This window comes from Lucilia sericata, unplaced genomic scaffold, assembly GCF_015586225.1.
Source record: "Lucilia sericata isolate MDLA Ls3-8-SP2 unplaced genomic scaffold, ASM1558622v1 Contig000313F_arrow, whole genome shotgun sequence".
Classification (NCBI taxonomy): domain Eukaryota; kingdom Metazoa; phylum Arthropoda; class Insecta; order Diptera; family Calliphoridae; genus Lucilia; species Lucilia sericata.
The window spans coordinates 141,618-285,796 of record NW_023994337.1 but is presented as its reverse complement, the minus strand read 5'-3'; the positions used below and the strand labels follow the sequence as shown (position 1 = coordinate 285,796).

Below are 144,179 nucleotides of genomic sequence, written 5' to 3'. Positions count from 1 at the left end.
GTCTATAGTCTAGTATATAGTCTAGTCTATAGTCTAGTCTAGAGTCTAGTCTATAGTCTATTCTATAGTCTAGTCTATAGTCTAGTCTATAGTCTAGTCTATAGTCTAGTTTATAGTCTAGTCTATAGTCTAGTCTATAGTCTAGTCTATAGTCTAGTCTATAGTCTAGTCTATAGTCTAGTCTATAGTTAGTCTATAGTCTAGTCTATAGTCTAGTCTAGTCTAGTCTATAGTCTAGTCTATAGTCTAGTCTATAGTCTAGTCTATAGTCTAGTCTATAGGTCTAGTCTATAGTCTAGCTATAGTCTAGTTCTATAGTCTAGTCTTAGTCTAGTCTATAGTCTAGTCTATAGTCTAGTCTATAGTCTAGTCTATAGTCTAGTCTATAGTCTAGTCTATAGGTCTAGTCTATAGGTCTAGTCTATAGTCTAGTCTATAGTCTATCTATAGTCTAGTCTATAGTCTAGTCTATAGCCTAGGCTATAGTCTAGGCTATAGTCTAGTCTATAGTCTGGTCTATAGTCTACTCTATAGTCTAGTCTATAGTCTAGTCTATAGTCTAGTCTATATTCTAGTCTATAGTCTAGTCGAGAACAACGTTTATCACCACTTAAAAGTAGCACTAAGTGCATTTTTTTACTTTTTGAGGAAGTGATGTATAATGACTTCCTAAGAAGCGGAAATAATTCCACTTTTTCAATGTTGAAGATATTTTTTTTTTACATTTTTATGACTACATAGCCTATAATCCAGTCTATTAATATTTTTTTAAATATTGATATAGTCTAGTATATTTTCTAGTGTATAAATCTTTCGTGTTATTTAATTTTTTATTATTTTTAATTAATTTTTTTGTATTTTCAGGTAATTTCACAAGTTCCTACAATATTTCCCCTAAACGCCATTACGGTATGTTAATCATCTATGTAGTACATTTTCCTAAAATCATTTCAACAAAATTTATATCATCAAATTAAAATCATTTACTCCCCGTAAAAAATGTTTCTTTAATTGTAAGCAGCATTAATAAATTACAAGATGTTTACGAGTTTGTTGCCTAAGTCTTTTGTTTTATCTTCAACGATAATTGCTATTGATAAACAAAAAAGTAGGTCTAATCAAATATTGTTTTCTCTTTTAAAAGATAAACCGCTTTATAATTAAAGCGTTAACAATTTAATACGGTATTTTCAACAGCCCATTGGAGATGTACGTATGCCACCCAAAAATGTTTCCAAAAAAATTTATTACCGTTTTTTAACACAACTAAAAGAAAAGAAACGAAATGATATGAAAAAACTTAATAAATAAAATGAAAAGCAGCATCCATCAAATATTACAAACTATTATTAGTAATTTTCAATTTCAATTTAGGGTTTTTTCTCTTTTGTTTGACCTTAAAAAGAAAGAAAAGAATTATCTATGCAGTTTATTTAAGTGTCTAGTTTGGCTGTATCTTGGGCTGTCTGTCTGTATGGCTGCTTGCCAGACGACCGTTAGTTACATTCATTGAAAATGCAACTAATGAAGTGCTACAATTTGTTTCACGTGTGCCTCTAAGTGCTTCTTCCTAAATGAACGAGTGAGTACTTTGAAAAGTTAAAAAATATAAAATATGGTTAGAAATTTATGTTGGTTATTTACGAAGGTTTTCTACTTCTACTTTTTTTTCCTAAAATACATATTTAAACTGAAAAAATAACCGAAATTGAATATTTTGCTTTTAGGAAATTTGGAAGAAAAAATCGAAAACATTTAAGCCATAATGGCTAAAACAGCAGTTGCTCTGTAACACTTTTCAGTATACGCCCCTATACTCCCTATATGACCTACAATAAACACATACGATATTCAGACGATTATGAACTTCTTTTACTTATTCCATTTGCTATTACTGAATGTGTTAAACATTTTGTTTGTACAAATTAATTTTCTTAGCATTTTTTAGGTTTGTTACTTGAGTTTTTGGAAAATCTATTTCTTTTATTTTGTTTTGTATATTTATGTGTCTGTTAAGTTTACGGGTATAATTTTTATTCAATTTTCTAACAAAATAAAAAAAAAGTAAAACATTTTTTTGGGGTCATTTCTGTAATCAATCATAAGCTGGTAGCTTTGGTCTTTGTATACTTATGGATTTTCTTTGTTACTTGTAGCTTAAAAAACGTTCAAATTCTTAGAAACATTAGCTAAGGAGGCCTTCCAGTTTTCATTCTGCATAATATTCATTTCAAGTGCTCCATATTCTTATTTTTTTTTTGTTGGTGTATTTGTGTATAATTTATTTCATTTTATTTTTAGGCTAAATTGTTTAGTCATGGCTTTTGTATTTTGGAATCTCTTGAAGTATTTGCCCTGTGTCAAGTTGAGTGTTTTCGAAAAATTTTGAATTATTTACATACATTATTCAATAGTCAAATTATTAGTTTTATTTAGTTTTTCTTGAAAAAATGTGGGTTAAAAGCGTTGACGAATTTGTGTAAATCCTATTGGTTCTTTTGGTAGTATTTTTGGCAATAAATTTTTCAAATATACCACCGTAAATAGGATACTTCCCTACATTTATTTAGAAACTAGATTAGAAAAATATAACAGTATAAAATATAAACACTTTCAAGGAAACTTTTAAAATTACTGTTACATAAACGTACTTTTTCGCCACAATAATCTCAATCAAATTCTATCCTGTTTTATCCAAAAAAATATGGACTATAGTCTATAGACTAGACTATAGACTAGACTATAGACTAGACTATAGACTAGACTATAGACTAGACTATAGACTAGACTATAGACTAGACTATAGACTAGACTATAGACTAGACTATAGACTAGACTATAGACTAGACTATAGACTAGACTATAGACTCGACTATAGACTAGACTATAGATTAGACTATAGACTAGACTATATACTAGATTATAGACTAGACAATAGACTATACTATAGACTAGACTATAGACTAGACTATAGACTAGACTAGCCTATATACTAGACTATAGACTAGACTATAGACTAGACTATAGACTAGACTATAGACTAGACCATAGGCTATACTAAAGACTAGACTATAGACAAGACTATAGACTAGACTATAGACTAGACTATAGACTAACCTATAAACTAGACTATAGACTAGACTATAAAACTGGACTAGAGACTAGACTATATAGACTATAGACTAGACTAGACTAGACTATAGACTAGACTATAGACTAGACTATAGACTATAGACTAGACTATAGACTAGACTATAGACTAGACTATAGACTAGACTATAGACTAGACTATAGACTAGACTATAGACTAGACTATAGACTAGACTATAGACTAGACTAGACTAGACTATAGACTAGACTATAGACTAGACTATAGACTAGACTATAGACTAGACTATAGACTAGACTATAGACTAGACTATAGACTAGACTATAGACTAGACTATAGACTAGACTATAGACTAGACTATAGACTAGACTATAGACTAGACTATAGACTAGACTATAGACTAGACTATAGACTAGACTATAGACCTAGACTATAGACTAGACTATAGACTAGACTATAGACTAGACTATAGACTAGACTATAGACTAGCTATAGACTAGACTTAGACTAGACTATAGGACTAGACATAGACTAGACTATAGACTAGACTATAGACTAGACTATAGACTAGACTATAGACTAGACTATAGACTAGACTATAGACTAGACTATAGACTAGACTATAGACTAGACTATAGACTAGACTATAGACTAGACTATAGACTAGACTATAGACTAGACTATAGACTAGACTATAGACTAGACTATAGACTAGACTATAGACTAGACTATAGACTAGACTATAGACTAGACTATAGACTAGACTATAGACTAGACTATAGACTAGACTATAGACTAGACTATAGACTAGACTATAGACTAGACTATAGACTAGACTATAGACTAGACTATAGACTAGACTATAGACTAGACTATAGACTAGACTATAGACTAGACCATAGACTAGACTATAGACTAGACTATAGACTAGACTATAGACTAGACTATAGACTAGACTATAGACTAGACTATAGACTAGACTATAGACTAGACTATAGACTAGACTAGACTAGACTATAGACTAGACTAGATAGACTAGACTACTAGACTAGACTATAGACTAGACTAGACTAGACTATAGACTAGACTATAGACTAGACTATAGACTAGACTATAGACTCGACTATAGACTAGACTATAGATTAGACTATAGACTAGACTATATACTAGATTATAGACTAGACAATAGACTATACTATAGACTAGACTATAGACTAGACTATAGACTAGCCTATATACTAGACTATAGACTAGACTATAGACTAGACTATAGACTAGACTATAGACTAGACCATAGGCTATACTAAAGACTAGACTATAGACAAGACTATAGACTAGACTATAGACTAGACTATAGACTAGACTATAGACTAACCTATAAACTAGACTATAGACTAGACTATAAACTGGACTAGAGACTAGACTATAGACTAGACTATAGACTAGACTATAGACTAGACTATAGACTAGACTATAGACTAGACTATAGACTAGACTATAGACTAGACTATAGACTAGACTATAGACTAGACTATAGACTAGACTATAGACTAGACTATAGACTAGACTATAGACTAGACTATAGACTAGACTATAGACTAGACTATAGACTAGACTATAGACTAGACTATAGACTAGACTATAGACTAGACTATAGACTAGACTATAGACTAGACTATAGACTAGACTATAGACTAGACTATAGACTAGACTATAGACTAGACTATAGACTAGACTATAGACTAGACTATAGACTAGACTATAGACTAGACTATAGACTAGACTATAGACTAGACTATAGACTAGACTATAGACTAGACTATAGACTAGACTATAGACTAGACTATAGACTAGATAGACTAGACTATAGACTAGACTATAGACTAGACTATAGACTAGACTATAGACTAGACTATAGACTAGACTATAGACTAGACTATAGACTAGACTATAGACTAGACTATAGACTAGACTATAGACTAGACTATAGACTAGACTATAGACTAGACTATAGACTAGACTATAGACTAGACTATAGACTAGACTATAGACTAGACTATAGACTAGACTATAGACTAGACTATAGACTAGACTATAGACTAGACTATAGACTAGACTATAGACTAGACTATAGACTAGACTATAGACTAGACTATAGACTAGACTAGACTATAGACTAGGACTCTAGGACTAGACTATAGACTAGACTATAGGACTAGACTATAGACTAGACTATAGACTAGACATAGACTTAGACTATAGACTAGTCCTATAGACTAGACTATAGACTAGGACTATAGACTAGGACTATAGACTAGACTATAGACTAGATATAGACTAGACTATAGACTAGACTATTAGACTAGACTATAGACTAGACTTATTAGACTAGACTATTAGACTAGACTATAGACTAGCCTATATGACCTAGACTATAGGACTAGACTATAACTAGACTATAGGACTAGACTATAACTAGACTATAGACTAGACTATAGACTAGGACTATAGACTAGACTATAGACTAGACTATAGACTAGACTATAGACTAGACTATAGACTAGACTATAGACTAGAATATAGACTAGACTATAGACTAGACTAATAGACTAGACTATAGACTAGACTTAGACTAGACTTATAGACTAGACTATAGACTAGACTATAGACTAGACTATAGACTAGACTATAGACTAGACTATAGACTAGACTATAGACTTAGACTATAGACTAGACTATAGACTAGACTATAGACTAGACTATAGACTAGACTATAGACTAGACTATAGACTAGACTATAGACTAGACTATAGACTAGACTATAGACTAGACTATAGACTAGACTATAGACTAGACTATAGACTAGACTATAGACTAGACTATAGACTAGACTATAGACTAGACTATAGACTAGACTATAGACTAGACTATAGACTAGACTATAGACTAGACTATAGACTAGACTATAGACTAGACTATAGACTAGACTATAGACTAGACTATAGACTATAGACTAGACTATAGACTAGACTATAGACTAGACTATAGACTAGACTATAGACTAGACTATAGACTAGACTATAGACTAGACTATAGACTAGACTATAGACTAGACTATAGACTAGACTATAGACTAGACTATAGACTAGACTATAGACTAGACTATAGACTAGACTATAGACTAGACTATAGACTAGACTATAGACTAGACTATAGACTAGACTATAGACTAGACTATAGACTAGACTATAGACTAGACTATAGACTAGACTATAGACTAGACTATAGACTAGACTATAGACTAGACTATAGACTAGACTATAGACTAGACTATAGACTATACTATAGACTAGACTATAGACTAGACTACAGATTAGACTACTAGACTAGACTATAGACTATACCATTGACTAGAATATAGACTAGACTATATGCTAGACTATAGACTGGACTATAGACTAGACAATAGCCTAGAAAATAGAATAGGCTATAGACTAGACTATAGAATAGACTATAGACTAGAAAATAAACTAGAATATAGACTGTATTATAGAGTGGACTAGACTAGACCAGACTGTAGACTATACTAGACTATAGGCTTAACTAGACTAGACTAGACTAGACTAAACTAGACTAGACTTGACTAGAGACTAGACAATATACACTATGGGCTAGACTATACACTAGAATTAATATTAGACTATAGACTATACTACATGATAGACTATAGTCTAGACTATGTACTAGACTTTTGAATCAACTATAGATTCGACTATAGACTAAACTATAGTCTATACTACAGACTTGTCTATAGACTGTACCATAGACTACTCTATATACTAGGTTACACTAGATTAAACTATAGACTAGACCATATTGATTATTTAGAATAATAATGTCGAGGTAGTACCATATTAGTTTCTATTGGCGAAAAGAAGGTATATATGTATATACTTAGTGTTGAAGTTTCCATCCCTTATGTGTCCAATCATATCAGTGATTATCTCATTACAATGTCAAAATATCAAAATCACAAATCATATTTTAGTAAGAAAATTTGTTGGGTCACTTAACAATTAAATTTATTAGATTTCAAATATTACTTGCAATTTTTTATAGTTAATCACTTAGTGTTTTTCTCTCTAATTGTAAATGCGTAAATCCAGTCACTTCAATTTGCTATACCAAATCCGATAATCATAAAATGTCAAGTTGCAATTTAAATCGCATGTATTTACATAAATCTATGAACATTTCGGATTAAATTAATTGTGCTTCCTAGCCTTAAAAAAACACAATACAACCATATAGTGTTTTTTAATGTTGGTAATTTTCATTATGACAAAAATATTTAATATCAAGAAAAACATAAAATTATAGACGTTGTTTTGTGTAAAAAAATAGTAAAAAAAACAACAAAATAACTAAAATTGGTCATTTAATACCTACATACATGTAGACAGAGATTAGTAAATAGATTGAAAACAATTACTACTACAAAAACTCGACTTGGCTGTCACATTGCTGAACGGGTTGTCTAAGAAAATCAAAAAAAAAGTATTACAAAAATTATAAAAATAAAAATCAAATATAAGCTAACAAGCCAACACATACGCACGCACATTTTATTAATGTTGGAAAAAAATTATATAGATTTTTAATACTATTATAACGAGATAGAATATTATGTTATGGATATGCCGAATTTTATATACCCACTCTAGTAACATACATTCATATGTATGCATTTCCGATTATTTTGGAAGGAGAGAGGTAATGTATATGCTATAATATATACATTACCTCTCTCGAAAATGACATGTATCATATATTAAAGTGTTATGTACTTTTTAAAACTGAAACAAATTTTAATTTTAAAGCACCGAAAACTTCTAAGGATCAAGTTCGAGTTTTGTTTTTGGAAGCTGAATCTTTAAATGTACATATATAATGTACATATATAATAATATATAACTTCGTTCAACTGATATAATATCAGATGTTGTTATAAATAAAATATTAATATTAGGGGGTTACACTAGATACAACTAGCAATGCAGTTCTCTTTAGCAGGCTAGAAGAGAATTTCCTTTCCTAGACCAGCACTCAGGGAATGACCATTACTCATGCAGTACCTTGTGACTATAAATAGACTATATAAGTCTTTGAGGAAATCTTTTAATCTCCCTAAAGATATTTCCAGTCAGCTACCGAGAGAATGATTTTTAGAGTATTTCTTGAGTGAAATATTGATCTAGCGATAGTACATACTTTACGAAACCTTGAGCGATAGAATTCCATTCAGAAATTTTGATAACTTGGAAAGTATTCTTTAAAAAGTCTCGAGCGAGGAGAGTTTTCCTGTGCTGGTTTAGAAATCATGAACTGGCTAGAAAGAGAGAATGTTTTCTTAAGAAAATCTTTAGCCTTCTAGTATCTAGGTTAACATAGCAAGAGAGTTATTTTTAGATAATCTTGAGCTAGCTAGCGATAGAGAGTTTTCTTTAGAAAATCTTGAGCTAGCTAGCAATAGAGAGTTTTCTTTAGAAAATCTTGAGCTAGCTAGCGATAGAGAGTTTTCTTTAGAAAATCTTGAGCTAGCTAGCGATAGAGAGTTTTCTTTAGAAAATCTTGAGCTAGCTAGCGATAGAGAGTTTTCTTTAGAAAATCTTGAGCTAGCTAGCGATAGAGAGTTTTCTTTAGAAAATCTTGAGCTAGCTAGCGATAGAGAGTTTTCTTTAGAAAATCTTGAGCTAGCTAGCGATAGAGAGTTTTCTTTAGAAAATCTTGAGCTAGCTAGCGCGAGAGAGAGTTTTCTTTAGAAAATCTTGAGCTAGCTAGCGCGAGAGAGAGTTTTCTTTAGAAAATCTTGAGCTAGCTAGCGCGAGAGAGAGTTTTCTTTAGAAAATTTTGAGCTAGCTAGCGATAGAGAGTTTTCTTTAGAAAATCTTGAGCTAGCTAGCGCGAGAGAGAGTTTTCTTTATAAAATCTTGAGCTAGCTAGCGAGAGAGAGTTTTCTTTAGAAAATCTTGAGCTAGCTAGCGAGAGAGAGAGTTTTCTTTAAAAATTCTTGAGCTAGCTAGCGTGGGAGAGAGTTTTCTTTAGAAAATTTTGAGCTAGCTAGCGTGAGAGAGAGTTTTCTTTAGAAAATCTTGAGCTTGCTAGCGCGAGAGAGAGTTTTCTTTAGAAAATCTTGAGCTGGCTAGCGATAGAAAGTTTTCTTAAGAAAATCTTGAGCTTGCTAGCGAGAGAGAGAGTTTTCTTAAGAAAATATTGAGCTTGCTAGCGAGAGAGAGAGTTTTCTTAAGAAAATCTTGAGCTTGCTAGCGAGAGAGAGAGTTTTCTTAAAAAAATCTTGAGCTTGCTAGCGAGACAGAGTTTTCTTTAAAAAATCTTGAGCTCGCTAGCGAGAGAGATAGTTTTCTAAAGAAAATCTTGAGATAGCTAGCAAGAGAGAGTTTTCTTCAGAAAATCTAGAGCTGACGAGAGTACTTTTAAAGATAATAAGAAATTTTATATTAAGAAATTCTTCGATAAATTGCGAGAGAATTTCTTATCAAAAATCATGATAAAAAAGTGACGACCCTAATGAACATTTATGAATATATGTATGTATGTAAGTTTTGTTTGCTTTATGCGTTAGAAAAATATATGCTTTGTTGACTTTTTTTGTAGTTACCTGAAAGGTAAGCTGTCACTTTAAGTTTAAATGGTCGATTTGATATATAACCATAATGCCACACATGCAACACACGTTTACGAACACAACTAACAACAATTGTAATCTCACTAGTACTACCAATACGATAATGTGTTGGAAATAAACCAGGTGTTAAAAAATTAATAAACACTGATACATATAAAATCTAAAACACACACACTCACACCTAAATATAGAGCATAAACGTACTATTTGTTTGAACTTGACATTAAATGAACAATAAACGAAGTAAAATTGAACAGAGAAAATTTCATACAATACAGCAATACTCGCACATATACATATAAGGAGTGAGTTAAAACAGAGTGTAATATTTAGGAATATGTGACTTATGTGAAATATTTTATTTTATATTTTATTGGCACCAATTTTACTTACCTCACTCCTTACATTTCAAACATTTCAAACTTCAAACTTAATTTTAATGTTAGCAAATCAGTTGTTTTTTTCCAACTCATCATACTTTTTTTATACCCGCATTACTGGTAAATCTTAATCTCCACTATGGATACTGGTTTGTTAGATTACATTTCAAAATTTCTAGTCATTTCATTTTGAACATCTTCAAATAGAAAATAAAAACTAAATACAAATTATGTGTTTTCAAATCAAAAAATTTTGCAACTGATAGGCTTTTAAGTGTTATTTAAAAAAAAAATTACAAATTTACGAAAGAAAACAAAAATTTAGCTATTTTTTTATTATTAATGTTTTTTTGATTTTCACCGCCTATTTGTTGTATATGTTGCGGTTTTAGTGTAGGCAATCAAAAATCACAACATGATATCAGAAGAAAAAAAATTTAACACCATTTTCATTAAAACCGCTACAAATTCAAATTTGTTTTTTGGAGATTTTAAACATTTTTAACAGTTTATACGGATTAGTTTTATTTATTTGTTAAGCGTATTAAAATCTAATAGCAAAATATATTTCATATTTTGTGGAGCTATTAAGATTTGTATAACAAATGCCTTTGTGTTTTTTTGATAGTCCTACTTTCAATTTCTTTAAGAAGAAAGTAAAATCATTTCAAGTGCGAATATACTTTTTTCCATTAATTTTTCACACTTACATTTCAAATTTAATTAAATTTTTCCATATTGGTACTATTTGACATATTTAGGTTATTCAACAGCGTTTATCGTAAAAGAAGGTAAAGATTATCAATAAAAATCAGCTGATATATGAAAGTTGTTCAAAATTAGTGTTAATCCCATATCATTTAAATTTGGTCCTTTTAGGGAATAAACGGGAGGTTATTATGCGTTTGTACTGATGTATGTAATACCCAAAAGTATTGGTCCTACACACACCTTAAAGTATACCAGTCGGGTCAGGATCACTTTTTGAGTCAATATATCTATGTCCGTCTGTCCATCCGTCTGTCTGTCTGTCTGTCCGACCATCCGTATGTCTGTCCATGTAAACCTTGTGCGCATGTTGCAAGTCGCAATTTTTAAGGTAATTTGATGAAATTTGACACATACTTTTATCAAAAGACCAATTCTTTCGAAAATGGTTAAAATCGGCCCATTATTTCGACTAGTCCCCATACAACCGTACCCGCCGAATAGGACTTTTGAGCTCATAAATATGTTAAATGTACAAAAATCAACAAAACCTAGTTTTATATAAATCTTATTGATACTACTGATTTTCTTAATGATCTCGGGCCTCATTTGACCTTATCACCCATACAATATCCCCTTCAGAAAATGATTTGATGGTCAAAATTCACTTATGAGCACTAATAACACGATGATATTCTGCATAACTTTAATGTGGACGTAAATCCCTCTAAAAAAAATTATAAAAATTTTTAAAAATTCCCTTTTTTCTGTGAAAATATTTCTGAATTAAGGTAAAAAATTAATTGAAATGCTTTATTATTAAAAAAATAATCGATATTTTTTCATAATCACTGGTGTAGGGTATAATATGGCCGACTATAAATTCTAACCTGTTAAATTTTCTTTAATACTGGCACATGATATGCAAAATTAAACACGCAGCATAGCGATTAAATGAAATTCTATAAAAGTAGATATACACCATCCGTTAGTAACACATCGAAATATTGGTCATAGACCCATAAAAGTATATATATTCTGGGTCCTTATTAAATTCTAAGACGATCTAGCCATGTCCGTCCGTCTGTCTGTCTGTTGAAATCACGATAGGGCCCACACGGGAGGAGCTAGACAGTTGAAATTTTGCATAAATATTCTCTTTTGATAAGGTTTGTTTGGTATTGAAAATGGGAAATATCGGTCCACGTTTTCGGATAGCCTCCATACAAGTGGACCTCCAAAAAACAGCTTTAACGGGCATAACTGTTTTAGAAGTACGAGTATAATGATGAAATTCGACATAAATAAGTTTCATATGAGCGAAAATCTTCATACCAAATTTTATGAGGATCGGTACATAATTGACCCTACCTCCCATATAAGGTCCCCTTCAGAAAATGGCTCATTATTGGTCTTAAAATAAGAATATAGCGATGAAATTCGATACACATAAGGTCCCCTTCAAAAAATGACTTTAACGCTCATTGGATGGATCGGTCCATGGATCGGTACATAATTTACCCTACCAACCATATAAGGTCCCCTTCAGAAAATGACTACAACGCTAGTTACTTTCTTAAAAATACGAATATAGCGATGAAATTCGGCATATATCTATAAGTTTCATGCTAGTCAAAACCCCTCTATCAAATTTTATATGGATCGGTCAATAATTGTTTTATATGAACCAAAATCGGTCTAAAAAAATTTATGAAAAATTTTATGAAAAACAATAAATAATTCACCCTACCTCTCGTATAAGTAAATTTTATGAGTAATATTACCCTGATGTTTATAGGGGAGCATTGCTTTTACGGCATACTGTTTGATGGTCGGTATATAAGATTCGGCACAGCCGAATATAACACTCTCACTTGTTAAATTTTGTTTAATACCGAAACTATAAATGCAAAATTAAACACGCAGCATATTGAAAATCTATAAAAATAGATCTTTTTTTACTTTTCCGTTCCTCAATTGGTACTTTTTGATATTTTTGCAATATTGAACCTAGAAACCTAAAATCGGACATATAGAATACTGATTTAATGAGTATTTATAAGATTAAATTTTTTCGTACTTTCTGGTACTTTTTGAATCTTTTTTTGGGAACCTTCTTTATATAAAGTTAGTGTAAGATGCATTAGTTGTAGAATACTTTTGGATATTCTGATATACATAGAATTAATGCTATTACAAATATTTATTAAATATGGCGTGATTTCCAGATGTTATTTAGTAAATAACTTTGGTGATAAATTATCATGACCACGAGATTTATTATTGGAAATATCACTGATTTTTCGATACACATAAGGTCCCCTTCAAAAAATGACTTTAACGCTCATTGGATGGATCGGTCCATGGATCGGTACATAATTTACCCTACCAACCATATAAGGTCCCCTTCAGAAAATGACTACAACGCTAGTTACTTTCTTAAAAATACGAATATAGCGATGAAATTCGGCATATACCTATAAGTTTCATGCTAGTCAAAACCCCTCTATCAAATTTTATATGGATCGGTCAATAATTGTTTTATATGAACCAAAATCGGTCTAAAAAAATTTATGAAAAATTTTATGAAAAACAATAAATAATTCACCCTACCTCTCGTATAAGTAAATTTTATGAGTAATATTACCCTGATGTTTATAGGGGAGCATTGCTTTTACGGCATACTGTTTGATGGTCGGTATATAAGATTCGGCACAGCCGAATATAACACTCTCACTTGTTAAATTTTGTTTAATACCGAAACTATAAATGCAAAATTAAACACGCAGCATATTGAAAATCTATAAAAATAGATCTTTTTTTACTTTTCCGTTCCTCAATTGGTACTTTTTGATATTTTTGCAATATTGAACCTAGAAACCTAAAATCGGACATATAGAATACTGATTTAATGAGTATTTATAAGATTAAATTTTTTCGTACTTTCTGGTACTTTTTGAATCTTTTTTTGGGAACCTTCTTTATATAAAGTTAGTGTAAGATGCATTAGTTGTAGAATACTTTTGGATATTCTGATATACATAGAATTAATGCTATTACAAATATTTATTAAATATGGCGTGATTTCCAGATGTTATTTAGTAAATAACTTTGGTGATAAATTATCATGACCACGAGATTTATTATTGGAAATATCACTGATTTTATCAATCGTTATCCTCCTAACATTGATTGTGTTATAGATTTAGGGAATAATCAGACGTAATTAATTCATTATTTATTAAATTAAAAGCCATATGCGCCCGTCCGTATGTCTGTCTGTTGAAATCACGATAGAGTTCGAGCGATAAGAGCAAGTGAGCTAAAATTTTTTATAAATATTCTCTATTAATTTAGTTTATTTCGTAAAGAAAATGATTTATATCGTGGTCCATAATTGAGCCTAATTATATTAAATTCTAAGACGATCAAGCCATGTCTGTCCGTCTGTCTGTCTGTCCGTCTGTCTGTTGAAATCACAATAGAGTCCGAGCAAAAAGAGCTAGAGAGCTGAAATTTTGCATAAATATTCTTCATTGATGTAGTTTATTACATATAGAAAATGACGTGATCCATAATTGACCTTTTTCTTTGCAATTTCGTAAATAATAAGTTAGCGATTACAAGATAAAAGAAACTAAAGTTTTCACAATTACTGTGACATACTTTATGACTGTTCACATAAACTACCAGTTTTATTCACATTTTTTAAGGATTCTATTGTACTTTCTATGTACTTTAGTACTATTTTCGGTTTTTAATTAAAAATCAAAGTGTTAACCTAAAAATATTTGAACTTCTAATATTAATAATTTCTATTAAGCTTAAGCTTAAATAATCATAAAATATAATTTATTTTATATATATTTAATAGTTAATTTCACAAGCTTAAAATTACAATAAAATATTGCATTAACTAAACAAATAATAAGCATTAAATAAACACACACAATTAAACAAAAGACTTAAGCAGCAAACGTGAAATACTATTCTTTAGCAGGTAACTCACATTACAAACTAAAACAAACAACTTAGGAAACAAGCGTGATTAGTACAAAAGCTTAAAGAAAAATTTCAAATTAAAACAATTTTTAATTAAAAAAACAAAAAAGTATATAAACATATTTAAGAAAATAAAAACTGTTAACTTATAAATATTTTATGAACAAAAAAAATGTTTTTTTTAAGTTAATACTCTTTAAGTTAAGTTTAGTGTGTGAGTTTAAGTAAATTGTTAATAAAAAGAGTATTGATTTTGCGTGTGTTTTTTTTTTAAGAGTATAAGTTTATACTCTTAAATTTTATGAAATTGTGAATTAAAAAAGAAAACAACGGTACTTTATACTCTTTGTGTTTAGAAATGAAAAAAAAAAAAATCTCGGGTTTTTTTGTTTGTTTTGCTAAGCAATGCTTTTGTATGTTGTTGTTTTTACTTTTGCTTAAGTGTTTTAGTTCGGTTAAGCTGTTAATGTTTTATTTAAGATTTTGTTAATGTTGTTTTGTTAAAGTATTGGTCAAGTTGAAACTGAGCATATTATGATCGAAAACGCTCTTAAATTTATACGTTTACGTTTTTCAAAACCAGCTGTTAAATGAGTTTATTTAAGTTTTGTTTGTTTTTGTTTTTTTTACTGTTGTTAGTGGCGGCGGCTGCTGCTAATCATACAATTGCTGTTGCTGTTTCTTGCTGCTTCAATTGTTGTTGCGACCGTTGCTGCTGCTGCTTTTGTGTGTTTTTTTTTATATTCATTTGTTGATGTTGGCCAGCAACTTCTTGGACATGATTTGTGATTTAGTTTAATTTCAAGTGTTGTGCGTTTCGTGCACGTTAGCGGCTTTTTTTAACGTTTTTTTTTTTCCTTTTCTAACTTTGATTTTTTCGATTTTCTGTTCGTTTCGTTCGTTGCTACGTTTGTTATGATTTATACGTGTTAACAATTACCGCCGCTTTTTTTTTTTTTTTGCTTGGTTTCTGTTTGGTTTTTGTAACTTTAACTTTTATATGGAATTAAGTAAAGCAAATCAAAAGAAAAGAAAATTGTTACAAAAACAACAACAACAACAATGTGAAATATCAAGTCAAAACATTTAAGTTGTTATTATTACAAGTGCTAGTGTTATGAGTTTCTTTTATTTTTACATTCATGTGAAGATGTTTTTTCTCTTAATTTAATATTAATAATGACAAGAGGCGTTACTTTTTTAAATTTTATCTTTAAAACAATTTCATTTAATAATTTACTTTGTTTTTTCATCTTGATTAAAACAATTTGACAGTTTTACACGCAATATAACTTATAATAACTTTAACACTTTAACACATGAAACCAAAAGATCTCCTCAATTAATAAATTGAAAAAAAACAACAACAACAAAAATAAATAATTTGTTTATAATAAACACCTTGACGCCTCTTTTTTAACATTATCTTCTTAAGGAAAAAAACACAACATACAAAAAAAATTAAAAAAAGCGTGATATCAGAGCAAAACGGAAACTATTTATTTTCTTTGAAGCTAAACTAAAAACCAAGAGGAAAAAATCTGTTAAATTGAAATGAGAAAAACAAAACGGAAGTCACTTGTTGTATAAAAAAAAGCTTAAAAGCAAAATACTAGAGAAAAAAAAAATAAAAAAAAAATTAAATAAAATAAAATTGTTTATAAAACCTAAAAACAACCTTAACTTAAACCGGGTTCAAATGTTTCTAAAAACAAAAAACAACTAAACCATTTGTTTAAAAATTAATAAATTAAATTATCTTAAAAAAAAGTAACAATTTCGTGAAGATTATAAATTCAAATTTTAAAAAATTTAAAAAAAAATGTTAAAAAATATAACAAAAATATTTAATAAATCTATTGCTATAGAGCTTTTTGCTATTAAAAGCATAATTTTGTGTGTCTCTTAAGAAAAGAAATAATAATAATAAAATCAAAATTAAAGCTTTAATCTAAATAAGAAAAAAGTTATCATACCATGAGATGAGCAAAGTGTTCAGTTGTCTTTAAAAGAAACCCGCCTCCTCCCCCCCCCCCCCTTCAACAGCTTTAAAATTTTCTAAAAGTGGAAAGCTGCAGCCATAAAGCTGTCAAAATAAATATAAAAATATACAGAAAAAAAGAAGGAAAATAAAAATTATACATACCTATACACAAATTAAAAAAAATTATGTGCGAATAAATTATATGTTTGTTTGTATAAATACATTGCCTCATCTTATACTTAACAACCGTGGGAAAATAATTATAAATTTCAATATCTACATACATATACATATATAAAACTAATTTAATGGCATAAAAATAAATTTACGTAAAATCATATTATAGTGCAAAAAAAGTAATTAAAAAAAATCTTAACAAAATTTTATACATATTGGCATAAACAAAATTTAAAACTTAAGCACCACAAAACAAAAAAAAAAACAACTTACTACTAAAAATAAATCTTTATATTTATAATAAACTTAAATTGTCTTAAGCTTTATAAATGGATAATCTTCTTTAATAAGGTAAGTTATTTTTATGATTTTTTAATTATTTAAAAACTTTATGTTTATAATAAAACAAAAATATTTAGAGCATTATAGAGACGTGACAAAAGTTTTGATAGTTGCATTGCTATAAAAAAAATAATTTAAAATAATAGTGGTTCTTTTAAAAACTAAACAACATTTTAAACATTAATGCTCTTTAATAAAGTGCATTTGTCCTTGGTCTATTAACCAAAAAAAAAAGGAATGTGTGTTTTTTTATTGACAAGTGTTAAAGTTTTTTATTAAGGTTTTTCTCAGCAACGGAAGTGCATAATACTTTTAATAGTAAACCTTATTAACAAAAACAAAAAATGTCATAATGTTCTCTTTTAAAGTTTATCATTTTGTTTATAGTTTCAATATTAAAGTAAATTGCGATAGTTGAGGAAAATAAGTAGCAAAAGAACCAACCCTCTTGCAAATTATAATTTATTCATGTTCCTTTACTGTTACTGAAAAATTCCAAAAGTACCAGTTAACCAACGCAGAATTACCTATAAGTTCACACTTTTATATTGCCATTCAATCTAATCTATTAAAAAGGTATCCACAAATAGGTATAATTTTCACCTCCTAAACCTTCAAATTTCCAAAAAGTACCAAACTTTCAATAAGGTACGAATGTGTTAGTTATTATACCCTACACCACTTTAACGTACAATAATATTGGAGCTATACCAACCTTAAAGTATACCAATCGGCTCAGAATCATAACCGTCCGTCCGTCCATGTAAACGTTGTAATCAAACTACAGGTCGCATTTTTGAAGATAATTCAATGAATTTGGTACATGATCTTCTATTGTCTCAGTGATGAAATCTACAGAAAATGGTTATGATCGGTTCATTATTTCACCAGACACCTTAATGTTTAATAACTGCAATAAATCCTGAGGTTATAGATAGTTAGTTAGTTAGTTAGTTAGTTAGTTAGTTAGTTAGTAGTTAGTTAGTTAGTAGTTAGTAGTTAGTTAGTTAGTTAGTTAGTTAGTTAGTAGTTAGTTAGTTAGTTAGTTAGTTAGTTAGTTAGTTAGTTAGTTAGTTAGTTAGTTAGTTAGTTAGTTAGTTAGTTAGTTAGTTAGTTAGTTAGTTAGTAGTTAGTTAGTAGTTAGTTAGTTAGTTAGTAGTTAGTTAGTTAGTTAGTTAGTTAGTTAGTTAGTTAGTTAGTTAGTTAGTTAGTTTAGTTAGTTAGTTAGTTAGTTAGTTAGTTAGTTAGTAGTTAGTTAGTAGTTAGTTAGTTAGTTAGTAGTTAGTTAGTTAGTTAGTTAGTTAGTTAGTTAGTTAGTTAGTAGTTAGTAGTTAGTTAGTTTGAAAGGAGGAAATACACCTAGGCCTTTTTTCTTAACCAATGCCTCAGGTGAGGATCGAACCCACCACCTCCGGTTTACCAGACTAGAATACTAACCACTAACCTAACGGAGGCCACAAAATTGTATGTATTTGTCACATCTTTTATAGATTAGCAGATATCACATTACTATAACGTTAACCGTTTTTATCCTTTATTACTCCCTATATATACGAATTTTCAAAAGTAACTCCCTAGTGGATCTACGTGATCAAAAGTGCAGCTAATATCAAAATATCATGATTATAGATTCAGCCCTTGACGCTGTGCGATGATCAATCAGTAACGTCAATCTCTTTTAAACTAAATAAGAGATAGACTAAATACTGGTAATTTAGGAATGATATCATTATGATATCCACTATAATTTGGAAGTTCTTATAACTCTGTAGTCCGAAATAACAACAGGTACTTTTATCAAATTTCATTAAGAAAACATTTCTGAGATATATATCTAATATGTTTATTAGTCTAGTCATCTGAACAGTCCATTGACTAAACTTTTGAATAGTCTCCTCGCTAGACTCTGGACTATTCTATGAACTAGTCTATTGATTATTCTATTCACTAGTTTATTCGATACTATACTTTTCTTTTATCAAATTTCATTAGGAACACATTTCTGAGATATTATCATATATGTGGATTAGATTAGTCATCTCACGAGTCCAAAGACTAAAACTTTTGAATAGTGTATTGACTAGACTATGGACTGTTACTATGAACTAGTCCATTGGTTATTCCATTCATTAGCTTTTTCACTATTCTATGGACTTTTCCTTTGGCTAGTCTATGGACAAAACTATTTACTAGTCTAAGAGCAAGAATATTGACTAGTATATAGTATAGACTATTGGCTCTATAGACTAGTGTTTTGACTAGCCTATGGACTAGTCTATTCAATATTCCATGGACAATTTTATAAATTAGGAAATTTAGAAGACTATTCTCTGGTTTATTCAATACTGAATGGACTTTTGGCTAGTCTATCTACTAGTTTACGGACTAAACTAATAATTTGTCTAGGAACTAGAATATTAAATAGTCAGTTTGTAACAAATGGACTAATGGAAATGGTCTAGTTTGTTACACATAAACATATTGTTCATACGATCGTCCCTCTATCTGTCTCCCTGTATAGCTGTCTGTCGCTTAAAGAATCGATAAGGCGTACGAGTAAAAGATCACAGATCACATTATATATAATATAATAGTCCCTGATGATTAGTATTGTTTGGTATTGAAGTTGGCCGATCAAATGACTGAAGGAATACTTAACAAAATATCTGTCTGTCCAAATCGAAAAAAAAAATCAAAAATGCTACAGGTTCTAAAGGAAATTAATACCTAATAATGGATGCAACTATATACCTAAAATACACCAAAGATTCGAATCCAATAAGAAGCTTCGAATCAAATAATTAACAAATCTTTATTTCGAATAAAATGTCCGTCCGTCCGCTGTTCAATATCACTCTGAGATGCGATAGTTTTGTATTAAAATTTATGAAAAATTATAAAATGCTAATAGTTGTATGATGATTATATAAAATAATGCCAGTATCGAGCTTATTATTCGATCATTTACCAAAAATTGCAAAAAATTCGTATGATGATATAACACTCTTACTTGTTTTAGATTCGATAGTTCTGTATTCTCAGAATTTTCGATAAAGATTGTTAAAGTCTACTAACTGAACAAATTCTAGTAATAAACTAAACATCTAACCGGACGAACTGGTTCTAATGTTAAAAATTCAAATATAGGTTACAAAATATAGTCTGTCTGGAGAGAGAAAAGAAAATTATAATTTTACTAATTAAGATATTTGATTTAGTAGCTGACAAATGCTATAGCTATTAATTAAAATTAAAACCCATCAAAATTAGAAAACAAAACATTAATTTAATAATAAATTATTAATTTTATTTAATATAAATTTTGTATTCCATATTCCTATAGAACACTCTGTTACTAGGTAATAGAAACCACTTAAAACAACCATGATTTTTATAGAACCAGTTATTAGAGATAAATTTCATTTTAATATTCATAAGTGCAAATTCGCGCGCCAAATCATTGAGGTTTGCAGTGATTTAGAAAACTTGCAAAATTTGATAATAGGATGAAAAGATTAGGGGAACTACACAGGTCAACAAAATTCGAACCCAAAGACCAATATATATAGGCTTCAGCTTCGCAGAATACGAATCTAGTGAATATCACTCAGTTCGAAACTGACGACTCTTTCTTTTTCATCTAGAAGATAATACAATTTTCAGTTTCTACTTAATTTAAATTTCATAAATAATTACAATATCTAAGGTTTATATGATTTATTTGTTAAAACAAATATGTACAGTAAAACAAAAGACTTAAACAACAAACTTTTTATAAAAAAAAACTCACCGCTACATTGAGCAAAAATGCTTGAAAATTTCCCACAATCCTTCGCCAATATTTTCTACTTAATTGAAATTTCTTAAAATATAAAAAAAATTAAATATTTATTTAAAATTTACAACATATTTAAGCTTAACATATTGATTATCAACATATAATACAACATATCAATACAATACATCAATACATATCAATACAACAAGTACTTAAATCAATCATAATTACTCTAAAAAAATTGGGTATTTAAAAAAAGGGTCAACTCATATTATCAACTAAATATTCAAGTTTTTAACATACAAACTTTCCTTTCGAAAAACTAATATTTATTATCTAAAGCTTAGGGGATTAATGTGTTAAAAACAACGAATTACCTATGTACAGTAAAACAAAAGACTTAAGCAACAAACTTTCTTTCAAGAAAATCACAAACACAGTGCAGAAATGTACAACAAAAAAATTGATTTCATATGAAATTATATTCTCTTAATAAACCATAACTGTAACAAAAACCAGCAAAAAAATATCCATCATTTTGAAACCTGACATGACTGGACAAATTTAATATTTATGATTTGAAAAAAATAAAAAAAAAAATTGTCAACAAAAAAATTTTAAAAATTTTATAAATAGTACTTGAACAGAAGTACAAAAAAATTTGGTTTAAGAGAAATATATAGAGTAAAAACCACAAACAACAAAATATGATATATCATGCAATAACAGGCATAGAAAACAAAACAAATAAACTATTTAAGGAGAAATTGTGTTGACCCAAAAATCAAGACACTTAACATAAAGTGTTATAAAATAACACACAGACACTATTAAACATACATACATATAAAGCAATAAAAAAAGGAAAAAATAGATTAAATTTAGAAAAAAAAACTTATACACACATTTCATTAACAACAAGTTTAAAATAATTTTTTTAAATTATTACTACAAAATACACTAACAACATTGAAATTAAACAAGTCAAGTGTAAGATAAATTAAAAACTCCCACGCCTAACACACACAAAATTTAGTATTTCAGTTTTTTTAAAATTATGTTCACAAATATTTCAAATACTCATCTACATAAATGAAGATTTTTTTCGAATAAACTGTCAAAAAAAATTATGAAAAATTAAACAAGTTAAAGTACTTAAGATAACTTAAGTTGACTTAAAGATGCCCTGCATTAAAATGGTTTAGCGAATAAAAAAAATGTATAAACCTGTTTTAAAAAGTTCAAAGTCTCATTACGAAAACCTCAAGAAGAAGGTGGTTTCATGCAAAAATTAGGTGGCAAAGCTTCACACAATATATGTAGAACGCAGTGTAAAGCTTTTTCACCAATGGAATTTTCGTCCGATGACGATAGTAGAAGTAGCCGCGATGGTAAAAAGTAGCCGCATCCTAGGTCAACGCACATTGTTTGAATAAGTTTTATTTTGCAAATAACTCGGTATCTATTAAACTAGTGGAGATGACTCAACAAGAGTGTTGCTAGGCCGCTATATGGTCTGTTGTGCTCTCACTTTCCTAGCAGTTTTGGTTGAAAAGCCTTATATTCGATCAATCCTTTTTACATATTCCGTTATAGCTTGGATTTCCACCTGGCTCTCCCAATTTGGAGCTGGCAGTAGAACAATAGATTCCCATAGGGCATCAGATTCCCGTATGCTAGTTTAGGTTGATAGCGGAATGTATCTACATCAAATCCGAAGAAATATACCTAGGCCACTATCGGTACGGCCACCTGTTGTACGCTCCTTTTCAAGGAAAATGTTTGATGGTAAAAACAAAAACCTTATATAGTATTCACTGAATGTATTATCGTCAGATGTTTAGAAAGTTAGTTTCTTGGACGTTATTCCAATGTACGTGAGGGATGTTATATCCGGAAGAATATCATTCCCAATATATTTGCATCTAATTTCGGCGAAAGCCTGACAATGACAAAGAAAGTGTTTCAGAGTTTCACTGTCCTCTCTATATGCTCTACCTTTGTCGGAATCACGTCAAATTTGGTGTAGCCCAAAGACCTGTGTGTCCACTTGGAATACACACCATTGTACTAACCTCAGACTTGCTCATTTTGAGGAGGCTTCTCGTTATATCCGGAAGAATATCATTCCCAATATATTTGCATCTAATTTTGGCGAAAGCCTGACAATGACAAATAAAGTGTTTCAGAGTTTCACTGTCCTCTCTATATGCTCTACTTTTGTCGGAATCACGTCAAATTTTGTATAGCCCAAAAACCTGTTTCCACTTAGAATACATACTATCGTACTAACCTTAGACTTACTCACTTCGGGGAGGTTTCTCGTTCCGCTCTCGTTAGAATCATCACATGGATTTTTGTGGGTGTATACAACAGTTTCACTGTCCTCTCTACAGGCTCTAGTTTCGTCTGAATCCGCAAGTCCAATTTTATATAGCCCATAGATCTGTGTCTCCACTCAGAATACATAACTAACCTCAGAATTTCTCATTTTGAGGGGGCTTCTCGATCTGCTCTCGCTAGGATCATCTCACCGGATTTTTGTGGTTCTTCCCACCGTTTTGCATTCGTAAGGTTAACTACCTCGAGGTTCCTTCCCTTTTACATAAACCTGGTACCCATATGATATTGACCTTACCTCTAGGAGAGTTTAGAGCGTTCTTACAATCCTGGAAGCTAGTATTGTGATTAGGTAAACGGAGACATGTTTATTTTTCTGGGTCTTCAATATAGAACCCCTATCCCACTTTGTCCTCCTATCCGTGTAGCAACGGATTCCTAACGGTATATGCTCTAATATAACCCAGCATTTCTATCTGGGATCAGCGTTTCAAAGTTTCCGACATATTCTGCGTCTGGTATGCTATCGGGCACATCTGATGATTGTGTATAGCCTTCCAATATGTGAAGTATACATTGATAACGTTTCCTAAAACCGATTTTGGCAAGTTCGACTGTAATTGCCGCCTCATATCTTATATAAATTTCAATGCAGACTTTTCCAAAAAAAAAGTTCCCCAGATTATTGAACCATAAAATAGAATTGATCTAATTACACTTTTATAAAGCCAAGGTGTCACATTAGGACTAAGACCACATTTTATGGCTATGGTTCTCCTATAGAGATCCCAGCACCGATGCGCATTTTTTATGCTATTCTATATGTTGTGCTTCCATTTTAATTTCCGGTCAAGTATTACGCCTAAGTACTTAACTCTGTCTATTATGAAACAATATATACATAGAAAAGTTTGTCTTTCTTGTGACCAGGTTTGCATTGAGGGTTTACACCACTATAGTGGGGAGGGTATTATGCATTTGTGCTGATATTTGTAACACCCAAAAATATTGGCCCTACACCCACCTTAAAGTACACCAATCGGCCCAGATTCACTTTCTGAGTCGATTTAACTATGTCCATCTGTCCTCCTGTCTATCTGTTTGTCTGTCTGTCTGTCCGTCCGTCCGTCTGTCTGTCTGTCTGTCTGTCTGTCTGTCTGTCTGTCTGTCTGTCTATCTGTCCGTCTGTCTGTCTGTCTATCTGTCTGTCTGTCTGTCTGTCTGTCTGTCTGTCTGTCTGTCTGTCTGTCTGTCTGTCTGTCTGTCTGTCTGTCTGTCTGTCTGTCTGTCTGTCTGTCTGTCCGTCCGTCTGTCTGTCTGTCTGTCTGTCTGTCTGTCTGTCTGTCTGTCTGTCTGTCCGTCTGTGTATCCATGTAAACCTTGTGCGCATGCTACAGGTCTCCATTTTCAAGATAATTTGATGAAATTTGGCACATGCTCTTCTTTTGGAACTAACCAATCCAAAGTATCACTCATGTTACAGTATTTCTTGTACTTCAGGATTTTATTTTGGTTTATAGAACATTCTTCAGTATGACGAAAAATACCAAGTTCGTCTTTTTTAGAAATACCTCTTATACTTACTAAAGCGAGTTAAAAATTTCAAAATATAACTTCAAAATATAACTAAAATATGACTAAAATGATTTACGATTTATTTTGTTTCATTGTGGTTTCTATGTTAAAGTTGATGAGAATTTATAACTTCCGTTCTATGATGTATTAACAAAAAAAAAAAAAAACACTCACAGTGTTAAAATCTTTAAAATTTAAAGAAAAAAAGTGAAATTTTTGATGCCTTAACTCGCTTAATTTTTTAGCTAAAATTTAACAAAAAAATCTTAAACGCTCTAGGGTAATTTTATTATTCATTATGTTTAAATGGCATTTTTCTAGTTAATGCCATTAAAACTCATTATAAAGCTATTAATGGAAAAAAACTCACTTCATTTTAAGAAATGAAAAAAAAAAGACTAACATTTTGATTATAAAGTAATTTTCTTAATAAAATTGTCATTTTCAACTTATAAAGCTAATGGTCTTATAAATAATTTAATTACTTTTTTGGGCAATAGAAATCTTAACTAGAGTTAATTCAATTTAAACACAATTTCCGCTAAAAGCTAAGGTTTTTAGCTTATAAAATTAAAATTGCCAAAGAAAGTTTTGCATAAAATTTGCAAACTTTTTATATTATTATCTTAATAATGACTTTTATCCATTTTTTTTGAAAATCTTTCAATTTGACCACAACAACTTGGTATAAATTAAAGATTATTGCATTTATCCAGTTTATTAGTTTAATTTATTTAAAAAATTCACAGGTGTTATTTGGTTTTCTCAAAGTTTGTTTTTCAAGTCTTTTGTTTTGTTAAGCGCACATATTTAATTCTAACTTGTTCGTGAGAATAACAAAAATTAAATGTGATCTGAATTTTTAATGTTTGATAAACCGAAACTGCATAAAATTATGATAAACAAAAGGAAATATGATTTATCTTATAAATATAACATTTAATTGCTTTTTGTTTAAAAACAACTGTTCAGTTGTGTTTCTTAAGTCTTTAGTTTGGTTTTTAATGTATGAGAAATTTTAAATGTAAATGATTTTAGAAAACTCATAAGCTTTAAAGTTAAAGTCTTTTAATATTAATGTTTAAATCCGAGTGGAAATTTTCAAGATCATTGAAGTGTTTTTGGGCATCGCTGACTTCCGATTTTCACATTATAGGCCAATATCTCTAATATCACGTTATATCAAAGATCCCAAGAGGGAACAGAACAGTCACATTATTAGTTCCTTGTGACTGATTCACGAGAGAACATATCGGTGTTAGTTCGATCACTTTAAAATGAAGTAAACTTGTCACTTTATTATGACCCATATAAACCTTTGATATATTGAACAAGAGTTCATTGAACTTATGTATATGAAGAAACCTGTTCTAAAATGTATCACTTGAATAATAAAAGAAGATTTATTTCTCGAGACTTTATCTGATACTTACTTCTTAAACTATTACTACAATAAATTTATAAACTACTTCCTTATTATAAATATATTTTTAACGCTTATACCGTAAATATTTATGCAATTTCTTTAGTTATGATTCATAAACTATTTTACTACTAAATCTCCTTAATTATATAAGAACTTATAAAACTATAAAATCATTAAATCAAAATATTTTATAGATAAAACTGATATGTAGCCAATTAAACCATATGATTTATTTAAGAATTATCTGTAAAACATGATATGAGTAATTTTTTTAAGAAAAAAATACTGTTAACATAAATACATTAAATTAACTAAAACATTAATCATCTCCAAAATGTTTAATTAAAAATGCGATAAAAAAAATTAATTGATAAAATGTTGACAAGACAAAGACAGTTTTATATTTAAGTTGTCAGATAGAAACTTTTTGAAGAGCTACAGATCTGTATACATTATAATAAGAAGATTTAAAATACACACATATTTTTTAGATTTTTCATTAAAAGCTTTTTTCATTAAAAGCTTTTTTTCTAAAATACTTTTTAGCGGTTTTTCATAAAAACACTCTTTAGTTTCTCTCATATAAGTGATTAAGGATTTTTTTTAATAAAAAGCTTGTTTTCATTACAGTCTTTTTCTAGATATTTTTTCAAACTTTCCTTAAAAGCTTTTTTTCCTAAAAGCTTTTTTCGTAAAAAACTTTTTTTTTACTTGTTAGCGGTCCTCTATAAAAGTCCTCTTATAAACTGTTTTAAGCCTTTTTCATAAAAAGCTTTTTAAGTTTCTTTCATAAAAAGTTGATTAAGCCTTTTTTTCAAAAAGCTTTTAAGGATTTTTTAAATAAAAAGCTTTTTAAGTGTCCAGTTTTTCATAAAACTATTTTTTAGTTTTTTCTAGAAAACAGTTTTTAGCTTTTTTTATAAATGGATTTAGCAGTTTTCATAAAAAACTTTTTAGATTATTTCATAAAATATTTAAGCTTTTTTTCCAAAAAAAGCTTTATAGGATTTTTTAATAAAAAGCTTTCATAAAGTATTTTTTCAGATATTTTTTTCAGATTTTTTCTTAAAAGCTTTTTTATAAAAGGCTTTTTTTCCTAAAAAGTTCTTTGTCCTAAAAAACTTTTATTTAGCTTTTTTATGAAATATTTTTAGCGGTTTTTCATCAAAGGCCTCTTTAGTTTCTCTCATATAAGGCTTGTTTTCATAAAAGCTTTTTCCTTACAGTCTTTTTTTAGTTGTTTTTATTAAGCTTTTTTCATAAAAAGCTTAATTAAGATTCTTTCATAAAAAGGTTATTAAGACTTTTCTCAAAAAAGCTTTTAAGGATTTTTTAATAAAAAGCTTTTTAAGTTTCCTCTTGTTATAGTGTTTCATAGAAAATGAATTTAGCAGTTTTCATAAAAAGCTTTTTTGCTTATTTCATAAAAAATATTTAAGCTTTCATAAAAAATATTTAAGCTGTTTTCCAACAAAAAAGCTTTTTAGGATTCTTTTAATAAAAAGCTTTTATAAATATTTTTCATTAGATTTTTTTATAGATATTTTTTCAGTTTTTTTCCTAGAAAGCTTTTTTTCCTAAAATGCTTTTTGTCGTAAAACACTTTTATGCGGTTTTTCATAAAAGGCCTTTTTAGTTACTCTCATATAAGGCTTGTTTTCATAAAAGCTTATTCAATACAGTCTTTTTTTAGTTGTTGTTATTATAAACTTTTTAAGCATTTTTCATAAAAAGCTTTTCAAGTTTTTTTCATAAAAAGCTAATTAAGTGTTTTCCCAAAGAAGCTTTTAGGATTTTTTAATAAAAAGCTTTTTAAGTGTCCTTTATAAAACACTTTTTTGTATTTTTTTTTTATTAAAAATAATTTTTAGGATTTAGTAGTTTCCATAAAAAACATTTTAGCTTTTTTTATAAAAAATTTTAAAGCTTTTTTCCAAAAAAAACTTTTTTTTAATAAAAAGCTTTATGTTGTTTTTTTATAAGATTATTTTATAAAAAGTTGTTTTTAGCTTTTTTCATAAAAAGTTTTCTTTTTGTTTTTAATAAAAGCATTTTTTTATAAAAACCTTTTTTAGTGTTTTTTCTTTAATAGTTTGTTTATAAAAAGCTTTTTAAGTTTCTTTTATAAAATTTATTTATGATTTTTTTCATCAAAATCTTCTTTTAAAAGTTTTTTTGTTTTTTTTTCATCAAAATATAAAATGCTTTTTAAGTTTCTTTTATAAAATTTATTTATGATTTTTTTCATCAAAATCTTATTTCAAAAGTTTTTTTGTTTTTTTTTTGTTTTACATAAAAGCTTTTTTATTTATCATGAAAAATCATCGTCATGAAAAGGTATTTCAGTTTTTTCTATTAAAAGCTTTTTAAATTTTATTTAATAAAATTTTTTTAACCTTTATTATTAAAAGCTTTTTTAATTTTAATATCGATCTATATTACTAATATGCTTCGATGAATCGCTTTTGAATGTGATTTGATGTCTTTTTCTTTAGGTGTATAATGCTCATTTAAGCTTTTGTAGCCTTTTTCATTAACAACCTTTTTACTTTAAGCTTTTTAATGTACACTTTACTTAAAAATCTATTTAAGTATTTTTTGTAAAGAAATATTTAATCTCTATTTCCTAAAAAGTTTTAAGCATATTTTCACCATGAAAGGCATATTAAGCTGTATATCATTAAAAGATTTTACTATGATGTTTCTATATATTGCATTTTTTCATAAAAAGCTTTAAGTCATTTTCGTAAAAAGTTTTGCACCTATTTTTTTAAACATTAAGTTTTTTTTGCATAAAAAGCTTTTAATTACTTAAATGCTTTAAAAAGCTTTCTTCATAAAGAGCTTTTTAAAGCTTTTCGCACAAAAGCTTTTTTTCGTAATGTTTACTGCCTTATTATTGAAAATTTTGTTAATCTCCACAATTTAGGTGCTTCACTATATTCCAAAACTTTGGAAGCTTAAGTTGCTTAAAGTACTAATAATATCTCTCTTAAAATAAGAAAAATATTTTGATATTTTTAATTAATTATAAATGCTTATCGTATGTCAATTTTTTCTTTTTGACTATTCAGTCAGCTACACTATCAATATTTTTTTTTTTTTATTTTTATTTTTAAGGGAATTTCTTTAAAGTTGCAAAAACCAAAACTGAAGTGTATTAAAACAGCAACAACAACAACAAGTAGCAAGCGGACACGAAAAAAACTGTAACGAAATATATTGAAATTAATTCTGAAATTCCAGATTTGGCAATGGGTTTCAATTTAGCAAGCAATACAGCAACCAAACTGAAAATATATATGAAAAAAACCTAAATAAAAATTTCAACTCTACTCGAGTCCATTCATGACGTTGTTGCTGTACGAGTGTTTCATTTTTATGGAGTAGAGTTTATAATTGTTTGAAGTTGGTTTATTTATTTTCAGTTTATGTTTTTGCTTTTTCTGTTTAGTTAAAAGTTGTGGTTTTTTTTTTTTTTTTTTTTTTAAAGCGGAATTTTGGTTTTTTATGATTATTTTGTTGGGTTTTTTTATTTAAAGAAACTATCAAAAAAAGTGCTGTGTTTAAGTGTTGTTTATGTAAGAAAAAATATAATTTTTTTGCAATTTTACTTGTATTTTGGCAATTTTTGTTTCCCAAAAAATTATCGTGTTTTATATACAGTTTTAATTGGCATTCTTGACAAAAAGTACACAACAACAACAAAATATACAACTCATTGCATTTTTGTTGTTTATTATATACAATATTTATTTGGCAATGACACTTGCGGTCAAGTACAAATATACAAAAAATACATATGTATATATTATATACAATAATAACAATAATATTAAAACAAACATTGATACAAATGTTGCAGTTTTTTTTTCGTAACGATTTAATTTCAATAAAAAAGAAACCTGTTGATTTTTAAACAAATAAAATTTATTGTTATAGCTTTTTGTAAAGTTTTAACACAGTATGTATTTTAAACATTTGTATTTTATAAAAAAATCTGTTGCCTTAGAACATGCCTTTAAATGAAAAATTTAACAAAAAATCAAATTCAGCTGTGAAAAATGTATTTGAACTTACGCTTTGATTTAATTAAACAATACAGATGCTTTTTTGCGATATGTTCCTGTTTTTATCATTTAATTGATTTATTTAGTTTTATATAAAACCTGCTGGGATTTTATTACTGTCTGTTCTTATATTCTTATTCGATATATGATTTTCAAGGTGGATTTCCTTAATTAGGATTTAAATATTCAGAATTTCAGCAATGATAAGTTTCATTAGAATGTAGTAAGATTATGCCTCCTGTCAGATAGTTTTTAGGTCATATCTGAAAGATTTCTAGGCAACAATCTACAAACACACTGAATGAATGGTTCTCTGTTGAATCGGAATTAGAAGTATTAGTTGGGCCGAGACATAATCTCCATTAGTGAGACGTGAGAATTCGTTTTTAAACTCAGACTAGGCTATAGACTAGACTATAGACTAGACTATAGACTAGACTATAGACTAGACTATAGACTAGACTATAGACTAGACTATAGAATAGACTATAGACTAGACTATAGACTAGACTATAGACTAGACTATAGACTAGACTATAGACTAGACCATAGACTAGACTATAGACTAGACTATAGACTAGACTATAGACTAGACTATAGACTAGACTATAGACTAGACTATAGACTAGACTATAGACTAGACTATAGACTAGACTATAGACTAGACTATTGACTAGACTATAGACTAGACTATAGACTAGACTAGACTAGACTATAGACTAGACTATAGACTAGACTATAGACTAGACTATAGACTAGACTATAGACTAGACTATAGACTAGACTATAGACTAGACTATAGACTAGACTAGACTATAGACTAGACTATAGACTAGACTATAGACTAGACTATAGACTAGACTAGACTAGACTATAGACTAGACTATAGACTAGACTATAGACTAGACTATAGACTAGACTATAGACTAGACTATAGACTAGACTATAGACTAGACTATAGACTAGACTATAGACTAGACTAGACTAGACTATAGACTAGACTATAGACTAGACTATAGACTAGACTATAGACTAGACCATAGACTAGAATATAGACTAGACTATAGACTAGACTATAGACTAGACTATAGACTAGACTATAGACTAGACTGTAGACTAGACTATAGACTAGACTATAGACTAGACTGGAATATAGGCTAGACTATAGACTATAGAATAGACTATAGACTAGACTGTAGAGTAGACTATAGACTACACAATAGTCTAGATATAGACTAGACCATATTCTAGACTATAGACTAGACCGTAGCCTAGACTATAGACTAGACCATATTCTAGACTATAGACTAGACCATAGCCTAGACTTTAGACTAGACCATAGTCTAGACTATTATCTAAACTATAGGCTACATTATAGACTAGACTGTACACTATATTAAAATATACAGCTAAAATTATAGACTAAACTATAGATTAGACTATTAACTAGACTCGGTTAGAACTTTACAAACGACACATGCTGTTAAGACTGTCAATCTCTGGAACACTTTCTTAGAAAACTTTTAGGAACTGTGTCCAGGAAACTGAGTTTCTTAACATAGGATGATAATTATCTCATTAAGCCCTATATACGACCCGGTTGTTCTGGTACTTATCCCTCTATTACAATAATCTAAAGCTAACCTAAGAAGTGAAGCAAAACTCACTTTTTATGTTTTTTTTTTTTTTTTGCACACAGTTCGGCATGATCGTGGCAAAAAATGTTCAAAGACTAACAGTACAAAATATACGTCATCTGGTTAAATCCCTTATACACCCTTTTCTTATACATATTAGTAATTTCTTATATTTCTTTTTATTTACAAATTAATATACTGGCTAAAACAAACTGAAAATAAACATTTTTATTTTGGAGCTAATGACAGTTATGAATTTATAATAAATTAAAGATTTTAAATAAATATTTAAATTTCAATAACTAAACTAGTTTTTATAAATATGCACATTTGTTCCTGTCTTTGAATTAAAATCAGAGCAAAAAGAAACAAACAAAAAAAAATACACAACAAAAACTTGACTCTTTTTTTCGAAATACATACAATACAAAACGGATTTTAAGAATTAAAGAAAAGATTTTTATATAAAAAAATAAGTCAGTCTATAAAATTTAAAGTTTTACATATTTAACACAAATGTTAAACAAAATTATATTAACACGTTAAAAAAAATAGGAATAAATATGTGAGACATAAAATAAAGTTTGTGTCTTAAGTCTTTTGTTTTTAACCTTACAAACACTCACAATAAACTTGAACACAACTTTCGCTGACAAATTTTGAAAAATGAAATTCGGCTAAATGTTTGATCTGTAATAAAAAAAAAATAAACCAAATTGACAATATTTGATTGAACGATTACTTTGTATTGGTTGTCATTTTGCTAAATTGTTTTAATTTGAAATATTAATTTTTATATTTTTTTTTGGTTTTAATTTAAAGTTAACATTAAAATTATTAATAACTACTGTATATTGTTTTCATATTATTGTTGTTGTTGTTTATTATTAGTAATATTGAAGTATTTAATACTATTAAATATTATAATTTAAAACACCAAACAATATCATTAGTGTCAATTTCAAATTAATTGCTTTATTTTTGTTTCCACTTTAGTTTTGTTTTAATTTAAGTCTCTGCTGTTTCATATGACCCGTGCTTAGGCCAAAACGGAGTCACTGTGGTATATATGTATACCCCAACAACCTGTGTCAGTGATTTTACATTATAAATATCTGTTTTAAATTGAAATAAGAAAAAAAATACAAAACTGAACACTAATGGAATATATTAACCCCAATTAACTTTAACATCAAACAAATAAAAAAACCAACAACTACTATAAACAAGTTAAATTATAGAGTTGAGAAAAAAAAAACAAAAACAACTAGAAGATGAAAAAAACAACAACACTTCTAATTTGCATTTTAAAAATCTACTACTGTTTTACAAATGTGAAATTTGTTATTTTATTTATTTGGGTTTTTTCTTCTGCAAAAGGGGGGAAAAATTCCAACAAATTTTTTAAACTAATTTAAATGTGATTCATATTCTTTTGTTTAATAATAATTAATATTCATTTTTTTACGTTTTATTTATTTAAGGTGTTTTTAATTTGTATATTTTAAAATTTTCTTGTATAATTTTAAATTTTAGGAGGAGGTTTTCCTGCTACGAAAAAAATATCTAAAACATTTATATTAATTTGAAAATAATTAACCATGTAATTAAGAGGGCAGTTCTCAAGTTTTGCAAAAACAACAAATAATAAACGTAATTTAAATATTATGAAGTAGTTTTAAAGTCATATAAATTGTACAACAACAACAAGCAAAAAGCTCAATAATCTTCCGGCAACACCTCTTTTTATTTTACTTTGTGTTGTCTTTTATTTTGCGAAAAACTATTATTATTAAATCATAATTTTTGCCAATGTTTGCAAATTTTAAAAAATATTTAACTTTAAAATACAATCAATCATTTTTTTGGCTTTTTTTGCGATTTTTTTTTTTGCTACACCAGCTTAATTAGTTTAACTTAAGCCAAGATGTTAAGTTAGTTATTAATCATTAATTAGAAGCCTGTTTTGTTTTTTACTTATTTGCTATTAAAACAAAAATTAAATCAATATCTAATACAATTTGTTTATTTAAGTGCTAAAATTTTGAAAATTTGTTTTAATTTATATTCATTTATAAACCAAGCAGTATAGATTAATTAAATTTAAATGCAACATTTTTAATATAAACAAATTTTTTATGCTATTAAATTAAGAAAAACAATTAAAATATGTAAATTATCTTCCTACACTATATAATGTACCAATGTATGTTAATTGAATATTTATATTTTTCGTTATATTGATTTTGATTTCTCGTCCAAGATACATAAATTATTTAAAAGAAAAATGTTATACCTTTTAATATTTGGTAATAAAAATCTTAACTTTAATGGTGAATAATTTGGAATCACTTCGGTTCATGTGTCTATCATCTCGATCTAATTCAAAATTAAATTCATATAAAATTCAGTCTAACTTAGAAAATGTTTAGATATTTAGTTAGATAACTAGCTAGGAAAGTTTTAGAAATACTAGAAAAATTCCAGCAAATTGGAGTTAAAATAACTGGTTTAAAACATTTTTTGATGAACTGAATATGGTATTAGTAGTATATATAGTAGTCTGCTATAGTCTATAGTCTAGTCTAGTCTATAGTCTAGTCTATAGTATAGACTATAGTCTAGTCTATAGTCTAGTCTATAGTCTAGTTTATAGTCTAGTCTATAGTCTAGTCTATAGTCTAGTCTATAGTCTAGTCTATAGTCTAGTCTATAGTCTAGTCTAGTCTAGTCTAGTCTAGTCTAGTCTATAGTCTAGTCTATAGTCTAGTCTATAGTCTAGTCTATAGTCTAGTCTATAGTCTAGTCTATAGTCTAGTTTATAGTCTATAGTCTAGTCTATAGTCTAGTCTATAGTCTAGTCTATAGTCTAGTCTATAGTCTAGTCTATAGTCTAGTCTATAGTCTAGTCTATAGTCTAGTCTATAGTCTAGTCTATAGTCTAGTCTATAGTCTAGTCTATAGTCTAGTCTATAGTCTAGTCTATAGTCTAGTCTATAGTCTAGTCTATAGTCTAGTCTATAGACTAGACTATAGTCTAGTCTATAGTCTAGTCTATAGTCTAGTCTATAGTCTAGTCTATAGTCTAGTCTATAGTCTAGTCTATAGTCTAGTCTATAGTCTAGTCTATAGTCTAGTCTATAGTCTAGTCTATAGTCTAGTCTATAGTCTAGTCTATAGTCTAGTCTATAGTCTAGTCTATAGTCTAGTCTATAGTCTAGTCTATAGTCTAGTCTATAGTCCTAGTCTATAGTCTAGTCTATAGTCTAGTCTATAGTCTAGTCTATAGTCTAGTCTATAGTCTAGTCTATAGTCTAGGTCTAATATCTAGTCTATAGTCTAGTCTATAGTCTAGGTCTATAGTCTAGTTCTATAGTCTAGTCTATAGTCTAGTCTATAGTCTAGTCCTATAGTCTAGTCTATAGTCTAGTCTATAGTCTAGTCTATAGTCTAGTCTATAGTCTAGTCTATAGTCTAGTCTATAGTCTAGTCTATAGTCTAGTCTATAGTTTAGTCTATGGTCTAGTAGTCCATAGTCTAGTCTATAGTTTAATCTATGGTCTAGTCCTAGTCTAGTCTATAGTTTAATTTATATTCTAGTTTTATCGTACTGTTACGATCATATTGCAACACGCATCGTGACTGTGATCGATTTTTACTTCTTCCATTCGGAACATTCCCTTATGACTTATAGCCGCGTGAGGGAAGGATCTTGTCTACTTATTAGTTCTATCGGTGATGTTGGCATGAATATATATAAAGGGTTTTAGAAAAACATTATCTGTAAACAAAATTGAGATTTGCAAATTTGTTTACCAACAATAAACAAATTTGAATTATTCAGTATATTCCAAAATATTTTTTAGTGGGATTTATAAACATTATATAACCCCAGATTTTATTTTTAAAGCGTTAAAATAGAAGCTGTTTATAAATTTTAAAATAAAATTTTTTTCTCTCCATTAATTCATCATCTTAGCATAACATAAATTCAACTTAAATAGTGGTATATCTCAAATATAGATAACCATTTTCTAACACACTTCTATACATACACCTGTCTAATTCATAATTTCAAGATTCTCAAGATTTCCTTAAAAAAACATTCATTCATTTATTTGTAAACATTTCTATATAGACTGATCTTATGTAAGTGTGTGTGTGTGCAACTAATACGACAAGACATTTGTAATCTTTATTTTCAAATCCATTAATAGTTATGACAGCTTTTAATAAACAGCTTAACAAAACTGGCGGTTTGTTTTTCCTTAAATTTGAAAAAAATCATAAAAATATTTTAGAATTATCACTAACAGATCATCTATGTAAGAAAAAAGCTAAATGAAACTTTATTTTTTTAATTTTACGAGATTACTACGCATAGATGAATGAAATAAATTACAAACATACATAGTTTTAGACATTCAGTTTAAAAAATACAGTTTTGCAGTTAGTTTTTAAGCAAAAGTCATGTACAATTTTATATTTTAAGCTACTTGAATTATTTTTCAATAATTTTTTTTTTTTCTCTCTTTAATTTTTTTCCAATTTTTATAGTTGCTGTTGCATTTTGTTCATTTGTAACAACTAAATATGTAGAAATGTTGTAGTTGTTTTAATGTCTGTTACACTCTCACACATTTATTGACCTCATTCTGTCTTAATGGCAGTTGAAGAAATACGAAAAAAAAAGTTTAATAAAAACTTTATATACAAACATATGTATGTGTAACTATGTGTATGAGTGTGTGTATTTGAGCATTTTATAGTCATCTTATGTTTTATATGTAAGATGTTTGGAATGTTGGCGGCTTTATTAATGCATGTCAAAAAATTATAAGAAAATAAAACAACCAGCAAAGATGCTTTGTCGGAAAAATTGATGGTGCTCTGTAAAAAGTTGAAGACATTACACTTCAACATCACAGATCTCCCCCCCTATGGAGAGGGAGGTGGTGTTGATGATGTTGGTAATAGTAGAAGTTTGCACAAATTTACTTGTTATAAGTTCAAACAGACTTTTAGCTGATATAAAGAGGACCATAAAATTAAGTCAGTTGTATATTAAGGTCAATTGGGGTAAATTTCTTGTAATTTCTGATATTATAATTTTTTCTTGGGGTTTTTTATGCTGGTATATGTAGCACTAACAAAAAAAAAGAAAACCCATCTGATTAGTCACTTTTGAGACGATTTAAGGATCTCTGTCCTGCAGTCTTTAATTTAGTGTGTCCTCGTTAATCTATGGTCTATTTCCTAGTCTATGGTCTAGTCAATTAACTAATGTATGGACTAGTCAACAGTTTATAGACTAGTCTATAGAGTTAATAGGTTTTGATCAATTCTATAGACTAATCATCAGATAATGGTCTAGTCTATGGACTTATGGACTTATGCTATTAACCAATCAGTGTTTATAGACTTGAGTACTGATCAGATCTTGGATTGATCTATTGACTAGTCTATTGAATAGTTTGTAGAACCTATTGATTAGCCTACGGTATATTGATTAGCCTATCGACCTATGCATTGACTGGCCTTTTGACTAATCCATGAGTAGATTATTGACAGTCAATAATTGTAGGTCTATTCTTTGGACTAATAAATAGATTATGGTCTAGTCTATGGACTGTTCAATAGTTTATGGTGTAGTCTATTGACTTGTCTATAGACTCATCTATGAACTAGTCTATGGACTATGCTATTAACTAATCTGTGGAATAGCATATGAACTAGTGTATTTGCTAGCCTATGTAGTCTTTTGGCTTGTCTATTGACTAGTCAATTTTCCAATGTATGGCTGTGTCTATTGACTAACACATGAACAAGTCTATAGACTGTAATACTGACCAGTTCTTGAATTGATCTATTGAATAGTCTGTGGAATCTATCGATAAGTCTACTGTATATTGATTATACTATCGACTTAAGGATTGACTAGCCTTTTGGCTAGTCCATGCAGTAGTCTATTACTATTACTACTCCATTGAATTGTCTATTGACTAATCAGTGGACTTGTCTGTTATATGGTTTATGAATTAGCCTAAGAATCTAGTGTATTGACCAGTGTGTGTATTGACTGCACTAATGACTAGTCTTATGACTCGTGTATTGACTATTCAATTGACCAATATATGGACTAGTCTATTGACTGCTTATGAATAACTATTGGCTTCGGAATAGCATATGAACTAGTGCATTGGCTAGTCTATGTAGTCTTGGCTTGTCTAGTCTAGTCAATAGTCAATTGTCCAATGTAGGGCTGTGTCTATTGACTAATACATGAACAAGTCTATAGACTGTAATACTAACCAGTTCTTGAATTGATCTATTGAACAGTCTATGGAATCTATCGATAAGTCTATGGTATATTGATTAGTCTATCGGCTTAAGGATTGACTAGCCTTTTGGCTAGTTTATGGAGTAGTCTATTAACCAGTCCATTACTACTCCATTGATTTGTCTATTGACTAGTCAGTGGTCTAGTGTATTGACTAGTATGTGTACTAGTGTATTGACTGCACTAATGACTAGTCTTATGACTCGTGTATTGACTATTCAATTGACCAATATATGGACTAGTCTATTGACTGCTCATCGAACTAGCCTATTGAATAGTCTGTGTACTAACTATTGACTAGTCCATGGAATAGTCTACTATGGACTAGTCTATTGACTAGTTTATGGACTAATCTATGAAGTATTCTATTCTTATCTACGGACTATTATAATATAATGTACTAAACTATTGACTAGTCCATGAAATAGTCTACTGAGTAGTCTGTGGCAGAGATACAAGCCGAGACGGCTCAAATCGGCGGCGGCTGGCCGCCGGTAATATTTTGCAAGCCGCGCCGCCGCCGAATTCTTTCGGCTCAAAAGCTAAGCCGGCTTAAACGTAGCCGCTGATAAAGATTAGAATCACACATGTATTTCAGAACATAATTTCACCAAATTGAACGGAGTTGCCACTATTTTAAATTCTTATGGCAAATTGAAAAGAGTTGCCACGCAATATTGTGCTAATATTAAAATAGTGAAAACTACTATAAATGTCCATTTTCTGCAGAAAAAAACTTATATAGAGACAGGTTTCTATGTAACAGACTATTTTACAAAGATTTTTCAATATAATAAACCTTATAAGGTCAATTTCTAAAGAAAAAGTTAAATTGAGCCGACAATTTAGCAGCCGCCGATATTTTCTGTAATAAGCCGCCGCCGATCATTTCGCATCGGCTTGTATCTCTGGTCTGTGGACTATTATAATGACTAGTCCATGGACTAGTCTATAGCATAGTCTATTGACTTTTCTATGGACTAGTCTATGGAGTATTTTATTGGCTTATCTACGGAATAGTCTATTCTAGTAGTCTAATCTCTTGACTATACACTATTGACTACACTATGTGGACTATTATAATGACTAGTGTAGTGATTGCAATATGGACTATTATATTAAGTAGTCCATGGACTAGTATTCTTTTGACTTATCTACTGAGTAGTCTATTCTAGTAGTCTAATCTATTAACTAATATGTACTATATACTGCTATATTTACTATTACATTAAGTAGTCCATGGACTAGTCTATTGCATAGTCTATAGCCTATTGACTAGTTTATGGACTAGTCTAAGGAGTATTCTTTTGACTTATCTACTGAGTAGTCTATTCTAGTAGTCTAATATATTAACTAATATATACACTATTGACTATGGATTAGTCTATTGAATATTCTGTAGACTAGTCTCTTGTCTATAGATTATCTACTAGCTAGTCTACGGAATACTATACTGAATAGTCTATTCATTAATCTATGAAATAGTCTATCGACCTATTGGGTAGTATATTAATCAGTCCGTGGACTTTATGGACTAATCTGTTTACTAGTCTAAGGATTAGTCTAGCTATTGAATAGTCTGTCTGTCCTTTGACTTGTTTATGGACTACTCGATTGACTATTCTATGGGCAACTCTATTAAGTAGTCAATTGGCTAGTTTGTGGACTAGTGAATTGACTAATAAATGACTAGTCTATGGAGTTATTTATAGATTAGTCTATTGCTGCATATATAAATTAATTTCCTCTTTAACAGTTAAAAACACATCTAAAACACCGATATTTTTAACCCAAATAATAAACTATAATTTTCAGCATAATTGTATTCAGCAGCATTCAGATTTGACCTCAAATAACCTTGAGCTTTAAACTCTTCTCATAATTTAATAACTTAATTTATGTTTAATACATTCCACCACCTTAAAAAACACCCAACTCAAAGATTATCTCTTTTTTCGAGCATCTTTCAACAATAAATTAGTTGAAATAATAATTTAAGAAGACATAAATTTAACACGAGCTTGATTTGAACCTTGATAAGGGGCGATAAGATTTAAAACTGCCGCATTATGTATTATTTATTAAGTTATAAGAATATTCGAAAAAAAAAAGAAAAATTAAAATATTTATAGAAAATTTATATTTTTTTATTAATTAAAACATTTATTTGTGTCCATTGCAGCAGCAGCAGCAACAACAACAACACGCTCATTAATTATGCTGCCGTACAAGCAACTAAAATTAATTTGGACAAATTTATACTGAAATTAGAAAACGCCTCTTAATATTAAAACACCTTAAAACAAGTAAGTAAAATTGTCTTTAAAAATGTTCTTAATTGTCAAAACTTATGTCATCTTGTTATTTCCTACTGATTTTAATTGTATTTAGTTCTTCTCTAGAGTCGATATGTTAGCTGTAGATGGCTCGTAAAAATGTTAATCTAATTTCTTTAACTAAATCAATAAAACAAAATTAGCGTATTTAGCGGTTGTTTTTTTTTTTTTGTTTTAAATACATATATATTTGTATGTTTGTGTTTATGTATATACTTAGTATTATTAATGATTTAGCTTTCTTCGTTTTTATTTTAATGATTATAATTTGTTATCTATCTTCTCTATCTTGAGACATAAACATTCGATCATAATAGAACTTGTTTCCAACATAAGTTTGACGTAAATGTTTGCTAAGTGTTTTCGATTCGATTTATATAGTTTTTTTTTTATTTTTTCTTGAGATCTTTTTTTTTTTAATTAATCGTTGTTATATTAGCCATAGTTGTGTGAATTTAATAAATGATTTCACTTATATATTCTGCGCAAAAAATATGTTAATTTAAAAGCAATTTTAATATTTCATAATTAATCAAATATGGTTATAACACTTTTGGATTTTCAACGAATATAAGATGATTTCAAAAAAAAAAAAAGAAATATGCTGAGAATTTTCTTAATTGGAATATTTTGTTGAAAAATATGTTTTCAGTAAATTGCTATTTATGAAAATTAATTACAAAACTGTATTGAAATTAAGCTCTTGAGTGAAAACATCTTTTGATATTACCGAAATAGTAGAAAAGAAAAGGTTTTATAGAAACCGCTTAATATTATAATAACACAAATGAGAGTAATTACAGCTCTACTTAATAATCTGCCCCCTTTCACTGATAAATAAACTAGAGGCACTATTATTGAAATGAACGGGCATAACGGGATCTGCTCTTGATATCTCCAACACCGTTCCAGTAGCAACCCTGTTAGGTTTTATCAAGAGTAGTATCAGCTACTTCATATCGAACCTTGGAGAGATATCTGGATCTAAGCTTAATAATATCCTAAGGTTTCTCACTGCTAAAGGCTGGATCTAAAACTGTAATGTACTATATCTGACGAGTGGAGTGGTCCAGTCAAAACGGAGTCTCTTGACCAACCAACCAAATAAACTAGAGAATACTTTGTTCCTTGGACAATTCTCAGTCCCAAATGATCAAAATTTGTGAAACCTAGTCGACTTATTTATAAAGGATTTCAAACAGAAATTTTAAATAAAAGTTTGCTGCTTAAGTCTTTTGTTTTGTTCCTGAGGGATGTTTTATTCGTGCCAAAAAGTATGTTAAGACAAAGGAAGACTTCAGATTTTCACAGTTCTCTCCACAGGCTCGACATTCGTTTGAATCAGTTCATCATATGTTCTATAAAAAAGCACGTAATCCCTTTTTGCCCACTTATATTACAAACTAAGACCGGACTTGCTCCTTCTAATAGGGATTATATTACCCTTCTCATAACATCTTTGTGGTTTTACCCACAACAAATATTGAAACTTAAACTCTTTCAATATTTGTTTGTTTTGAAAGCATTATGTTGTAAAAGTTTGCTGCTTAAGTCTTTTGTTTTGAAGCACAATTTTCATTATTTTGTTTTTTTTTATACATTTTAATATACAAAGCTGTTGCCTCCGGTAGGTTAGTGGTTAGTGTTCTAGTCTGGTAGACCGGAGGTGGTGTGTTCGATTTCCACCTGAGACACTGGTTAAGGAGCGCACAATAGGCCCGATAGAGGCCTAGGTTTAATTCTTTGGATTTGATGTATACATATATGTACATCCTCCTTTCAAACTAACCAACTAACTAACTAATACTTATACAAAGCTGATTAAATATCAAATTTTAAGGAACCGAGGCAATAATATATTGATTGGTGAAAAAAAAAATATTGACTATCATGACTGACATATCATAGTTTTTGTTTTGTCCTGAGGGATGTTTTATTCGTGCCAAAAAGTATGTTAAGACAAAGGAAGACTTCAGATTTTCACAGTTCTCTCCACAGGCTCGACATTCGTTTGAATCAGTTCATCATATGTTCTATAAAAAAGCACGTAATCCCTTTTTGCCCACTTATATTACAAACTAAGACCGGACTTGCTCCTTCTAATAGGGATTATATTACCCTTCTCATAACATCTTTGTGGTTTTACCCACAACAAATATTGAAACTCAAACTCTTTCAATATTTATTTGTTTTGAAAGCAATTATGTTGTAAAAGTTTGCTGCTTAAATCTTTTGTTTTGAAGCACAATTTTCATTATTTTGTTTTTTTTTATACATTTTAATATACAAAGCTGTGGCCTCCGGTAGGTTAGTGGTTAGTGTTCTAGTCTGGTAGACCGGAGGTGGTGTGTTCGATTTCCACCTGAGACACTGGTTAAGGAGCGCACAATAGGCCCGATAGAGGCCTAGGTTTAATTCTTTGGATTTGATGTATACATATATGTACATCCTCCTTTCAAACTAACCAACTAACTAACTATTACTTATACAAAGCTGATTAAATATCAAATTTTAAGGAACCGAGGCAATAATATATTGATTGGTGAAAAAAAAAAATATTGACTATCATGACCGACATATCATAGTTTTTGTACATCTGTACATTGTGTGTTTTTTAAACTTATTTTAATAAATTATTTAAAACATAACAATATTAATTTATAAAATTCTTTAAATTACAGTTAACTAAAGCTTTCTTTTGTTTTGAAAACAAATATTAAATAAAAGTTTGCTGCTTAAGTCTTTTGTTTTGAAGCACACTATTCATTGTTTACATTTCCTTATTTCGAAAACAAATTGAAATGTCACCATAGGGATTTAAAAATTTCATTCATTTTCAAACCAATTCTTATTCATTTGTATGTGTGGGCAAAAAAAAAATTATTAAAAAAAAAAACAAATAAAATAATATCATATTTTTTTCTATAGAAATTAGTTTAGACAAATAACTAGACAAAACCAGCCCAGCTATTTATAGTTTTTAATATGACAATCTGTATGGTTTTTATTTAATTTCAGCTTGCTGTTTATAAGACAGTAAGTATGCTGCTTAAGTCTTTTGTTTTTTTTCTCTATACAAAATACCTAAAGTGGTATTGTTTTGTTAGTTATCAATGAGCAAAAATAAAAACAAATTGTTTTATAAATGTTTTTAGGATAAGAAAACTTATTAAGATAATAATAAACAAAACAAAAGTTAGAAATCATTTTAAATAAAAACAAAAGAAAACAAAGTTAAATATTTTAATACTAAAATATAAAAATTTTTCATACTTCCATGAATTTTCTAAATACCTTTTAAATTTCCATACTGCTACTCTATATCTTCTCCAAACCTCAAACACTGCTATGATTATTAGTTTTCCGCTAAATGTTTGTTTATTTACCAAATCCCCCACATTATTTGTATAAATTACTATAACTAAGTTTATTTTTTTTTTTTTTATTCATATAAGAAGACATCTTTATGGTTACAACTATCGAATAAACTAAACAAATTTATATAAAAATTATATTTAATGAACATTAAATAAATTTGTATGCCTAAAAAACTAACAAAAATAAAACCTCAAATTTACGCCAAACATGTAATTTGATGCACCCACTACCAACGTCTGCCAAATATCAAACAAAAAAATAAAATATTTAAATAAATATACCTTACTATAGAGGTTAGATAAAGTTATAAAAATTCTTGTTTTTATACATATGCTTAAAAAAAGAAATGAACAATTTTCTAGCCTGTGGATGGAAACATTTAGCTAATTTGATCACGAAAAGTATATAAAAATTTGTTGCCAAAAAAAAAACCCAAAAACAGAACTGACCAATAAATAGATAAAGAAATATTTGTACATATGGAAATGAGCAAAAGAATGTATATGATTGGTTTAGGTAGATCACATGATAGATTAGTGTAAACTGTTATTGAGATGACGTGTTTGAGGGTGTGGATTGTCTTAAAGTTGTTAAACTCTTGGAAGTTTTTTTTAGGGAATTGTGTCAAATATTTTGGTTTAATGTTGCCAGGACAACATTTTGTGTATTATTGAAGTTTTAGTGTTGCTAAGAAGGAAAGCTCTTTACTTATCTATGTTTTTAGTACTTAGTACATCAGTCTTCAAGCTAATCCATATAAATATTTCTCCAATACACTATAGTATAAGCTAGTCCATTAAAAACCTATAGAGAAGTAAATTAATTAGTTCATATATTATTCAATAGAATAATTTATAGACTATAGTCCATAGAGAAGTTATTCACATAGGTCAAAACTAGTTCATAAACTGGTCAAACTATTAGTCAATAGGCTATTGCATAGACTACATTATAGACTAGTCGACATACTAGCCAACAAGAAAAAGTTAACAAACTATTCTATAAACCAGTCAACAAGCTGGCTAATAGACTATTTCGCAGTCCAGTACATAGACTAGTCTTTAAACTACATAACAGTTCTATTTCAGTTTTAGTTTGGTTTTAGTTCTAGTTCAGTTCTAGTTCAGTTCTAGTTCAGTTCTAGTTCAGTTCTAGTTCAGTTCTAGTTCAGTTCTAGTTCAGTTCTAGTTCAGTTCTAGTTCAGTTCTAGTTCAGTTCTAGTTCAGTTCTAGTTCAGTTCTAGTTTCAGTTCTAGTTCATTCTAGTTCAGTTCTAGTTCAGTTCTAGTTCAGTTCTAGTTCAGTTCTAGTTCTAGTTCAGTTCTAGTAAGTCTAGTTCAGTTCTAGTTCAGTTCTAGTTCAGTTCTAGTCTTCTAGTTCTAGTTCAGTTCTAGTTCAGTTCTAGTCAGTTCTAGTTCAGTTCTAGTTCAGTTCTAGTTCAGTTCTAGTTCAGTTCTAGTTCAGTTCTAGTTCAGTTCTAGTTCAGTTCTAGTTCAGTTCTAGTTCAGTTCTAGTTCAGTTCTAGTTCAGTTCTAGTTCAGTTCTAGTTCAGTCTAGTTCAGTTCTAGTTCAGTTCTAGTTCAGTTCTAGTTCAGTTCTAGTTCAGTTCTAGTTCAGTTCTAGTTCAGTTCTAGTTCAGTTCTAGTTCAGTTCTAGTTCAGTTCTAGTTCAGTTCTAGTTCAGTTCTAGTTCAATTTCTAGTTCAGTTCTAGTTCAGTTCTAGTTCAATTCTAGTCAGTTCTAGTTCAGTTCTAGTTCAGTTCTAGTTCAGTTCTAGTTTCAATTCTAGTTCAGTTCTAGTTCAGTTCTAGTTCAGTTCTAGTTCAGTTCTAGTTCAGTTCTAGTTCAGTTCTAGTTCAGTTCTAGTTCATTCTAGTTCAGTTCTAGTTCAGTTCTAGTTCAGTTCTAGTTCAGTTCTAGTTCAGTTCTAGTTCAGTTCTAGTTCAGTTCTAGTTCAGTTCTAGTTCAGTTCTAGTTCAGTTCTAGTTCAGTTCTAGTTCAGTTCTAGTTCAGTTCTAGTTCAGTTCTAGTTCAGTTCTAGTTCAGTTCTAGTTCAGTTCTAGTTCAGTTCTAGTTCAGTTCTAGTTCAGTTCTAGTTCAGTTCTAGTTCAGTTCTAGTTCAGTTCTAGTTCAGTTCTAGTTCAGTTCTAGTTCAGTTCTAGTTCAGTTCTAGTTCAGTTCTAGTTCAGTTCTAGTTCAGTTCTAGTTCAGTTCTAGTTCAGTTCTAGTTCAGTTCTAGTTCAGTTCTAGTTCAGTTCTAGTTCAGTTCTAGTTCAGTTCTAGTTCAGTTCTAGTTCAGTTCTAGTTCAGTTCTAGTTCAGTTCTAGTTCAGTTCTAGTTCAGTTCTAGTTCAGTTCTAGTTCAGTTCTAATTCAGTTCTAGTTCAGTTCTAGTTCAGTTCTAGTTCAGTTCTAGTTCAGTTCTAGTTCAGTTCTAGTTCAGTTCTAGTTCAGTTCTAGTTCAGTTCTAGTTCAGTTCTAGTTCAGTTCTAGTTCAGTTCTAGTTCAGTTCTAGTTCAGTTCTAGTTCAGTTCTAGTTCAGTTCTAGTTCAGTTCTACTTCAGTTCTAGTTCAGTTCTAGTTCAGTTCTAGTTCAGTTCTAGTTCAGTTCTAGTTCAGTTCTAGTTCAGTTCTAGTTCAGTTCTAGTTCAGTTCTAGTTCAGTTCTAGTTCAGTTCTAGTTCAGTTCTAGTTCAGTTCTAGTTCAGTTCTAGTTCAGTTCTAGTTCAGTTCTAGTTCAGTTCTAGTTCAGTTCTAGTTCAGTTCTAGTTCAGTTCTAGTTCAGTTCTAGTTCAGTTCTAGTTCAGTTCTAGTTCAGTTCTAGTTCAGTTCTAGTTCAGTTCTAGTTCAGTTCTAGTTCAGTTCTAGTTCAGTTCTAGTTCAGTTCTAGTTCAGTTCTAGTTCAGTTCTAGTTCAGTTCTATTCAGTTCTAGTTCAGTTCTAGTTCAGTTCTAGTTCAGTTCTAGTTCAGTTCTAGTTCAGTTCTAGTTCAGTTCTAGTTCAGTTCTAGTTCAGTTCTAGTTCAGTTCTAGTTCAGTTCTAGTTCAGTTCTAGTTCAGTTCTAGTTCAGTTCTAGTTCAGTTCTAGTTCAGTTCTAGTTCAGTTCTAGTTCAGTTCTAGTTCATTCTAGTTCAGTTCTAGTCAGTTCTAGTTCAGTTCTAGTTCAGTTCTAGGTCAGTTCTAGTTCAGTTCTAGTTCAGTTCTAGTTCAGTTCTAGTTCAGTTCTAGTTCAGTTCTAGTTCAGTTCTAGTTCAGTTCTAGTTCAGTTTAGTTCAGTCTAGTTCAGTCTAGTTCAGTTCTAGTTCTAGTTCAGTTCTAGTTCAGTTCTAGTTCAGTTCTAGTTCAGTTCTAGTTCAGTTCTAGTTCAGTTCTAGTTCAGTTCTAGTTCAGTTCTAGTTCAGTAGTTCAGTTCTAGTTCAGTTCTAGTTCAGTTCTAGTTCAGTTCTAGTTCAGTTCTAGTTCAGTTCTAGTTCAGTTCTAGTTCAGTTCTAGTTCAGTTCTAGTTCAGTTCTAGTTCAGTTCTAGTTCAGTTCTAGTTCAGTTCTAGTTCAGTTCTAGTTCAGTTCTAGTTCAGTTCTAGTTCAGTTTAGTTTTAGTTCAGTTCTGGTTCAGTTCTAGTTTGACTGACTTTTCCATAGACCAGTTCAGAGAGTCTATAGATTAGTGCATAGACTCGCTGAATTGGTCTATGGAAGTTTTAACAAATATTCTTTCATGTTCAGTAATGGAAACAAATTTCAAAATATCTTGATTTTTCGTCACATCCTTCAAAAGTAATTAAATGTAACGAAAGTATCCTTCCATCTGTCAGTTTAACATCAATTGAAGTTCAAAAAGGCTTCAATAACTACCAGCTAAAATTTCGTTTAAATTAAAAAAGGATTAGCATTATTTTTTTAATTTGTTATAATAACTAAATTATATGTATATGTTATTAGCTACCACATGAAATTTTTACAAATTTTTTCAAACATGTCATGATGTTTTTCTTTTACAAAATCTTAACGTAATTGATAATTTGGAAAATATTTGCTATTTTTTGTAGACTTTGTTTTTTGTCTACTTCGTTTTTCAGTATAAGATTTTGTTTATTTTGACATGATCATATATGGTGGGTTTGCTGTTGATTATTTGAATACTACATCATTTTCCAGACAAGTGTTCAGCAGGCTAGTAGTAGGGGAGTAACTAGAATTAAGAACTGTTAACACCTATTTAATAATAGAGAGTTGATGAAGATATTCAAAGGTCTGTAAAGGATTTTTATCCTTTTAAACTTTTTTTCAATAAATGGAATTGAATCAAACAATCTGTTTGCTTTTATGTTTAATTGTTTTAATTCCCCTTAACTTTACCACCCTATTTCCTATATTCATGCGAATTTTTCCAATGTGGCGTCTAGTGTTTTATTGAATTACGAAAAAAAAAGAAACTAACAAATTATGAAAAATTTAAAATAATTGTGGGTGTTTTCTATTTTGTTTATGTATGTTAAGATGTCAGTAACTGACATGAAGATGCATTTCAATTCAAGTGTCTGTGTGTATAATGATTTGTGTGTGATGGAATGTCATGTCTGTTAGCTCATGCAAACAATTTTCTTTTTTGTCGTGGCAAGTAGAAAAATTATAAATCTTGATTAGTTTAAAACAAATTGCCTTTTTAAAGGAAAGAAAATGTGTTTTTTGGCCAAAAAAGCAGATCTTATTATATGGAGAATCGACAAATTAATTGAACTCTGGTCTACATGTGGTATGAGTGATTTTAAAATTTAAATATTAAGTACTATCTAAATGAAAAATTCTTTTGACATAAATACAGACATATTTCTTATATCAAATTATAATACATAAAAATCAACCTTTACCTTTTAGCTCACATTAAAAATTTAACATAAATGTTAAACTATTTTTCGGTTAAAGCTAACTAGGTTTATTATAATTTTAACCAAATAATAATAAAACTAAACCACAACTATTACAAACCAAAATAAAAAACCCTTAAGGCAATCACGTTATAGACAGTTATGTCAAATTTTAATTTTTTTGATTTAACTTAAACTGGCACTTTGTTAACATACCAACAAGCTAACAGCCAAAAAAAAAAAAAAAACTAAACAAATAAAATACAACACAATATAATTTATATTTTCATTCATTGTGTTAATTTCATTGAAACTATTGTAATAAAAAAAACTAAGCCAAATCATACAAAGCCAAAGAAAAATCACGATTTCTAGAAATTCAGAAACAAATAATGATTTTCTTTAAACAAACAAGAGGCCCTCCAAACACAACAAACAAACCACAAACTTAATAAACAAAAGTTGTGGGTGTTTTGCACTGCGTAGTAGTTTACAAATAAACTACAAACTCACTGATTTACCACCCATGGCGAGTTATATTTTTAAAACACCAACCACCAACAACAAATTACATTAAAATTTGACATGAAAAAAAATTATATGAAATATTAATCTATTCTTGCATTTACAAGCGTAAAACTAGATGCCAAAATTAATGTTTGATTTGATCATAGTAAAATGACTTGTTGAAGTTATTAATGCAAAAAACGAGCCAAAACATAAAATCTTATTAAAGTTTTTTTCTTTGTATAAATACTATAAAATGCAGATCATTTTTGAGGGATGGAGATAATTATGTTCTTGGAACACATTGTCAAGATTGATGGTAAAATGTTTTGGCATAAGTGGCTACTTAAGGTGTATAAATTTAAAGGGACAGAAACAAATTTTCAGTTCATTGAAAAATTTTGCATAAAGAGAAATTTTATCGAAACATTTCTATTAAGTCAAAATTTATGGAAAATTTTTTTTAGAAATTTTTCCATCAAAAAGAAACTGTAAACGAAAATTTTCTTTAAAAAGAAAATTTATCCGAAAATTTTCTATAGATAGAAAATTTATCCGAAAATTTTCTATAAAAAGAAAATTTATCCGAAAATTGTCTATAAAAAGAAAATTTAGCCGAAAAATTTTCTATAAAAAGAAGATAAACGAAAATTTTCTTTAAAAAGAAAATTTATCCGAAAATTTTCTATAGATAGAAAATTTATCCGAAAATTTTCTATAAAAAGAAAATTTATCCGAAAATTGTCTATAAAAAGAAAATTTAGCCGAAAAATTTTCTATAAAAAGAAGATTTATCCGAAAAAAAGAAAATTTATCAGAAAATTTTCTATAAGAAGAAAATTTATAAGAAAATTTTCTATAAAAAGAAAATTTTCTATAAAAAGAAAATTTATCCGAAAATTTTCTATAAAAAAAAATTTATCCAAAAATTCTGTATTAAAAGAAAGTTTGTCGGAAAATTTTCCATTAAAAGAAAATTTATCTGAAAATTTTCCATTAAAAGAAAATTTATTCGAAAATTTTCTATTAAAAGAAAATTTATCCGAAATTTTTTTATAAAAAGAAAATTTATTCCACAACTAAAAAGAAAATGTATCCGAATATTCTTTATAAAAAGAAAATTTATCCGAAAATTTTCTATATAAAGAAAACTTATCCGAAAATTTTCTATAAAAACAAAACTTATCAGAAAATTTCTATAAAATGAAAACTTATCCGAAAAGTTTCTATAAAAAGAAAATTTATCCGAAAATTTTCTATAGACTATAATTTATCCAAAAATTTTCTATAAAAAGAAAATTTTCTAGAAAAAGAAAATGTATCCGAAAATTTTCTATAAAAAGAAAACTTATCCGAAAATTTTCTATAAAAAGAAAACTTATCCGAAAATTTTCTATAAAAAGAAAACTTATCCGAAAATTTCTATAAAAATAAAACTTATCCGAAAAGATTCTATAAAAAGAAAATTTATCTGAAAATTTTCTATAAAAAGAAAATTTATCTGAAAATTTTCTATAAAAAGAAAACTTATCCGAAAATTTTCTATAAAAAGAAAACTTATCCGAAAATTTCTATAAAAATAAAACTTATCCGAAAAGTTTCTATGAAAAGAAAATTTATCTGAAAATTTTCTATAAAAAGAAAATTTATCTGAAAATTTTCTATAAAAAGAAAATTTATCCGAAAATTTTCTATAAAAAGAAAACTTATCCGAAAATTTTCTATGAAAAGAAAATTTATCCGAAAAGTTTCTATAAAAAGAAAATGTATCCGAAAATTTTCTATAAAAAGAAAATTTTCTAGAAAAAGAAAATTTATCCGAAAAGTTTCTATAAAAAGAAAATTTATCCGAAAATTTTCTATTAAAAGAAAATTTAACTGAAAATTTTCCATAAAAAGAAAATTTATCCAAAAATTTTCCATAAAAAGAAAATTTTCGGATAAATTTTTTTATGAATAAAAATTAATCCGAAAATGTTCTACAAGAAAAAGATTTATCCGAAAATTTTCCATAAGGAAAAGATTTATCCGGAAATTTTCTATAAAAGGAAAATGTATCCGAAAATCTTTCTATAAAAAGAAAATTTATCCGAAAATCTATCTATAAGAAGAAAATTTATCCGAAAATCTATCTATATATATGAAATTTAATGTGTGTTTGTATGTTTGTTTGTTTGGACTTTATAGACAGCTAAACGGCTGGACCGATTTTTCTGAAATTTTCACAGTATTTTTTTGTATGTCTATTACTTCAAAATTCTAAATGGACGACGTGCCACGCCCACATTCAAAATATGTATTAAAAATCGCATATCGCATAGAATATTATTGGATAAAATGGGCGGAATGGCTATAGTGGGCGTGGCATCTTCCATATGAAGAAAATACTAAATCTGTATATCGAGAAAATATAACAGATAGAGTCCTCAAATTTTGTCGGAACCACTTTAGTGTCAATATGATTATTTAAGGAAAAAAGGGGCGTACTAGCAGTAGGGGCGTGGCACCCCCCATATGAATTAAATAAAAAAATTCGCTTATCTGGGAAACTATTAGAGTTAGAAGCTTAAAATTTTGAACGAAGAACTTTAGCATCCATCTAAATATTTTGTGTAATAAATTGGCGGACTACCAAGGAGGGGGGGCGTTGTGTTTTGCGGTGCGTTGCTCCTCCCATATGAATTTTTGGAAAAATTACTAGATATGGAAAATTTATCAGAAAAAAGTCATCGATTTTAAAGGAAAATTAATTAAAAATTTAAATTATTTAAAATGTTTCTAAACAGAAAATGTATCGAGAATGCTTTGACATTTTCTTGTCTGACTCCTTAGAATATATCATGATTTATTTTGTGAAACTGTATGTGCAGTAAACGTAAGCTACCGTTTTGCTATAATGCCTGTATAAAATATCTCAAAAATAGCCTTAAAACCTAAAAAGCAACTAAAATAACCACAAAAATTAACTTGTTAAAATGCCAATAACTGTCACTGGTCTTAGATTATTTTTTCAGATTTTAGCTATATACTTAGCATATAGACATAAGTTTACTATAAATCTAGAAAAAGCAATTGAGTATGAAGAGAAAAAAATTGCGTGAAAAATTTTGTCGTAAAAAGAAAATTTCCTTTCCATATACTAAACAAAAGCTAATAAATTAACAACAATGATAGAAAAAGAAAGAAATTTCCAAAAAAAAAAAAATAAAATAGATTTTTTATTTTGTTTTCAAGTAAATTTTCCATGAGGTTGTTTATTGCCACATTAAAGAAAATTCGTTTATGAGACTGTATTTTACAACTTAATTATACATGAGAAAGGAAGTTTAAGAGTTTTTTTTATAGTTTAAGTGAAAAAAAGAAAACAATTAAGCATTGAAATGCTGAAAAGCCAAAAGGAATTGGGGAATGACTTAAATTAATTGTTAGTTTCGAAATATCGAATGAAACCAAATATAAGAATTTTTATTAGGTTGGATATCCATACTATTACTTTTGCAATATTTTGAATTTTTCTATTTGACTTTGTTGTTACTGTTATTTTCTTTATAACTCAAGTTTCTTTATTATCTATGCATAAATTTTCGTTTTTTTTCCTCTCTCCCTCTTTTAACAAATTGCATTACAATAATAATGTCACATTTTACCTCATACCAATTAATTTAACATTAATTAAAATATTACATATATGATGGAGTTGATGTTAGAGGTGCTAGTGATGAAAAGAAACAGACAAATGTAATATATTAAATAAAAATAATATTAACCCATTAAGAAGTGGTTGAAAGTGTGGAAATTAAAACAATATTCGAAAAATTCTGTATTTGGAAAGCATTTAAAAAATCTATTTTTCATCGATAGACTACATTCTTATAGATTTTTCGCATAAATATTCTTTTTATAGAAAATTTTCCGATAAATTTTCTTTCTATAGAAAATTTCGGAAAAATTTTCTTTTTAAAGAAAATTTTCGGATGAATTTTCTTTTTAAAGAAAATTTTCGGATGAATTTTCTTTTTCAAGAAAATTTTCGGATGAATTTTTTTTAAAGAAATTTTCGGATAAATTTTCTTTTTAAAGAAAATTTTCGGATAAATTTTCTTTTTAAAGAAAATTTTCGGATAAATTTTCCTTTTAAAGAAATTTTTCGGATAATTTTTCCTTTTATAGAAAATTTTCGGATAAATTTTCTTTTTTAGAAAATTTTCGGATAAATTTTCTTTTTATAGAAAATTTTCGGATAAATTTTCTTTTTATAGAAAATTTTCGGATAAATTTTCTTTTTATAGAAAATTTTCGGATAAATTTTCTTTTTATTAAAAATTTTTGGATTAATTTTATTTTTATTAAAAATTTTCGGATTAATTTTATTTTGTTTAAAAATTTTCGGATAAATTTTACTTTTATTAAAAATTTTCGGATAAATTTTCTTTTTCTAGAAAATTTTTGGATAAATTTTCTTTTTATAGAAAATTTTCGGATAAATTTTATTTTTAAAGAAAATTTTCGGACAAATTTTATTTTTATAGAAAATTTTCGGATAAATTTTATTTTTATAGAAAATTTTCGGATAAATTTTATTTTTATAGAAAATTTTCGGATAAATTTTATTTTTATAGAAAATTTTCGGATAAATTTTATTTTTATAGAAAATTTTCGGATAAATTTTATTTTTATAGAAAATTTTCGGATAAATTTTATTTTTATTAAAAATTTTCGGATAAATTTTATTTTTATTAAAAATTTTCGGATAAATTTTATTTTTATTAAAAATTTTCGGATAAATTTTATTTTTATTAAACATTTTCGGATAAATTTTCTTTTTCTAGAAAATTTTTAGATAAATTTTGTTTTTATAGAAAATTTTTAAATAAATTTTGTTATTATTGAAAATTTTTAGATAAATTTTGTTATTATAGAAAATTTTTAGATAAATTTTGTTATTATAGAAAATTATCAGATTAAACTTTGTTTTTATAGAAAATTTTTGGATTAAACTTTGTTTCTCACAAATTTTCTTTTTGTAGAAAATATTAAGATAAATTTCCTTGTTATAAGAAATTTTCTGACAAATTTCCTTTTTATAGAAAATATTCGGATAAATTGTTTTTTCAAGAGAATTTTCGGATTAATTTTCTTTTTATAGAAAATTTTCGGATAAATTTTCTTATGATAGAAAATTTTCAGATAAATTTTCTTTTTATAAAAAATTTTCGGATAAATTTTATTTTTATAGAAAATTTGGGATAAATTTCCTTTTTATAGGAAATTTTCGGATAAATTTTCTTTTTATAGAAAATTTTCGGATAAATTTTCTTTTTATAGAAAATTTTCGGATAAATTTTCTTTTTATAGAAAATTTTAGAATAAATTTTATTTTTAGAGAAATTTTTCGTATAAAGTTTCATTTTACAGAAATTGTTCGGATAAATTTTCTTTTTATAGAAAATTTTCGTATAAATTTTCGTTTTATAGAAAATTTTCGAATAAATTTTCTTTTTATAGAAAATTTTAGAATAAATTTTATTTTTAGAGAAATTTTTCGTATAAATTTTCATTTTATAGAAAATTTTCGAATAAATTTTCTTTTTATAAAAAATTTTCGGATAAATTTTATTTTTATAGAAAATTATCTGACCAACTTTCTGTTTATAGAAAATTTTAGAATAAATTTTATTTTTAGAGAAATTTTTCGGATAAATTTTCTTTTAATAGAAAATTTTCGGATAAATTTTCTTTTTATAGAAAATTTTCAAATAAATTTTCTTTTTATGGAAATTTTTCAAATAAATTTTCTTTTTAAAGAAAATTTTCGAATAAATTTTCTTTTTATAGAAAAGTTTCGGATAAATTTTCTTTTTATAGAAAATTATCTGACCAACTTTCTGTTTATAGAAAATTTTAGAATAAATTTTATTTTTAGAGAAATTTTTCGTATAAAGTTTCATTTTACAGAAATTGTTCGGATAAATTTTCTTTTTATAGAAAATTTTCGTATAAATTTTCGTTTTATAGAAAATTTTCGAATAAATTTTCTTTTTATAGAAAATTTTAGAATAAATTTTATTTTTAGAGAAATTTTTCGTATAAATTTTCATTTTATAGAAAATTTTCGAATAAATTTTCTTTTTATAAAAAATTTTCGGATAAATTTTATTTTTATAGAAAATTATCTGACCAACTTTCTGTTTATAGAAAATTTTAGAATACATTTTATTTTTAGAGAAATTTTTCGTATAAATTTTTCGGATAAATTTTCTTTTTATAGAAAATTTTCGTATAAATTTTCTTTTTATAGAAAATTTTCAAATAAATTTTCTTTTTATAGAAATTTTTCAAATAAATTTTCTTTTTAAAGAAAATTTTCGAATAAATTTTCTTTTTATAGAAAATTTTCGAATAAATTTTCTTTTTATAGAAAATTTTCGCATAAATTTTTTTGCTAAAGAAAAAATTTCTGATAACATTTCTTGTTATAGACAATTTTCGATTTCCAACATTATTAAAGAGTTAATATTTGGAAAACTAAACTAAAAACTTAGTGACATGATATCGGGGGAACAAAATATCGCCATCCATACTCTGGCAGGAGAAACAAAAGCGTTAAAGTAACATTAACTTTAGCTGTTCATTCATTACAAATGCTAATTTTTGTTTTAGGTATTCGTTTTTTTCTGTGTTGCACTCTGTGGCAACTACTTTCAATATAAAGGATGTATTCCCAAGTTTTTTTTTTTTTTTTGTTTTGTTTCTTTCTATAAACTTTTGGTTTTCCTACAATTGTCGTTTGTTGTCGACTTGTTAAGTTTTGTGATATACACCGAGACATAAAGAAGCAAATTGTTTTTTACCATAAAATGAAAAGTGAAACTCACGTTTTTCTATTTCACAGCTATAAAACTATGTGATGATAATGACGATGATGTTGTTGCTGTTGTTGTTGTTGTTCATAATGACGACTAAGACAACAACTTTGTTAACTACCTTAATAATAATCATAATAATGATGATGATGACAGTTAGTAGTAAACATAATCATCATGATGAGGTTGTATGGTGATGAAAAACTTAACAAAAATGTACAAAAAACTTACATTAAATTAGAATAATAATGATACAAATGATAGTGAGAGTAAACAAACAAGAGTTGGCTTGGTCTTCTAGTATGGTGGTTTGTCTGTGAAGTTGTTGTTTTTTTTATGTTTATTGTTTTCATTTTCTTATTATTTTATTTATTTTATAAATAAACCCTACAAAAAAGACATAAATTTCATGTAGATTTCATTTAAGGAAACCCAAATTTGTTGAAAACTAAATAAATATATTCCTTTTGTTGGTAGACAAAGATGACTTTAGAACCCTTTACCGATAGTTAATCTTTAAATAACAGGAATTGCTTAACTTTAAAAACCCAGAAAACTTTTATAACTTTAAGTTTTCAGAAAATTGCATAAATATGCTAAAATATTTGAGTTTATTTAGGTTTTACATTGTTGTTGTTGTTTTTTTTTCTTTTGTAACTAATAAAGTATGTTGCTTAAATCTTTTGTTTTAGCTTGAAACTCATATGAATAACGTTTTTTTTTTTATTTTTTTGTTTAACAAATATAAGGTGTTGGCCTATAGCTTAATATTTTTTGTGTATTTTTTTAACTAAATATTTTTGTCTAATGCAATTTATGCTTAAATGTTGTGAATTTTGTGTTTTCATATAATTTTTCCTTTTGATTTCTTTGTGTGTGTGTAGTTTTTTATTTCTGTTTCGTTTTGTTTATCGCTTTTATAATAATTTGTTTAATGTTTGTTGCTTAAGTCTTTTGTTTTAACTAAATCAATTTTTGTTACATTGTTGTGGCAATATATGGACGTTTATAGTATTATTTTGTAGATACATGAAACAAATTTGTTAACATAGTTTGCAGAAGTTTTCATTTATAGTGAAATAGGGTTTTACTGTTTCTGTTTTAAGAATTTGCTTAAAAACTGTGGCATATTTAATAATTGGCATTTGAACTATATGATTTTAATACTTCATGACTTAAAATTGTGAAATATTATTTAAAAGAATAATGATCAAAATTATTCTCTAAAAACAAAAAATAATCTCTAAAAATATATTTTACTAAATTTTCTCTAAATTTATCAAAATTTTCTATTAAAGAAAATTTAAGAAAATTTTCCATTAAAGGAAAATTTATACGAAAATTTTCCATTAAAGGAAAATTTATACGAAAATTTCCTTTAAAAAGTAAATTTATCCGAAAATTTCCTATAAAAAGTAAATTTATCCGAAAATTTCCTATAAAAAGTAAATTTATCCGAAAATTTCCTATAAAAAGTAAATTTATCCGAAAATTTCCTATAAAAAGTAAATTTATCCGAAAATTTCCTATAAAAAGAAAATTTTACCGAAAATTTTTTATATAAAGAAAATTTTACCGAAAATTTTTTATATAAAGAAAATTTATCCGAAAATTTTCTATAAAAAGAAAATTTATCCGAAAATTTTCTATAAAAAGAAAATTTATGCGAAAATTTTCTATAAAAAGAAAATTTATGCGAAAAGTTTCTATAAAAAGAAAATTTATCCGAAAATTTTCTATAAGAAGAAAATTTATCCGAAAATTTTCTATAAGAAGAAAATTTATCCGAAAATTTTCTATAAGAAGAAAATTTATCCGAAAATTTTCTATAAGAAAAAAATTTATCCGACAATTTTCTATAAAAAGAAAATTTATCCGAAAATTTTTTATAAAAGAAAATTTATCCGAAAATTTTCTACAAAAAGAAAATTTATCCGAAAATTTTCTATAAAAAGAAAATTTATCCGAAAATTTTCTATAAAAAGAAAATTTATGCGAAAATTTTCTATAAAAAGAAATTTATCTGAAAATATTCTATGAAAAGAAAATTTATGCGAAAATTTTCTATAAAAAGAAAATTTATCCAAAAATTTTCTATAAAAAGAAAATTTATCCGAAAATTTTCTATAAAAAGGAAATTTATCTGAAAATATTCTATGAAAAGAAAACTTATCCGAAAATTTTCTATAAAAAGAAAATTTATCCGAAAATTTTCTATAAAAAGAAAATTTATCCGAAAATTTTCTATAAAAAGAAAATTTATCCGAAAATTTTCTATAAAAAGAAAATTTATCCGAAAATTTTCTATAAAAAGAAAATTTATCCGAAAATATTCTATAAAAAGAAAATGTTTCCGAAAATATTCTATAAAAAGAAAATTTATCAGAAAATTTTCAATAAAAAGAAAATTTATCAGAAAATTTTTTATAAAAAGAAAATTTATCTGAATAATTTCCATTAGAAAAGTCATCCGAAAATTTCCTATTGTAAAATAAAAAATTTTTCTTTGAAAATATATCAAAAATTTTCATAAAAAATAGCTTTTATTTGTCAAACTTTTGTGACCGATTAATTTATGCCTTACGTATAATCTTAACAAAACAAAAGATCTCTCACAGATCTAAATAAATTTTATTTCTCTCACAGATTAGTTAAGCTCACAAAAGCACCTTTGCGCATGATCTTTGTATTAAGAATGAATTCAGTTATTATTCCTTATAATTTTGCATACAACATTTAAATTAATTTAATTTAAATATTAAACCAAAATGCAACAAAAACAACCACAACAGCTAATAATTATGGGTGTAACCCATACTGTTTGTGCATGCGCTTGCTTGCACCGAGGTGGTTGTTGTTGGTTTTTACATTGTTGTTTAATACGATTAAATAATGCAAATTAGAGCTTATAAACAATATATTTTGTTATTGTTTTATGTAGTATTAACAATTATATAAAAGTTATAATAGCAGATATACCAACATAGAATTGAGTGTGTGTGTGTGAGTGTTTATACATCTCTCATAATTATAAATTTCATAATAGGAAGTTTTTGTTTGCTTTTGCTCCGTTCAATTTTCTATTGTATTTAAAAATTATTTCTTATTATTTTCGTGTAAACATTCGTTGGCTCTACTTTTGTACTATAATTATATTTTTATTGTTTTTAAATTTTATTTAGAGTTTTCATTAAACTGATAGTGTTATTTTTTTCCTAATAAATTTATTTGTTTAAAACTAACATTAAATCATTGGTCATTGTAAGCAGTTTATGCATGAACGTGCGAATGGCTGCTTATTAGCATTTAGTTATTTATTTTTTATTAATCAATTTTTAATTTCTATTTTATAACTGTCTATAAATAAGCGGTAAATTTCAATTGTTATAATAAGTGTTGGTTTTAATGTTTAAAAGTATACAATTTTATTTATATTTATACATAAGTAGAAAAAGCTATTCATTCGTATTATTTTAATTTTAACACGCCCCATCTTATATACAAAACAAAGTACAATAAAGCAACTATGTGGTACTTAAGTATGTATATGAATTTTTAAGATAGTTTAGTGGCAAAAAATAAGGTGTTTGTGATTTTCTTTTTAATTATACTTTTGAAATTGCTTATATGATCGCATAGAACTAATTCTTAGAAGCAACATATATGTAGTTTTGTGTTTGCTATGTTATTGTATAAAATGGTTTTTATCAGTAACGACTATCTACTTTTGCCATATATCTTCTCCTGTATATAAATGGATGGATTATGAACACAGAGTGGATTATAGACTAGACTATAGCCTAGACTATAGCCTAGACTATAGACTAGACTATAGACTAGACTATAAACTAGACTATAGACTAGACTATAGACTATAGACTAGACTATAGACTAGACTATAGACTAGACTATAGACTAGACTATAGACTAGACTATAGACTAGACTATAGACTAGACTATAGACTAGACTATAGACTAGACTATACACTAGACTATAGACTAGACTATAGACTAGACTATAGACTAGACTATAGACTAGACTATACACTAGACTATAGACTAGACTATAGACTAGACTATAGACTAGACTATAGACTAGACTATAGACTAGACTATAGACTAGACTATAGACTAGACTATAGACTAGACTATAGACTAGACTATGGACTAGACTATAGACTAGACTATAGACTAGACTATAGACTAGACTAGACTATAGACTAGACTATAGACTAGACTATAGACTAGACTATAGACTAGACTATAGACTAGACTATAGACTAGACTATAGACTAGACTATAGACTAGACTATAGACTAGACTATAGACTAGACTATAGACTAGATATAGACTAGACTATAGACTAGACTATAGACTAGACTATAGACTAGACTATAGACTAGACTATAGACTAGACTATAGACTAGACTATAGACTAGACTATAGACTAGACTATAGACTAGACTATAGACTAGACTATAGACTAGACTATAGACTAGACTATAGACTAGACTATAGACTAGACTATAGACTAGACTATAGACTAGACTATAGACTAGACTATAGACTAGACTATAGACTAGACTATAGACTAGACTATAGACTAGACTATAGACTAGACTATAGACCAGACTATAGACTAGACTATAGACTAGACTATAGAACTATAGACGAGACTATAGACGAGACTATAGACTAGACTATAGACCAGACTATAGACTAGACTATAGACTAGACTATAGACTAGACTATAGACTAGACTATAGACTAGACTATAGACTAAACTATAGACTAGACTATAGACTAGACTATAGACTAAACTATAGACTAGACTATAGACTAGACTATAGACTAGACTATAGACTAGACTATAGACTAGACTATAGACTAGACTATAGACTAGACTATAGACTAGACTATAGACTAGACTATAGACTAGACTATAGACTAGACTATAGACTAGACTATAGACTAGACTATAGACTAGACTATAGACTAGACTATAGACTAAACTATAGACTAAACTATAGACTAGACTATAGACTAGACTATAGACTAGACTATAGACTAGACTATAGACTAGACTATAGACTAGACTATAGACTAAACTATAGACTAAACTATAGACTAGACTATAGACTAGACTATAGACTAGACTATAGACTAGACTATAGACTAGACTATAGACTAGACTATAGACTAGACTATAGACTAGACTATAGACTAGACTATAGACTAGACTACTTAGACTAGACTATAGACTAGACTATAGACTAGACTATAGACTAGACTATAGACTAGCCTATAGACTAGACTATAGACTAGACTATAGTAGACTAGACTATAGACTAGACTATAGACTAGACTATAGACTAGACTATGACTAGACTATAGACTAGACTATAGACTAGACTATAGACTAGACTATTAGACTAGACTATAGGACTAGACTATAGACTAGACTATAGACTAGACTATAGACTAGACTATAGACTAGACTATAGACTAGACTATAGACTAGACTATGACTAGACTATAGACTAGACTATAGACTAGACTATAGACTAGACTATAGACTAGACTATAGACTAGACTATAGACTAGACTATAGACTAGACTATAGACTAGACTATAGACTAGACTATAGACTAGACTATAGACTAGACTATAGACTAGACTATAGACTAGACTATAGACTAGGACTATAGACTAGACTATAGACTAGACTATAGACTAGACTATAGACTAGACTATAGACTAGACTATAGACTAGACTATAGACTAGACTATAGACTAGACTATAGACTAGACTATAGACTAGACTATAGACTAGACTATAGACTAGACTATAGACTAGACTATAGACTAGACTATAGACTAGACTATAGACTAGACTATAGACTAGACTATAGACTAGACTATAGACTAGACTATAGACTAGACTATAGACTAGACTATAGACTAGACTATAGACTAGACTATAGACTAGACTATAGACTAGACTATAGACTAGACTATAGACTAGACTATAGCTTAGACTATAGACTAGACTATAGACTAGACTATAGACTAGACTATAGACTAGACTATAGACTAGACTATAGACTAGACTATAGACTAGACTATAGACTAGACTATAGACTAGACTATAGACTAGACTATAGACCAGACTATAGACTAGACTATAGACTAGACTATAGACCAGACTATAGACTAGACTATAGACTAGACTATAGACCAGACTATAGACTAGACTATAGACTAGACTATAGACTAGACTATAGACTAGACATAGACTAGACTATAGACTAGACTATAGACTAGACTATAGACTAGACTATAGACTAGACTATAGACTAGACATAGACTAGACTATAGACTAGACTATAGACTATAGACTAGACTATAGACTAGAACTGATATAGACTTGACTATAGACTTGACTAGACTAGACTATAGACTATAGACTACCAACTAAATATAGACTTAAATCAAAATTCTTAGATATATCCAAACATGTAAAAATACGAAATATATAAATATGTACTTATCGAAGTGACCTTCCCCACACCTACAGCCATAGAATGCTTTTTAAGGTTATAGTAACATTGAAACATAATGACTTATTTTTAAAACTATTTTCGTACTATAATATTGCGCTAAATTTAACATGCCTCAATAAAATAAGCATAGGAAAATTTTTCTATTGCAAATCCCATAGAAAAATTGCCCTATTTAACATCTTACGCCCACATTTTAAAGCATTTAATTACGGTTTTTAAATTCACATTTTCGTGTAAGATATCACTGATCTTATTTGATTAGCATTACAGCACTTGCATACATATTTTTCACATGCATGTTAATCTAATTTTGTTTTAAAGGTGTTGATTTCCAACTATCACCAACTAATCAACGACAATGACATCTTTTCCGTCATGTATAGTACCTCCGATAATGTTGGCCGTCAAAAGGAAAAAATAAAATATAGCAATAGAGACAAGTTTTTTCCTTTTTAATGCAACTTTATCAAGTTGTTTTTTTTTTTTTTTGCTATTATATTTTTTTTTTTTTTTTCATATTTAGCACAATTTATAGGAAATCATTTGTTAGGTTTGTGTTGTTATAATTTAGTATTTAAGGTGTGTTTCTTCATCCAACTATTCAGTGTCGCTGATGTCTATAATAAACTATATTTAAATGCAAAAAATGGTTTAATATAAAAAAAATATAGTAAACTAAACTACATGTTACTATTATTATTATTGTTGTTAGCTGGTTTATTAACATTATTTTCAATTTCATTACCTTTTGCATAGACGTTAACAACAAAAAAAAACAAAAAATGAGAAAAAGAGAAAAAAATAATATAGATTAAAGATAATAACAACAGTAACAACAACAAAACTTATAACAAATACTATGTAAATGTTTGAATTCTTTTAAAGGCCGTTTGAATAATAAAATAGATACAAATATAATACAAATGCAGATACATACTAAGGCATACAGTGGGTCTTAAGAAGAAGTTGACATTAGTTAAGGATTTATAAAGCGAAAGAAGAATATGTAGATTTATTAAAGCGAAAGTTTCCATTTCTCATCATTCTTAAAGAGAATTTTCATTTATAGAAACTTTTCGAATAAATTTTCTTTTTGTAGAAAATATTAGATAAATTTCCTTTTCATAGAAATTTTTAGGATAAATTTTCTTTTTATAGAAAATTTTTTTAGTCTATAGTCTAGTCTATAGTCTAGTCAATAGTCTAGTCTATAGTCTAGTCTATAGTCTAGTCTATAGTCTAGTCTATAGTCTAGTCTAGTCTATAGTCTAGTCTATAGTCTAGTCTATAGTCTAGTCTATAGTCTAGTCTATAGTCTAGTCTATAGTCTAGTCTATAGTCTAGTCTATAGTCTAGTCTATAGTCTAGTCTATAGTCTAGTCTATAGTCTAGTCTATAGTCTAGTCTATAGTCTAGTCTATAGTCTAGTCTATAGTCTAGTCTATAGTCTAGTCTATAGTCTAGTCTATAGTCTAGTCTATAGTCTCGTCTATAGTCTAGTCTATAGTCTAGTCTATAGTCTAGTCTATAGTCTAGTCTATAGTCTAGTCTATAGTCTAGTCTATAGTCTAGTCTATAGTCTAGTCTATAGTCTAGTCTATAGTCTAGTCTATAGTCTAGTCTATAGTCTAGTCTATAGTCTAGTCTATAGTCTAGTCTATAGTCTAGTCTATAGTCTAGTCTATAGTCTAGTCTATAGTCTAGTCTTAGTCTAGTCTATAGTCTAGTCTATAGTCTAGTCTATAGTCTAGTCTATAGTCTAGTCTATAGTCTAGTCTATAGTCTAGTCTATAGTCTATAGTCTAGTCTATAGTCTAGTCTATAGTCTAGTCTATAGTCTAGTCTATAGTCTAATCTATAGTCTAGTCTATAGTCTAGTCTATAGTCTAGTCAATAGTCTAGTCTATAGTCTAGTCAATAGTCTAGTCTATAGTCTAGTCTATAGTCTAGTCTATAGTCTAGTCTATAGTCTAGTATATAGTCTAGTCTATAGTCTAGTATATAGTCTATTCTATAGTCTAGTCTATGTCTGGTCTAGAAAATTGTCGGAGAAATTTCTTTTTTATAGAATATTTTGCAAAAATTTTCTTTTTATAAAAAATGTTTGTTAAATTAAACTGTAAGCTAAAATTTCTTTATGTTTTCCCACTTTTGTTACTCACAGTAGATAGAAATATCAACAGCATTTACCACTAGTTTGAATACTTTTTGAAATGCAAATGTGTATGTGTTTTTATATTTATTATAGAAAATCTAACGGATTTTATATTAATGCCACCAGTAACATTGTAATACAACAGTTTAAGATAAAATGTATAAAAATCAAATTAAATATTATTGTTCATTTACACTTGCAGTGATTTTATTGATGACTTTTTGTGTAAAGTCTTTAGATTGGGAGAAATTGAAAGTTTTTTTTTTACTGTTAAAAGAAAACAGTTTAAAATCGAAAATTATGCAAAGGTCACTAAAATAAAAATTAAGGTGGGGGAACTAAATACCATAATTTCTTTTGTGATGAGAATAAATAAAACCGGATGTAAATTAGATAGATTAGATTATTAGACATTTAATAGATAAAGTTATTGTTAGATATTTTCTTTCAAATTGATTTCATAAAATTACTCTAACTTAAGTGAAATGTCATTGACTTGTAACACATTCCACTGTCAGTGTAAACACTTCTGTGCCGTATACATTAAACTATTACCATAGTGAAACTATTTAATTTGAACTATACAAGTATCAGCTATAATATTAACTAAACTCGCCTTCTTACCATTATTATAAGCAATTTTATACATCTATTTATTTGTTTCTTTATTATTAAATATAGAAAATATTAAACTATATTGTTGTTATGAACTAATATAGGCAAATCTGTTAGCAATTATGATTTATTTTTTAACAATAAAATCACAAATATTATAACACTAACACAACCAGTAAATAAGTATGTAATTTTAAATTGTAATAAATAAATTACTTACGTTTGTATGTATGAAAATATTGTAATAATTTATTATGACCAACAAACAAGAATTATAAAATGTTTGTTTTTTCTTAGATTTTTTGCTTTAGTGCGCAGAGGTGAAGAAAAAATTAAAAACGGATGTAATTTGTTATTACCGGCGCACAGTGGTATAGGAAAAAAAAAAGAGGGAAATAATTCGGTAACTTCTAAACGGTTAATCCGATTTTAATGAAATTTGGTATGCACAAAGAGGAGGTGTTGTCGAGTTTAGGTTTTGAACTTGGACCTTATAGGCCAACCAGGGGCCCGGCGGGGGGTCCTCAAATTAGGACACCTCGGCTATGTTAAATTTTTAAAACGATCCTATTTCTTCATTTGAGTTCCGATTTAAAAAAAATTTCGTATATAGGGAAAACTCAACATCTTTTAGAAAATTTACCTAGCACTATTATTTTCATCCATATACATATGTAACAAATTTAAGAGTTAACCTTATGGATGAAAATAATAGTGCTAGGCAAATTTTCTAAAAGATGTTGAGTTTTCCCTAATTAATTTGTCACTTAAAAAACATTAGGTAGGCATGTTATATATCAATGGAAAGGTAATTTTGTCTATTTTTCAAAACTGTATATAATTTTTGAAAATTAAAAAATTCGCGGAATACTTTTTTTAAAAAAAATTAAAAAATGTTTTTTATTCAGTTTTTGCGAAGATACAAATTTTTCAAATTGCAATAAAAATTTTATTTATGAATATTTTTTGATGAAATTTTACAGTTAGGTAGATTTTTTTACTCAAAATCCAAAATGAAATAAAAATTTCGAATTTTCTTATTAGAAATCCCGGAATTCCCAAAAAAGTTTTAAAAAATCCCAAAAATGGGATTTTTTGGTTTTTTGCCTATTATATCCATACCAGGGGCGGGGTTATCGAAACCCGTTACAAAATGATTAAGAACTTATTGGGTCATATAAAACAGGTCACTATAATTTGATATCGACTATGCGATTTGAGAATTTTTGCTCAAAATGTAATTTTCCATAAAAAATAGGGTTTTTTGGATGGACCTGGTCCCCTCGGTATCAAAAACTTTTAGGTTTTGTTTCATTTATCGTATTTTATGTAAAGTCAGCTTTCCAAAAAGTATAAATTCTATATACATCTTCTTAGAAACTTTTTAGATAACTTAAAAGAAAAAGATACTTTTTTCCCAAAAAAATGACAAAAAATCGCCTTTTTTTAATTTTTTAAATTTAAATGCCTATAACTTTGGACTCAGTCATGATTTTTACATAATTCTTTCACTGCTTGGTATATAAACTTGTTGTTAAGCAAATAAAAAAAATGGCGAAAATCGGAAATATTTGGACCTGCTATTATCAAAAAAACTAAAGTAAGGACGGTAAAAATTTTAAAATTTTAATATTCAAATGCGAATATCTCCTAAACTATAAGAGATAATTTACTGCTACTGCTTTTTTTTAAATCGGAACTCAAATGAAGAAATAGGATCGTTTTAAAAATTTAACATAGCCGAGGTGTCCTAATTTGAGGACCCCCCGCCGGGCCCCTGGTTGGCCTATAAGGTCCAAATTCAAAACCTAAACTCGACAACACCTCCTCTTTGTGCATACCAAATTTCATTAAAATCGGATTAACCGTTTAGAAGTTACCGAATTATTTCCCTCTTTTTTTTTTTCCTATACCACTGTGCGGCGTTGAAAGTGTAGTACTTGTTGTAGTTATAAGTTTATAAAATGTTCTATTTATGACTTACATTACAAACATGAGTTTTACTTTTATTATTACGGTTTAAAAGGAAGACAGTAGTTTTTTTTAATTAAATGTTAATATAAACAAATACATTTCTTTTGAAATAGTTTTTTAAAAATCTTTGCCATAATTTGAAATTAATTTGTTGTTGTTATTAAATGTTATATTTGGAATTTAATAAAAACAAATTAAATTATTTATATATTTTAAGCGAAACGGGGTTATTTTATAATAATTTTTAAAAGTCCGACAAACTGCTTAATTTGAAAGCATTTTATTTCAATTAAATTTTGGAAATTTAAGTAAATTCAATTAAAAATCTTAAAAAACTGTAACAACAATTTCATATTTTAAACACCAAACAATAATAATACCCTTGGGATGGAAAATCCATTGACTAATTTATTGACTAGTTCATTTGAAAAGACATTAGAGAAGTCTAATGACCAGTCTATTTCACTCATTTATAGACTTTTCTACTAGGTTAGGTTGATAGGAGGATATATATTACATCAATCCCTAAGAAATACAACTATGCCACTATCGGCCTGTTGTGCGCTCCTTTTCATGGTATGTTTGTTGGTCAAAAAAATATTGTGTTAACTGAATGTATTATCTTTCAATATTCGGAAACTCAGTTTCCTGGACGTAATTCCTAATAATTTTCCAATCACTGTTCATGAAAAATGTTGTATCCGGAATAGTACTTCTCACTCCAAAGATATTAGGATCTAACTTCGACAAATGCCTGACAGTGGCAAAAAAAGTGATCCACAGTTTCACTGCCCTCTCTACATGCTCTACTTACATTCGTCTGAATCCGCACGTCCAACTTTGCATAGCCCGCAGACATGTGTGTCCCCTCAGAATACGTACCATCATACTAACCTTAGACTTGCTCATTTTGAGGAGATCTCTTTGTGGTTCTAGTCTAGTCTATAGTCTAGTCTATAGTCTAGTCTATAGTCTAGTCTATAGTCTAGTTTATAGTCTAGTCTATAGTCTAGTCTATAGTCTAGTCTATAGTCTAGTCTATAGTCTAGTCTATAGTCTAGTCTATAGTCTAGTCTATAGTCTAGTCTATAGTCTAGTCTATAGTCTAGTCTATAGTCTAGTCTATAGTCTAGTCTATAGTCTAGTATAGTAGTCTATAGTCTATAGTCTAGTCTAGTCTAGTCTATAGTCTAGTCTATAGTCTAGTCTATAGTCTAGTCTATAGTCTAGTCTATAGTCTAGTCTATAGTCTAGTCTATAGTCTAGTCTATAGTCTAGTCTATAGTCTAGTCTATAGTCTAGTCTATAGTCTAGTCTATAGTCTAGTCTATAGTCTAGTCTATAGTCTAGTCTATAGTCTAGTCTATAGTCTAGTCTATAGTCTAGTCTATAGTCTAGTCTATAGTCTAGTCTATAATCTAGTCTATAGTCTAGTCTATAGTCTAGTCTATAGTCTTGTCATAGTCTAGTCTATAGTCTAGTCTATAGTCTAGTCTATAGCCTAGTCTATAGTCTAGTCTATAGTCCAGTCTATAGTCTAGTCTATAGTCTAGTATATAGTCTAATCTATAGTCTAGACTATAGTCTAGTCTAGTCTATTGTCTAGTATATAGTCTAGTCTATAGTCTAGTCTACAGTCTAGTCTATAGTCTAGTCTATAGTCTAGTCTATAGTCTAGTCTATAGTCTAGTCTATAGTCTAGTCTATAGTCTAGTCTATAGTCTAGTCTATAGTCTAGTCTATAGTCTAGTCTATAGTCTAGTCTATAGTCTAGTCTATAGTCTAGTCTATAGTCTAGTCTATAGTCTAGTCTAGTCTAGTCTATAGTCTAGTCTATAGTCTAGTCTATAGTCTAGTCTATAGTCTAGTCTATAGTCTAGTCTATAGTCTAGTCTATAGTCTAGTCTATAGTCTAGTCTATAGTCCAGTCTATAGTCTAGTCTATAGTCTAGTCTATAGTCTAATCTATAGTCTAGACTATAGTCTAGTCTAGTCTATAGTCTAGTATATAGTCTAGTATAGTCTAGTCTATAGTCTAGTCTATAGTCTAGTCTATAGTCTAGTCTATAGTCTAGTCTATAGTATAGTCTATAGTCTAGTCTATAGTCTAGTCTATAGTCTAGTCTATAGTCTAGTCTATAGTCTAGTCTATAGTCTAGTCTATAGTCTAGTCTATAGTCTACTCTATAGTCTAGTCTATAGTCTAGTCTATAGTCTGGTCTATAGTCTAGTCTATAGTCTAGTCTATAGTCTAGTCTATAGTCTAGTCTAGTAGTCTATAGTCTAGTCTATAGTCTAGTCTATAGTCTAGTCTATAGTCTAGTCTATAGTCTAGTCTATAGTCTAGTCTATAGTCTAGTCTATAGTCTAGTCTATAGTCTAGTCTATAGTCTAGTCTATAGTCTAGTCTATAGTCTAGTCTATAGTCTAGTCTATAGTCTAGTCTATAGTCTAGTCTATAGTCTAGTCTATAGTCTAGTCTATAGTCTAGTCTATAGTCTAGTCTATAGTCTAGTCTATAGTCTAGTCTATAGTCTAGTCTATAGTCTAGTCTATAGTCTAGTCTATAGTCTAGTCTATAGTCTAGTCTATAGTCTAGTCTATAGTCTAGTCTATAGTCTAGTCTATAGTTTAGTCTATAGTCTAGTCTATAGTCTAGTCTATAGTCTAGTCTATAGTCTAGTCTATAGTCTAGTCTATAGTCTAGTCTATAATCTAGTCTATAGTCTAGTCTATAGTCTAGTCTATAGTCTAGTCTATAGTCTAGTCTATAATCTAGTCTATAGTCTAGTCTATAGTCTAGTCTATAGTCTAGTCTATGGTCTAGTCTATAGTCTAGTCTATAGTCTAGTCTATAGTCTAGTCTATAGTCTAGTCTATAGTCTAGTCTATAGTCTAGTCTATAGTCTAGTCTATAGTCTTGTCTATAGTCTAGTCTATAGTCTAGTCTATAGTCTAGTCTATAGTCTAGTCTATAGTCTAGTCTATAGTCTAGTCTATAGTCTAGTCTATAGTCTAGTCTATAGTCTAGTCTATAGTCTAGTCTATAGTCTAGTCTATAGACTAGTCTATAGTCTAGTCTATAGTCTAGTCTATAGTCTAGTCTATAGTCTGGTCAATAGTCTAGTCTATAGTCTAGTCTATAGTCTAGTCTATAGTCTAGTCTATAGTCTAGTCTAGTCTAGTAGTCTATAGTCTAGTCTATAGTCTAGTCTATAGTCTAGTCTATAGTCTAGTCTATAGTCTAGTCTATAGTCTAGTCTATAGTCTAGTCTATAGTCTAGTCTATAGTCTAGTCTATAGTCTAGTCTATAGTCTAGTCTATAGTCTAGTCTATAGTCTAGTCTATAGTCTAGTCTATAGTCTAGTCTATAGTCTAGTCTATAGTCTAGTCTTTAGTCTAGGCTATAGTCTAGTCTATACTCTAGTCTATAGTCTAGTCTATAGTCTAGTCTATAGTCTAGTCTATACTCTAGTCTATAGTCTAGTCTATAGTCCTAGCTATAGTCTAGTCTAAGTCTAGTATATAGTCTAGTCTATAGTCTAGTCATAGTCTAGTCTATAGGTCTAGTCTATAGTCTAGTCTATAGTCTAGTCTATAGTCTAGTCTATAGTCTAGTATATAGTCTAGTCTATAGTCTAGTTCTATAGTCTAGTTATAGTCTAGTCTATAGTCTAGTCTATAGTCTAGTCTATAGTCTAGTCTATAGTCTAGTCTATAGTCGTTAGTCCTATAGGGTCTATAGCTAGTCCATAGTCTAGTCTATAGTCTAGTCTATAGTCTAGTCTAGAGTCTAGTCTATAGTCTAGTCTATAGTCTAGTCTATAGTCTAAGTCTATAGTCTAGTCTATAGTCTAGTCTATTATAGTCTATAGTCTGTATATAGTCTAGTCTATAGTCTAGTCTATAGTCTAGTCTATAGTCTAGTCTATAGTCTAGTCTATAGTCTAGTCTATAGTTCTAGTCTATAGTCTAGTCTATAGTCTAGTCTATAGTCTAGTCTATAGTCTAGTCTATAGTCTAGTCTATATAGTCTAGTCTATAGTCTAGTCTATAGTCTAGTCTATAGTTAGTCTATAGTCTAGTCTATAGTCTAGTCTATAGTCTAGTCTATAGTCTAGTCTATAGTCTAGTCTATAGTTAGTCTATAGTCTAGTCTATAGTCTAGTCTATGTCTAGTCCTATAGTCTTACCTATAGTCTAGGTTATAGTCTAGTCTATAGTCTAGTCTATAGTCTAGTCTATAGTCTAGTCTATAGTCTAGTCTATAGTCTAGTCTATAGTCTAGTCTATAGTCTATCTATAGTCTAGTCTATAGTCTAGTCTATAGTCTAGTCTATAGTCTAGTCTATAGTCTAGTCCTATAGTCTAGTCTATAGTCTAGTCTATAGTTAGTCTATATTCTAGTCTATAGTCTAGTCTATAGTCTAGTCTATAGTCTAGTTATAGTCTAGTCTATAGTCTAGTCTATAGTCTAGTCTATAGTCTAGTCTATAGTCTAGTCTATAGTCTAGTCTATAGTCTAGTCTATAGTCTAGTCTATAGTCTAGTCTATAGTTAGTCTCTAGTCTAGTCTATAGTCTAGTCTATAGTCTAGTCTATAGTCTAGTCTATAGTCTAGTCTATAGTCTAGTCTATAGTCTAGTCTATAGTCTAGTCTATAGTCTAGTCTATAGTCTAGTCTATAGTCTAGTCTATAGTCTAGTCTATAGTCTAGTCTATAGTCTAGTCTATAGTCTAGTCTATAGTCTAGTCTATAGTCTAGTCAATAGTCTAGTCAATAGTCTAGTCTGTAGTCTAGTCTATAGTCTAGTCTATAGTCTAGTTTATAGTCTAGTCTATAGTCTAGTCTATAGTCTAGTCTATAGGCTAGTCTATAGTCTAGTCTATAGTCTAGTCTGTCTAAAGTCTATTGTCTGGAGTGTAGTCTATAATTTGTTCTTTAGTCTAGTCTAAATATAGTCTATTCTAGTCAGTAGTACCGTTCATAGTATCCATCTTTAATCTTTTATGTAAATGTCTACTGAGTGGTATTTGCACTGGTCTATTGGTCTGCTCAAAAGATACTCTATTAAAAGCAATTTATATTTTGGCACATGTAGACTATAAAACGCGAGCTCTTAAACTGCAGTTTATATTTTCAATTTATCCATTTTACTCTCCAACATGACAAATCAATTATTTACACGTCATTAAATTATTACTAAATCTCGAGCTTATAGTTTAATACGAATATGAAATTAAAAATTTCTTTGATATTAAAATTACAAACTCAAATCAATTTTGAAATTTTTCTTGTACAGACAATTTATAACAAATTATTGAGCAAATTATATTTAATAACAAATGAAATTATTTATAATTTTACCTAAAATTCAAAGCTACGCAAAGTATTTTCATACAGTTTCTTATAAAATTTTAAATTCGTTTTCTTATTGAAGAAATCTTATGAAAAATTAAAATAAATTGAAAAATTATATCGACAACAGGCCAAAATTTAAAACATTAATAAAATTTATCGTTTATTAAAAAAAAAAAAAAAAAAAAAAAAAAAACAACAAAATAAGGCAACCAAGAAACGAACTGTGAACAACATGTAGCAATAATACAGTGTTACGCATATTTTATAACACTCGACCCAAAACTTTTTAATATAATATTGTAAGGACGGACATGCAGATAGATCGATCGTTAAATTGACAGACCAAAAGATTTACAAAACAAAAATGATTTTTATTTTTTTGAAAACCATGTTTTATCAATATATGATTTTTAAAATGCGGGCTGTTTGACTTTGGCAAATTTTTGATATTGCTTGGCTTTTAATTCAATGATTGGAGATTTTTAAAATTGTCTATAGTATTTCATATTACTATGTAGATCTGTGTATGTTAGGGTTTCCCCAACCAACAATAAGAACTGACGCCAAATTCTGAAAGTTTGAAATTATTATACTCTAGTCTATAGTCTACTCCATAATCGAGTCTATAGTCTACTTTATAGTCAGTATATAGTCTAGTCTATAATCTAGTCTATAGTCTAGTCAATAATCTAGTCTACATATAGTCCAGTTTATATTCTAGTCTATACTCGAGTATCAGGTCTATCCTGTCTAGTCAACAATAGTCGAGTCTATAGTCGAGTCTATAGTCTAGTCTATAGTCTGGTCTATAGTCTAGTCTATAGTCTAGTCTATAGTCTAGTCTAGTCTATAGTCTAGTCTAGTCTATAGTTTATATTTTAGTCTATAGTCTCGTCTATAGTCTAGTCTATAGTCTAGTCTATAGCCTATTCTATAGCCTAGCCTATAGTCTAGTCACGAGTCTAGCATTTAATCTAGTCTATAGTCTATAGCCGAGCTTATAGTCTAGTCTATAGTCGAGTATATAGTGTAGTCTATAGGCTAGTTCTAGTATCTAGTACAGTCTATCTATCTAGCCCAGTCTATCGACTAGTCTACAGTATAGTCTATTTTATAGCCTGTACTATCGTCTAGTCCATAGTCTAGTTAATAGTGTAGTCCATATTCAAGTCTATAATCTAGTTTATAGACTAGTCTATACTCGAGTCTATAGTCGAGTCCATAGCCTAGTCCATATTCAAGTCTATAATCTAGTTTATAGACTAGTCTATACTCGAGTCTATAGTCGAGTCCATAGCCTAGTCTATAGCCAAGTCTATGGGTGAGTCGATAGTCGAGTATATAGTCTATGTATGTAGTCTAGTCTATAGCCTAGTCTATAGTCTAGTCTATAGTCTAGTCTAGTCTATAGTCTAGTCTATAGTCTAGTCTATAGTCTAGTCTATAGTCTAGTCTATAGTCTAGTCTATAGTCTAGTCTATAGTCTAGTCTATAGTCCAGTCTATAGTCTAGTCTATAGTCCAGTCTATAGTCTAGTCTATAGTCTAGTCTATAGTCTAGTCTATAGTCTAGTCTATAGTCCAGTCTACAGTCTAGTCTACAATCTAGTCTACAGTCTTGTCTATATTCTAGTCTACAGCCTAGTCTACAGTCTAGTCTACAGTCTAGTCTACAGTCTAGTCTACAGTCTAGTCTATAGTCTAGTCTACAGTCTAGTCTACAGTCTAGTCTACAGTCTAGTATACAGTCTAGTCTATAGTCAAGTCTATAGTCTACTCCATAGTCCAATCTCTAGTCGGATCTATAGTCTAGTCTATAGTCTAGTTTATAGTCTATTCTATACACGAGTCCATAGTCGAGTCCAATGTCCAGTCTAGACAATAGTCGAGTGTATAGTCTAGTGTATAGTCTAGTCTATACTCGAGTCTATGGTCGAGTCCAATGTCCAGTCTAGACAATAGTCGAGTGTATAGTCTAGTCTATATTCTAGTCTATAGTCAAGTCTTAAGTCTAGTCTATAGTCTAGTCCATAGTTTATTTCATAGTCTAGTCCATAATCTAGCCTATAGTCTAGTCTTGTCTATAGTAGAGTCTATGGTGAAGTCTACAGTTTAGTTTATAAGTCTATAGTCTAGTCTATAGTTGAGTCCATAGTCTAGGTTATAGTCTACTCTATAGTCTAGTCTATAGCCGAGCCTATAGTCTAGCCTATGGTCTAGTCTATAGTCAAGTCTATAGTCTAGTCTAAAGACTGGACTATAGACTCGAATATAGACTCGACTATTGAATTAACTATGGACTCGTCTAGTCTGTAGTCGAGTCTATAGTCGAGTCTATAGTCTAGTCTATAGTCTAGTATATAATTTAGTCTATAGTCTAGTACATAGTCTATTCCATAGTCTAGTCCATAATCTAGCCTGTGGTCTAGTCTATAGTCTAGTCTTGTCTATAGTCGAGTCTATGGTCAAGTCTATAGTTTAGTTTATAAGTCTATAATCTAGTCTATAGTTGAGTCGAAAGTCTTGGTTATAGTCTATAGCCGAGCCTATAGTATAGCCTATGGTGTATTCTATAGTCAAGTTTATAGTCTAGTCTAAAGACTGGACTATAGACTCGACTTTTGACTCAACTAGTCTGTAGGCGAGTCTATAGTCTAATCTATAGTCTGGACTCTAGTCTTACCTCGATTCTAGTCTCTAGTATGCTCTATATTCGAATCAATAGTCTAGTCTATGGACTAGAGTATAGTCTAGTATATAGTCTAGTCTCTATAGTTTAGTCCATATGATAGTCTAGTCTATAGTTTAGTCTATAGTTTAGTCTATAGTTTAGTCTATATTCTATTCTATAGTCTACTCTAAAGTAGAGTCTTTAGTTTAGTCTATAGGCTAGTTTGTATAGCATTAGACTCTATTACAATTTGTTTCAAATATTTTGTTCGTTGGGTTTATTTGTAAAGTGGAGTAAATCTTGAGTGTTAACACCGTCAACGATGTTTGAGCTGTTAACGTAACGTAAGCAACAAGAGCTTCAAAATCATGTACAATTTCAAATATGCAACATATTTTTGTTGCTGTTTAAGAAGCCGCTATAAAAACGCATTTACATACACTTGTAGTGATAGTTGAGATTTTAAAGTATTTTTTCCATTTATTTGCATTTTTTTTTTTTTTTTTTGTTTCTTGTCCACTATATTTGTATTATTTAATGCACTATGGATCAGCGAAGTTTGTTGAATTTTTGTTACAGCATCTTTAATGAACTTGGCTTCTAAAAACAATGCTTCTTAAAGAAGAAGGTTAACGGAGTTATTGCAGATAAAAGTCTCAAAAATTCTCTTTTTTTTTCGTCTTACGAGTTTCTGTGTTGTTACAGTTTATAGTCAATTAAAATTTTCGTACGACAGTAAAGACTCATTCACAAGATTATTTCTTTCTATATCTAGAAAATAAGCAGGATATAATTGCAACTTTTTAATAAAATAGTGTGCGAACTATAATTGAATTATGTTTTTTGTCTAACTATTCCTAATTTAGTGTCCAAAAAAAAAAAAAAAACAAATTAATTATATGCAAATATTCCACTTTCCGGTAAATTTCTATTGCGAAAGTTGTCCTCTTTTTTGTGCAAAAATTAAACATTTAAACAGCAACAAAATATCTATTTCCGTTTAAATAATTTCATTTCTTTTGAGATTTCCTGTCCCATAGTATATTTAGCTAGAAAATGCGTTTTTTTTTTCTCTGCAAAAGACTAAAGATTCTCAACGTTAAATTTACATTTAACGTTTTTCTTTATATATAAATAATTTTTGTTTGTAGATGATATTTTTTGTTTGTTTGGTGGGTCCATAGAGTGGACTAGAGTTAGAGAGTTCGTTTAGTGGAATATTGTTGGTGATTTTTTATAGTGATTTTTATACACTACTTGTTGGCGTCTAATACCTCTTAACTATGTAGCTGTCGATATTTTGTTGGCTGTTGTTGTTGCCTCTTTTAACTTCTGCTGTCAGCTTAGTATTTTTTAGTTTTAGTTGTTTTTTTAGTTTTGTGCTCTTGCTACATGTTTAAAATTTTGCTTCTGGTCGGCTTTGTTTTTTTGAAATGTTAAAAATGTTTTGGCTATCAGGTGTTGATGTCTGTTCATTTAGCTTTAGTACTGGCGTTTTTTTGCTGTGCCTTCCTTCTTTTCAATACACTTAAATATACCTCAAAGTCTTGTCTTTCTAATGATGAGAATGATGATGATGTGGTTGTTGTTGTTGTTGATTTTAAAGTCAAATAAAGTTTTTTTTTTTTGATTCTTTATAAAAATTCAAACAATATTGTGTTATATGTATATATATTTATGTTCGTTGATTTCAGTTTTTCATTAGTGTTTTGCTGTTTTTTTACTTAAGAGCCAACAAATTGCTTTAAATGTTTTACTTGCCAAGTATTTGAGAATTTAAATAGTTGGTAACATTTTTTTAATTTGAAATCATTAAATCAAGAATCTCACTCTAGTTTTCTGTTATTTTTTGCGGTAAAATTTTTAGAATTTTATTGAGTTTTACGCTTTAATTGGTTTTTATTTTGTTGCTTTGAAGAGTGATGTCTCTCTAATGCGTTGTATTCAATAAATATTTTCTCAGGCTCAATTTTTGTCTGTATTACTAGTATTTAGTAATTTTATAATTAAAATTTTGATGAAAAATATTAATTATTGATAGTACCATTGAAGTCACTTTCTGAAGGTGGCTTTGTATGGGAGCTAGGGTCAAATGAGGTCCGACCATTTCGGAATTCGGCAAGGCCATCAAGGCTTATATAAAACCTAGTTGTGCGAACTTTTATTGAGATACAATCATATTAAACATAATTATGAGCTCAAAAGCCCTTTTCGGGGGTTCAGTTATATGGGTGTTAGGTGAAACAATGGACCGATTTTAACCATTTAGGCAGATTTTAACCACATAGGCTTCGCCCTTGGATCAAAAAAAGGTGTATGCCAAATTTCATCAAATTATCTTCAAAATTGCCTGTAAATACCTGTACTTTGATAAAAACGTTTACATAAACTCACGGACGGTCGGATGAACGGACGGACATCGTTAAATCGACTCAGAAAGTGATTCTGAGTCAATCGGTATACTTTCAGCACAAAACCATAATACCCTTCCCACTATAGGGGTGTAGGGTATAACAAGATATAACAATGAAGCTGATTGTTATTGTAGTTTTCCTGGTGTTTTGATATGCAAGTACAAAAATTGAAGACTTGAATCCCAAAGATATCTGGAGTCTTTAGAAAATGGATTTTATTAGACAAACAGATAGATGGACAAATAGACAGACAGACGAATATAGCTTAATCTACTGCGCAGTCTATACCCTCACTCCCTCCTGTTTCATATTAACTTGCTGAACTTCTCACTTTAAACTTTGGGAGTCATTTGACTCTCGGTCTGATCAGATAACCAAACATACGGGAACCGGTGGCCGACAGGTCACAGTTTCGGTCTTTGTTATTGGAATGGTAACTTCAGAGTAACCGTGGTAGACTTGGATCCCGAAGATATCTGGGTTCTTCAGAAATTTGATTTCAACAGAGAGATAGATAGACAGACAAACAGATAGACAGACAAACAAACAGACAGACAGATAGATAGACAGACAGACAGACAGACAGACAGACAGACAGAGGTACATAGTTTCATCGACTGCGCTGTCTATACCCTCACTTCTTCTGGTACCACGGGAACCGGTGGCCGACAGTTCAGAGTTTCGGTCTTTGTTATTGGAAAAGTCACTTATATTGTGATAAGTTTGGTATTGTGGCCGTAGAGACAACGGCTGGAGCTCTGGAGCTAAATGTTGGAAATTAGTTGATGTCATATAAATAACATATGGGATGAATCAGGGAAACGCTCACCCACACGTTCATGTGTGTGGTATTGGGTTGATTGGTGATGGATGAGAGGTAAAGTCCTTGCTTGTTAGTGTATATTTAGGCTCTACTCTGTTCATACCAGACTTACCACAGTATGAACTTGTCTTTGGTTTATTTGAAGTCGTTGTACGGCGAAAAGTAAAAAAGAAGTGATGCGACTGAGGCATTTCAGAATTTACGCGTTGGTCTGATCAAAGTGGTTATGCTTGGCGTATGCACAAAAATTTTCCGCCTGCATGTTCCTTATGGAATACAATGGGGCAGGGGTGTGTCTTTAGCTCCCCCTGTGGTTGAAAAAGACTCTCGAAGGTGAACCTCTGCCCATAGTGTGGTCAATGTTGCCAGAAATTGAAAATTACCATTATTGAGATCTTTCGCAACTTTTTTAGCATGATTCCTGTTTCAAGCAAAGTTTTTATTATAACAAATCAAATACTAATCAATTACAAAATTTTCAATAAACATAAATAGTTTTATTAAATGAATATTAACATTTTGTTTAAAAACATTAAATTTTAACATAATTCTTTAATAAACAACTAATTTATTTGTTTTTTTTTTTTATTTTCTTTAATTAAATCTAATCTTTTTAATGTAAAATTGCTTTCATGATTCAAGTAAATGTGCCTGTAATGCTTGCTTTTTTTTAAACTCCCCAGAGTTAAGAAAAGTAAAGAAAAAAAATCTTACAATTTACAAAAACAAAATATCAAGTAGCTAAAACATATGCAACAAATAAAATTATACATAGAAAAAAAAAACTTAATAAAAGTATGATTACAATAAACGACAAGTGTGTTTTTTTATAAAAAACTATAAAACAAAATAATTTTGTAAAAAAGTCGCCGGAAAAAAATTGTGCCAGACGTATGTATGTACGTGCTTAGATGACGTTTAGGTTTTTTTTTCTACTTCTTCACTTTATGGCTCATTTATAAAGCTGTTTTCTTAAGACAAAATTTATTCATGAAAGAAAAAAATTTTATACAGATTTTTATCAGCTTTAATGATTATTGAGCATAAGTAATCGTAGCGCAGTGGAAAAAATCAATATATATTTTTCATTTTTCATGCTAATACCTAAAGATAACGGTAACTATGGCTTTAACAAAAAACAAAATACCGAATTGAAAATCATTTTTAACTAAAAAATTATGTATGTAAAAGAAAAAAGCGTTTTTTCTAACACAAATGATTTGATTTAACAATGAGTGAAGAAAAGTCTTACAAATAAAACGAAAGACTTAAGCAACAAACTTGTTTGTTGATTTCTTTTATAATGTGTTGTTGTTGTTGTTGTTTTTGGCATTTTTTAGCTACAATAACTGTTTTGTTTAGATAATCAAAAAACTTTTAAGCAATTATTTATTTAAACAAATTTCATTGTATTTAAGCAGATAGATTCGTTACGTTTTGCTTAAAATTGCAATGACACAGTCATAGAATCCTGTTTATATTAATTTTTATTTATTTGTAATTTCTCAAGTTTATTTGCCTCTTCTTTATATGTTTAAATATATAGTTTTCCAATTTAATAAGTAAAATTTATATTACAATTACAAAATTTAAGCTGCTGGCACGCTATACATTCAAGTTTTTACACCGTTATTTATTAATAGCGATAATATTTTCTTTATAAAAGTTTGTTTTCTGCAGAGTCCACAATACATAAATTGTTAATAGAATTAATTATGTGCCCGATAAATTTATTTTGTTTAACCTACCAAAACTTTTAATTCATATACCAAAGTGTTTTTTTATAATGTGCTCGTAAAAACACCTGTAACAAAAACTAAACTCAATTTTATTATTATCTATATTATTGTGTAATAAAGCAATTAAAACGTCTAATATTTAGCACTTTTCTAAGACATTAATATGATGATATAAGGAAAATATGTTTCTTCCGTGTTAAAAAAGTAATTAAATATTTGTTTTATTGTTGCAATGGAGTGTACAATCTGTAAGGCTTAAAATGTATGTATGTTTGCGGTAATAATTAAGATTAAAGTAAATGAAATATTGAAGCCTTTGGATTTTTAACTTAAAAGACAGCAAAATAACAGCAGTTTGATACTATTTACCTTTGTGAGAAGGGTATAAATTGAAGAGCTTTAAGCAGAATTGACTTTTTCGACCCCGTTGCTGAACTTCTGAAACGTAAAAACAACCACGCAGATAGAATGGCATCAGCTGATTCGGCAACAGCATAAAAAGAGGTAATTGGCAGACCGAAATACGATTCCCTCCAATAGTGTTTTGTTATTTCGGCAAAATATTATCAAGAAATGTAGACTTTAAAGTGCATCAGTTAGCATTATTTTCTCGAGAGTTTGGGTTTATAGAGCAGCCACTACATACACCCGAAAAGACTTATCCAATAAAAAGGAGAGTACAAGGTACAGTGGGCTACCGATTCCCCTTAGTTAGTAGTTAGTTAGTTAGTTAGTTAGTTAGTTAGTAGTAGTTAGTAGTTAGTTAGTTAGTTAGATAGTTAGTTAGTTAGTAGTTAGTTAGTTAGTTAGTTAGTTAGTTAGTTATTTAGTTAGTTAGTTGTTAGTTAGTTAGTTAGTTAGTTAGTTAGTTAGTTAGTTAGTTAGTATTTAGTTAGTTAGTAGTTAGTTAGTTAGTTAGTTAGTTAGTTAGTTAGTTAGTTAGTTAGTTAGTTAGTTAGTTAGTTAGTTAGTTAGTTAGTTAGTTAGTTAGTTAGTTAGTTAGTTAGTTAGTAGTTAGTTAGTTAGTAGTTAGTTAGTTAGTTAGTTAGTTAGTTAGTTAGTTAGTAGTTAGTTAGTTAGTTAGTTAGTTAGTTAGTTAGTTAGTAGTAGTTAGTAGTAGTAGTTAGTTAGTTAGTTAGTTAGTAGTTAGTTAGTAGTTAGTAGTTAGTAGTAGTTAGTTAGTTAGTTAGTTAGTAGTTAGTTAGTAGTTAGTTAGTTAGTTGTTAGTTAGTAGTTAGTTAGTTAGTTAGTTAGTAGTTTAGTTAGTTAGGTTGTAGTAGTTAGTTAGTTAGTTAGTTAGTTAGTTAGTTAGTAGTTAGTTAGTTAGTTAGTTAGTTTAGTTAGTTAGTTAGTTAGGTTAGTTAGTTAGTAGTTAGTTAGTTAGTTAGTTAGTTTAGTTAGTTAGTTAGTTAGTTAGTTAGTTAGTTAGTTAGTTAGTTAGTTAGTTAGTTAGTTAGTTAGTTAGTTAGTAGTTAGTAGTAGTTAGTTAGTTAGTTAGTTAGTTAGTTAGTTAGTTAGTTAGTTAGTTAGTTAGTTAGTTAGTTAGTTAGTTAGTTAGTTAGTTAGTTAGTTAGTTAGTTAGTTAGTTAGTTAGTTAGTTAGTTAGTTAGTTAGTTAGTTAGTTAGTTAGTTAGTTAGTTAGTTAGTTAGTAGTTAGTTAGTTAGTTAGTTAGTTAGTTAGTTAGTTAGTTAGTTAGTTAGTTAGTTAGTTAGTTAGTAGTTAGTTAGTTAGTTAGTTAGTTAGTTAGTTAGTTAGTTAGTTAGTTAGTTAGTTAGTTAGTTAGTTAGTTAGTAGTTAGTTAGTTAGTTAGTAGTTAGTTAGTTAGTTAGTTAGTAGTTAGTTAGTTAGTTAGTTAGTTAGTTAGTTAGTTAGTTAGTTAGTTAGTTAGTTAGTTAGTTAGTTAGTTAGTAGTTAGTTAGTTAGTTAGTTAGTTAGTTAGTTAGTTAGTAGTAGTTAGTTAGTAGTTAGTTAGTTAGTTAGTTAGTTAGTAGTTAGTTAGTTAGTTAGTAGTTAGTTAGTAGTTAGTTAGTTAGTTAGTTAGTTAGTTAGTTAGTTAGTAGTTAGTTAGTTAGTTAGTTAGTTAGTTAGTTAGTTAGTAGTTAGTTAGTTAGTTAGTTAGTTAGTTAGTTAGTTAGTTAGTTAGTTAGTTAGTTAGTTAGTTAGTTAGTTAGTTAGTTAGTTAGTTAGTTAGTTAGTTAGTTAGTTAGTTAGTTAGTTAGTTAGTTAGTTAGTTAGTTAGTTAGTTAGTTAGTTAGTTAGTTAGTTAGTTAGTTAGTTAGTAGTTAGTTAGTTAGTTAGTAGTTAGTTAGTTAGTAGTTAGTTAGTTAGTTAGTTAGTTAGTTAGTTAGTAGTTAGTTAGTTAGTTAGTTAGTTAGTTAGTAGTAGTTAGTTAGTTAGTTAGTTAGTTAGTTAGTTAGTTAGTTAGTTAGTTAGTTAGTTAGTTAGTTAGTTAGTTAGTTAGTTAGTTAGTTAGTTAGTTAGTTAGTTAGTTAGTAGTTAGTTAGTTAGTTAGTTAGTTAGTTAGTTAGTTAGTTAGTTAGTTAGTTAGTTAGTTAGTAGTAGTTAGTTAGTTAGTTAGTTAGTTAGTTAGTTAGTTAGTTAGTTAGTTAGTTAGTTAGTAGTTAGTTAGTTAGTTAGTTAGTTAGTAGTTAGTTAGTTAGTAGTTAGTTAGTAGTTAGTTAGTTAGTTAGTTAGTTAGTTAGTTAGTTAGTTAGTTAGTTAGTTAGTTAGTTAGTTAGTTAGTTAGTTAGTAGTTAGTTAGTTAGTTAGTTAGTTAGTTAGTTAGTTAGTAGTTAGTTAGTTAGTTAGTTAGTTAGTTAGTAGTTAGTTAGTTAGTTAGTTAGTTAGTTAGTAGTTAGTTAGTTAGTTAGTTAGTAGTTAGTTAGTTAGTTAGTTAGTAGTTAGTTAGTTAACTTTAAAGGATACTTCCACACTTTCAAAACGTCATTGATAAAAATAATCTAATTTGCACTTAGGTCAGATACGATAATTAAATGAAATTTTCAAAACTTGTAAAAGTTTATTAAATATAAATTCAATCCTTTTTGTTCAACTAAAATTTACATATATTACTCACAGAAACAAAGTCTTTTCAAAACCTCCATGAAATAAAAAATTTGCTATGCTTTATTTTATTAATTAAGAAAAAAATGGAAATAAAACCTAAACAGCTAACTCATGTTAAATGTGGCGTTGATATAAATATATGACTTGTCTATTTTTGTCTTCATTCATTAAAATCAGCGACATTAATTTCTAACCACAGGTCTTCACCTGGCGTCGACAACTTAAAATTGTCATTAATCAAATAAAATTGGTTACAAACAAAAACAAAATGAAACACACCAGTCAGCAAAGTCAGTCAGTCTGGCGAAAAAAAGAAACAAATGAAAATGATTATAATGAATTTTTTCTCTTTCTTTGCTTTTGTACATTTAAAAGAAAAATATAATTATAACTTGTGTCATCTCGTCTTTTGGTTTGTATTTTGCCAACAATTTAATCATTGGTTGGTCTCTGCGGCAACATTATGAAAGCAATCATTTGGAGGTTTATTTTCTTTAGTTTTTATTTTTCGTTTATTTATTTTAAATATTAACTACAATTAAATTTTGAAGAAATGAACATGAAAGATGAAACTGATGGTTAAACTAAATCACCTGTCGCCTCAACAAAAAAAAAAGAGCCTTGCAAGAAAAAACGTGTCATAATGTTTAGAAATTGAAATTCTTGATTAATAGTATTTACATAAATAAATGGGATATATAAGTAAAAGCCTTAGGTTATAATGTGAAATGTGCAAACCTATAGAAATACTAATAGTAAAAATATATAATTGTAGACTATAGACTAGACTACAGACCAGACTAAATACTGGACTATAGACTAGATTATAGATTAGACTATATACTAAACTATAGACTAGACTATAGACTAGACTATAAACTAGACTATAGACTGTACTATAGACTAGACAATAGACTAGACTATAGACTAGACTATAAACTAGACTATAGACTATAGACTAGACTATACTATAGACTAGACTATAGACTAGGCTATTGAAAATGCTATGTACCAGACTATGGACTAGGCTATAGACTAAAAAAAAGTATTCTACCCAAAAATTAAAATAATTTATTTTTGCAAAAACTTCATATTATAAATAAAATCTTTAAATTATTTTATATACTTACGACAGATATGACATCAATCGGGACAAGGAAAACTTTATTACAAAACTTATTAAACGCCTGCAGCATACGATGTGATGTAGTGTTTAACAAAATGGAATAAAATTTGTATACAAAAAAAAAATGTCTAAAAACAGTAGTAATGTTATTTTCTTTTTCTACTACCTTCCTAGAAAGCCAGGTTGTCATAGTTGTATACAAAAGAAACATCTTGCTTTTTTGCAATGGCCTTGCTTGTGGGTGCTACATCATCATCGTCATCATCAACCGCTTCTCCATAGTCATCTTTGGCTTTAGCCACCAAATCTCCCTGTAAGTGGGTGCTGTTTGTTAAAGTATTGTTTCCTTTTATTTAATAGTGTTTCTCTGCTGTACAAGTTTATTTTGACCAAAATAACTAACTACATGTTTTTGTTGTCTACCCGGTGTTGTACTATCTTGTTTTCTTCTATTACTTTTTGTTAAAACATTTTTTTATTCGTTTTTGTCAAAATCATGATAATCATTAGTTGTTGTTGTTGCTGTTATTTTGTTGTTTGTTGCAGAGAAGAAAACACCAAATAAAAAATAGTCAAAATACAGAAACATCATCATGTTGAGATTTGTTTAAAATAAAAATAAAATAAATTTCTAATTTGCTACTTTTTTCACTCGTGTTGTACATGTATCAAAACAAATGTTTTCTATCATTTGTTGTTATTGTCGTTGTGGCAACTGAGAATTGTGTTGATAAAACAAATGAGTTTTTTTTTCAGTCATTGATTGTTTCTATTATCAGATTTGTTGTTCATGTGGACAGTGAAGAGATATTAATTAGGAATTTTTGTTAAAATTATAATTTGGTGACTTTGGAATCCCAGTTTCCCAGACGCAGTTCCCTCGGTTTTCATTAAGGATTGATATTAACTTATTGATTAGCCTTAAACCAATCAAACTCCACTTACGTAAGTGATGCAAGAGGCGTGAGGCTAGGAGAAGGAGAACGAAACGAACGAACGAACAACGAACGAACGAACGAACGACGAAGAAACGAACGAACGATACGAACGAACGAACGAAAGAACGAACGAACGAAGAACGAACGAACGAACGAACGAACGAACGGAACGACCGACTCGAACGAACGACGAACGAACGAACGAACGAACGAACGGAACGAACGAACGAACGCAACAACGAAACGAACGAACGAACGAACGAACGAAGAACGAAACGAACGAACGAACGAACGAACGAACGAACGAACGAACGAACGACGAACGAACGAACGAACGAACGAACGAACGAACGAACGAACGAACGAAACGAACGAACGAACGGAACAACGAACAACGAACGCGAACGAACGGAACGAACGAACGAACGAAACGAAACCGAACGAACGAACGAACGAATCGAACGAACTTAGACGAAACGAACGAACGCACGAACGAACGAACGAACGAACGAACGAACGAACGTAACGAACGAACGAACGAACGAACGAACTGAAACGAACGAACGAACGAACGAACGAACGAACGAACGAACGAACGAACGAACGAACGAACGAAACGAACGAACGAAACGAACGACGAAACGAACGAACGAACGAACGAACGAACGAACGAACGAACTAACGAACGAACGAACGAACGAACGAACGAAACGAACGAACGAACGAACGAACGAAACAACGAACGAACGAACGAACGAAAGAACGAACGAAGAAACGAACGAACGAACGAACGAACGAACGAACGAACGAACGAACGACGAACGAACGGAACGAACGACGAACGAACGAACGAACGAACGAACGAACGAACGAACGAAGAACGAACGAACGAAACGAACGAAAACGAAGAACGAACGAACGAACAACGAACGAACGAACGAACGAACGAACGAACGAACGAACGAACGAACGAACGAACGAACGAACGAACAACGAACGAACGAACGAACGAACGAACGAACGAACGAACGAACGAACGAACGAACGAACTAACTAACGAACGAACGAACTAACGAACTAACTAACGAACGAACTAACTAACGAACGAACGAACGAACTAACGAACTAACTAACGAATCGAACGAACTAACTAACTAACTAACTAACTAACTAACTAACTAACTAACTAACTAACTAACTAACTAACTAACTAACTAACTAACTAACTAACTAACTAACGAACTAACTAACTAACTAACTAGCTAACTAACTAACTAACTAACTAACTAACTAACTAACTCAGTGTACATGAACCGCAATAGTAATCAAGAAGAAATTTCTCCCCCAAATGAATACCACCTGCTGCAAATACCCTACTTAAATTAATTTAAATATATTAAGCAATTATTAACATTATTACTTATTTTTATTTTCTATTTATTATTAAAAAAAATATTTGCTCTATTCACTGCCGCATTACAGCTGTAATAATAGACATTGTAAATCTTTTGTGTCTACATTGAGTGCAACATTAAAGAAAGACAGATTTCAAGACACAATATCCAATTACACTGAATTCGAAATAAAAATCGCCAAATAATTGAAATGACTTACGTAGAGCAAAAGGAGTAAAAAAGAAAAAACTAAAATTGCAATAAGAAATAACTTAAAAGCATACAAAAAAAAATATGTAAGTCTGGAGAAAAATATCAAGAGATCGTGATGGGTAGAGGTTGATTTCTTTTTTCTTTAATACAAAGAAATATAGAGTCGTATTGTCAAACTGCAACTGTAAAACACTAGAAAAATGGAGAAGGAATACAAAAAAAACCTACTCCTCTATGGCACACAGCACATTAAGCAGCATTAGCACCAGCAGCTGATCAAAGCGTGTAAAATGCTGCTCGTGGAATATAGTTTCTGGATTTTTTCCTCTTTTTCTATAAATCAAACATTATAGTCTTTTATGGTCTTAATGAATGAATGAACGAACATACCAATACTTACGTATGTACATATGTATGTGTGTTGATAGTGTTTGTTTGTTTTGGTGGCATATAGTGTAGTCATAGTGCAACAATTTGACATGTGTTTAAAAACAGTTTTTGCACTTTTCTCGATATCTTAAGGTATATAAAAACTTTTGTCCGTCTTGCCATGCGATTGACGTTTTTGTAAAGAAATCTTAATATAGTTTTTTTTCTGTTATTTTGGTTTTATTTAGATAAATTGATTTCTGCCTTCTGTTTTTAGTTTTCTTTTGATTTCAATTTTATGTTTTTTTATTTATTTGTTAGTGTTTTAGTTTATTTATTACTTTTGTAAGTTTTTTCCTCCAAAATTTTTTTGTTGAATTCGTGTGCCACTGGACTTGGTCAACAAACGTCACTCAAATTGAGTAGTTTAAAACACTTAGTGGTTTTAAAAACAACAACAAATCAGCAGCAGCAGCAGATCAACCAAACCACCAACCGACCGAACAACAAACAAACAATTTAGGACAAAATTTCAAAATTGTCTTGTATCTTGTATTTTTTCGTTACGAATCTTGTATCGCATTCTATGCAAATCATTGTGGTATTTACTGCGAAATGTTTTAAAGTTTTTTCCTCTCTGTTATAGTTTTTTTTGCGATTTGGTTACAAAATCGTGTTTACACTTTGTCACCCTTTTCTGTCAATAAGATTTATAGTTTTATTTTGAAATTTTGTATAATTTTTTTTTTTTTTTTTTTACTTCTTATAAATAAAATACTTTAGTGTACATGAACAACAAATAAATAAAACACAGAATAAGTGTTTAAAACACTTAAAGACTCTTTGGTAGAAAAATACAACAAAAAGAAATATTTAAACGTGATAGACAGCATGTCCATTATATAGATTAGAGTTATCAGACTTATATAAAGTATTTTAAAATTTCTTGCATTTTTAACATATTTGTTGAAATTTATGTATTAATTTATTTTCTTTTCATTCTCCCTCTGTTTCGTTGCAGCTGTACTTTAATTAAAAACAAATAAATTGTAAATAAATTCCTCTGCCGCAACAATTAATAAATAAAAGTGTGTCTTTTACACCTACAACCTGCCTAAATGATTGGCACCGATGAAATGTCATCCACTGGCATGGATATTAGTGAATCCTTTCGTCCGGAGGATATATCGAAAACAGATTTTTTCGATTTTGTCACAGCACCCGATATGGGTATTGGCCTAGGCGTCAATGTTAATTTACATCATAGTCATCATAATCATCAACAGCAGCAGCAGCAGCAACATCATCATCACCATCATCATACGCCACAGCAGCAACAAACACAACATCAACAGCAGCCACAACCTCCGCTCTCAATGACACAACAACAACAACAGCAACATCATCACAGTAATAATACACATCCTCATCATGCGTCTCAACACCAACATCAACAACAACACACTTCTAGCACGGAACGAACAATGACACATGATGGTGGTGGCGGTGGTGGTAATGGTGGCAATGTTAGTATAGGTACTAGAGGTGGTGACAGTCATAATGATGCTAGTGGTTTAAGTGATGGTAGTTCTGCGAGTACAACAGATCCAACATTACATGGTTATGAGGTAAGTTTATTACATGTAAATATATTTTTAAGCGTTTCAGGTTTATTTCCTACTAACTGCAAGTTCGGAAGTTGCATTAAAATCGGTAGGCTATGAATTAGGGAGGTAGACTCTAAAATAGATTAATACTGGACTATAGACCAGACTATAATTTAGAATTTACTATAGACTAAACTATAGGCAAGACTATAAACTAGACAATAGAATATACTATGAACCAGATATATTAGTTTAGAATTGGCTAGAATAGACCTGACTTGACTATAGACTAGACTATAGACTAGACTATAGACTAGACTAGACTAGACTATAGACTAGACTATAGACTAGACTATAGACTAGACTATAGACTAGACTATAGACTAGACTATAGACTAGACTATAGACTAGACTATAGACTAGACTATAGACTAGACTATAGACTAGACAATAGACTAGACTGCAGACTAGGTGAAACGTATCTTTATGGTAAAATAACTTTTATACTAGAGCCACTCCCTGTCCTAAAGTACCACACACGGAACTAGGTCTATATGGCCTATAGACCAGACTATACACTAGTCTATTGACTAGACAATAGATTAGACTATATACTACACTCTAGACTATGGGCTAGACTATAGACATGAATATAGACTACACTATAGACTAGACTTTACAGTAGAGTCTAGACTATATCAAAGACTATACTATTGACTAGACTATAGAAGAGACTATAGGCTAGACTATAGACTTTAAAATAGACCAGACTATGGACTAAACTATATACTATACTAGACACTAATCTATAGACTAAACTATAGACCAGACTATAGACTACAATAAAGACTAGAGTATAGGCTAGACTATAGACTAGACTCTCTCTTTCCCTTCCTGTGATGAGTAAAGATGTTTGAGCTGTGCAAATATCAGCATAAACCTGTAGTGTATAAATTAGACTGTAGACTAGATTCTAGACTATGGACTAGACAAGAATATATACTACACTATAGACTAGACTATACACTAGAGTATAGACTAGATTAAAGACTAGACTATAGAAGAGTCTATAGGCTAGTCTATAAACTAGGTAATAGACTAGACAATAGACTAAACTGTAAACTTAACTATAAACTAAACTATGGACTAATCTATAGACCAGACTATAGACTAGACTCTCTGTCACTCCCTTCCTGGGATAAGTTAACATGTTTGAACTGTGCCAATAGAACTCTCCCCTCTACAGCTGTATGAATATAAACATTTTTAATGATGTTCCAAAAGGTTAAACGTGTATTTATAGTTCAATAACTTTTAAACTAGAACCAGTCCCTACCCTAAATAACCAGACACGGAACTAGTTTTTTTTTGACAATTTTCTTTCTTCTAGGAAGGTAATCAAACACCCTCTACTAACTCGCGTGGCGACTATTAAAATTAAGCAAACTAGATACAAGTACAATAATTCAAACAAAAGACTTAAAACACAAACCTGCAGTAATTATATACAGATTAAATTTTCGATTAATAGCACCCAACTAATTGAATTTAATTTAGTTTTTATGCAATTTTAAACAGCAAAAACCTGAATTTTTAATTAAATTATTGCAAAATTTTATGTGGTCCTGGTTAATTTATTCTTAAACAACAGTCGCATATTGTATGCTGTTAAGTGTTTATTTTAAAATAATATTTAAAAATATATGAGAAAAAAATTGCATTCGTAATTTCGTATATTCTCACATATAATTACTTTTTTAAAGAGTTTTTTTTTTTTTTTTTTTTTTTTTTGGGAGAAATTTTTTTTGGTTATATTTGTATGAGGGTAATATATCATGACTGCTGCCACAGTATGATGTTTGCAGTTGATTTATGCTGTAGTTTTTGTTTGGCGTATATGAATATTTTAACTTTGAATAAGCGTATGACACTTGACAGTAAAAGCGTGTAATTTTTTGTTATTTACGCATTTAATGTTATTAAATTTAACATCTGTGAGTTTCTAAAACAACTCATGAGATGGCTACACGTGAGCTTAATATATTAATGAGTTTTTGGATTTTTGTTAATTTTACTTAAATGGCAGAAATGGTAGAAATAGTAGACTAAACTTAAGAACCTGTTAAATGTTTAAAATACTTTGTATTTAAGCTTTTGGGGTTGGTATACGGAATAGAGTATGATGTGTTGAAAACATTTATTATAATAATTGTTAAATATATCAATGTTATTGATTTGAAATTGATATTTTGTCTTCAAATTGTACTAACTATAACACTTGTTTTTTTAATATGGCAAGCAAAAAAAAAAAAAACTTATCGAAAATCCCCAGCACGTTTTTAAATAACACCTTGTTAATATAGTTAAAATAGTATATTTCCTAGAGTCACAAAACATTATTTTATATTTGGTATGTTTTAGTCTTTTTAATATTTTTGTCACATGGACTCTATAACAAGTGTTAAACCACAAAAATATGTAACACAATATCAAATGCCTGTTGGCTTAATGGCTGACTGAGTGATAGACCAACTGCAGCCAACTAAAAATCAACCAACTTTAAACAGAAGCCTCTAAATTAGAAACAATAATGATTAAACAACAAAATAATACAAATTTTTGTATGTTTATTACAGACATACTATATACACAGACAAACTAAACAAAATAATGAAATAACTTGAAAATTAAATTTATGCAAGTATTTTCAACAAAATATAAAAAATGAAACTAAGTATTTTTGTGGCAAGTTTTGGAAAATAAAGCACCTGTAGTTTTATGGTATAAAACTAGTATAATGTTTAGTATTAGTGTTTAAAAATATATTTAAATTATTTGGCAATAATTGTAAACTACTTTAATAAAGCATTTTTTTTATAAGCTTTATTATTTTAAAGTTATTTTATTTCTCAATTTCTTAATGATAAATTGAAATATAATGAAAAATATTTTTGTTAAATTTTAATTAAAATGAAATTTTTTTACCAACTTAACAAAATAATGTTAAATGTTTAGTTTCCTGTCTAAAAAAACTAAACTAAATATTTCAATTTATAAACTTTAAATTAAATTAGAGCACATTTGGAATAACAAACCAGCTTGTGCCTTCAGTCTTTTGTTTTAGCAATGAAATTTTTGAAATTCTTTTGTATGTTTGTGACACTATTTGAATTTATAAAAAAAAAAACAAATAAGAATTTAATTGTATTACTTGTCCTAAATAAAATAGAAAATTACATACATAATTGAGACCAAAGAAACAAAGTTATCTCTTTTTTGAGACATAAAATGGTTAATGGGAAAGTAAATAAATCGAAATTACAATAAAATAGTTTAGAAACTATTGATTTTATTGTCTGTACATAACTTCAAGTGAAAAAATGTGGTAGCAACTGGTTGGGGAGAAAATGGGTAAATGACTTTAATAGTTCTTGTGATTTTAAACAAGTAAGAGTGTTATATTCGCCCATGCCGAATCTTATATACCCACCATCATATCATAGTTATTAATGAACTTAGATGTTATCGAAGCAAATTTTCTCATTTATTAGATCTATGCTGGATTTTATCATCATATGTATGTGAAAGAGGGCCTTTAATAAGGGCTTAAGTAAGGACCCTAATATTCCGAAATAAAACTTTAAATTTTTTTGTCCAAAATCTATAACCATTAACTGTTTTTTGTAAGAGTGGTTATATGGAGGGTAGATACAATGGACCTATCCTCATCGGTTTATACAATAATTATTTGTATCGAATTTCATCGCTGTACTCGTATCTTTAATTTAGTTATGAGGTTTAAAGTAATTTTCTGAAGGAAACCGATAATGGGGCGTTGGATCAGTTATCGACCGATTCCCATCAAATTTAGTTGAAAAATTTCAGTTCCTATATAACTACCGTAATTTGGAAAAACTTTTAAGCCATCGATGAGCGTTAAAGTCATTTTCTGAAGTGAATCTTATATAAGGGTCAATATTAGACCGATCTTCATTAACTTTTGTACATAATGTTTCGTAAAGAAGTTGTTTATTCGAATTGCATCGCCTAAGTAGTAATTTTAAGTAACTGATGAGAGTTAAAGTAATTTCACTGAAGTGGTAATTTACTGATATATCTTCATCAAAGTCCGTAGGAAGATTTCAGTTTATGTTTAATTTCATATGCCTACTCGTATTTTAATGCCAGTTATGAGCGTTAAAGGTGCCCTTATATGGGGTTGGGTCAATTATGGACCGATTGGGGGCTAAGCGAAATCGTGGACCGATATTTCCCATTTCCAGTACCAAACAAACTGCATCGATTAAAAGTATCTGTGCAAAATTTCAGCTCGCTAGCTACTTCCATTTGGACTCTATCGTGTTTTCAACAGACGGACAGACAGACAGACAGACAGACAGGCAGACAGACGGACGGACATGGCTAGATCGTCTTAGATTGTAATAAGGACCCAGAATATATATACGTTTATGGGTCTTAGAAGAATATTTCAATGTGTTATAAATATACCACCCATCATTTTTGATGATGGGTATAAAAATCTACATATGAAAACCAAGAATCTCCAAACATTGCTAGATATTCCCCAATTGAAACTTATAGAACCCTTATCGACGTTAAATTAAAATAAAATTTAAATTTAAAATGTATAATAGAATATCACGTGAACACTCCCAATCTTTAATTGTTGTTTAAGTTCAATAAATGAGGTACCATTTGATGACAAAAAGTACACAGATGGAAAGAGAAATATACACGCCTGGTACCACATTGACACCAAACTGTTTATAATCTTTCAATACCATCCGTTGTCAGAGTATATACATACGTACGACAACACTATGTAATGTTGACAACATTGCAATAATTCGTTGTGGAAATCTAAATTTTATGCACATCCGTTTTATAAATGTTAACAAATGTGGTAAGCTCAATATTGACAAACAATCCGTCGTCTATAGTGAGCTTACCACGTTTGTTAAAATTTAGACAAAGTACCGGCAGAGGAAGGACAACGAATGGTTGCAATGTTGACAACGTTGCATTGTCAACATTACATAATGTTGTCGTACGTATGCATATACTTCGACAACGGATGTTATTGAAAAATTATAAACTCTTTGGTGTCAATTTGGTACCAGCGTTTATATTTCTTTTTCCTTTGTGTACCAGAATGTTCTAATTTATAGATTCGGTTTTAAAAAGGTTTTAAATTACTATATATTTGGTCCTAGAAAGGGTTTGGAATGAGTTTGAATTAATATAAATTCCAATATTTATGACCTTTTTTGTACTTTTTCTATCCAAAATTGATGTAATAAAAATATTAATTGAAAAATTTCGTCATCATAATTTCAGCCTTTTAATAAGTATACATACTTACAAACCAATAAATAGAAATTAATATTTTATAAAAAAAGTACCAAAAATAAGTACGATTTGTATCCCTTAAACGTACGAATTCCTCAAAAGTACCAAATTTATATTCGTAGTTTTTCAAAAAGTAACGAATGTGATATAAACTTTACATCCATGTTCAGAGCTATAAAGATACATGAGTTCCAAAAAAAAGTACCAACATATAGTTTTTACCCGCTTACTACTAAAAAGAAACAAGTTTCGTGGTTTTTTAATAAACCACGATGAGTGTAATCTTTTTATTGTATCTGTTTTTGTTTAGGAGAAATTAGGTTACCTATATATTCGAATTTCCAAAAATCCCTCCTAAGTGGATCTACATGACCAAATTTGGATCTACTGTATAAATATCATGGTTTTAGGTTCAGCCGTTTAGGTGTCCGATGCACTTACAGGCGAACAGCTCTTATCTTTGGAAAAATTGCCGCATCTTAGAGGCACTGATGACCGATAGAATGGCAACAAGGGATACATTATCAATGTATACTGGTCGCAATGGAAGGCTATACACAAATATTAGGACACTCCCGATCTCATACCAAAATTTGTTTGGGAACTTAGAATATCATGATCAAGGGCAACATTAGAGTAAATATCAAGCCCAAAATGGGCTTGAGGATCTATAGTGAAAATCCAAGTAACATCAACCTTAGCTTTCAGACAAAAGTCCATTCCATAACGGAATTTGTAAACTCGATTAGAATAAATCAGACAGAAATTAATTTGGGCGATATCAAGTGATAAAGTTATATCTAAGAAGGTACTGGAGTGTATGAGAGCCTTAAACGAATACTCTTCAAGACTTAAGCTTTATATCATGTGGATACCACATTACTCGGGATTAAACGGCAACGAAAGAGCGAATGAACTTCCAATAAAAAAAACGGGATTAGATAAAGTTAACCTGAACATAACTTTTTCATAAAGCCATTAGCAAACAAACTTACAAGTTTTTAAATTAATTAATTTTAAAAACCAAACAACAACTAAATGCAGCTCAGAAACCATATAAAAAAATCTTTAAAAAATTTCAGTAATAAATATCTCTATTAAAATCATAAAACCTAATACAAGTATGAAAACTATAAATCTTAACATAATCCAGAAAATTGACCTTTTTCCAACATCAGGTTTTTACTCTTGTTACAAACAGCACGTGCCCTTGTTTTCATTCATTCATAGATATATCCCCACTCTGCCAACTTCACTTACAGACATGTCAAAAAAAAAATTTTTTTTTTACGTGTCGCCATATGTTTGATTGTCTATATGGTTTTTTTTTTAACAATATTTGCTCCAATTTTCCACAAAGCATTTAAGTTTTGATATTGTTTCTCTAACTGATACAGTTAGTTGTGGCTGGTAACGCGTACCTTCCACTACAATGCAGCTAAAGTGGTAAGTACTTACTCTAAAAATAAAACAAAGAGGGAAAAAAAGTCATGTCGTTTCTATATAAAGATAACGTGCCTTTAGGTTACGTGTATGATTTTATTGACATGATCAGTAACTGAAAAAAAGAGAAACAAAAAAATACTTACAATAACCACTGAAAGATCATGTTATTGTCCACATGGTGGTGGTAACGTTTTTTTATATCTCGTTTTTTTTCTATTTTATTTGAAGTTTTAGAAATGCAATTTCTATGACATGTTGTAATACACGTTTAAAATGCCTTTCTTTTTGTTAGTGTTTTGTTTTAATGGAAGAAAATTTCCTTTGATATTTCGTTTCGTTTCAAACTTTTTTTTGTTACCTCAAACACATGTCAATTGGTAGCGATTAAGTTAGATCGTTAGCTGGGTCTATTCGAATATATTAATGTTTTTCTACAATAAGATGACATTTAACATGACAGGTACATTTGTTGTTTAATACAATAATTTCGTTTACGAAAATTGCGTTGATTTTGTTTAACTTAATCTGTTAAATTTTTAAATTTAACTACAACCACACATACACAGTTAAACATTTTTATAAAATCTCTTTTTTATTACTATCTTTTTCAGTTTTGGTCTACAGACAAGGAGCACACTTCTACCATCTTTGAAGATTTAGATCGTTACTGCTGGCAGCAACAATCAAACAACACTGCCTCTACCAATAATTCCTCAGCCTCTGTAATGCATCATTCATCACCTGCCCCGACATTGAATCCCCTACACACGAGTTCGGTGAATCCTACGTCACCGCATAATCATCATTCGCCCGCAACACCTGTAACCACACCCACTTCGTTGACCTCAACACCTGTGCCACAAACACAACTGAATAGTGATGGTACCATTTCGAATATCATCTCTACCGATGGCCAAATTTATACACTGACAGTATTAAACGGTAATGAACCATGGTTAAAACGAGATTCGGATGCTCACCTTAATAGCACCTTAGATTTAGACAGTCTATTGGGTACATTTCCGGGTTATATTAAATCAGAATATCCTTATGATGATAGTGGTTTTAGTACGGACGGTTGTAAGGATGTGAATAGTGATGCCACAAATGTTATGAATAGTAGTAGTGGTGGTGGCAATGCCCCTGGTCTTGTCAATAACCAACGTTTACCTTCTTTACTTAACACTATTTCGGTGACGAGTAGTGGGACGGGAGCTGGTAGCGGAAATGTCTCAAATGCAAATGATAGTGTTTCAACAGCTTTAAGTATTGGCCAACAATTGGATCAGTTTCATAATAACAATAATGATTGGCATATGACGGATAATAATAATGAGCAGGTAAGTTGATGAAAATTAATCAGTTAATATATATATTAACTAGAATTGAACTAGAACTGAACTAGAACTGAACTAGAACTGAACTAGAACTGAACTAGAACTGAACTAGAACTGAACTAGAACTGAACTAGAACTGAACTAGAACTGAACTAGAACTGAACTAGAACTGAACTAGAACTGAACTAGAACTGAACTAGAACTGAACTAGAACTGAACTAGAACTGAACGAGAACTGAACTAGAACTGAACTAGAACTGAACTGAACTGAACTGAACTAGAACTGAACTAGAACTGACTAGAACTGAACTAGAACTGAACTAGAACTGAACTAGAACTGAAACTAGAACTGAACTAGAACTGAACTAGAACTGAACTAGAACTGAACTAGAACTGAACTAGAACTGAACTAGAACTGAACTAGAACTGACTAGAACTGAACTAGAACTGAAACTAGAACTGAACTAGAACTATGAACTAGAACTGAACTAGAACTGAACTAGAACTGAACTAGAACTGAACTAGAACTGAACTAGAACTGAACTAGAACTGAACTAGAACTGAACTAGAACTGAACTAGAACTGAACTAGAACTGAACTAGAACTGAACTAGAACTGAACTAGAACTGAACTAGAACTAGAACTGAACTAGAACTGAACTAGAACTGAACTAGAAACTGAACTAGAACTGAACTAGAACTGAACTAGAACTGAACTAGAACTGAACTAGAACTGAACTAGAACTGAACTAGAAAGAACTGAACTAGAACTGAACTAGAACTGAACTAGAACTGAACTAGAACTGAACTAGAACTGAACTAGAACTGAACTAGAACTGAACTAGAACTGAACTAGAACTGAACTAGAACTGAACTAGAACTGAACTAGAACTGAACTAGAACTGAACTAGAACTGAACTAGAACTGAACTAGAACTGAACTAGAAACTGAACTAGAACTGAACTAGAACTGAACTAGAACTGAACTAGAACTGAACTAGAACTGAACTAGAACTGAACTAGAACTGAACTAGAACTGAACTAGAACTGAACTAGAACTGAACTAGAACTGAACTAGAACTGAACTAGAACTGAACTAGAACTGAACTAGAACTGAACTCGAACTGAACTAGAACTGAACTAGAACTGAACTCGAACTGAACTCGAACTGAACTAGAACTGAACTAGAACTGAACTAGAACTGAACTAGAAGAACTAGAACTGAACTAGAACTGAACTAGAACTGAACTGAACTAGAACTGAACTAGAACTGAACTAGAACTGAACTAGAACTGAACTAGAACTGAACTAGAACTGAACTAGAACTGAACTAGAACTGAACTAGAACTGAACTAGAACTGAACTAGAACTGAACTAGAACTGAACTAGAACTGAACTAGAACTGAACTAGAACTGAACTAGAACTGAACTAGAACTGAACTAGAACTGAACTAGAACTGGACTAGAACTGGACTAGAACTGAACTAAAACTGAACTAGATTTGAAATAGAAGTAAGAACAATTTTTTTATTGCGTCTTTCTGATTGCAAACATGTTTCTTTAATTACAGAACTCAGCTGAATCACTATTACGTAGTGCTCTACAAGGTAAAGGCTATGCGAAAGGTTTACACATGCACAATGGTATTACGTTAATGTCAACATCACCCACAGTCAAAGATGATGAAATGAGGAGAATATTGTTTCCAGTTGATACGGTAAGTAAACATTTTGCTTAATTTTCTTTATTTCCACAAAATCGTTTCAATTCGCTAAACAGTCTTCCAACGACATCTTAGTTAGTTAACACATAACTTAATTTTACCAAATGTTTCAAAAGTATAAAGAAAAACTTTCCTTAAATTTTTTTATTTCATTCCCTTTAGGACGGCTTAAATTTCTCCGATACTTCACTAAGTGCTGCACAAATTTTCGATGATACTCAAACAGCCAACGGCCATAACCCCCATATGGTTGTGCCACATTCACCCGTCACAAATGGTCCTCTAACGCCAGTCACAAATAATCCAAATAACAACAGTAATAACAATGCCAGTAATCAAGCCAGCAGCCTTATAGTTGATGACATGTTCCTAACATTAGAAAATGCCTTTAGTGATGATTTTGAGAAAATCAAACAGTTTTGTACAGCAGGATCTAATACAAACGACTATGGCGCAAATGATGTGATGATGCAAATTTCACCAAATGGCAATGCGACAACACAGTCCACAAATGCCAACACGGGCAGTATACAAGCGGTGACAACTGCACATCAGCCAATGCTGACAAGTCTACATTCGTCCGCAATAGCCACAACACCAAATAATGCCGGTAGACTATCGACTCCAGTAGGCGGTATGGCAACAACAATACCAACACAACAGCAGCAGCAACAACCACCACCTCAGCCATTAAAACCGGAAGTGACTACTTCAACACAGCGCATTGTCTCCACAGCGAAAGTAACGAAAAAATACAAACGTTCATTATCAACAGCTCATCATAATAGCAACAACAACAACAATCCAAATGTCATTAATCATAATAACAACACATCGAATAACAACAAAGGATCCTCAAACAATATGACACTAACAAATGGTCAAAATCGTAATGGCAATAATTCAAGTGGTAGCAGCACCAACAGCAGTAACAGTCCCACCCATTGTAATGGCTTGGTGGCTGGTGGTGGGGTCATGGGTGGTAACACCACTGCCACCAGCGCAACTAACAACTCTTCCACCACTTCCTCCTCATCTTCGTCATCTGCTGCGACACCAGGACAACGTAAGGAGCGCTCTCTACACTATTGTTCCATATGTTCAAAAGGTTTCAAGGACAAATATTCCGTTAATGTACACATACGAACTCATACCGGTGAGAAACCTTTCGCCTGCACTTTGTGTGGTAAAAGTTTTCGTCAAAAGGCTCACTTGGCCAAACACTACCAGACCCATATGGCCCAGAAAAATAATGGCAGTTTGGTAAAGGGTAGTTCGAGCAAACATCACCGTACCTCCAGCACACAAAATTTAAATACATCCGCCCTTGCGTCACACAATCATCCAAGATCTTTAAGTTTAGCAAGCGCACCAAACACACCCTCATCGATGGGCGGCTCTAGTGTGGGTGGTTTAGTCAGTGGCATTCTGTCGTCAAGTGGTTTACCACCATTGGGTGTTACCGTCTCAGCGTCATCGGCTCCTACAACGCCCACAACAATACTGCCGCCAGCTAATGGTTTGCTGGCTAACAGGTAGAATTTATTAGTGTTTATTTCTGTTTTCCTAAACAGTTTTTAGAGTAAAATATTAGTATTAATAACTTTTCACTTCGAGTTTATTTAACTTTATTTTACATTTAACTATCTTTTTGTTCCTAATTTTTTATGTTTAATTTTTATTTCGAAATGCTATTTACACTCAAAGAATTTATTTTTATTTTACTTTTACTTAAAAAAATACTCACACTCACCATAATAACGAAGGAAAGATCAAAACTGTCCATAGTTTTTTAACGAATTTATTTTAACTATTTTAGGTAAATTATTTATTTTTTGTTTAATTATTATTTTGTTTGTGTGTTTGTTTGTTTTTTTTAACTATTTAAACTCGTTTTATTCCTAGCTGTAATTTGAAAGGTTTAAAGAGGAGAGTTTGGTGTTGACGATCAAATGAAAGTTAAAAGTTTATTTATTGGTGGAAAGATTTGAAATTATTTTAAAACACTTAAAATATTTAATAAAAACTTTTCGAATTTAGTTTAACTATTATGTATTATCGATTGACGGGTTCCAAAGTTATCCAGTTTAGAACTTTAAAAATATCATAAGCATAAATTATGGATCCAGTTTAGTTCAGTTCTGGTTCAGTTCTAGTTCAGTTCTAGTTCAGTTCTAGTTCAGTTCTAGTTCAGTTCTAGTTCAGTTCTAGTTCAGTTCTAGTTCAGTTCTAGTTCAGTTCTAGTTCAGTTCTAGTTCAGTTTCTAGTTCAGTTCTAGTTCAGTTCTAGTTCAGTTCTAGTTCAGTTCTAGTTCAGTTCTAGTCAGTTCTAGTTCAGTTCTAGTCAGTTCTAGTTCAGTTCTAGTTCAGTTCTAGTCAGTTCTTGTTCAGTTCTAGTTCAGTTCTAGTTCAGTTCTAGTTCAGTTCTAGTTCAGTTCTAGTTCAGTTCTTGTTCAGTTCTAGTTCAGTTTCTAGTTCAGTTCTAGTTCAGTTCAAGTTCTAGTTCAGTTCTAGTTCAGGTTCTAGTTCAGTCTAGTTCAGTTCTAGTTCAGTTCTAGTTCTAGTTCAGTTCTAGTTCAGTTCTAGTTCAGTTCTAGTTCAGTTCTAGTTCAGTTCTAGTTCAGTTCTAGTTCAGTTCTAGTTCAGTTCTAGTTCAGTTCTAGTTCTAGTTCAGTTCTAGTTAGTTCTAGTTCAGTTCTAGTTCAGTTCTAGTTCAGTTCTAGTTCAGTTCTAGTTCAGTTCTAGTTCAGTTCTAGTTCAGTTCTAGTTCAGTTCTAGTTCAGTTCTAGTTCAGTTCTAGTTCAGTTCTAGTTCAGTTCTAGTTCAGTTCTAGTTCAGTTCTAGTTCAGTTCTAGTTCAGTTCTAGTTCAGTTCTAGTTCAGTTCTAGTTCAGTTCTAGTTCAGTTCTAGTTCAGTTCTAGTTCAGTTCTAGTTCAGTTCTAGTTCAGTTCTAGTTCAGTTCTAGTTCAGTTCTAGTTCAGTTCTAGTTCAGTTCTAGTTCAGTTCTAGTTCAGTTCTAGTTCAGTTCTAGTTCAGTTCTAGTCGTTCTAGTTCAGTTCTAGTTTAGTTCTAGTTCAGTCCTAGTTCAGTTCTAGTTCAGTTCTAGTTCAGTTCTAGTTCAGTTCTAGTTCAGTTCTAGTTCAGTTCTAGTTCAGTTCTAGTTCAGTTCTAGTTCAGTTCTAGTTCAGTTCTAGTTCAGTTCTAGTTCAGTTCTAGTTCAGTTCTAGTTCAGTTCTAGTTCAGTTCTAGTTCAGTTCTAGTTCAGTTCTAGTTCAGTTCTAGTTCAGTTCTAGTTCAGTTCTAGTTCAGTTCTAGTTCAGTTCTAGTTCAGTTCTAGTTCAGTTCTAGTTCAGTTCTAGTTCAGTTCTAGTTCAGTTCTAGTTCAGTTCTAGTTTAGTTCTAGTTCAGTTCTATTTCAGTTCCAGTTCATTTAAAATTTAAAATTTGATTCATATAAGTGTATACTACTTCCTCCACTTTAATTTTTTTCAAATTACTCCACAACTTAACTCCTTATCAAAAAAATCAACTATCAAATAATTATATTTTGAATAATTTAATGTAAAAAAAAAAAAAAACAAAATTTAAAAAAATAATCACTGTACTATAAAATGTGCCAAATCAAATAACAAATAAAAAATGAAGTTTAATATAAAAAATCATAAAAACCAAGTGATTAAAATAAATAATAAAAAAATATTAAAAATAAAAACCAAGTATTGTACTATATTAAAAAAAGTAATTTAAATAATTAAAAAACTAATGTAAATATTTGAAAAACTTAATAAAAAACTACTAGTAAAAGAAAAATTTTTTGAAAATACTTGCCATTTTGAAAAGGAAATGAAATGAAAACCAGTGTTTATTTTATGATATTAACTAAAATATTTAATTATCAACTAATGAATAGCTGTAATTTAAATAAATTAATAAATTAGTAAATAAATGAAATTTGTTTTTAATGCCAAGTATTTTTTTCTATATTTATGTGTTTGTAATAAATGTTTATAAACTTGTAATTTAACTGCCAATAATTTAAAATGAAAAACTTTTAGCCAGTAATAATTAAATTAATTAAAAAATAAATAAAATTTAAAAATATTTTATGTGATTTTTTTTTTCTACACTTTATTATTAAATTTATTTTTTTGTTTAACAAAAAAATAGAAACTAAATGCAATTTTTATTTAGTAAATGGTTGGGGGCTCTTTCTTTTTATTTGTTGCTATTTTTAAAACAAAAACTATTTTAAAGTATCAATTAAATAAATTTAAAATAATTTATTATGTATTTTTATTATTATTGTATTATTTTGTTTGTTAATTAAATAATTATTTGCATTGCTTTATTTTATTTTAATTTGGCATGTGTATGTAAATATATTTTTTTTTTCTATAGAAAAAAAGAAAGAAATCAAGATTTGTTTATAAAAATAATTAAAAATTAAACTAAAAAGCATAAAAATCATTTTGCAATGATTTATTATTGTTGATTGTTCTATAGTTTAACTATGATAGCAAATGTATTTTTTTATTGATATTGATTTTAAATAATTACAACAAAACAACAATAATTGTAAAATTTGTTATTAGAAAGTTTGATTTTGAGATTAAGTTTTTTTTAATTTTTATAATTTATTAGTAATAATTTGTTTATTAAAACGTTTATAAAATGAACAGATTTTTTTTATTATTTAATAAATAAAATTTTTAATCATAATCATATAATTAAAATTTAAATAATGTTGTTTGTTTTGTGTTGTAATTTAAATTGATATATAATAATTGCATGAAATGGTAAGTATTTAAAGTGGTTAAAAAAAAGTTATTTTATATATCAATGGTTTGGATATTAAGTCAAATTTTCAGAAATTTTATAAGTTTTTAGCAATTTATTTAGTTTCTTTGGCTATCATATATACTAGGAACCGGTTTATCGTAAAACTTTACAAAATAATTAAGAACATATTGGGCCATCCAAAATGGATTCTGTAATGTGACATCAACTTATTCTATTCTGAGTCGAATTAAATATGTCCGTCTATCTATCTGTCTGTCTGCCTTAGACACTCTCACGTTAAAACTAAGCAAAATTGATGAACAAAATTCACCGAAAATATTTACTGTTATCCTAAAAAGTTTAATACTAAAAATCAGTGAAATCGGTTCACATCTTAAAATGTTATGAGTAAAAATTTCAGACCACCTCGAAAACCTCCTCTGAAAAAAGCAAGAATCAATTGTGTTCAAAATCAATCGGTGCAAAATTTCCCATAGCCCCCATACAGAATTTTGTATATATAAATATAATATAAACAAAAATCATATTACCTACGCAGATCTGATGGGTCCACAATTGATCAAATATGCCATATAAGGTCCACTTCAAAAATCACTTAAACACATACTATATATTTCAGAAATAAATAAAACTGCCGGAATAAAATTCGACATTAATATCTCTTGAGTATCGGCCATATATCCCATATCTCCCGTCATTTCTCCCATATAAGGTTCACTTCCGAAAAACGCTTAAAAGCACATATTTCATAAATAAATAAAGCTATCGCGACTTGAATATCTTCTGGTTATACATATATAAATTATTCAGCGAAATTTTTATCCGGATCAGTTCCATATAAGGTCCACTTTCGAAAATCACTTAAACGCTCATATTTCAATGATAAATAGAGCTATCGGGATAAAATTCGACTTTAATATGTTTTGTATATAATTATATAAATTATTATACTAATTGGTAATAGCTCCCATATAAGGTCCACTTCCGAAAATCATTTTAACGCACTCATTTCCTTGACAATCAAAGTTATATATTCGCGTTCAATAAGGAGCGTGTATTTTTATTTTCATTCGTTTGTCTTCCACATTATAGAAAATTTCGAAAGTACTATTTTAAGAAGGAAAAAGTACTACAAAATATGTACCTTTTAAAGGTTCTCATTCAATCAAAAAATTGTATGTTTCCGTATTCAATATTATAGAAAATTCAAAAAATATAATTTGATGAACAATAAAGTACCAATACTCCTTTTTATTAGATTATCATTCACTTAGGTCTTCACACGTTAAATTTTATAATTACATATATGTTCAATATCGTAAAAAGTTCAATATTTTAAAATATCCCAGCAAAAAATCTAAAATTTTTGGTAATAGCCAGTAGTTATTTCATACATTACTTGGTAATGAGTGTTCATTATCATCCACATTATTTCATTTAGCTGAATAGGTTATTACTGGTAAAGAACTAAACAATTTGGATTTGTTATAGCTCAATTGTCTAGGATGTTCATTTAACAAAAAGGTTCGTGGTTCGAGCCCTGCTGGATACTGTTTATTTTTATACCCTACACCACTTTAGTGGGGAGGGTATATTGGGTTTGTGCTGATGTTTGTAACGCACAATAATATTGGTCCTATACCCACCTTAAAGTATACCAATCGGCTCAGAATCATTTTCTGAGTCGATTTAGCTATGTCCGTCCGTCTGTCCGTCCGTCTGTCCGTCCGTCTGTCCGTCCGTCTGTCCGTCCGTCCATGTAAACCTTGTAATCAAACTACAGGTCGCAATTTTGAAGATAATTCAATGAAATTTTGTACATGATCTTCTATTGTCCCAGGGACGAAGCCTATTGAAAATGGTTAAGATCGGTCCATTATTTCACCTAGCCCCCATATAACTGAACCCCCCAATTGGGCTTGTAATCCTTGTAATCAAACTACAGGTCGCAATTTTGAAGATAATTCAATGAAATTTGGTACATGATCTTCTATTGTCCCAGGGACGAAGCCTATTGAAAACGGTTAAGATCGGTCCATTATTTCACCTAGCCCCCATACAACTGAACCCCCCAATAGGGCTTGTAATCCTTGTAATCAAACTACAGGTCGCAATTTTGAAGATAATTCAATGAAATTTGGTACATGATCTTCTATTGTCCCAGGGACGAAGCCTATTGAAAATGGTTAACATCGGTCCATTATTTCACCTAGCCCCCATACAACTGAACCCCTCGAATAGGGCTTTTAAAACTTTTAATCAAACTACAGGTCGCAATTTTGGAGATAATTCAATAAAATTTAGCACATGATCTTTTATGGTACCGAAGATGAAGCCTGTTGAAAATGGTTTACATCGGTCCATTATTTCACGTAGCCCCCATACAACTGAACCCCCGATTAGGGCTTTTAAAACTTGTAATCAAACTACAGGTCGCAATTTTGGAGATAATTCAATGAAATTTGGCACATGATCTTCTATGGTACCGTAGACAAAGCCTGTTGAAAATGGTTAACATCGGTCCATTATTTCAACTAGCCCCCATAAAACTGAACCCCTCGAATAGGGCTTTTAAAACTTGTAATCAAACTACAGGTCGCAATTTTGGAGATAATTCAATAAAATTTAGCACATGATCTTTTATGGTACCGAAGATGAAGCCTGTTGAAAATAGTTTACATCGGTCCATTATTTCACCTAGCCCCCATACAACTGAATCCCTCGAACAGGGCTTTTAAAACTTGTAATCAAACTACAGGTCGCAATTTTGGAGATAATTCAATGAAATTTGGCACATGATCTTTTATGGTATCGTAGACAAAGCCTGATGAAAATGGTTAATATCGGTCCATTATTTCACCTAGCCCCCATACAACTGAACCCCCGAATAGGGCTTTTAAGTTCATAATTATGTTTAATATACTCATATCTCGACAAAAAGCTGCAATAACCAAGTTGTATACAAGACTTGATGACCCCCACGAATTCCATAATAATAGGTTCTCATATGACGCTAGCCCCTATGAAAAGCCCCCATCAAAATTTCACTTAAATGTCCACAATTTTATTCAACAATAAACGGCTTAAGTATGTATATCTAAGGCAAGGTACAATTCAACTTAAATGCTTTATTATGGCAACTAAATCACATTATATTTTTGTCAAAGGTGTAGGGTATTATATGGTCGGCCTCGCCCGACTATAATTTCTTACTTGTTTTTTTTTCAAAATGACATTCATTTACATATTTTTTTAAAAAGCCGTTCTCAAAATTACAAAAAGCAACATGTTAATGGAGCATCAAGTAAGCGACTGGAGTGGGAAACATAGAGAACAACTGAATGCCTGAGTTCAAATCCCGGCCGAGGAATTTTTTTTATTTTTTGTTTTCTACATACAAAGTCGGCCCAAAATAACTAGCTATCACATAACATATTTGTAGGTTTATTTGTAACTAGTTATTTCGCAAAGTTTTTGTAATCAAATTAGTAACCATTTATTAATTTGTTTAAGGTAGGTACATATTATTTGAACCTCGTCGAACAAAAATAATTAGTTATTCACCCCAAAAGTAATTAGTTTCCATGTGATTCCAATACTACTTTCTAGATTACTAGGTAATGAAAATTTTTGCTGGGATTCCAAAAGTGCCATTTGAGAGATAAAAGTACTAAAATTTTCACTCTGAAAGAATCTTATCCAAAAATGGGCGTGTATGGTTAATAATCATTTGTTTTGGATTCATACCATAGAACATACAAAGAAGTACCAAGAGTGGACTAAATTCTACCTTTGTAGAAAGTACTAATAAAAAGAGTACCATTTTCCCCTTTTCGTCTAGGAATAGACTTTTTTTGAGAATTAAGTTTACTATATATCACAGATAAAACTTAAACGATTCAAAGCTACATTCAGTTGTTCTAGAAAAATTGTGCTTTCAAAAAGTACCCAACAATTTACCCGAATTTAGTTCTATATAGTACTTAGTGCCCGAATTCCAAAATAATATACCAATAGCATATTTTGTGTGAGTAAATGTGCTAAAAAAGTACCAAAAATGCAGTTTTCTCCCCTTTAGGCCCAAGAAAGACTGAATTTTAAAAAAGGACGAAACAGAAGTCTCATAATTTTGGAATATACCTATATTCAAAATGTTTACAAAAATTTTATTATGTTTATTAGTTAAAAATAAACATAAGAAGGTACCAAAATAACTTTTGTTACACATTTTCACCCCTTAAAAAAGTACCACACACCCATCTGTTTATTTTAAGAGTAGATATTTGTACATTTAAAATTTTTCTTGTATCACTAATATTGTGTAAGAGAATTAAGAAAACCTGTTTTACCCGTTTTTATCCCTAAATGTACAAATATACAGTTTTGTAGGGAAGTTCGTCCGTACGATATCTAATCTAGGGTAAAATATAGTTTCTGTTCTGAGATCAGCTGTTTTCCTCTGGCATTTCCGTCTTTGGCAAGTGCGCACAGTGGTTAACGGTTTGTCCGATTGTAATGAAATTTAACATACGTAAAGAGGAAGTGTTGGTTATAAATATAGTTGAGGTTTTGAATTTGGACCTCATGGGCTCACCAGGATCGTAGTAAGAGGTCCGAAAATTAGGACACTTCGGTTACGTAAAATTTTTCAAACGATCCTATTTCTTCGTTTGTATTCCGATTAAAGGTAAAATCACTTATTTAGAATCCCGTTAGTAGTACTATCAAATTTCTTTTATAGTTTAGGAGATATTCGCATATGAATATAAAATTTTCAACGTTTTTACCGACCACACTCCAGTTTTTCGATAACAGCGGGTCCAAATGAAATATGCACTTACAACTTAGATTTGGACAAACTGTTTAGAAGCTACAAAATTATTTTCCCCATTTTTTATTTCAATACCACTATGCGTCAGCATGGCTATTTCTTTTTATGTCATCATGTCTTGGAACCCATGTAAGAGTAACCGCTGAATATATTGCTGTCTTTTCGAGAGACGCCTGGCATTATTGGACAAGTTTTACACACACTCTTTAAGAATTTAATACCTGGATTTTCTTGTCAGATATTACATAATAATGTTTATGTATGTTCGACAGTCATTTTTATGTCTATGATCCAGTAGTCATGGATACCAGTGAATAGACTTATATTCAACTATTTCGAGTTGTACTCCTTTGTGTGTTTTTGATCAATCTGTTAATATCCGAATGGCAGTTCCATTATATAGAAATCATCCTAGAAATAGGATGTTTGGTAAAATGCCCATACATATTGTGGGCTCGAATATGCGACAATCAAGGGTTAAGCTCATTTAATTTCATCTTCCGAAATTTTGTTTTAATATATGGCACAATCTTTGATGGTTTAAAAAATTTACAAATTATACATATATTTGATCCTCAGAAATTTCGCAAACATTGCCTCCATTTTGAAATTTGTAACATGATCAGTCTAATCTTTTCTAATCAATTACGTATCACACAATTGCTTATTTTTTTTACAACAATCAACTTATTCTACTGACTACTATCTTACAAATAAGATACAAAACTTTTTCCTTATAACACTAAAACTCTATGCTAAACTAACAATAGTTAATTGAATGTCCCCTAACTATAGACATTTGTATATCTGTAACATAAATTACATTCATTTATTATCTCCTTAACTAATTGAAATATCTCGTTAATTGTACACATAGTACCTTATGTTTATAGACAAATTTTAAATTGTACATATGAATACAAAACTATTAATTCTGTAGTAAAGTTACATACATTGAATGAAACATATAATTTATTTATTCATTTTTTTTCATTTGTAACATTTACATCCCTCAGGATGTCTTCAATTAAATTGTCATTATCATTAGAATTAATTCACATTGCATATGTATGTATAACTACGACTCGTCAAATGTGGACAATTGTAATGACTGGCTGCTTTCACTATTTGATTTGATGACATATTAGTATTTTATAGCAGTTTCATACATTCAACTGACAATGTCATTAATTTTATTCAATCTGATAAATACACTAGCAAGTATTTTATTAAGTATTGAAATGGTTAAATTAATTCAAGTAGACGATGACTGCAGTACTAAAGCGGAAAATTGGAAAGCTTATTTAAAAAAGAATTTGACAATATTTACTATTTAATAAATGATAAAATAATATACATAGTGTAATGAAGTGGAATTTTATTTAGTTAATAAATTAATTTAATAAAAGAAATTATTTACAATTTTTTGTTGGCACTTTTATTTTAAAGATAATGTTTGATATGTTTGTTAAAGAACAAGTTATTTAACGTAAACAACAAAAATTTTTTGGACATATAATATACATGGGAACAATACAATTTTTGCAAAATCTGTCCAAAATAAAACAATTAAGTAATTCTGTAACAACAAGGAAATTACTTTTTCTAGGAAAACGTTTTTAGTTCCATTCATATGCAAATGGGCAATTTCATGTAGTTAGTTGGTTAGTTATTTAGTCAGTTAGTTAGTTAGTTAGTTATTTAGTCAGTAGTTAGTTAGTTAGTTAGTTAGTTAGTAAGTAAGTTAGTTAGTTAGTAGTTAGTTAGTTAGTTAGTAGTTAGTTAGTTAGTAGTTAGTTAGTTAGTTAGTTAGTTAGTTAGTTAGTTAGTTAGTTAGTTAGTTAGTTAGTTAGTAGTTAGTTAGTTAGTTAGTTAGTTAGTAGTTAGTTAGTTAGTTAGTTAGTTAGTTATTAGTTAGTTAGTTAGTAGTTAGTTAGTTAGTTAGTTAGTTAGTTAGTTAGTTAGTTAGTTAGTTAGTTAGTAGTTAGTTAGTTAGTTAGTTAGTTAGTTAGTTAGTAGTTAGTTAGTTAGTTAGTTAGTTAGTTAGTAGTTAGTTAGTTAGTTAGTTAGTTAGTTAGTTAGTTAGTTAGTTAGTTAGTTAGTTAGTTAGTTAGTTAGTTAGTTAGTTAGTTAGTTAGTTAGTTAGTTAGTTAGTTAGTTAGTTAGTTAGTTAGTTAGTTAGTTAGTTAGTTAGTTAGTTAGTTAGTTAGTTAGTTAGTTAGTTAGTAGTTAGTTAGTTAGTTAGTTAGTTAGTTAGTTAGTTAGTAGTTAGTTAGTTAGTTAGTTAGTTAGTTAGTAGTTAGTTAGTTAGTTAGTTAGTTAGTTAGTTAGTTAGTTAGTTAGTTAGTTAGTTAGTAGTTAGTTAGTTAGTTAGTTAGTTAGTTAGTTAGTTAGTTAGTAGTTAGTTAGTTAGTTAGTTAGTTAGTTAGTTAGTTAGTTAGTTAGTTAGTTAGTTAGTTAGTTAGTTAGTTAGTTAGTTAGTAGTTAGTTAGTTAGTTAGTTAGTTAGTTAGTTAGTTAGTTAGTAGTTAGTATAGTTAGTTAGTTAGTTAGTTAGTTAGTTAGTTAGTTAGTTAGTTAGTTAGTAGTTAGTTAGTTAGTTAGTTAGTTAGTTAGTTAGTTAGTTAGTTAGTTAGTTAGTTAGTTAGTTAGTTAGTTAGTTAGTTAGTTAGTTAGTTAGTTAGTTAGTTAGTTAGTTAGTTAGTTAGTTAGTTAGTTAGTTAGTTAGATTAGTTAGTTAGTTAGTTAGTTAGTTAGTTAGTTAGTTAGTTAGTTAGTTAGTTAGTTAGTTAGTTAGTTAGTTAGTTAGTTAGTTAGTTAGTTAGTTAGTTAGTTAGTTAGTTAGTTAGTTAGTTAGTTAGTTAGTTAGTTAGTTAGTTAGTTAGTAGTTAGTTAGTTAGTTAGTTAGTTTGTGTGAATAGTGGGTATACAAGTCATTTTCTGGAGGGGACTTTGTATGGGGCTAAGTTCAATTGAGGGCCGATCATTACGAAAATCGAAAGTGTTATTTATATTTATATCAAACTTAGTTGTACCGTTTTTTGGAAAGATAGTAGTATATTTGACGTAGTTATGAGCTAAAAGGCCCAAATCGGATGGTCTACATGGGGGCTAGGGCAAAAATTGCTCCGGTCCTTATAAAATGTATTGTCGTGATTTACGTTTCTATAAAACTTATTTGTGCCAAATTTCATGGACAATGGACATTCAAGTCATTTTCTGACTTGATTTCTGAGGTAACTTTGTATGGGGGCTAGGGTCAAATAAGGCCTGATCATTACGAAAATCGCCAAAATTATTTAGAGTTATATGAAACTAAATTTTGGCAATTTTTGGAAAGATAGTAAATCATTTAACATATTTATGTGGTCAAAAGGTTTATTTAGAGGGTACGGTTGTATGGGGGCTAGGTGAAATAATGGATTGAGTTGGTGTCAAATTTCAACAAATTATCTTAAAAACTGCGACCTGTAGTGAGCGTATAAGGCTTATATGGGCACACAGACAGACGGACATAGCTTAATTGACTCAGGAAGAGATTCTGAGCCAGTATACTTTAAGGTGATACAAGCATCAGCACAAACGCATAATACTCTCCCAACTACAGTGGTGTAGGGTATAAAAATTATTGAAATTGAAATAAGTTTAAAACAACAACAATGCTCTTATCTGTTTTTGTTTAATTTATTCTGATTCATGCTTAGAAGATCCTCGGGTACGTTACTTATGAATAACTAATCCATATTTGTAATATCTTACTACAATGTATTCTAATTTGGAACAAAATCCAATTTTCTAGAAATCTTATGCAAAATAAATCAAGAATCACCTTAAAAATCATTAATTTAACAACCCATATACATATATTTTATGTACATAAATCATTCATTATTCATGTGGTAAAATGTTTTAAGTGTTAATGTCTAGTAAAAACAAACCATATTAGGAAAAACATTAATTAAACAGGCAGCAGTCGTCAGGCCACTCTACTCCAATAAACTTTTAGCCTCTTTTGACACACATCCATAAGTAAGTAAAGTATGAAACAAACAAACGGCCATAATCATACAAACTGAAAATTACCAACGAATACTTAACTTTATGTGATCTTTATGCATCGACATCTTCGCATTTAATCTAGTAAATAAAAATAAAAATAATAAAAACAGATAAAAAGAATGTTAAGAAAAAAAAAACTAATGATGAAAATAAACAAAATAAAGTAAAACAACGATGTCTATTGAGGTGTATAATACAAAAGATGAAAAACTTTCATAGAAAGAAAGAAATATGTACACACAACTCTCTATATAAACACAGATACTGACATAAGCACGTTTATATTTAAGACATTGAACGAACGTCGTCATGCGTTCATACTTATGTTTAAATGTTGTAAGTCCATACGTTTTATACTACGTACCATTTTTAACCTCAAAGTTCAAACATTAAAAGCAATTAAGACGCGTGCTTGTAAGCGCCTCATTGACTCTAAATAAAGCAAAATGGTACACAAACTAACAGACGGACGGTTGTATGGATGGACAGACATGCTAACTTCAATGAATGAATGAGTAAATGTAAGTATGACTACAAGTACCCGGTTGGAAAGAAAAATCATTAATTAATTAGTAATAGGGGTTAAAGTAATTAAATATGTTTTTGTGGTAAGTATGGTAAAATATTCTATAATCACTCATCACGATAATGTTGTCAATTTTTTACTCTAAACTAATTTTTATTTATTATACTCATATCAAATATTGAAGAGTTAATATTGTATATAGCAAGTTTTACAGAACAAAAATGATCTATGCCGAATCCCATTTGGTCCTTCCAGTTCAGTCCTAGTTCTAGTTCTAGTTCAGTTCTAGTTCAGTTCTAGTTCAGTTCTAGTCAGTTCTAGTTCAGTTCTAGTTCAGTTCTAGTTCAGTTCTAGTCAGTTCTAGTTCAGTTCTAGTTCAGTTCTAGTTCAGTTCTAGTTCAGTTCTAGTTCAGTTCTAGTTCAGTTCTAGTTCAGTTCTAGTTCTTCAGTTCTAGTTCAGTTCTAGTTCAGTTCTAGTTTCAGTTCTCTTAGTTCAGTTCTAGTTCAGTTCTAGTTCCGTTCTAGTTCAGTTCTAGTTCAGTTCTAGTTCAGTTCTAGTTCCAGTTCTAGTTCAGTTCTAGTTCAGTTCTAGTTCAGTTCTAGTTCAGTTCTAGTTCAGTTCTAGTTCAGTTCTAGTTCAGTTCTAGTTCAGTTCTAGTTCAGTTCTAGTTCAGTTCTAGATCAGTTCTAGATCAGTTCTAGTTCAGTTCGTAGTTCAGTCTGTCAGTTCTAGTTCAGTTCTAGTTCAGTTCTAGGTTCAGTTCTAAGTTCAGTTCTAGTTCAGTTCTAGTTCAGTGCTAGTTCAGTGCTAGTTCAGTTCTAGTTCAGTCTAGTTCAGTTCTAGTTCAGTTCTAGTTCAGTTCTAGTTCAGTTCTAGTTCAGTTCTAGTTCAGTTCTAGTTCAGTTCTAGTTCAGTTCTAGTTCAGTTCTAGTTCAGTTCTAGTTCAGTTCTAGTTCAGTTCTAGTTCAGTTCTAGTTCAGTTCTAGTTCAGTTCTAGTTCAGTTCTAGTTCAGTTCTAGTTCAGTTCTAGTTCAGTTCTAGTTCAGTTCTAGTTCAGTTCTAGTTCAGTTCTAGTTCAGTTCTAGTTCAGTTCTAGTTCAGTTCTAGTTCAGTTCTAGTTCAGTTCTAGTTCAGTTCTAGTTCAGTTCTAGTTCAGTTCTAGTTCAGTTCTAGTTCAGTTCTAGTTCAGTTCTAGTTCAGTTCTAGTTCAGTTCTAGTTCAGTTCTAGTTCAGTTCTAGTTCAGTTCTAGTTCAGTTCTAGTTCAGTTCTAGTTCAGTTCTACTTCAGTTCTAGTTCAGTTCTAGTTCAGTTCTAGTTCAGTTCTAGTTCAGTTCTAGTTCAGTTCTAGTTCAGTTCTAGATCAGTTCTAGTTCAGTTCTAGTTCAGTTCTAGTTCAGTTCTAGTTCAGTTCTAGTTCAGTTCTAGTTCAGTTCTAGTTCAGTTCTAGTTCAGTTCTAGTTCAGTTCTAGTTCAGTTCTAGTTCAGTTCTAGTTCAGTGCTAGTTCAGTGCTAGTTCAGTTCTAGTTCAGTTCTAGTTCAGTTCTAGTTCAGTTCTAGTTCAGTTCTAGTTCAGTTCTAGTTCAGTTCTAGTTCAGTTCTAGTTCAGTTCAGTTCAGTTCTAGTTCAGTTCTAGTTCAGTTCTAGTTCAGTTCTAGTTCAGTTCTAGTTCAGTTCTAGTTCAGTTCTAGTTCAGTTCTAGTTCAGTTCTAGTTCAGTTCTAGTTCAGTTCTAGTTCAGTTCTAGTTCAGTTCTAGTTCAGTTCTAGTTCAGTTCTAGTTCAGTTCTAGTTCAGTTCTAGTTCAGTTCTAGTTCAGTTCTAGTTCAGTTCTAGTTCAGTTCTAGTTCAGTTCTAGTTCAGTTCTAGTTCAGTTCTAGTTCAGTTTAGTTCAGTTCAGTTCAGTTCTAGTTCAGTTTCTAGTTCAGTTCTAGTTCAGTTCTAGTTCAGTTCTAGTTCAGTTCTAGTTCAGTTCTAGTTCAGTTCTAGTTCAGTTCTAGTTCAGTTCTAGTTCAGTTCTAGTTCAGTTCTAGTTCAGTTCTAGTTCAGTTCTAGTTCAGTTCTAGTTCAGTTCTAGTTCAGTTCTAGTTCAGTTCTAGTTCAGTTCTAGTTCAGTTCTAGTTCAGTTCTAGTTCAGTTCTAGTTCAGTTCTAGTTCAGTTCTAGTTCAGTTCTAGTTCAGTTCTAGTTCAGTTCTAGTTCAGTTCTAGTTCAGTTCTAGTTCAGTTCTAGTTCAGTTCTAGTTCAGTTCTAGTTCAGTTCTAGTTCAGTTCTAGTTCAGTTCTAGTTCAGTTCTAGTTCAGTTCTAGTTCAGTTCTAGTTCAGTTCTAGTTCAGTTCTAGTTCAGTTCTAGTTCAGTTCTAGTTCAGTTCTAGTTCAGTTCTAGTTCAGTTCTAGTTCAGTTCTAGTTCAGTCTAGTTCAGTTCTAGTTCAGTTCTAGTCAGTTCTAGTTCAGTTCTAGTTCAGTTCTAGTTCAGTTCTAGTTCAGTTCTAGTTCAGTTCTAGTTCAGTTCTAGTTCAGTTCTAGTTCAGTTCTAGTTCAGTTCTAGTTCAGTTCTAGTTCAGTTCTAGTTCAGTTCTAGTTCAGTTCTAGTTCAGTTCTAGTTCAGTTCTAGTTCAGTTCTAGTTCAGTTCTAGTTTCAGTTCTAGTTCAGTTCTAGTTCAGTTCTAGTTCGTTCTAGTTCCGTTCTAGTTCAGTTCTAGTTCAGTTCTAGTCAGTTCAGTTCTAGTTCAGTTCTAGTTCAGTTCTAGTTCAGGTCTAGTTCAGTTCTAGTTCAGTTCTAGTTCAGTTCTAGTTCAGTTCTAGTTCAGTTCTAGTCAGTTCTAGTTCAGTTCTAGTTCAGTTCTAGTTCAGTTCTAGTTCAGTTCTAGTTCAGTTCTAGTTCAGTTCTAGTTCAGTTCTAGTTCAGTTTCTAGTTCAGTTCTAGTTCAGTTCTAGTTCAGTTCTAGTTCAGTTCTAGTTTTCATTTATAGGTTCCGTTCTAGTTCAGTTCTAGTTCAGTTCTAGTTCAGTTCTAGTTCAGTTCTAGTTCAGTTTTTCTAGTTCAGTTCTAGTTCAGTTTCTAGTTTCAGTTCTAGTTCAGTTCTAGTTCAGTTCTAGTTCAGTTCTAGTTCAGTTCTAGTTCAGTTTCTAGTTCAGTTTCTAGTTCAGTTTCTAGTTCAGTTCTAGTTCAGTTCTAGTTCAGTTCTAGTTCAGTTCTAGTTCAGTTCTAGTTCAGTTCTAGTTCAGTTCTAGTTCAGTTCTAGTTCAGTTCTAGTTCAGTCTAGTTCAGTTCTAGTTCAGTTCTAGTTCAGTTCTAGTTCAGTTCTAGTTCAGTTCTAGTTCAGTTCTAGTCAGTTCTAGTTCAGTTCTAGTTCAGTCTAGTTCAGTTCTAGTTCAGGTTCTAGTTCAGTTCTAGTTCAGTTCTAGTTCAGTTCTAGTTCAGTTCATAGTTCAGTTCTAGTTCAGTTCTAGTTCAGTTCTAGTTCAGTTCTAGTTCAGTTCTAGTTCAGTTCTAGTCAGTTCTAGTTCAGGTTCTAGTTCAGTTCTAGTTCAGTTCTAGTTCAGTTCTAGTTCAGTTCTAGTTCGTTCTAGTTCAGTTCTAGTTCAGTTCTAGTTCAGTTCTAGTTCAGTTCTAGTTCAGTTCTAGTTCAGTTCTAGTTCAGTTCTAGTTCAGTTCTAGTTCAGTTCTAGTTCAGTTCTAGTTCAGTTCTAGTTCAGTTCTAGTTCAGTTCTAGTTCAGTTCTAGTTCAGTTCTAGTTCAGTTCTAGTTCAGTTCTAGTTCAATTCTAATTCAGTTCTAGTTCAGTTCTAGTTCAGTTCTAGTTCAGTTCTAGTTCAGTTCTAGTTCAGTTCTAGTTCAGTTCTAGTTCAGTTCTAGTTCTGTTCTAGTTCAGTTCTAGTTCAGTTCTAGTTCAGTTCTAGTTCAGTTCTAGTTCAGTTCTAGTTCAGTTCTAGTTCAGTTCTAGTTCAGTTCTAGTTCAGTTCTAGTTCAGTTCTAGTTCAGTTCTAGTTCAGTTCTAGTTCAGTTCTAGTTCAGTTCTAGTTCAGTTCTAGTTAAGTTCTAGTTCAGTTCTAGTTCAGTTCTAGTTTAGTTCTAGTTCAGTTCTAGTTCAGTTCTGGTTCATTTCTAGTCAGTTCTAGTTTAGTTCTAGTCAGTAAGTTCAGTTTAGTTCATTTAGTTCAGTTTTCTAGTTCAGTTCTAGTTCAGTTCTAGTTCAGTTCTAGTTCAGTTCTAGTTCAGTTTCTAGTTCAGTTCTAGTTCAGTTCTAGTTCAGTTCTAGTTCAGTTCTAGTTCAGTTTCTAGTTCAGTTCTAGTTCAGTTCTGTTCAGTTCTAGTTCATTCTAGTTCAGTTCTAGTTCAGTTCTAGTTCAGTTCTAGTCAGTTCTAGTTTCATTCTAGTTCAGTTCTAGTTCAGTTCTAGTCCGTTCTAGTTCAGTTTCTTCCATTCGTGACCAATTATAATATCTATTAAAGTTGTTTAATATCATCAAGTTCTACTGAAACTCTCTCAACTTTCAAGCTATTCCTTAAAAAGAAACCCAGATTATAAACAATGTATTCCTAAGCTAGTTTTCGAAAATTCCTACTGGGTTACCAAATATAGTTACAACTAAAATTCTGTATATGAGTTGTACTAAAAATGTTTTTCAACTTTACAAAAAAACATCTTGAAATAATGAAAGAAAAAAATCAAATAAATAATAAGAAAAGTAGCAAAATGTTGTATTTGTTTTATGTTCAAAATAGAAACCAGAGGGAAAACAAGCACCTGTGTTAGATAAAAATACAATCTGAAAAAAGCGCCGAATAAAAAATAAAATAATAAAATGAACAAAACAACAAACATTAAATACCACTTGTTACATGAGAGATTATATTAGAAAATAAACCTTAAAAACAGCCACTACTAGTTAAAAACTAAAAAAAAATAACGCATTTTTAAAATGAAAATATAAAGATGAAACTGAAATACATTCGTATAGAAAAAACATTTTGAACTACATGACCACGTACGGGTAAGAGTACAAGCAAGAGTAGGCGAAGATCAGTCAAATTAGAATGTGAACACACCAAATTTACTCAATAGGAAATTTAAAGTGCTATTTTTCATTTCCAAATTATTCTGTTACTGCTGATACTTAATCGCTCCAATAAACTTTGGGGAGGATCGATGCTATATTACTGGCTCATTTTGTACATGCTATAGGGTGTCATACTCTAGGATATGTCCACATGTACTTGTTTACTCTTTTGTACTTATCATGCTGATTTAACTCATTTCAGTCCTTTTAGCTTATTCTGTACGTATACTTAATTTAAAATATTATAACGTTATAACTGTTGGTTGCAGCAACCAAACTGTCAGTCTTCTTCTTTTTCTTCATATAGTTTATTTCTTCATATAAAGTTGACTCGGTGTGTAGTCGCCTGGCGCTTAAAACTAATTCCCCAATCGACATGTTTCGATCTTTTTCATCCACTTGCTGTTGTAGCTAAAGCTTCTTTTCTTTCGGATTTAAACACACTCATTTACAAAATAAACTAACGAACGTCTAAGCAAATGCTGGAAAATCAAAAATACAAACAAAGAAATACCGTCAACATACAATGTTGGAAAATCTATAGACCACATACATATAATATGGCAAACGATTACAAGAGATCTTTCGTCATTGATAAGTTTTAAGTGAAAAATTTTCCTTTTTTTCTTGATTTTCTTCCATCTTTAATCAGTTGGAGAAACGGTCACGCCAGTCATTGTTATAATGCTACAACGGTTAGCAACAAGGTATGGCAATAGCAACAACAACAGAATAATCAGAAATATGATGTTAAAAATTTGTCTGTGCTGCCGAGCGTTGTTTATTGTGTTTCACCATAAAATTATAAATTTTTCATTCATTTGCTGAAATGTTAAGCTTTAACTAAAAGCTTCTGCTTTCTGCCCCGACATTGAAAGTGTTAAAACAAACATTATTGTTAAAAATTTGAAATGAATCACCTGTAAGATTTATAGTTTAATTATAAGAAATATCCTCCATTTTGTTATGCGAGAAATAATGAAAATTGGATTGAATATGACGCCAATAGAGGTTAACATAATTGCGATAGCCAGGAGGTAGTTAGGGCGATATCAACTTATAAGATTAAATTGAAGGCCAAATTGGACTATAAGTAGACATAATCTAATACTCTTTAAGTGGTAAACTCTGCACATAATACACATACATATGTATAGCCACTCGGGAGTAAAGAGAAGGGAACCTGACGAACACAAAACCATTCCACACAACGAGGGTTCTGTTGAATAATAAAATGGTTGGTTTTTCACGAGAGCAGAATGAGAAGTCTCAGAATAAATAAGTCCTTGTTAGTACGATTGTAAGTGCCTTTAAGGGATGTACAGATTTGCGATCATAATTATACGAAAATATACGTACGGTTTTCGTCGAAATTTGTTCCAGATATCTTCGGAGCGATTTTATTATATTATATCCCTCGAGAATACTGATTGGAAAATTCTAAGGAACTACAACAAAGAAATTGAGTTTCTTAACATTGGACGATAATTTTTTATAGATCCTATACAGGGTTTTCCAGGAACTCACAAAATGCACGATATGTATTTGTTCGGTTCGATGTATTACATATATGTATACACTAACCTACCTCTTATCTTTTGGTGTGACTTGTGACCAGGGGCTACAGACTGGACCTTAATTTTTTCATGTTTCATAGTTTAATCGTCCTGTAATTTATTCCAAATTCCTTATTACAAAATTTAATAACTGTTTGTGTTGTTCTATCCTTCACAGTCAAAGGAGGTGCCGATATTTGTCGTTTTGATAGGGGATATGGCAGAGGGGCGATTTACATATTATTGCGTTCGTGAGATTTAACCAATTTATTGGATAGAGTTTTAAGGAATAGTTATGATCTTTATACATTTGGTGTATACAGCAAGGTACCTACCTAATCATCGCCACTGCATGCGTGTCCGTCAACGGAATAATCGTTTCCTTCAGGAATACGCACCACCCTTAAAAGCGACCGTAGTAATATTGTCCTCAAGTTTACTACGGTCTATGATAACCACATGGGTCCCCGACATAGGGCTTATGCCTGTTATGATTCTTATAATTCTCTGCAAGATGAAACACCCCATGACCTAGAACTAATATTGATTTGTTAAATGGAATTCTTACTTTTCAAATGCTTAAGCCTACATTCACTTACCTCTGGGGTATCTTTGTATAAGGTACCGTACATCCTTCACCATTCAACCCATCACACTTATCATTTTTTTCTGACACATTCATTTTTGGTCATTTTCTATCTTATTCATTTAACACCAACCTAGTCTCAACATTAATCCTACAGTCACTTCTCAACAGATACCATATTTTCGCCAACAACACCGAACTTATTAAGAAATATACATTTTAACGTACATCAGTCTTTAACCATCAGTCTCTTCTCTCGATTTTGTCTTTAAACCACAACCACCGAAGATACGTTTGACACCACCCGTTTATAGTTCCGGTATACTCGAGGTATTGGTAGCACCACTTTTACCCCGGGATTTTAATCACACCACGATAGGGGAAGTTCATCAAGGTTACATGCAGCTTCATTCATGACGTTTGTACGTCATGCCAGACTTTTGGAATCACCTTGAGCCTGGAGTTTTTACTGAAGCGTCATTAAAAAGCCAAATCTCATCGGGGGACAGGGCATACTCAATTTTTGCTTTAGAAATGTATGTACGAGGAACGAGAGGACACCGATCACGTACTGTTCGAGTACTGCGTGATTTGTTTAGTGGTGTTTATCGGCATTATAGTACTGTGTCATAATATTGTCTCTTGTTGGGACTGATAATTGTATGAAATCTTGTGTTCTTATCATTCTTACTTGATATGTGGTGGATACCAGTAACGTACAGGGAAATTTTGGTTTCAGCCTGGCTATAGAAAGACCATTTAGGCAACTATTTGATAGCTGTTTCTGCTCGGTGTTAAATGCTCTCAAACTAAATTTGCACATAAGCTAAACGGATGTAAAGACTTGCAAATCAGTTAAATTCCCTAAAAGCAATGATTTTTTGCTACAAAAGTTTGCTTGTGCCCAACATTAAAAATATGCAAACATTCCGGAGAAATTGTCTATGAGATAAAAAAAATCCCAAAGAACACACATTAGGTGTAAATTCTGAACAAGCCAACGATGTACCGCAATACTTTTAGATACGAATAACTCTTTCATACGCATAATCATGCACATTTTCCATTTAACCAACATGAGTGCTGAATAAAAACTATTTAAATGGAAGTGAGTATTGATTGCTTTTACGTGAATTTCTTTTTAACCTCAAAAGTACTTAGTTTCAGATGCGATGTGATCTCCATTATCATACATTGTTTATTTAATTTTCTATAGTTTGGTATATTTAATTTTTCTTTTTTTGTAATTTAGTTTTTCATCTCATCACTTTGATTTTGACTGACAACTGCCGCTTCTTAACATGCAACAATAAACACACAGTCATCCCAAACAATTTGAGTAGAGTTTTGTGTGTTGTTTGCTGCTGCTGCTGTCTGATGTTGTTGTTGTTGCTGCTACTAAACTGACATGTGCAGCTGTTAACATGAGCTTTTATGCGTTTCCTTAAGTGGTAACCTCCGTTTTTTGTTGTTTTTTGCTGATGTTGCATTCATATGTTTTCGTTTTCTTTGTTGTTGTTGTTGTTGGTTTTGTAACCATTACATGTTGCATTTTTTCTAAATATACACTTTTTTTAAGATCGTTTCATTGTTACTGTATGTTTTATATCTTGGCTTTGAACATCGATAAAATAATTAACGCAATGTCAGCGACGTTGTCAGATCAGAGAGCGAAAGAGAGAAACAACAACAATAACAAAAAAACATAAGTTTTGTTATGGCGGCATGTTGATTTTGATCTTTGCTGCATTTTGCTTCAATTAACATTTTTCATTATTATCATCATTGTCGTCACAGTCATCTCCATCATCGGCCCCAGCGTCATCGTTCTTCATCATTATAAGCCTCAACATCATTGATGTGGCTTATAAGGTAAAAAGTATTTTACGAAATCCAACAGACAGACAGACAAACTTATGTATGTATATACCACAAAACAATCATTATTTTCATCATTATCGTCATCATCAATGAAAGAATGAGAGGATCTCCACACTACCTTACTTAACTATCAATGAAAATTTTAAAAAACTAACCGTTAGATGAAATGTTTTATTTACTAATAAGTCTAATCATGAACAACAACAACAACAACGAAATTGAAGTACGCACAAAAAAGACAAAAAACAGACAATTTTGAAACTCTTAATCATTGTTTAACAAGTGTACGTAAGTAATTTGTAAATTGACAGCGGGATGAGGTCAAAGAATATTCCTGCCTCTTAATTGATGTTGATGTTTGTACAAAGAGAGTAGCAATTTAGAGTGGAGTGCTAAAGAAACAAATTAAAGAATGGACGTGTAAAGAAATGTTTTATTGAATAGGGTAAAATGGATGAACAATTACTTAATAATATGTAACTTTTTCTACCGATTTGAAGCACTAATGTTAAGAATGTCTTTATTAATATTATAGTTCGATATATATCCTCTATAACTGAGGCTTTGAAGAATTATACAGGAGAAATATTAGGAAATATACAGCTTCACGAGAGCACCTTGAAAAGGTTATAAGATCTTCTGCGCTTTTCATTACCGGGGCCCTGAGAACAACACCTTCAAAGGCGTTGTTTGCTATACTCAACTGTCTTACAGTTGATCTTCTAGCCAAACAAATTGCTATGTACACTGCCGCCAAATTGAGCATAATAGGCAAATGGAATATTTGTTCCAGAGGTCACTCGAAGATCATAGATCTTCTATCAATTATTGCATGCCGACAATTCCAATATCAGTTAAACAATTGTTTCCGTGTGTATGCAGACAGATCCACGAAGACAAAAGAATTTTGAAGGGGCATCTTTGAAATTTGGAATGGAAATCAGTTTCAGACTCAATGGTGACTGCAGTATACTTCGAGCTTAGGCATCAAACTGGTACTAACGGATATCTATCAGAATTTTTACCGACAGTCCAGCTGCTATCCAGAGGACACGGAAGTATGGTAATAAAATTGCTGACACTTTGGCTAGAGCTGGAACCACGTTAAGTGAACAGATTATAGTTAGATAACTGTAACTATACTGCTCAGTACCGATGGTTGTATGACCACTCTTGCTAGATAGATAGAGCGTTGCGGCGCCATATGGATCCACACAGGTCAGTGGTGTTCCACTACTTTCAATAAAAAGACATATTATAGATAACTGTAAATCTACTGCTCAGAACCGATAGTCGAGTGGGCATACTTGCTTAAAAAATAGAACGCTGTGGTCCCCTATGGATCCTCGTAGGTAAGCTGAAGTCGATCGTTTATGGCCACTGCAAACTTAGTAACTACGCTAGACATATTGGTCTTCCGTTCAATGATTTCTGTAGAAGTTGTCAAAATGAGGATGAAGATGAGACGTTTTCTCATCAACTCTGTAACTCTCCTGCCTTAGCACCGGCTATCCGTTTGGTACAGAAAACATGCCTAAGAGAAAGGTTATAAGTTCTGTTCTAGAAATCTTAAAACAACATGACTAAGGCTACGTGTAGAACGCCGAGGATCATGTGGCCAGTATATAACCAACTACGATCATAAGCCTTATTTAACGTTGTAATGCTTACAGTCCACTGATCTTCAGGCCCTAACAAAATATAGGTTTAGCTCTCTAGGAAGCTACTTACAGTACGATTTGGAAAATAAATTCCTTTTTCTGATTTGAAAAGGATCCATAGTAATAAGCTCTAGTAAAATATATGTATGTTTAGTTCGCTAGAAAGACACTTCTAGCTTGATCCGAAAAATAAATTCCTTCTTCCGGTTTAGAAAGGATCCAGAGTAATAAGGTCAAAATATATTAATATGCTGACCTTTTCTGTTTATAGGTATTACAAAGTGATCATGATAGTGGATCCAGGGGTGGAGTGTCATAATGTCCATGGACTTTGTGACACACTAAAAAGTGTCATAGTGTCCATTAACTATTAACATGGGACAAGAAAAACGGTCAACCAAAAACCTAATAAGTCTACTTTAGCTGTGTGGTTTTCGAATTTGGATTCATGTTACAATGCTCTTTTATGCTCTGTGTTGTCCCATGAATGTGACTCTCTAATCAAAATTTTTATATGTTGGTCCAGAGATCACAAGATCGAACAAATTAGGAAGTCTTTATTTCAGATGTACAATAATGGGTGAAATGCTTATTTTCATTTCCAATTTTCAGCGATATATTTCATACAATTGTATTTATAGTCACAAACACATAAATATTTCTTAATTTGTTGCCACTTTAGACAGTTGGAATTTTTCAATAATAAGTATCATATAAACCATCCAAAACTATGAATTAACCAATTTGTACAAATCAAATTTAATTGTCAAATATTGCCTAAAAAGATAACATACCTTAAATAAATAAATGAAAGAAAAAAATCATATTACACCACCAATGTTAATCCATAAGCTTAATTATCGCGATTATCCTCATTACCAGAAATATGTGTACAAGAGCATTGAGATTTATAACCAAAAATGCCTGCAAGACAACATTGACTTGAAACCAAATAAAAACGACAGACGCCTTCTAAGGAATTAAAAACAAAATAAATAAATGAAGAAAATAATACAGTAATACTAAAACCCCAACTACTACTCTTCATGACTTTATTCCGCAAATGAGTTTGGCTCTTAAATCTTAAAATAAAATAAATATAAAACAAAATAATGAAAAAAATGCCTTAACTTTGCCATATTACACCACAACGTATAAAAATGTGTATTTTATTGGGTGTCTAAAAAAATATTACTATAATGGACATTTTAATGGATATGTTAAATATTTTATTACTAACAATTAGTACAATTAGCTAAATACTGACACTTTTGGCCAATTAAAAAATATATTTATGTATATAAACATTTAACCGCACAATCAAACTATTCATATCAAGAGTATAATACAACAAAAAATAATAATAATAGTAAAAAAAACCTACTAAAGAAACTAAAAGACAAACATGACTCCAGCGACACGCACTACATGGAAATGTTGTAAATTAAGCCTTTCAGATGGCAGAATTTTAATGCCTTGAATAAACACCGAAACAACAAAAAACAACGGATAATAACAGAGAAAGAGAGACACCAACCAATATAGAAAACTGAATTTAGCTAAAGTGTACCTTCCCTAGGGATCCCATTAAAATAAAGTTTAGCACAAGTGTAAAACAAAAAAACGAGTGACCATGATTTTTGTGTTTAAATAAACAAATAAAGTCAGGGACGTGGTTCTATCTATAAAAGGGATTATCATATTCAAGACTTCTGATCTAAACTAACTTTAACAAAAGAGAATGATTTGTATAAATCTAAAACCGTACAAGCAAGTACGCAACATCCGTACATGGATTATAAACTTATGTTGAAATTTGCTAAGTGGCCATATATGTACAAGGAATAGGTCACGTTAATAGGAGAATGTCAACTACAGCCTGTTGTGTGCTCCTTTTCATGGAAAATGTTTGGTAAAAAAAATACCTTATATAGTAATTACCGTCCGTTGTTCAGAAACTCAGTTTCATGGATGTAATTCCTAGGAATTTTCCAACCTGTGTTCGTGATAATATCACTTCAAAGATCACTTTCGATCTAATTTCATCCAAAGCCAGAAAATTATAAAGAAAATGCATCAGATTTTCACTGGCCTCTCCTTCATTCTAATCTCTGACTTGCTAATTTTGAGGAGACTTCTTACAGCTCTCGTTAGGGTTTTGTAGTTCTAATCACTTTTTCATTATTCCAAGAGGCCTTATGATAGTCCAGTTACCTACCTCGAACTGCATTTCCCTTAAAACAAGTAAATAAGCTCTTTCGCAGCAGACAACAGTTCTAGTTCAGTTCTAGTTCAGTTCTTGTTCGGTTCTAGTTCAGTTCTAGTTCAGTTCTAGTTCAGTTCTAGTTCAGTTCTAGTTCAGTTCTAGTTCAGTTCTAGTTCAGTTCTAGTTCAGTTCTAGTTCAGTTCTAGTTCAGTTCTAGTTCAGTTCTAGTTCAGTTCTAGTTCAGTTCTAGTTCAGTTCTAGTTCAGTTCTAGTTCAGTTCTAGTTCAGTTCTAGTTCAGTTCTAGTTCAGTTCTAGTTCAGTTCTAGTTCAGTTCTAGTTCAGTTCTAGTTCAGTTCTAGTTCAGTTCTAGTTCAGTTCTAGTTCAGTTCTAGTTCAGTTCTAGTTCAGTTCTAGTTCAGTTCTAGTTCAGTTCTAGTTCAGTTCTAGTTCAGTTCTAGTTCAGTTCTAGTTCAGTTCTAGTTCAGTTCTAGTTCAGTTCTAGTTCAGTTCTAGTTCAGTTCTAGTTCAGTTCTAGTTCAGTTCTAGTTCAGTTCTAGTTCAGTTCTAGTTCAGTTCTAGTTCAGTTCTAGTTCAGTTCTAGTTCAGTTCTAGTTCAGTTCTAGTTCAGTTCTAGTTCAGTTCTAGTTCAGTTCTAGTTCAGTTCTAGTTCAGTTCTAGTTCAGTTCTAGTTCAGTTCTAGTTCACTTCTAGTTCAGTTCTAGTTCAGTTCTAGTTCAGTTCTAGTTCAGTTCTAGTTCAGTTCTAGTTCAGTTCTAGTTCAGTTCTAGTTCAGTTCAGTTCTAGTTCAGTTCTAGTTCTAGTTCAGTTCTAGTTCTAGTTCAGTTCTAGTTCAGTTCTAGTTCAGTTCTAGTTCAGTTCTAGTTCTAGTTCAGTTCTAGTTCAGTTCTAGTTCAGTTCTAGTTCAGTTCTAGTTCAGTTCTAGTTCAGTTCTAGTTCAGTTCTAGTTCAGTTCTAGTTCAGTTCTAGTTCAGTTCTAGTTCAGTTCTAGTTCAGTTCTAGTTCAGTTCTAGTTCAGTTCTAGTTCAGTTCTAGTTCAGTTCTAGTTCAGTTCTAGTTCAGTTCTAGTTCAGTTCTAGTTCAGTTCTAGTTCAGTTCTAGTTTAGTTCTAGTTCAGTTCTAGTTCAGTTCTAGTTCAGTTCTAGTTCAGTTCTAGTTCAGTTCTAATTCAGTTCTAGTTCAGTTCTAGTTCAGTTCTAGTTCAGTTCTAGTTCAGTTCTAGTTCTAGTTCAGTTCTAGTTCAGTTCTAGTTCAGTTCTAGTTCAGTTCTAGTTCAGTTCTAGTTCTAGTTCAGTTCTAGTTCTAGTTCAGTTCTAGTTCAGTTCTGGTTCAGTTCTAGTTCAGTTCTAGTTCAGTTCTAGTTCAGTTCTAGTTCAGTTCTAGTTCAGTTCTAGTTCAGTTCTAGTTCAGTTCTAGTTCAGTTCTAGTTCAGTTCTAGTTCAGTTCTAGTTCAGTTCTAGTTCAGTTCTAGTTCAGTTCTAGTTCAGTTCTAGTTCAGTTCTAGTTCAGTTCTAGTTCAGTTCTAGTTCAGTTCTAGTTCAGTTCTAGTTCAGTTCTAGTTCAGTTCTAGTTCAGTTCTAGTTCAGTTCTATTTCAGTTCTAGTTCAGTTCTAGTTCAGTTCAGTTCTAGTTCAGTTCTAGTTCAGTTCTAGTTCAGTTCTAGTTCAGTTCTAGTTCAGTTCTAGTTCTGCCCCAGTTCAGATCCAATGCACTTACTTATTCGTAAAATAAATATAACATACGCCTTTGACTTTTTCCGCTAATGATACAACATAATTTAGTTCTGCCCCTACCAAGTCGTCTCCGCGTATGTCCCTATTTACAACACAACTGTACATGAAGCCAATTTAGAATCTAAATAGAAAAAAAGTAAACTTTACTAAATAACAAAAAACTATAAAAATAGAGATAAATATCCACGCCTCAGGTAAAACAACAATTATTTCCAAGAATATTGTTGAAGCTACAGAAAGCTTTTCGTACAACCGCAACAGCGCCATCAAGAAGACCATCACCAAAGTCATTCACAGCTCTAAAACAAACCTAAAAAACTTTATAAAACTCATCTAAAGTCAAAATAACACCAAGATGTTATATTTAATGACAAACCGCATTAACATTATAATAATAATTTTATTAACATTAATAATTTCTCTAAAAGCCAAACACACATTGGCCAACAGCAATCGCCGCAATGACAATGACGCTGAACTTTATGGAAATTTTACTGCAATCGAATTCCTTAAGGAGTTAAAGCATTACGATACAATTTTAATAATGCAAAATCATAATGCAACAATTTCCAACGTTTTCTATATACACCTAAATAAAGTGTTGCAGGGAAATTATAATAATACCAACATTACATCTGCTAGTAACAGGCCAGGCCTGAGAGTTTTGAGTGAAATGGTTGCAACACCAATGTGCGCGACATTTGCTAACTGCCTCATGGCCAGTTTACAGGTGCCAGTTTTGCAATTAAATGAATTGCAAAGTTTTTATCTAAAACGTCACTATTGCGAACATCTTCTATCAATTGTTTATATTGATATTAATATCGAAGGCATTCAAATGACTTTAAATGATCATAAAGGTTTGCTAGAGAAATTATCTAGAAACTTGTTACATATGACGACATCTAAAGTCATGTTTCTTTTGAATTTTCCATTGAATATAAGAAGAAGTGATGATGATGACGGTCGTGGTGCGATTGCTACTAAAGCAGCCATAATTGATGAAGATGTTATTCAAGGTGTTGTACGGCGACTATTCCAACATTGTTGGCAGCAAAAGATTATAAATGTTGTAGCACTATTGGCAGACTATCAGGTGAGTGAGTGAGGTTTTTCTAGAAGTAGGAAGTGATTTTGTTGTAAATGTTTTTAATTCCTAGTATAATGTTTTAAATATTGAAAAATTTATTAATATTTATAGAATTATTTACTTTAGAATACATGCATTAAATGACTAAGATCGGTCCAAAATTTGACATTTTATCCATAGAAATTTTGTCCGAAAATTAACCTTAACTCCCATATTTTTCTATTTAATCGTCGAATATATCCGACCAAATTTGACATTAGATACATATCAAAGACTAGACTAGACTATAGACTAGACTATAGACTAGACTATAGACTAGACTATAGACTAGACTATAGACTAGACTATAGACTAGACTATAGACTAGACTATAGACTAGACTATAGACTAGACTATAGACTAGACTATAGACTAGACTATAGACTAGACTATAGACTAGACTATAGACTAGACTATAGACTAGACTATAGACTAGACTATAGACTAGACTATAGACTAGACTATAGACTAGACTATAGACTAGACTATAGACTAGACTATAGACTAGACTATAGACTAGACTATAGACTAGACTATAGACTAGACTATAGACTAGAATATAGACTAGACTATAGACTAGACTATAGACTAGACTATAGACCAGACTATGGACTAGACTATAGACTAGACTATAAACTAGACTACAGACTAGTCTGTAAACTAGAGTATAATTGACTAGATACTAGTCTATTAGCTATTTTGTGGACTATTTACCAAAAGTTCATCTGTTAGAAAAAGTACCGAAAAAGTCATAGATCAAAGAGTAATGAATTTTCCATGCTTGATATGTGTCATTTAATCATAGAGACGTATACGCAACAATGTCGCTTACCAAAAGTAATCGCCCCCGATCGGATTATTAAGTCCAAATTCTTGTATAACATTTATTTTCTGCAAAGATTTATTTCCCTTGTTCAAAATTCATTTTATTTCCCTTGATTAACATTCTTCATTAAATTCAATAAAAATCATGTTAGAATATGCTTGTGATAATCGGATCAAAATTGTATATATAAACTTAGCCGATATCATTCCCTTATATTTTTTAATTATCAGCTCTTTGTATGTTTCTCTATGCATGTTAATATCAAAGTTATACAAAAACCCTTTCTTTCTCCCAAATAAATAATTTGCATAAATAAATCAGTTGGATTCCTTATAAAAATTTTAATAAAACATAATTTGTTTTGCTTCTTCGCCGTATACACCGATTCCATTTTTTGTTTCTTTCAGACAACGCGAAAATTCTACAGTTACACTCATTTCCCCGAATTTCGTTTGGAGATAAAAACTATAGCGGCAAATCCCAATGAACAAGAAGCAGTCTATCCATATCGTTTGAGAAACCTAAAAGGCTATAAATTACCCATAGTTATAGGCGGTTCTGATCCACGTATTATACCTTACAAAACATCTAAAGGCAAAGAAATTATAGGTGGATTTGTGGGACATTTTATAGAGGCATTTGCCAAAAAATACAACTGTGTGTTGGTGCAACCATTACCGTTTAGACCACACAAACCGATACCATCACAAGACCTCATTAAAGCTGTACGTAATGGCACAGTAGAGATATCGGCTGGTTTAACTTTTCCACAAATACCTTTTAGAGGTTATACATATGCCTATGAACAATTAAATGGCTGCATTATGATTCCAGTGGAAGCTAATATACCCGGTTATAAGTTTTTTACCTCAGTTTTTAAAGGAGAAACTTATCTCTTGGTTATTGCAGTGATTATGATTATATCTATGTTGTTGAGTGCTGCTTTGTATATGCATGGTTATCGCATAGATTATTTCAATATATTGTGTCATGGTGACTGTTTAAGGGGTATATTGGGACAATCATTCTCGGAAATTATGAATCCACCTAAAATAATAAGATTTATTTATTTGGAAATTTGTGCTTTAGGAATGTTGCTAACCACTTCATATAATTCCTATTTCTCTACTTATGTCACTAGACCACCCAAAGAGGCTTTTCTCAATTCGATAGATAGTATTTTATGGTCGGGCCTTAAGGTAGTTATCTGGGAGCCCGAATACAAAGAACTTTTAGGGCGCGCAGCAGAATTTCAAAAATACATACCCCTTTTCTATGTTGTAAAAAATTATCAGGAATATCTGGAGAAACGTGATTCTCTCAATAATAAATATGGTTATGTAGTACCTACCACAAAATGGATTATTGTCCAACAGCAACAGAAAATGTTTACCGCTCCCCTTTTTAGACAATCAAAGAATTTTTGTTTTTTCAATAACATACCCATGTGTTTTCCGGTTCACGAAAATTCTATTTACAATTCTTTAATCTATCAATTGATTTTGGAAACGGCTCAATCAGGTTTGACAGTATTTTGGAGTGAATATGGTTTTTTGGAATTGATTGAGGCCAAAAAATTAAATTTAAAAGATTTAAGTGCTAAAGAGGAATTTCGTGCCATGACCATAGAGGATTTACAATATATATTCACATTTTTGGGCGGTATGTTGGTGTTGGTTAATTTGGTGTTTTTGGCAGAAGTTATAGTTTTTTATCGGCGAAGAGTTTTTAAGCGTTTGAGGAGATTGTTGGGAATGATTACAATACATTAAATTGAAAATGAATAGAGGTAAATAAAATAAATATAAAATAATTAAAAAAAATATATCTGATTTTCGATTTAAAGAAAAAATTTTGGAAAGATTATCATTTCCTTATGAACTTAATGTTCAATAAATATTATTTAACTGAAAATATATTACTTTTTTAATTTCGCCAATAAACATATTTTAGTATTTTATCCATATGGGAGGTGCCACACCCACTTTTGCAAGTCCGCCCATTTTTTGTCCTAAAATGGCTCCGGACTCTAGCTATTATATTCTCTGAAAGTTTCTTTATGTGGGAGGTGCCACGCCCTCTATAGAAAAGCTTCCAATTTTGTACCCATATGTATAAATTGTTAAAACTTTGGCTGTAGCTATTTCAGCGATATGCTACTTATAATAATTATATTGCCTAAGGGTGTGGCACCTCGCCCACCTGAAATACATACATACAAACACACATTCATAATTATATAGACATTTTGTAATCAGTAAAAACCTATTCTTACAATAAACGTTTTCTTTACTTTCAGACTTCTCGAAAATTCTACAGTTACACTCATTTTCCTGAATTTCAAATGGAGATTAAAACTATTACTTTAAACCCCCAAAACCAAAGCGAAATTTATCCATATCGTTTGGGCAATCTTAAAGGCTATAAATTACCCATTGTTATAGGTGGTTCAGATCCACGCATTATACCCTACAATACTACTAAAGGCAAAGAAATAATTGGTGGATTTGTGGGTCATTTTATTATGGCATTTGCTAAAAAATACAACTGTGTTCTCGTACAACCATTGCCATTTCATCCACATGAACCCATACCCTCACAAGATCTTATTAAAGCTGTACGTAATGGCACCGTGGAGTTATCGGCTGGTTTAACTTTTCCCCAGATACCTTTTATTGGTTATTCGTATGCTTACGAACAATTAAATTGGTGCATTATGATTCCAGTAGAAGCCAATATACCAGGTTATAAGTTCTTTACATCCGTCTTCAAAGGTACCACTTATGTATTGGTTATAGCCGTTTTAATTATTATATCCATGATATTAAGTGCTGCTCATTATCTACATGGTTATCGTGCAGATTTATTCGATGTATTTTGTCACGATGACTGTTTGCGTGGTATTCTAGGTCAATCGTTTTCGCAAATAACTAATCCACCCCGCATAATAAGATTTATTTATTTGCAAATTTGCACTCTTGGTATATTGTTCACCACCACCTATAATTCCTTTTTATCTACCTACGTTACCAGGCCACCCAAAGAGGCGTTTCTCAATTCATTTGATGATATTTTAAGATCTGGCTTAAAAGTTATTGCGTGGGAACCGGAATATAATGAGCTGCTGGGTCGTGTACAAGGATTTCAAAAATATATTTCACTCTTCTATCTCGTACAAGATTATCAGGATTATTTGGAAAAACGTGATTCTTTTAATATCAAATATGGTTATGTGGTACCTACCACTAAATGGATCATTGTCCAGGAACAACAGAAGCTATTCACTACACCTCTCTTTAGACAATCGAACAATTTTTGTTTTTTCAATAATATACCCATGTGTTTTCCCGTACATGAAAATTCCATTTTCAATTCTTTAATCTATCAATTGATTTTGGAAACCGCTCAATCGGGTTTGACATTCTATTGGAGTGAATATGGTTTTTTGGAATTAATTTCAGCCGATAAATTAATCTTAAAAGATTTAAGTGCTAGAGAGGAATTTCGGGCCATGACTGTTAATGATCTACAATATATATTAATATTTTTGGGTATCATGTTGGTGTTTGTCAATTTAGTGTTTGTGTGTGAATTGTTAGTTTTCTATCGCCGGAGAATATTCAAACGTCTTTGGAAGGGATTTGCCAGAACCGAAAAGAATTAAAGCAAAGTTAAGCTGCTAAAAATGTACACTGAGAAGCTATTTTATTCAAAATAAATGCACTCTAATATACATACATATGTACTAGTGTTAAAAAATATATTGTTTTATTTGGAAAATAACAAGTACAAGTGCCGAATCTTATATACGTACCATCAAATCATGTGCCATAAACTTCAAATACGTTTCGAAAGGTTAGTATAGGTCTACCTTTCAATCGATCCTCTTGTTATTTGTTACCACAATTTAATAATTTATTAGTTTTTTATTTGTTTCTACAAATAAAACGTAGTATTCCTTGTAAAGTTAAAAATACCATTATGAATGGATCCTCATAGAACTTGGGAGAGAGATTTCGGTAAGGCCAATTCTGGTCCGTAAAAGACTTGCTAATGTTTCGTAAAAGACTTGCTAATGCCGAATTTTATTGCTATACATACTGTAATTTTAAAGCAGTTATGAGAGTTAAACTTGTTTTCAGACTTCATATGAACCGATCCTCATAAAATTTGTCAGAGAGATTTAGTTTCCTATAAAACTAGCTTATATCAAATTTCATCACTTTAATTTAGTAATAAGCGTTAAAGTCATTTTCGAACTCTGTATTCAATTTTAGACCTCTGTCCGCAATGTTTTATAGAGTGATTGACCAATATAGACCATTTTCAATACCAAACCTATCACTGGAAAAACTTTGCGCAAATATTTCAGCTCTCTAGCTTTTTTCTTTTACATCCATCGTGTCTACAACAGAGAGATGGACGGACATGGCTAGATTGTCTTAGAATCTAATGATTAAGCGGGTTAATATGGTCCTGTCCTTATAAATTTTGATAGAGGAATTTACGTCTACATGAGTTATTTATGCAGAATATCATAGTGTTATTAGTGCTTATAAGTGAATTTTGATCAAGTCATTTTCTGAAGGGTACTTTGTATGGGGGATAGGGACAAATAAGGCCCGATCATTACGAAAATCAACAGTATCATTAAGACTTATATAAAACTTAGTTTTGTAAGTAATAAAAGAACATTTAACATATTTATGAGCTCAAAAGCCCTATTCGGGGGGATACGGTTGTATGGGGGCTATACGAAATAATGGAACGATTTTAACCATTTTCAATAGGCATCGTATGTGCCAAATTTCATTAAATTATCTGGAAAACTGCAACCTGTAGAGTGCACACAAGGTTTACATGGACACACAGACGGACGGACAGACCAACGGGCAGGCGGACGGACGGACAAAGCTAAATCGACTTAGAAACAGAAAACCGATTGGTATACTTTAAGGTGGGTGTAGGACCAATATTGTTGGGTATTACAACATCACAACAAACGCACCACTATAGTGGTGATATAGCCTACACAGATGGAAAAAGAAATATACACGCCTGGTACCAAATTGACACCAAACTGTTTAAATTTTTCAATACCATCCGTTGTCAAAGTATATACATACGTATGACAACACTATGTAATGTTGACAACATTGCAACAATTCGTTGTCGAAATCTAAATTTTATGCACATTCCTTGTCTAAATGTTAACAAACGTGGTAAGCTCACTACTGACAAACAATCCGTTGCCAATAATTAGCTTACAACGTTTGTTAACATTAAGACAACGGATGTGTATAAAATTTAGATTTCGACAACGAATTGTTGTGTTGTCGTACGTATGTATATACTTTAAAAACGGATGTTATTGAAAAATTATAAACTCTTTGGTGTCAATTTGGTACCAGGCATGTATATTTCCTTTTCCCTCTATGTATAGACGTTTCCATAGCTTTACCTTTAATAATTTCAAAATACAGAGTTTAGTCCCTCTAAAATGGCAAAATCTGACGCAATGCACCCTAATGAATAAATATCTATAATAATTTATATGAAGGGTCATTGTTTGCGAAGTCTTTTTCTGTGAAAAGCATAGACAGAGCATTTTCTTTATACTACAAGGAAGGTTCTCAGGGTGACCACCTGAGAAACGTTTCTACTCTCAATAGTTTTCGTTACCGCCGTTAACGAACATCTTTAAGGATGTTCGTTAATTTTCCAACGACAAAGAATCATTTTAATTTAGACCAGGTAATGAGAAGACTAGTATACTGGACTAAAATGCATCGATAGATATTAATGATCGATGTCTCTCGTTCATATCGATGACGTCAATTTTAAACAATCTTATGGAGTGGCCTCTATCATTAAAGAAAATGATGGAACTAGTACCACTAATAGTTATTAATCCATCAATGTGGACTTAGATCAATTCAACCCTTAAGATAATATTTGTAGACCAATCCTGTTAAAGCCTGTTGTTTGTATATATTAAGTTTCTTGAAACCGTCTCAATGAACTCGATTCTCTGAGTCTAAGAGCAGAATTATATGCAGATAGAACATAACAGACTCTGATAACCTTCTGTAGAAAATTATAATGTTCCCCAAAATTCGCCTTAATATATGGACATTAAAATAAAATCTAAAAACCGATGATTTATGAGCTTTTTCTACATATTTTCCTACATATCCTGCCAGAAACTTTACATACCATGAAACTTTACTTACGTAAAACCGGTAACATGGAATTTTGCATATTACTCCTCTATCTATCAACAATGTACCACTGGGTATTTTTTGCAACTGAACATCGTCTGTTTGACTACAATCAAAACAAACCATAATTTATGCAGATTTCACTTTATAGCCGAACCTAATTTTTGCCACAGTTTTGTTTTCCTTTTTTTGTATTTTTGCAAACAAAAAAGAATGTGGATCAACACATGTTTTGGCGAATACGCCAACACACATTAACTGGCAAACAAAATGATCAAACCAGAGAAAAAAATCTAAAACTAAAGAAATAAAAGCACCAATCAACAAACATAAATAAATAAACAATGTTTGGTCAATTCATGAACAAGAAAAGAAAAACATTTTTTTTAGTACGAGTACAATGAAACGAGAAAACAAGTGAAATTATATTCCGGTACATGAAATATGATTTTTTTGGCTTTTCTTTAACTCAAACTATTGTTAGTTGAATGAATGAATGTATGGTTTTTGTTAATTTTTTGTTGTTTGTTTGAACAACAAAGTTGAAAGAAACATGCAACAAAATTGGTAATCGATTGAAAGTGACCATTTGATACACCCTAAAAGGCAACTGTGAAATGACCGGAATTGAAAATTAAATGCTGGAAAAAGCAGTGAAATCAAGTGACGTAAGTATTGTTGCTAGAAAGTTCTAAGATCGTCCGTTAACAACAGAATGGTTAAACTTGAACGCCACGAACCATCACGAGTCTACAATCAATTATTATTGGATACTAACCAAGGTCCTTTTCACAAATTTATGAAAATTATCGGAACACATTAAGTACAATAAACTTTTTTTTTTTTTTGGTTTCTAATTACAAACAATTGATCAATTTCACATGCAGTAGGGTACATTAGCTTAACAATATTGACTAAATGTTGCATGCATACATAATTTTAGCACGTGTGTGTAGAGGAGAAAAAAAAAACTTTAGACTTGTATGTTTCATTTTAAGAAATGAACAAACAAAAAAATGAAATAAAACACACATTCGCACAAACAAAAAAAAAATAGACATGGCACATGCTACTTGACTCCAATGTATGAAATCTATGTTGAATGGCAAGAAACATAGGAGTAGACATTACGGCAACATTCCTGTGGACAACAGGAATACGTTATAAAAACCAACAACGACTGCAATAAAACAACTAACAAATACATACTCCTAACAAAACAACAATAGGCAAATGAAAAAAAGTCAGCGAAAAAAAAACCAAACGAAACAAAATGCAATATTAGGAAAGAAATATTTTGTATAAATGGGAATATTAAGAAAACAATGCACTGATAAATGCAACTTAACAACAAAACTGTTGATTATGGTTTACCAATGAAGAAGAAGATGAGGATGACATCGATGAGTATGTAGCAGACCGAAGATGAGAGGACCACGAAATCCATGACAAGATTGAAACAAAAAAATCAGAATCTTGATGATACCGCGTCTATACTGGCAGTTCGACAACTACTTGTATTTTTCTGATGCTGATGCGATATGTAACTATTTGTGAATACCAGTTATTTAGTAATAATGATTTTTGTTTGAATTGGAGAAAAAAATGGGGGAAAAAATAAATATATAAACAGCAAATTACAAGTGTCTACGAGGGCTGTTGGCAATTTAAGGAATTTGATCAAATGTCCAGTGGCACATATTATAGAAGCGCAACTTTACTGTATTCGTTACTACTATATCCTAAAAGATTACAAAATGTGGCAACGGGAAGAAGAGTTCATAAACATTTGTATAACAAAAATGTTGAAATCTCCCCTATGAACAAATTACACTTTAACTGACAGCGAGGGTATGTATCACAACTCCAATACTGGAGAATGAGACAACCCAAACAAATGAAACATTGAAGGCACAACAGAGAAGTTTTAGTCTATAGTCTATTCCACAGTCTATTCTATAGTATATTCCATAGTCTATAGTCTTGTCTATAGTCTTGTCTATAGTCCAGTCTATAGTCTTGTCTATAGTCCAGTCTATAGTCTAGTCTATAGTCTAGTCTATAGTCTAGTCTATAGTCTTGTCTATAGTCCAGTCTATAGTCTTGTCTATAGTATATTCCATTGCATAGTCTATAGTCTTGTCTATAGTCTAATCTATAGACTAGTCTATAGTCTAGTCCATATTCTAGTCTATGATCTAGAATATAGTCTAGTCTATAATCTAGAATATAGTCTAGTCTATAGTCTAGTCTATAGTCTAGTCTATAGTCTAGTCTATAGTCTAGTCTATAGTCTAGTCTATAGTCTAGTCTATAGTCTAGTCTATAGTCTAGTCTATAGTCTAGTCTATAGTCTAGTCTATAGTCTAGGCTATAGTCTAGTCTATAGTCTAGTCTATGCTAGTCTATAGTCTAGACTATAGTCTAGTCTATAGTCTAGTCTATAGTCTAGTCTATAGTCTAGTCTATAGTCTAGTCTATAGTCTAGTCTATAGTCTAGTCTATAGTCTAGTCTATAGTCTAGTCTATAGTCTAGTCTATAGTCTAGTCTATAGTCTAGTCTATAGTCTAGTCTATAGTCTAGTCTATAGTCTAGTCTATAGTCTAGTCTATAGTCTAGTCTATAGTCTAGTCTATAGTCTAGTCTATAGTCTAGTCTATAGTCTAGTCTATAGTCTAGTCTATAGTCTAGTCTATAGTCTAGTCTATAGTCTAGTCTATAGTCTAGTCTATAGTCTAGTCTATAGTCTAGTCTATAGTCTAGTCTATAGTCTAGTCTATAGTCTAGTCTATAGTCTAGTCTATAGTCTAGTCTATAGTCTAGTCTATAGTCTAGTCTATAGTCTAGTCTATAGTCTAGTCTATAGTCTAGTCTATAGTCTAGTCTATAGTCTAGTCTATAGTCTAGTCTATAGTCTAGTCTATAGTCTAGTCTATAGTCTAGTCTATAGTCTAGTCTATAGTCTAGTCTATAGTCTAGTCTATAGTCTAGTCTATAGTCTAGTCTATAGTCTAGTCTATAGTCTAGTCTATAGTCTAGTCTATAGTCTAGTCTATAGTCTAGTCTATAGTCTAGTCTATAGTCTAGTCTATAGTCTAGTCTATAGTCTAGTCTATAGTCTAGTCTATAGTCTAGTCTATAGTCTAGTCTATAGTCTAGTCTATAGTCTAGTCTATAGTCTAGTCTATAGTCTAGTCTATAGTCTAGTCTATAGTCTAGTCTATAGTCTAGTCTATAGTCTAGTCTAGTCTATAGTCTAGTCTATAGTCTAGTCTATAGTCTAGTCTATAGTCTAGTCTATAGTCTAGTCTATAGTCTAGTCTATAGTCTAGTCTAGTCTATAGTCTAGTCTAGTCTAGTCTAGTCTAGTCTAGTCTAGTCTAGTCTAGTCTAGTCTAGTCTAGTCTAGTCTAGTCTAGTCTAGTCTATAGTCTAGTCTAGTCTAGTCTATAGTCTAGTCTAGTCTATAGTCTAGTCTAGTCTATAGTCTAGTCTAGTCTATAGTCTAGTCTATAGTCTAGTCTATAGTCTAGTCTATAGTCTAGTCTATAGTCTAGTCTATAGTCTAGTCTATAGTCTAGTCTATAGTCTAGTCTATAGTCTAGTCTATAGTCTAGTCTATAGTCTAGTCTATGGTCTAGTCTTAGTCTAGTCTATAGTCTAGTCTAGTCTAGTCTATAGTCTAGTCTATAGTCTAGTCTATAGTCTAGTCTATAGTCTAGTCTATAGTCTGGTCTATAGTCTAGTCTATAGTCTAGTCTATAGTCTAGTCTATAGTCTAGTCTATAGTCTAGTCTTGTCTAGTATAGTCTAGTCTAGTCTAGTCTAGTCTAGTCTAGTCTAGTCTAGTCTAGTCTAGTCTAGTCTAGTCTGTTCGAGTCTATAGCCTAGTCTAGTCTAGTCTATAGTCTAGTCTGCATCTCACAGAAAAGAGCCTTGTTACATAAACAGTCAAATTGTATATCGTATCCGAATGAAGTATAGACATTTTTGGACGAATTGGTAAAACACCTCCTATGTGATAACCCCGCTCAACATGAGCGCAGACCATGAATTCTTTCGGATTTTTTTTTTTTCATTCAATAGAAAAATTATTGCATATTTTAACCACTAACTAAATCTAATAAACATTAAAATTATTATCACTGCGGCTTCTTTTAAGTAAATAAACTACTTATTTAATTTCTCTAAAATATATTTTTATTTTTCGCGTCGACCCTCTTTAATTGTAAGGAGCTGAAGCCATCAAAAAAGCGGCAATAGATATTTAACAAAAAAACAAGTTGCAAACAGCTGTGTTTAGTCAGGCTTACAGTAGTAGTAGCACAGCAACACAATAACAACAAAAAGGCTGGAAAAATATTACCAGCAAATAAAAAAGAAAATCGCACAACAAAAATAATAAAAATAATAAAAAATTTAAAACTACATACAAAAGAAAAAGAAGCACTAAAAAAATGTTTCATAAAACATGAAATATTGGACATTTAAGTGCATCTTAAGCACTTGCATTTATGTGCACACAAATATAGAAACAGTAACTGCAATAAGCAGCTACAAACAGCTAAAATCACCTTAAAGAAAAAACTACGAAACAAAAAACTTCCAAACTAAATTTATTTTAAAAATAGAAGAAAAATCAGTAGCTAAACTAAGAAACTTTTCTTCAAAGCCACTTGTATATATTTACACCACAAAAAATCTAAGAAAAAAACTAAAAAATGTAATAGAGAAAAAAAATCAGCAAGATTTGCATATTTCCTTTTTTCGTAACTTAATATAATGCAAATACTCGTACACACATGGTACTTGCAAGAAAACCCCAAAAAAAACATACATACGTGCAACAATAACAATGGTGCTTCGCTTAACTCCTAATGTCCTCATAAAAATCTGTAGCATTATACTTGTATGACTTTAACTGCAAGTGTGTGTTGTTGCTGCTGTTTTTGTTATGATTGTTGTTAGTATTTATTTTAAACTCTGTGGCCTCTTAATGTTATTAAGTGCACTGACTTTCCTTGCTACTGCATTTTGCCCATACAAGGGGTACCTTAATCTACGTACTTACATCTATGTATGTAGATCTAGATTTTCTTATTATTATATTTTTACACCCTACACCAGTTAAGCTGAGTTGATGTTTTAATGCATGAAAATGATTTCAATAAATACATCTAGCAAGATCACATGTATTAATTGAAATTCGTTATAATCGTTTTAAAAATAATAATCCAACAGTACTTACATATTTATTTATGGATATGATTTTCGTTATAATATTTTCTAAGAAAAGGTACCTAATAAAACAGAGACTCTGTAAAGAAACTATTTTTGACTTTCGATAGATTAAGCTGATGTCAAGTATAAAAAATTCAGTGCTGTATTTATTACTTTTTTCAGTACTTTTTCATATCGGAAAATGCCGCGGTACAACCACGACATTACCTGTACTTTTTCTAACTCTTAAATTTTTGATAAATAGTCCACATCGTAGTCTATAGACTATAGTATAGTGTAGTGTAAAGTCTATTCTACAGTATAGTCTAGTCTAAAATCTATTCTACAGTATAGTCTATAGTCTAGTCTACACTCAAGTCTATAGTTTAATTCATAGTCTAACCTATAATCTAATCTATACTCTAGTTATCATATAGTGAATAGTCTAGTCTACATTTTAGTCTACAGTCTAGTTTTTAGTCTAGGCAACAGTCTAGTCTTCTATTGTATTGGGACAATGAGAGCATTCTGAAGAATCGTCCAGTACAAATCTATTCATATAGCTTTTATAACCGCCATGACCATACTTAAGGTCACCTTTAAGTATCCTCTTATTCGGGACACGCATTCTCCAAGATCTTTTAAGTTAGGGTCCGATTTTATATGCTTCAATATATCCGCATTGCTTCTTTCACCTTTCTTTTTTTTACAGTTTTCTTACGCACCGATTTCCATGAATTTACCAATGATGATAGGTTTTCGGTTTGTCATTGATCGCTTCAGATTTCTTTTATGTTTGGTTTGTAATTTTAGACTTCTTGGCTATTTGGATTTTTGGCGATATATCCTGCTACTCTTTAAATCTTTCATATGCTCCGTTTTGGGAGTTGTTTGTGTTGACAGCTCTTTTGTCAACGACATCTCCTTTCTAACATTATTGTACGTCGCCTTTATGGCCCATGCTTGATTCTTAATGGAAAGATGGATATTATTCATAGGCTTCATGAACTTCATCAGCCCATCTATTAGGTTACCAAGTTCTATGAAGAGGGTGTTACCAGCAGAGCTTTCCTCCAGTGTAGTCTAGTCTATAGCCTAGTATATAGTCTAGTCAATAGTCTAGTTTATAGCCTAGTCTATAGACTATAGTCTAGTCTATAGTCTAGTCTATAGTCTAGTCTATAGTCTAGTCTATAGTCTAGTCTATAGTCTAGTCTATAGTCTAGTCTATAGTCTAGTCTATAGTCTAGTCTATAGTCTAGTCTATAGTCTAGTCTATAGTCTAGTCTATAGTCTAGTCTATAGTCTATAGTCTAGTCTATAGTCTAGTCTATAGTCTAGTCTATAGTCTAGTCTATAGTCTAGTCTATAGTCTAGTCTATAGTCTAGTCTATAGTCTAGTCTATAGTCTAGTCTATAGTCTAGTCTATAGTCTAGTCTATAGTCTAGTCTATAGTCTAGTCTATAGTCTAGTCTATAGTCTAGTCTACAGTCTAGTCTATAGTATAGTCTATAGTCTAGTCTATAGTCTAGTCTATAGTCTAGTCTATAGTCTAGTCTATAGTCTAGTCTATAGTCTAGTCTATAGTCTAGTCTATAGTCTAGTCTATAGTCTAGTCTATAGTCTAGTCTATAGTCTAGTCTATAGTCTAGTCTATAGTCTAGTCTATAGTCTAGTCTATAGTCTAGTCTATAGTCTAGTCTATAGTCTAGTCTATAGTCTAGTCTATAGTCTAGTCTATAGTCTAGTCTATAGTCTAGTCTATAGTCTAGTCTATAGTCTAGTCTATAGTCTAGTCTATAGTCTAGTCTATAGTCTAGTCTATAGTCTAGTCTATAGTCTAGTCTATAGTCTAGTCTATAGTCTAGTCTATAGTCTAGTCTAGTCTATAGTCTATAGTCTAGTCTATAGTCTAGTCTATAATCTAGTCTATAGTCTAGTCTATAGTCTAGTCTATAGTCTAGTCTATAGTCTAGTCTATAGTCTAGTCTATAGTCTAGTCTATAGTCTAGTCTATAGTCTAGTCTATAGTCTAGTCTATAGTCTAGTCTATAGTCTAGTCTATAGTCTAGTCTATAGTCTAGTCTATAGTCTAGTCTATAGTCTAGTCTATAGTCTAGTCTATAGTCTAGTCTATAGTCTAGTCTATAGTCTAGTCTATAGTCTAGTCTATAGTCTAGTCTATAGTCTAGTCTATAGTCTAGTCTATAGTCTAGTCTATAGTCTAGTCTATAGTCTAGTCTATAGTCTAGTCTATAGTCTAGTCTATAGTCTAGTCTATAGTCTAGTCTATAGTCTAGTCTATAGTCTAGTCTATAGTCTAGTCTATAGTCTAGTCTATAGTCTAGTCTATAGTCTAGTCTATAGTCTAGTCTATAGTCTAGTCTATAGTCTAGTCTATAGTTTAGTCTATAGTCTAGTCTATAGTCTAGTCTATAGTC

General features: G+C 30.3%; 3 protein-coding genes across 3 annotated transcripts; all 3 read left to right on the top strand.

The window, feature by feature from the left end:
* Positions 1-40,778: 40,778 nt before the first annotated feature.
* On the top strand, positions 40,779-101,491 carry LOC119603589 (hybrid signal transduction histidine kinase A). The gene is made up of 5 exons (XM_037955647.1): positions 40,779-40,880; positions 88,964-89,570; positions 96,977-97,705; positions 99,271-99,417; positions 99,586-101,491. The coding sequence occupies exons 2-5, from the start codon at positions 89,061-89,063 to the stop codon at positions 100,960-100,962; spliced, it is 2,763 nt and encodes a 920-aa protein (XP_037811575.1). The 5' UTR covers positions 40,779-40,880; positions 88,964-89,060; the 3' UTR covers positions 100,963-101,491.
* A 24,296-nt stretch (positions 101,492-125,787) lies between these two features.
* On the top strand, positions 125,788-132,632 carry LOC119603588. The gene is made up of 4 exons (XM_037955646.1): positions 125,788-125,821; positions 128,769-129,436; positions 130,703-131,957; positions 132,595-132,632. Exons 1-4 carry the CDS (start codon positions 125,788-125,790, stop codon positions 132,630-132,632), a joined length of 1,995 nt encoding a protein of 664 aa, XP_037811574.1.
* LOC119603587 lies at positions 132,059-133,959 on the top strand. Its single transcript, XM_037955645.1, has 2 exons — positions 132,059-132,084; positions 132,595-133,959. Exon 2 carries the CDS (start codon positions 132,640-132,642, stop codon positions 133,957-133,959), a length of 1,320 nt encoding a protein of 439 aa, XP_037811573.1. The 5' UTR covers positions 132,059-132,084; positions 132,595-132,639.
* The last annotated feature ends 10,220 nt before the right edge of the window (positions 133,960-144,179 follow it).

Excerpts from the sequence above, each read along its gene's own strand:
- LOC119603589 (XM_037955647.1), top strand. The coding sequence starts at position 89,061 with ATGATTGGCACCGATGAAATGTCATCCACTGGCATGGATATTAGTGAA. Across the intron at positions 89,571-96,976 it reads CAACATTACATGGTTATGAG|TTTTGGTCTACAGACAAGGA; the intron begins GTAAGTTTATTA and ends TATCTTTTTCAG. Across the intron at positions 97,706-99,270 it reads CGGATAATAATAATGAGCAG|AACTCAGCTGAATCACTATT; the intron begins GTAAGTTGATGA and ends CTTTAATTACAG.
- LOC119603588 (XM_037955646.1), top strand. The coding sequence starts at position 125,788 with ATGACTCCAGCGACACGCACTACATGGAAATGTT. Across the intron at positions 125,822-128,768 it reads ACGCACTACATGGAAATGTT|CCAAACACACATTGGCCAAC; the intron begins GTAAATTAAGCC and ends TTTCTCTAAAAG. Across the intron at positions 129,437-130,702 it reads CACTATTGGCAGACTATCAG|ACAACGCGAAAATTCTACAG; the intron begins GTGAGTGAGTGA and ends TGTTTCTTTCAG.
- LOC119603587 (XM_037955645.1), top strand. The coding sequence starts at position 132,640 with ATGGAGATTAAAACTATTACTTTAAACCCCCAAAACCAAAGCGAAATT.